This window comes from Schistocerca cancellata, chromosome 7, assembly GCF_023864275.1.
Source record: "Schistocerca cancellata isolate TAMUIC-IGC-003103 chromosome 7, iqSchCanc2.1, whole genome shotgun sequence".
Lineage (NCBI taxonomy): Eukaryota > Metazoa > Arthropoda > Insecta > Orthoptera > Acrididae > Schistocerca > Schistocerca cancellata.
In genome coordinates this window covers 403,425,408-403,569,586 of record NC_064632.1, presented here as the reverse complement: position 1 = coordinate 403,569,586, position 144,179 = coordinate 403,425,408, and positions in this window count along the sequence as shown.

The window sequence follows — 144,179 nt, the reverse complement described above, 5'->3', positions numbered from 1 at the left end:
CGGCAAGAGAAGATGCGTGACAGTTAGCTGGTCTTGGCGTACCTACTTAGTGCGTGTGCTCAGTACCACCTGGGTCTGCCACGGCATCCACCGCGAGTTTGTCTACGGAAGTTTACACTTTCAGTCAGATCTTAATAATGCGATAGTTGAAGGTAACTGTCGCCTCTTACAGCGTTTTTTTCATTAATTTTCAGCGAAATAAAAGCAAAGAAAACAGTATTTGCTTAAATCAAGAGTACTTAATTTGACGATGCTTAGTAGTTTTTTTCTCATTTTGTTCTTTATTGTTCGTTCCATTTGTTCGGGGCGGACGTTCCATGACACCCTTTCAAGTTCTTCGTTGATCTATTTACTTAGTTTTTTGTTACAGAGGGCTCCGAACACGCTGAGCTACCGTGCCGGTATTGTAGTAGGCGCCCAACGAGTCCGTTATTCACAATGGAATCAGAGGAGCAATCAAATGGCGAGTTGACGATAGGGGTTGTTTCTCCAATATTCAACAATGGATCTAGTTGTCTGCTAGTGTATATGTGTTCGTTGTCAGAACGACATTTATGACCATCACTAATACTACAGATTGTCGGTTATAACCTTTTTAAAGGGATTATGTCGCACCTGTTCTCATCAGCTGTGGGGTCAGTGCGGCTGTCAAGTGCAGTTTCCGGTACTGCAAGGGATTTGTCCTTTGCTGCGGCGGGGGAGAGAGGGGGGGGGGGATGGATGAACTGGACTGGGAACAGGTCCACTCTCAGCCTCAAGATGACAGTTGGGGAGTCGCTTCAATGGGAAATAACGGTTCCAAGGCAACCCCACGCCCCCTCGATTCAGCATCCAAATGGCGCAACGTTAAACATTACAATTCGTTAATAATGTGCAGTGTAGCGAATTACTGTTTTTAATCTAGATATAGGTTCATCTAATGCTCAAGCCCACAACAATTCTTTCACGGAAACAGCGTTCTCTCCGTAAGGCCAGGGAAGATCAAAGTTACGAGGAAATCTCCTTGATACCGTTTAAAAACAATTGTACGAACTTTTTTAAAAAGTGTACCGTTTGAACGAATTTATTGTAAGTTTCACACATTTGTATTTATTAATTTGTTTGACCAGCCTTCAGGTCCTTTCTCACATCGGACCACGGTTTTACACGCAGAAAGTACACTGCACTGTAATTTAATTAAGTTAATTAATAATAATAATAATAATAATAATAATAATAATAATAATAATAATAATATAATAGGAGTGATTGTATAAACGGACAAAATTTGTGGAAACACTGTCTCTCTCTCTCTCTCTCTCTCTCTCTCTCTCTCTCTCTCTCTCTCTCTGTGTGTGTGTGTGTGTGTGTGTGTGTGTGTGTGTGTGTGTGTGTGTGTGTGTGTGTGAAATCTTATGGGACTTAACTGCTAAGTTCATCATCCCTAAGCTTACACTCTACTTAACCTAAATTATCCTAAGGACAAACACACACACCCATGCCCGAGGGAGGACTCGAACCTCCGCCGGGATCAGCCGCATAGCCCATGACTGCAGCATCCTAGACCGCTCGGCTAATCCCGCGCGGCACATTTTCTGGAACGTAAGTCTTAAGTATGGTCAGTTACTCTAAGTGGCTGCAAAAATCTAAGGCTTTTTTAAAGGCGTAAAACCATTTAATCATATTCCGCTGCTAATTTTTAGGGTTCCGTACCCGTATCGCTAAAAACGGACCCTTATAGCATTGCCTTCTTGTCCGTCTGTCTGTCCGACCGACTGTTCAAAACACTTTTCCTCGGGAACAGGTAGCCGTGTCAAGCTCCAATTTATTCACACATTAGGATCTACAGTTCCTTGGAGATATAAGAAAGTGAAGCTTCTAAGTCAATGCAATCAATAGATACGGCTATTTATGTAACATATTTTGATGGTCGCAAACACCCTCATCACACCTGTTACGACCCGTTTCTCTCAGGAATGTATTGACGAAGCAAGTTGAAAGCGGTACCGTATACTAAGGTTTACAGCCCCTTGGCGGTGTACATGTAAGCCTCTGAGTCAATTCAGTCAAACCCACTCATCAAAACCTATAGGGAACCATTGGTTTAGAATGAAATTTGGCAAGCAGCAAGGTTTCACTGGACAAGTACAGGAAAAAAATTAAAAAATGTGAATCTGTAATTATATCACACGAAAAGCTATTTCTTTTGTCATTTGTTATCCGACTTCAGATTTCAAACTACAACATTTTCGAGAGCCTTGGAGTCTCTTGGACCGATAACTTGTCAGTATCAATGTCGATAACAGGCAAAAATCGTCAATATGTTGGATTCCCGGAATGGATGAACTGTCTAGCTACATAATTAAGTTTGTACGAAACCCTCAGTGTGCGAATCCCACTCGCACCTAGCCAGTTTTTGTTTTTAAACGAATCTTTCTTCATTTTGTCATCCACTTAACGCACCATCAGTTGATTTAGGCACTTGGTCTTTATTAAGTGCTTTAAAAAATCGAAAGCGCTGATAACCTCGTATTTGAGCCTCCCTAAACCACACACACACACACACACACACACACACACACACACACACACACACACACACACACACACAAATCTAAGCACCATGTACTTTAAACTGCTTTTACTTTTGAAGCAGTTGATAATTACTGTGCTCCGAAATCAGCTGATAGCGTTCAAGTGAACGATGGTCTTAAAAAGATAAATTCATTTCGTATAGCCGGAGGAGGAAAAATGGTTTTTACCTACAAAAAGTTTACTCCAGCTGTAGGCGCAAGCTGAAGGAAATTAATGTAATTCTCGAAAACTGTTTAGAGCGTTCTCTGGATTTGTTTCTGATTAGGCCATGAACTGGTTAGTCCTTAAGGGAGGTAGTGGACCACAACCACGCGCCAAAAGCATCTGTCACCGTACAGTTCTTTCTCAAGTGCTTCTGTCTTTTATAAACGTGCTTGGTATGGAGGATGGTTCATGACGAATAGTAAATATAGTGTGCTGGCTAATTCGAATAAAATATTCCATACAACATGTGTCCAATTCGTATTGATTGGACTGATACAGCTTTGAGAATGTAATCCAAACCAGTATTCACAGGTGTTGAGCAAAGGCAAATACTAAGTTGAAAGTTGATTTTCATAAGTTCCACCTCTGGAATCAATGCAATTACGTTTCTTTTTACGACACAACTTGTAGCTCTTCTGAAGTTTCTGGGCATTCTTTTATGAGGGCAGCTCTATGGATAATACGTTCAGTTCATGTATTGCGTATGCTGTCCCCTTGCACACTTCGGCTTTCAGCCATCCCCATAAGCACAAGTCCAAAGGAAACCTTGGTGACCAAGAAACGTGACCATTTCTGCCTGTCTGCCTTCCAGAGAATTTTAGTTATAGATGATATGTTACCTAATGACTAAAATGTGCGGGGACCCCTTCATGCTGGAAGAACATACCCATCGTTGTGGCCACAGGACTCTTTTCCAGTAAAGCTGGAATTTCGTTTTCAATAAAGTGTAAATAAGAGAGCCCTACAAGATGGTTAGGGAGCACATCTGGCCATTTCAGCTGATTGACTTTTATACTATATCACACACTTACAGAAAAACGTTCTTGAAAATATGTGGGTTTTTATCGGACCACTGAGAGTGAAAGTGTTGAAGAGTGCAGTTGCGCTCTGAGAGGTGTGTGATGGTGGTGGTGATGGGCCGGTGAGCCCAGTGGAAACGCTGTTGTAAATAAAGAATGCTTTATTCAGCTTCAGTGCATGCTTTGTCGTGGCTCAGCGGGGCAGAACACGTCCCACTCTGTTGACCCTGGCTGGCGCTGACGTACGGGCGGTGGCTTCTGCGATGGAGAGAGGATGTTGGGTAAGCACCCTGCGTGGCTGACAGCAGGCCCGGGGGTGGCCAGCGGCCTCTGTAGGCCGTCAGGAACTTAGTGCGGTGACAGGTGCAGCCCGGTCTCGAAAATGTCTCACTGTCCAGTGTGGCTCTGGTATAGATTGTGATGCTGGACTCCGGCAATGAGAACGCTTCTGCATCAAAATTCAGACATATGTGTATCATTCCGAGGCGCATTTGTTTAACTAAAACCTGGCACCTAGTCACGTCGTCCATAAGAAGAGATTGGCCTTTCTGTGGTCAGCTTTCCAGGAAACGAACGTGTCGATCGGTTGGCCAAGCACGCCACCACTTCGCCACCCCTGGAGCTTGGTCTCGTGGAAAGAGACCTCCAGTCAGCCCTACATCGCAAGGTCCGCGATGTCTGGAGCTCTGAATGGTCTGTCTTGAACACGCCAAATAAGCTCCGCATGGTAAAGTCGTCCACGGCCGTATGGAACTCATCCTTGAGGAGCACGCGTAGGGACTCAGTTGTTCTCTGCCGTCTCCGAATTGGACATACGCGGTTGACCCACAGCTATCTCCTTCGCCGTGAGAACCCACCCAAGTGTCGCTGTGATGCAGGGCTGACAGTGGTCCGTCTTCTGATGGACTGCTCCCTTTTAGCTCCCGTGCGGCAGTTCTTTAATTTACCAGCTGCACTTCCTTTAATTCTAGGTGACGATGCCTCTATAGCTGACTGTTTTACGTTTTATCCGTGCAGCTGGGTTTTATCACTCACGTTAGTGTGGGTGCTCTCGTATGATTTCTCAGGCAGCAACCACTCCAGCGACTTTTAATTGTGACGTGGATACCAAAATGGTGTCTTTTATGGTAACAAGATGTGTTGGTATCTCTATCAACGCTTTCCAGCTGGAGGTTCTTCGTTTGTAGTTGAGTGGTTGACATTTTACCTGATCCATCAACCACTGTAGTCTGTTTTACTCTAGTCAACTATTTGCTCTGCTCCTTTTAAGTGCCCTCTATTTTGTGTTATTGCGGTGTTCACTTTAGCTTTGTACCCCTTGGTGTTCCCTCCCTCTGGGTGCAGTGGTTACGCTTTTTCTGTATAGGCCTTTTACAGGTATGTTTGTTTGGAACAGGGGACTGATGACCTCGATGTTTAGCCCCCATCAAACCCCACAACCAACCAACCTTCTGTGGTGACATCGACCTACCTGCTACGGTTATTACCAAAGCTGCGCGGTGCAATTTTCTGCTGAACGTGGCTAGCCTCTCCTCGCAATTCCCTTACGGACCCACATTTCGCCACAATGCAGCTGCTTATGCACTACTCTACAGTGGCTTTGTCACTACTACTTATTACTTCTGCTGAAAGACACTACAGTGGCTTCATCTAAGCAGTACTGATGGGTCTACTCGACACTTTGGAATTAGCCGACGACCAAGTTCCAATCGTCTGCCCTAATTTCCTTCCCAAAGGCGTTGAATTTGCTGTTTATGATAAGGATAGAGATGTGCATACCCTAATGTCTGCCAGTCTTGTAAGTGGAACACCAGTTGTTGAACGACTGCATTCTACCAATTGAATGTCTTGTACTTCATGTTGTATACGACTTCATACACAACAGTAAGGAGAGGTGGGCTACGGAGTGGCGTGGCAACTTTCATCTTAAGAAAGCTGGACAGGAGCGGGAATGGTTAGTGAACAAGTTAACACAACAAACAGATGATTTACTTAACTTGTACTTCTCCAAGTGAATGAAGACTCATTCGAAATCAGTAGCAAAAACTACTAGTCTAGCTCATACAGCAGCAATTAGAATGAGACTCGGTGTTGTAATGCAATGGCTCCAAGTGCAAGTGGCCAGAGTGGCCGCCGCCGGCCATTCTGTATCGTGGCGGCAGAGGGCACTCGCAGTCCAGAGCTCGGTTGACGTGTTCCACTGGGTACGCCGTGTTCCGCACGACCGCTATCGGCATTGGACGGAAAGTCGCCAACTGTCATACGCCGGCGGGGTGGTATCGATATGTGATACCACACGGCACATGCACTGTGTTCATTTGCACGTTCAGATGAAATATGACAACTGGGCGCTGCAGCAGTCTCAAATAGTTCAGTAAAAATACGAGTAAACAATCTTGAATCTGATACTCTGCAGTTAGGAACTGGTCTGCTGTATTCTCTACAAGCAGCGGCGTTTCCACTACAAAACTTGTAAACAAATATCGTATGAACATACTAAGCATAATCTCCTTTATGATGGCTTCAACTTTACTGGCGACACTTTCAATAAGGTGTCTGAATATCTGTATAGAGAATGGCAGCCCATACTCCCTCAAGGACTGAAACCAGAGATGTTGGACACTAGGGTCCAGAGCGAAGTCGACGTTCTAAAGGTGTTCCATTGGGTGCATGTCGGCACTCTGGACAGACTAGTCTATTTCAGGAGTGTTATTCTCCACGCACAATTGCCTCGCAGATTGTGCCTTGTCAGGATGATACAATCATCGTCTTTGATTTGTCCCTCTAGACAATACAGTACACAATGCTGTAAACTGTGTGCCGGCCGTGGTGGCCAAGCGGTTAAAGGCGCTACAGTCTGGAACCGCGCGGCCGCTACGGTCGCAGGATCGAATCCTGCCTCGGGCATGGACGTGTGTGATGTCCTTAGGTTAGTTAGGTTTAAGTAGTTCTAAGTTCTAGGGGACTGATGACCTTAGAAGTTAAGTCCCATAGTGCTCAGAGCCATTTGAACAATTTTTTTGTAAACTGTGTTCATATCCTTCTTCGTTTTCCTAAGCGCGATGTAGAGACCACAACCTAAACGATGTAGAGACCACAACCTAAATACCATAAATACCCCCAGATCGTAACACCACCACCTCTTCCAAACTTCACCGTTGGCACTAAACGTGAGGGTAGCTATCGTTCTCCATGCATTCGTCAAATAGCGAATCAGAACTGTTCCATCGGACTTGCACAGAGTATAGCGAGACTCATCACTACAAATCACTCATTGCCGGTCGCCACTATCCAGTAGTGTTACTCTTTACTGAACCTCAAGTGTCGCTTTATCACTGAAGACAGAAATGTATGGCATGTGAGGGGCTGCTCAACCATTGTCCCCCATTCTAACTCAGCACAGTCATTGTGCCAGATGGACTGCTACTAGCAGTTTGGAACTCATGAATGATTTCTTTCGCTAGTCTCATGTGTTCTTCTACAACCACTCTCCGCAATGCTTGATGGTCCCTTTCTGTAGGTAGATGAAGTATGCTTGGGTCTTGGTTTTGCTAGGGTTGTTCCTTCGCGTTTCCATATCACAGTCGCATTACGAACAGTCAACATGGGCAACTTTACAATGGTTGACTTGTCTCTGGTTTGTTAATCAGGTGATATCCAGTCACTAGTCCACATTCGAAGTCACTGAGCTCTCCTAACCCACCTAGTCTGCTATTTATGCTTCTCTGCTGACAAAACATTCTCATCGCTTCCTTCTCCTTTTTTTGTGAGGGCAGGTCAGCCTCTCGCGACATCTAGTGGCCAATTGTGCGTTACATAGGGCTGTCCGGATATCTTTGATCAGATAATGTACGTTCAGCAAAATTAAGATACGACAGAATTCGCCAGCAAATTACAGTCACAGTTCAAAAACTTGAGTTTTGTAAACTCAAGCTCGATGTCACGACTTGAACATCAAAGCAAATATGTTAAAGGATAAATTGATTTACGAAGTACAAAACCTAACCTCTAACATTCACATAACAGGAACATGCATTTCACTTCACTCAAGAGCAAATGAAGGTTGTGTTACTAGACGATTTGCATCTGACAATGGACCCACAGGATCCGAAATGCACAATGTACTTTAATAAAACACGAAAAAATGACTGAACGCGTTTTTATTCATACTTCCTGTGTACTGAGTTCAATCACGTTCATATCTGCAACATCTGGATAAAATTACAAAAAAGATAAATAAACTCTTAGGAACTAGAGGGCCAAAATGCGATATTGAAAATTCTCTTTCTAATCAGTTACATGCCTGTAACCAATAAAAATTTGAGACAAGTTATATGGAACCTTTTATTCGACTTAATCTATGCAAGTACCTCCTAAAATATAATCTAAGAAAAAGAAGACAGAGAAAAAAACCTCACCGCGAGGGAATTACCGAATGGGATGGAAATCGGTGGATGTGTTGTGCACGTACAGACAGACAAATGATTACAGTTTCAGAAAAAGTAAATGATTTATTAAAGAGAAAGAGTTTACAAATTGAGCAAGTCAATAATAAGTCCACCTCTGGCCCTTATGCAAGCAGTTATTCGGCTTGTCATTGATTGATAGAGTTGTTTGTGTTCTCCTGAGGTATTCAACTTGCGCCTTAATCGTAAAAATCGCGAGCTGATTGGAGGGCCCTGCCCATAATGCCCCTAACCGAACGAGGTGGCGCAGTGGTTAGCACGGTGGACTCACATTCGGGAGGACGGCGGTTCAAACTAGCGTCCGGCCAGCCACATTTAGGTTTTCCGTAACTTTCCTAAATCGCACCACGCAGATGCCGGGATGGTTTCTTTGAAAGGGCACGACCGATTTCCTTTCTCATCCTTGACACAACGTGCGCTTGTATTCCGTCTCTGATGACAGGATGTTAAACCCAAGCTTCCTTCCTTCCTTCCTTCCTTCCTTTCCATAATGCTCCGAACGTTCTCAGCTGGGGAGAGATCCGGCAACCTTGCTGACCAAGGTAGTGTTTGGCAAGCACGAAGACACAGTAGAAACTCTCGCTACTTGTGAGCGGACGTTACCTTTCTGAAATGTAAGCCCAGAATGGCTTGCCATGAAGGGCAACAAAACAGGGCATAGAATATCGTCTACGTACCGTTGTGGTGTAAGGGTACCGCGGATGACAACCAAAAGGCACCTGCTATAGTTGAAATGGTACCCCAGCGCATTATTCACGGTTATCGGGCCGTAAGTTGGGCGGCAGTCAGGTTGGTATCCCACCACCGTCTGGGGCGTCCCCAGACACATCTTCGCTGGTCATCGAGGCTCAGTTCGTAGCGGGACTCATCAGTGAAGACAAATCTACTCCATTCAATGAGATTCCATGTCGAAGACGTGTCTGGAGAGGCCGCGAACAGCAGTAGGATACCAACCCGACAGTGACTTTGAGTGACCGTCTGGGATGCCATTTCTTTTCACAACAGAACCTCTTTGGTTGTCATCTGTGGCTCCCTTACGCCAGCGGTACGTCGACGATATTATATGCCCTCTTTTGTTGCCCTTCATAGCAAGCCATCCTGCGTTTACATTCCAGGAAGATAACGAACCCTATCTTGGCCCGCAAGGCCGCCGGATCTCTCCCCAATTGAGAAAGTTTGGAGGATTGTGGGCAGGGCCCTCTAACAAGGTCGGGATTTTGGCGATTTAATGCGCCAATTGCACATATGTTGGCTCCATATTCCTCAGGAGGACCGCAGCAACCTCCTACAAAATCCAGTTCCATTCAGTTGAAGAGGTGCACTTTTTTGCACACATTTGCGCTACGAGGTGATAGCATTTATCAAATGCGGATAATTTGCTGGGCTGTTAAAGTATCAGCCGTCTCCGTATCTGAGCACCAGATAGGATCAGCAGCACTATCACATTGTTCCATGACGACGCTGTTTACAAGAAAATTTCGTCACTGGACGATGGTAAAGAAATTTTTAAAAGTATAGACTTATTTTACATTAGGTATAGTGAATGAAGGCTCTCTTTAAATATGAATAAATGCAAGATAACGCCTATGAAAAACAGACAGAAGCTGACAGTATTAAATTGTAAGCTTAGTAACAACTTGTGCAGAAGGTTGCATCGTTTATTTACGGGTCACATTAAGCTCCAACGTGAAATACGACGAAGACACAAATTCGCATATTGATTGGGAGCACGGAAACCTTGAAACTGTTGGAAGAATCTTGGGAGGTGGGAATGCATCCGTAAAGGAAATTACTTAAGAGAAGATAGTGCGACCAGTTGTAAAGTATTGCTGCACCCCGAAAATGTTGGACGCGCGAGTTCTAAAATGTTTTTCAAATTTTTATTCCTGCCGCTGCCAGGAAATGGAGGCCAATTCGGCCCGATGTGCTAGTCAAGTAGGCCACTGGGGAGTATTGCTGACATTGTCAAACACTCCGGGCAGACAGATTTGCGACACCGCCTACAGGCGAAGCCCGTATAACAGCTAAGGTTACAACAAAGTGTCGCCAAGACTGAAGTAACATCTTGTAATTTTGAGTACTTGCATGCTGCCGAAAACTCTCATGTTGCAAATATACCACGTCTAGGAACGCGTGCTCGGCGCTGACAGGACGAGTAATGTGGACAGAATACACTCGTCCCTCCCAGTAAGACTACGTCAGAGGCGTAGCAATAAGAATATAAATAATCGAGCCTAGGGCTCAGGGTATTTAGTCGTCCCGCCATTCTGTCTGCGTCTTGAACTAGAGAGAATGATGGTTTTTTGAGTTTCAGAAAAACCGCAATTAAAAACACGCTCTGGGTGATGTTCTGTTGACTAATTGCCTGCTTGCTCAACTTGTCAAGTGCTAGCCCAAGGTGTGCCATAGCCGTAGCTTAAAATGTGCTGGACTTCAAACTTCAGCGATGGAAGAAGCTGGTGTGCGGCCAGGTTCCTCCCTCTGAGACTTCGGCCAACGGACTGGAAATTGTCACCAATCCAGATGGGGGAGGCGCGGCCTCGTGGCCTCTTAGACACCTGAAGGATGTCTGATAAGTCACACCCTATTTTTAAAAATTTATAATTTCGTAGACCTATTTTTGTTAGAACTAGTGCTCGTTAAGGTTATATTTAACATCATTTTTTTTTCGTTTCAGTTGGAAAATGCCTCCTGTGTTGACTGTGGATAGGACCAAAACAGCAGCTCGTTATGAGATCTGGGGATCTGTGGTGCGAGTAGAAAGGTGGTGGGGGCTGAACGATGGATCTTGCAACACTGCCGCAAAAAAACGCTTAAAAACTGCCATTCCAAATAACTAACAATAGGAAGTGTCGCCGATGCAAGATGATCAGGAAGACCATCAACTTCAAGACGACCAGAGAATGTTGACAGAGTTCGTGAAATGATTACGAGGAGCCCTGAGAAATCACTGCGTCAACGATCTCGTGAAAGTTGTCTTCACGTAACACAGTTGCAACGATTCTTAAGAAATATCTCTTTTACGCCGAGGAAGCTACATTATTTGCAGCAACTGTTTTCTTAGGACTGTGAGAGAACAACAGAGTTTGGGGAAATCTTCTTGGGTTGAAATGATGATTGTCCTGAACTTTTTGAGGACATTCAGTGGACTGATGAGCCAGTTTTCCACGTTGGAGGATTTGTGATCAGGCATTATTGGGCAGCCGAAAAACCATCACGAATGTGTTGAACCGCGTGGCCGCTACGGTCGCAGGTTCGAATCCTGCCTCGGGCATGGCTGTGTGTGATGTCCTCAGGTTAGTTAGGTTTAAGTAGTTCTAAGTTCTAGGGGACTGATGACCTTAGAAGTTAAGTCCCATAGTGCTCAGAGCCATTTGAACCATCTGAATGTGTTGAAAAGGCACAGGGGGGTCCGAAGATGGCAGCATGGTCACGTCATCCGAAGTTGTTGGTCCTTTCTTTCTGAGGTACACACTGAATGGTGACAGGTGCCTAGAAATGCTGCAAGATCGTGCAAGGCCAATAATTTCACATTGGAATAACCCACAGCTTCACTTCACGCAGGATGGAGCACCTGCACATTTTGCAAATGATGCCCGCGAATGGCTGCATGATCGTTTCCCGCGTCATTGGGTGGCAGACGTGGTGCACACGAATGGCCTGCCCGCAGCTCTGATTTAACGCTTTGCGATTTTTGTTTCTCTTGGGGTGGGCTAAGGAGTAGGTTTACAAGAAAAAACCACGGAACTTGGTTGAATTAGAAGCAGTAATATCTGATGTGTTAGCCAATGTTCCATCTAACACGTTGCAGGCAGTAGTATCGCAGTACCAGTTGTTGTTGTTGTTGTTGTTGTTGTTGTGGTCTTCAGTCCTGAGACTGGTTTGATGCAGCTTTCCATGCTACCCTATCCTGTGCAAGCTTCTTCATCTCCCAGTACTTACTGCAACCTACATACTTCTTCTGAATCTGCTTAGTGTATTCATCTCTTGGTCTCCCTCTACGATTTTTACCCTCAACGCTGCCCTCCAATGCTAAATATGTGATCCCTTGATGCCTCAGAACATGTCCTACCAGCCGGTCCCTTCTTCTTGTCAAGTTGTGCCACAAACTCCTCTTCTCCCCAATTTTATTCAATACCTCCTCATTAGTTATGTGATCTACCCATCTAATCTTCAGCATTCTTCTGTAGCACCCCATTTCGAAAGCTTCTATCCTCTTCTTGTCCTAACTATTTATCATCCATGTTTCACTTCCATACATGGCTGCACTCCATACAAATACTTTCAGAAACGACTTCCTGACACTTAAATCAATACTCGATGTTAACAAATTTCTCTTCTTCAGAAACGCTTTCCTTGCCATTGCCAGTCTACATTTTATATTTTCCCTACTTCGACCATCATCAGTTATTTTGCTCCCCAAATAGCAAAACTCCTTTACTACTTTGTGTCTCATTTCCTAATCTAATTCCCTCAGCATCAACCGACTTAATTCTACTACATTCCATTATCCTCGTTTTGCTTTTGTTGATGTTCATCTTATATCCTCCCTTCAAGACACCATCCATTCCGTTCAACTGCTCTTCCAAGTCCTTTGCTGTCTCTGACAGAATTACAATGTCATCGGCGAACCTGAAAGTTTTTATTTCTTCTCCATGGATTTTAATACCTACTCCGAATTTTTCTTTTGTTTCCTTTACTGCTTGCTCAATAAGTACCATTTAGTGTTTAAAAAATGCGTAGAGAATGCTGGAGGTTTAAAATGTCACAACCTTTCTAACAAAAGTAGTTCTGAGAAAATTGGTTCATAGATAGAGATTATAACTGTTAAAAAAAGGGGGGGTGACTTATCAGACACCCTGTAGATATCATCAGCCATCATCCTGATCGACGCCTTGTGGGTGACCGGGGTAATTGCTGCTCGATATCGAACACCTAGTGTTGGCTATTGCATCCAAACGCGCAACACGGGGACTATGAGTTAAGTGCGTGAGTGCATAGCCGGCCAAAGTGCACAGGTCATGCCCGTTACTTCGCCTGCTGGTGGCCAACACGGCGTCTTGGAAGCAACTGCTCAAGGCTCAGGGCAGCGTACGTCACGGGCGCCATTGGTATCAATGCATACAAAGCCGCCTGTGCATGCACACTTGCTGGGCGGCCTAGAGGACGGCCCCCGCAAAATACACTGCTGATGGAAATAAACACTTGTTAATGCTACCACTGTTTCACTGTGTGTCCTGGCGTAAATCACCCCTCTTCCACACCATGTCTCTCACTCCTCCCGATGCGTAGTGGCCATGAATAGGCCGGGTCGCTACAGTGTTGTACAATGGGCGAAACAGCAGACGTCAAATGAATTCAGAGACGCGCTGCTACGACCGAACAGGTCGGTACAGTCTACACGAAAACGTAAGAGTTGCTCTGGAACCTTAAATGGAAATGGCATAACTACATAGGCTTCCGTGGTCGGTATCAAGACGATTAAAATTCATCGGTATTGTACTGAGAGACTGTATAAGATATACGTTGCTTTAAAACACAGGGTGATTCGGTGACGAAGAAACAAACTATCAGGTATGATGGATAATGGTAAATGTATCAGTTTGAAGTAAGGGATCCTGCTCTGAAAATAATCGCCTCGCAAGTGCGTTTGGATACGTCTGTCACCTCTTCTACTGCAATCTCCTTGCTTTCCTTATTTTGGGAGGGGGGTGGTGTCGACCAAAACAAGAAGAAAAAAATCAAACAAGGGCTCCAAAAACATACCTTCAGAGATATGAGCACTTGCTCAGCCCATGCTTACTACACACTTATTTCTTGTTTTGGTCCGTACTAACACCTCTCAAAAAGTGGAAAGCAAAAGAGCTTGCAATAGAAGAGTTCCATAGTCAGAAGTGTCAGGACGATTTTAGCTTATAACTTTCGATTCGGTCGTTTCCAGACCAGGTTCCCTTACCTCAGATTGATACCTCTACACTTCTGACATCCCTGAAAGTTTGTATCATCATCATCATCATCATCATCATCACCACAAAATAACGATGTATAAACCTACTTTTCGTCCGTATTACGACAGTCTTCCTTAGGACAAGACTGCATATACAACATCCAGAGGAACTTCATCTTAAATGGAGATATTTGGAGGAAAACTATCGTATAAATTTAAAAAACCGGTTCTGGAGGGGAACAGTACGAAAATTCTGCCGCCACTGCCGTATATCTCACGTAGGCACCCTTAGAAGAAAATAAGAGATGAGGCTGTGCCCAGAGGCGTTTTGACAGTCATTAGTCCCTCGCTCAATACACGAATAGTGGGAAAGAAGATTGACAATATTGGTACGAAGTACCCTCCGCCACGCATTGTGCAGTGGCTTCTGGTGTACATAAAAGAATGAAAAATGACAAATGTGGAGGACACGCGTTCGATTCCCATTAATGCTAGGTACTTTTTTTCCTTTGTGGGAGGTCAAGAGGCCAACGGTAGAAATTACAGTGGGGGCCCAACAGAGTTCGATCGTTGGCCCACTACTGTTCTCCCTTTAAGGTAATGATCTGACATCTTATGTTAATCACGAGGCACAGTAAACTTGTTGTTTCATTTAAACACAAAAAAGGTTATTCATCCAGCTTTGTTCCGTCAATAATTTTCCACCTCACATTGACCTATGTAACAACAAGAAATAATGAACAGAGTAGAAGATTGTATGCTTTTAGAGGTGCATCTTTATGAAAACTTAACTGGGAAAACCATACAGCTGACTTATTAAAACGTTTAAGTTCAGCTTCTTTTGCCATGAGAAAAATTACCAACTTTTGGAATACAGAGGTGAGTGAGTTCACATATTTTCATTCGCTGATGTGTTATGGGACAGTATTCTGCGTAGCTCCTCATTTACCCAGAAAAGTATTCATTGCTCGAAAGAAAGTAATTTGACTTAATTATGGGGTACAGGCACATAGCTCTTGCAGGTATCTCTTCAAGTAGCTGGGAATAGTAGCCACAACGCTAGAAGGATGGGTATATTGAGTGTGGGGGTTTGACGTTCGACATGTACTCAAATTAGGAGCCGGAAGAAGTGGCTTGATGTACGGTAAGTCTGCGCTGGCTCGTCGTTTATATCAGGAGAGGTATCCACAGCGAATGTATCCAGATCTGAAGCCATTTGAACGTCCCCATCGCCGTCAGTGCGCTTATGGGAGGTTTACATCTCCCGGTTTGCAGAGGGTATGGCCAAGACCTACAACTCCAGATGTAATGGTTCAAATGGCTCTGAGCACTATGGGAGTTAACTGCTGAGGTCATCAGTCCCCTAGAACTTAGAACTACTTAAACCTAACTAACCTAAGGACATCACACACATCCATGCCCGAGGCAGGATTCGAACCTGCGACCGTAGCGGTCGCGCGATTCCAGACTGTAGCGCCTAGAACCGCTCGGCCATCCCGGCCGGCCCACTCCAGATGTGGAGGAGGGGATTCTGGGTCCTGTGCATTCGACACCAATCAGCAAACGAAGGTCACCATTGCAAGTGTATGTCTCTTACATGACATGGGTGAATTTGGGTTGGGCGGGAAGCGTGTTGGGAAAGCCGAAGTGGTTAAGGCAACCATTCGCGATAGGCGGCAAATTCGGGTTCGAGCACCTGTCCGGCACAAATTTTCACTTCTCCCCGTTGAATTGCTCGATTGCGACTGATGTTGAAATTTCTCTATCGTCATGTATATACAGGGTGTTACAAAAAGGTACGGCCAAACTTTCAGGAAACATTCCTCACACACAAATAAAGAAAAGATGTTATGTGGACATGTGCCCGGAAACGCTTAATTTCCATGTTAGAGCTCATTTTAGTTTCGTCAGTATGTACTGTACTTCCTCGATTCACCGCCAGTTGGCCCAATTGAAGGAAAGTAATGTTGACTTCGGTGCTTGTGTTGACATGCGACTCATTGCTCTACAGTAGGCATTGTTGGTGATATCTTGATTGGGCCCCATGTTCTTCCACCTACGCTCAATGGAGCACGTTATCATGATTTCATACGGGATACTCTACCTGTGCTGCTAGAACATGTGCCTTTACAAGTACGACACAACATGTGGTTCATGCACGATGGAGCTCCTGCACATTTCAGTCGAAGTGTTCGTACGCTTCTCAACAACAGATTCGGTGAGCGATGGATTGGTAGAGGCGGACCAATTCCATGGGCTCCACGCTCTCCTGACCTCAACCCTCTAGACTTGAAAGCTCTTGTCTACGCAACCCCGGTACCAAATGTAGAGACTCTTCGTGCTCGCATTGTGGACGGCTGTGATACGCCATTCTCCAGGGCTGCATCAGGGATTCCATGCGACGGAGGGTGGATGCATGTATCCTCACTAACGGAGGACATTTTGAACATTTCCTGTAACAAAGTGTTTGAAGTCACGCTGGTACGATCTGTTGCTGTGTGTTTCCATTCCATGATTAATGTGATTTGAAGAGAAGTAATAAAATGAGCTCTAATATGGAAAGTAAGCGTTTCCGGACACATGTCCACACAACATATTTTCTTTCTTTGTGTGTGAGGAATGTTTCCTGAAAGTTTGGCCGTACCTTTTTGTAACACCCTGTATACAGCTGCAGCATCCCTTTACCCTTATTATTTGCAACGTGTACTTCTCCTGTCACCAGGAGATTACCGTGCCCGAGTTACATTCTGTCAGTGGTTCTGGCAGCAGTGTGTTACAAATCCAAACTTCGTCTTAGTATTAGTCACAGATGAAGCACAGTTCATAAGAGATGGCGTTTTTAGCATTGTTGTAAAGGGAACTACCTATGAGGCAAAAAAGGCTCTGTTATGTATCACTGTTATGGAGACCATAACTTGGAAAGGAATCATTTCCGGACATACGTTGTAATTAATTCTTGTTTATTGTCCACGTATGGGAACTATATTCCTGAAATTATGCCCTCTATTTGAGAAAGTCAGTATAGAGAAGACAGAGACAAGCTGAAGAGCAGGGTAAGATAACTGATGACTTAGTTTAAGTTCGCACTTCTTGGCAGCATCACCATACAGATACTACTGGCACTTCACACAGTCACACTAAAAACTCGCACAGTGGATCCACTGCCGGCAGTTCGGTCTGCTTTAGGTAATTGTCCTTTATATTGTTTTGACGAGACGAATTTTTCAAACCATTCAATAGAAGCTCTTGGGGAGTAACTGATAAGATATTTGGTTCTTAGTTGCTACAGAAGACTGAACAGACGATACGCTTTTCACAGTTACTTTTGATTTTAATTAAACTTATAATTAAACTTTCGCTTCTTGAGAGGGCTTCCATGAATAAATATTGATAGTAGGACAAATGAAACTTTGTGGAAACATTTGTGAGGGCATGCGTAAGAGAAATAACGAATAAATGATTGAAAAAAAACACATTTTAATTTCCACACAAGAGGGCAATATTTGTTGATTGCGTACCATGTTTACGTCCCAGTAAGTGCCAAAAGTTGGTGCGTAGCGTGAAGGTTGTACGAATTTCATTCTATAATTGCCCGCAGCACTTTTCGAATGGTATACAATGGAATGTTCCGCTTTCGAGACATAGCTCGTGCACTGCGTGAAGATCGCACATTGCGTCCAGCATTTTGTCATTTCAAAGGTAACTTCTTCAACAATTTGTGGCGCAGTTAGTCGTCGGCCTCTCCCAGGAGCGATTCCCAAATTGCCAGTTAATTCCAACTTCCGAATCATGTTCTTCAATCCCAGTGAGTCAATAGGACCTCTCCGTTATTCCTTTAATGTGTTGATGCTCACGAAGAGCAGCAGTATTTTTGCTGTTGTTCTGGTAAAAAAGCTTTAAGAGTAAAGCTCTACCCTCCTTGTCAGATACATGTTGACTCCAACTGTGATGCACATTGATGCTTGTCTTTCAAAGTCGCCGTGCTAGTACCGGCGCGTAACCACACGTCACGAAACTACCATTCCTAAGAACGCAGATCCTGGCTCGCACGGTTTGAACATCTTTGCTATAAAGTTGGGTACTGATACGGTAAATGGTTTTATGGCTATACTGGCTCAAGTAGCGTTTAAGTTTCATGATAACCAATCTGTACATCTTATTTCTGTTAATGCTGCATCAAAAATCAGACGCTTTTAATATTCTAGATTGGGACAATTTAAATAGGGCATGTTGACGAAATCTTCATCTATTCAAAAATGGTTCAAATGGCTCTGAGCACTATGGGACTTAACATCTGAGGTCATCAGTCCCCCAGAACTTAGAACTACTTAAACCTAACTAACCTAAGGACATCACACACGTCCATGCCCGAGGCAGGATTCGAACCTGCGACCGTAGCCGTCTTGCAGTTCCAGCTTCATCTATTGAGCATGGTTATTTCAACTCAGATACAGTCGCTAATGCAAGTAATGGGTTGAAAGAACGTGAGACGTTATCGAATTGTGTTTAATTGCATCTTTTTTCTGGGACGGAAACCACACATCGTGTTGTATTCACGGTACGGGCAATACATCCAAAGGCCACCCCACAGAAACTGCGTGTTAATCTTTTGAATCCTACTGGCACGTAGACAAATAGTTGGCTGCGAATTTTCTATTTTAAACTACTGCCTAAAGGAAGGCCGTTTGTAAAAGAAAAAAAAAGGTGGAACAAGAACATCTGAAACAACAAAGAAAAATTCCAAAGAAAGTAAAGTGTAGTGCCCAGCGTGTGATTACATCTGCGTCAACCTTCCTCTAGGTCAAATATTGAAGGAAGAAAATTTGTCTGAATTTTGTTGACGAAAACACTGATCTAGAATAGCGGAGCAAGAAGTCTTTCGCATCAGGTTTTAAAACTGGCAAAATAATTACGACTTTATTAAAATAAAAATGTATACATCTAGGTACAATACAATAAGGGATTATTTTTTAATACATGCAAAGAAAATCAAACTATCTTACAAATGAATTTACTGAAAATGGTTAACCGCTAAAGTCGTCAACTTTCCTCCACATCCCCTAGAAAGTGGTAACAACGAATAGTCCTGCCTTGTACCTTTCCTGACACTGGTCTCTTGCACTACTACTCAGTGCTGACTACTTTACCCCGCTGCGTATAAGGTGAGTATTACCCTGTACTTGATACCACATAGCGTAAGAATGTATAACATTTTATTGGGAGGGTAATGAATTAGAGCTGTGCTGTTTGTCGTATCATTGCCTGCTAATGTGCCGTTCAGAGCGAGGTGAACGAACCGTCTGTGGCACTACTGGAGCATGAATATTCTGCTGTGGCCGCTGTTTGTGATAGGCTGGCGGAAGTGGGGACGAATTACGCACAGCGAGTTGCGTGACCGGCGTCGGACGTCACAGCCATTGAACGGAAGGCACTGCGCGCGCGACCGCACGGGGATTTCCAGGGCCCGGCCGGCTGCCACACCGATTTCTCGGGAATCTGTAGTCCTGCAGAAGGCGCTAACGCTTTCCATCTGAGCCTTAAATTCGGAAGAAACAGTACTTATCCCCTCTGCCACAGTTTTCTCTGCAGCCCCGTTAGTTTTCGGATGACAGCTTAATTGTATACGCTAGCATCTCCCTAACATGTTCCACTTTTTTTACTTTTGTGCGAAAATATTGGCGAAAGCATGACAAAATGAAGTTGTCGGTTTCGACCAACAAGTACTCACCATTTGTCACAACGCTCGATCTGCAAGCCGTGATGTAAGGTTTTCGTTGTACTGCCAACATATACGGATAAGCGAAAACATTATGACCACCTGATTAGTAGCAAGTTGGCCAGACTTCGGAACGCAGCACGGTAACGGTCGAAGAGATGTGTGACAGGAGAACGGGCAGTCCAGTCCATTCGCCGAATATCCTCTTGTTCCGAGAGCTCGATAAAAACCGAACAGGTGAAAGTTGGAGTCGCGCTCTGAGAGTTCCCTACTAACTAAATTATGTATATAGATCATCTACAGGCTTTCGTAAGTCTGTATGAAAACGTGTGACAAAAATGGACTATCTTTTCACTGCATTGACTTAAAAGCTTAAACTTTTTACACCTCCAAGGGACCGTACACCTTAGTACTTGGCATAACTTTCAATTTGATACCTCTTCCAGTTTCTGAGAAAAAGGGGTCTTAGTTGAGGGGCAACAGACTGATCCTATAAGGGTTCCGTTTTTATCGATTAAGGTATGGAAACCTAATAAAAATTGTCCAGGTGCGAGTAGCACTCGCCCTCTGCGGGTTCCGTTCAAATATAATTAAGTATAAAGACAGTTCATCCATTCCGGGAATCGAGAATCTGATCTTACACATTCCAAGACTTTCGATTGTCTTAATTTCAAGTTTGACACCGTATAACAAACGATAAAAATGTTTTTCGTGTTACATAATTATAAATTAACAATTTTATGACTTTTTCTTTCCTTGTAACGCGAAACCTTACTTCTTGCCAAATTTGAAGATTCTACGTCAACGGGAAGTATCCTGTAGATTTTAATGAGCGAGCTTGGGAATATCAAAATATGTGACATAAATGCCAATAACTCCTGATTACACTGATTTACGCGCTTAAATTTTTTAGATCCCTAAAGGACAATAGGCCTCAGTATGTGACGTTAAATTTCAGCATGATACTTCTACCTCCTGCCGAGAAAAAGGGGTCTTAGTCCGAGAGCAAATAACAAAAAATTTTTTTTCTTATGATACAATTACAAATTAACGATTTTCGGAGTTTTCCTTTACTCGTGCAGTGAAACGTTACTTCTTGTCAATTTCCATGATTCTAGGCCAACGGGACGTACCCTTTACGTTTTGAAGTGAGTTTTCGAGTATCAAAATATACAGCATAAATGACCGTATCTTTTGGTTAGATTGACTTAGAAGCTAACGTTTATTGTACCGCCATGGGTCTATAGACCATGTGACATAAATTTTAACATGATTTGTCTACTCGTTCCTGAGAAAATGTGATTTTAGCCGGCCGAAGTGGCCGTGCGGTTAAAGGCGCTGCAGTCTGGAACCGCAAGGCCGCTACGGTCGCAGGTTCGAATCCTGCCTCGGGCATGGATGTTTGTGATGTCCTTAGGTTAGTTAGGTTTAACTAGTTCTAAGTTCTAGGGGACTAATGACCTCAGCAGTTGAGTCCCATAGTGCTCAGAGCCATTTCAGCTAGATAAGTCTGCCCGTTCCTGAGAGAAACGGATTTTAACACTTGGACAGACAGATGACAGACGGGAACAAAGTGATTCTATAAGGGTTCCGTTTTCATCGGTTAGAGTACGGATACCTAAAAATGCAGCCTCGAAAGGACACACATATGGATAGAATACGGCATCACGGTAAAGTTGAGCAGTGAGTGTACCGAGTTCAAATATTTAGAGGTCTAACATCTGGACTGCCAAAACGATTATGTTCATATGACGAGAGGTGCGAACACGTAATGCGCCCAAAAGTATTGTATTTCTTTCAGTTATCTTCTGTGCTATATTGCAGCAGTTTATTATAAGCGAAGTCCATATTTCATTGAGCTGTGTTACTTTGGAGGACGCAGCACGCAAGAGTTACTTTCGTCCTTACCTTTGGACCCCAATGTATATAGGAAACGGTAGTTGTCCTTTTGCGCTTTCTTGGGCCAAACCCGATATTAGTTTCATTTCTGTAGAACATGCAGCGTCCAGTATAATGTACTAGGTTCTATTAGTCAAATATTCCTCGAGACAGTACATATCTGCGAAGATAGTCTGTGTGACTGTAACTGGTTAGTACCCGGCGATGTGGACCAGTATCATATGCGTTTCTGAAATCTAGGAAAACCAAATCTACCTATTCACTTGCAACTATTGTTTCCAAGATGTCGCGTTTGACTAAAGGAAGCTTTCTTTCACACGAACTGTTTTTACGTGAATTGGTGCTGATTCTCTGAGATAAATTTGTTTTCTTTTTTTGTACATCAGTCTCATCCTGATTCGTGCAGCGGTCCGTAGGTTACTCAGGGTGGTCCATTGATAGTGACCGGGCCAAATATCTCACGAAATAAGCATCAAACGAAAAAACTACAAAGAACGAAACTCGTCTAGCTTGAAGGGGGAAACCAGATGGCGCTATGGTTGGCCCGTTAGATGGCGCTCCCATAGGCCAAACGGATATCAACTGCGTTTTTTTAAATAGGAACATTTTTATTACATATTCGTGTAATGCGTGAAGAAATATGAATGTTTTAGTTGGACCACTTTTTACGCTTTGTGATAGATGGCGCTGTAATTGTTACAAACTTATAAGTACGTGGTATCACGTAACATTCCGCCGGTGCGGACGTTATTTGCTTAGTGATACATTACCCATGTTAAAATGGACCGTTTACCAATTGCGGAAAAGGTCGATATCGTCTTGATGTATGGCTATTGTGATCCAAATGCCCAACGGGAGTGTGCTATGTATGCTGCTCAGTATCCTGGACGACATCCTCCAAGTGTCCAGACCGCTCGCCGGATAGTTACGTTATTTAGGGAAACAGGAAGTGTTTAGGCACATTTGAAACGGCAACCACCACCTGCAACAAATGATGATGCCCAAGTAGGTGTTTCAGCTGCTGTCGCGGCTAATCCGCAAATCAGTAGCAGACAAACTGCGCGACAATCAGGAATCTCAAAAACGTCGGCGTTGAGAATGCTACATCAACATCGATTGCACCCGTATCATATTTCTATGCACCAGGAATTCCATGGCGACGACTTTGAACGTCGTGTACAGTTCTGCCACTGGGCACAAGAGAAATGACAGATTTTTGCACGCGTTCTATTTAGCGACGAAGCGTCATTCACCAACAGCGGTAACGTAAACCGGCATAATATGCACTATTGGGCAACGGAAAATCCACGATGGCTGCGACAAGTGGAACATCAGCGACCTTGGCGGTTTAATGTATGGTGCGGCATTATGGGAGGAAGGATAATTGGCCCCCATTTTATCGATGGCAATCTAAATGGTGCAATGTATGCTGATTTCCTACGTAATGTTCTACCGATATTACTACAAGATGTTTCACTACATGACAGAATGGCGATGTACTTCCAAAGTGATGGACGACCGGCACATAGCTCGCGTGCGGTTGAAGCGGCATTGAATAGCATATTTCACGACACGTGGATTGGTTGTCGAAGCACCATACCATGGCTCGCACGTTCACCGGATCTGACGCCCCGGATTTCTTTCTGTGGGGAAAGTTGAAGGATTTTTGCTATCGTGATCCACCGGCAACGCCTGACTACATGCGCCAGCGCATTGTCAATGCATGTGCGAACATTGCGGAAGGCGAACTACTCGCTGTTGAGAGGAATGTCGTTACACGTATTGCCAAATGCATTGAGGTTGACGGACATCATTTTGAGCATTTATTGTATTAATGTGGTATTTACAGGTAATCACGCTGTAACAGCATGCGTTTTCAGAAATGATTAGTTCACAAAGGTACATGTATCACATTGGAACAACCGAAATAAAATGTTCAAATGTACCTACATTCTGTATTTTAATTTAAAAAAAAAACCTACCTGTTGCCAACTGTTCGACTAAAATTATGAGCCATATGTTTGTGACTATTACAGAGCCATCTATCACAAAGCGAAAAAAGTGGTCCAACTAAAACATTAATATTTCTTTACGTACTACACGAATATGTAATAAAAATGGCGGTTCCTATAAAAAAAACGCAGTTGATATCCGTTTGACCTATGGCAGCGCCATCTAGCGGGCCAACCATAGCGCCATCTGGTTTCCCCCTTCAAGCTAGACAAGTTTCGTTCTATGTAGGTTTTTCGGTTGACGCTTATTTCGTGAAATATTTGGCCCGGTCACGATCAATGGGCCACCTTGTATTTACACTTGTCACAAATTTCGATAAAATAATATAACCGGCAGAGATGGCGCAGTGGTTAGCACAATGGACTCGCATTCGGGAGACGGTTCAAACCCGCATCCAGCCATCCTGATTTAGGTTTTCCGTGATTTTCCTAAAACGCTTGAGGCAAATGCCGGGGTGGTTCGTTTGCAAGGCCAGGGCCGACTTCGTTCCCCATACTTCCCTAATCCGATGGGAACGATTACCCCGCTGTTTGGTCCCCTCCCCCCAAACCAATCAATCAACCAACCAGAAATAATATGCATGAAATGACTGTGTAGATTTGATAGGAAGTTCTCGTGTATCCTTTTTTTAATTTCCGGTCACCTCACGAAAATAATTTTCTCCTCTTTTTTTTCACGATAAGGATTAAGCAAATAATAAATGAATGATTTGCACAGTCATAACAAAATTCTTGTTGGAATTACGGGGAAATGAAAAAAATGCACCAGCAACGAGATTCGATCCTCAGACCTCGCGCTTATGACGCTACTCTCTTACTCGCTCGGCCGCGGACTGCATAATTAATTACGACCATACAAAGTATATAAAGGCGCCTAATATTTTCAGACTCGATCTCCACGGAACGGTTGAGAGTTGTCGTCCTGTTTACATGTGTCGTCTCCTACACACGCTGTTAGTATAAATCAAATTGATGAGGGGAAGTTTGTACGCCCCCCTTACTGGTGGAGCAGGTCGTCACGAAGTTTCTTTCCAGTCTGCGAAACCAATCGATGCAGGTCTAGATTTCGATGCTAGAGTACGTGACTGGTTCAAATGCTGTAGGGGCGCAAATGAAACTGATCACGGTGCTCCTCGCCCAGGTCGGGCTTCAACAAGCATTCCCCCCCCCCCCCCCCCCCAAATCCAAATTGAGCCTCTGACTAACGCGGCTCTCGCTCCTTTGCTAACGTCTTCATCTCAGGGTAGCACTTGTACACCATGTCCTCAGGTATTTATTGGATTTACTCCATCCTCTGTTTTTGTCTGCTGTTATGTACCGTATCTCTCGCTAGTAGGGGAGAGTGTTGTACCCTGAGTCTAGTGTACCCGAGAACACAAGTCAAAAAACGTCAGTTTTTAGATCATGCCACTGAAAAAGTAAGTGTGAAGCGCCCCAAAGCGAACGAAAAAGGCCAGATCTCTGTCTCGCAATTTTTCCACTTCAGGGCAGTTGTCTCAGTTCTTTTGTAGGCTACTTCATGACTCCCCCACAGCAAGAACAGTGTCACTTCTGTGTTGCTACGGGCAGGTGTGCATCGGTCATACAAGAAGAGCGGCACATTCTCAGTTGTGAGTCTTTTCATGTCTAAGGCAAGTTGAATGTAATTTCTAATATCATTATCACAATGTCTGTTTTCATACAAGTTCTGTATCTTACATTACAATGTCCTTTATACTTGCATGTATATCTGAAGGAACAGGCACTGTTTTAACGATTGCAGCTGTTGTAAATGTTAGGAAATTACATGAAAAAAATGTAGATTTCTGTTATAAAGTAAGTTCATATTAAATCCCTTTTCTCGGGGGAAAGCATTCCTACATTATATAAGCCCAATTATGATTCTATTATTTTGTTAAGCGTTTTCCTTATTTTGTACCTAATTTATGTTCCTTACGAAGTTGTATTAATTTTCATAAATTATAATTTTGCATTTTGTATTTTTCCAATAAAATAATTTCAAATTAATACTGTTTTTATTCTAAATTTAATACTAATTTTACTCGATGGGGGTTCAAATACCTTATAATATTATTGTAAGTAAAAAAGGATGTATTATACTGTATTATTTAGAGTGGAAAAGAGGCAAAAGTATTACATGAGGGGTCCTAACAAGAATAAAAAAGTTTCTAGAAAAGTGACAAAATTCAAAAAACTAATTATAATTACCTGATAAAACCTCACATTCGACGAGAACAGAACTACATGTCCATATTACTGTTGTATAGAATATAATGGAATTTACGCCAAAAAATAAATACTTGAAATTTAAATGAAGCTTATACTATTTCAACAAGTTTTATAGAATTTTCTGAGTTGATTTTTCTCAAGTTCTTCATTTTTTAGTTGTATTACTGTTGTTTCTGTGGTGCTACGTGATATTTCCTGGTTGGTGTGTCAATCTAGTGACCTGTTTTCGAATCACGAGAAGGACTGCACATTTTTTGGAGCATTTGTAAAAAAATTTAATCGTATACTTTTAAATGGTGTATACCATATCGAAACTATTTGTTAAATATTGTTATATATTCAGTTATAGAATTTTTTGGCTAGTAAAATCCTATAAATTTTTAGATCTCGTTATATAAATTGCGGACGGTTAAGTCATACTTCGGTGGTCGTGCACCATCTTTTACCTTGAAACGGAAGATTATCTCCTACCATGCAACATATGACATATGCAAATGAACACAGTTTCTTTAATGTATTAGCAATATTGTTGTTGTTGTGGTCTTCAGTCCTGAGATTGGTTTGATGCAGCTCTCCATGCTAATCTATCCTATGCAAGCTCCTTCATCTCCCAGTACGTACTGCAACCTACATCCTTCTGAATCTGCTTAGTGTATTCATCTCTTGGTCTCCCTCTACGATTTTTACCCTCCACGCTGCCCTCCAATGCTAAATTTGTGATCCCTTGATGCCTCAGGACATGTCCTACCAACCGATCCCTTCTTCTTGTCAAGTTGTGCCACAAACTTCTCTTCTCCCCAATCCTATTCAGTACCTTCTCATTAGTTACGTGATCTACCCACCTAATCTTCAACATTCTTCTGTAGCACCACATTTCGAAAGCTTCTATTCTCTTCTTGTCCAAACTATTTATTGTCCATGTTTCACTTCCATACATGGCTACACCCCAGACAAATACTTTCAGAAACGACTTCCTGACACTTAAATCTATACTCGATGTTAACAAATTTCTCTTCTTCAGAAACGCTTTCCTTGCCATTGCCAGTCTACATTTTATATCCTCTCTACTTCAAAAATCATCAGTTATTTTGCTCCCCAAATAGCAAAACTCCTTTACTACTTTAAGTGTCTCATTTCCTAATCTAATTCCCTCACCATCACCCGACTTAATTCGACTACATTCCATTATCCTCGTTTTGCTTTTGTTGATGTTCATCTTATATCCTCCTTTCAAGACACTGTCCATTCCGTTCAACTGCTCTTCCAAGTCCTTTGCTGTCTCTGACAGAATTACAATGTCATCGGTGAACCTCAAAGTTTTTTTTTCTTCTCCCTGGATTTTAATACCTACTCCGAATTTTTCTTTTGTTTCCTTTACTGCTTGCTCAATATACAAATTGAATAACATCGGGGAGAGGCTACAACCCTGTCTCACTCCCTTCCCAACCACTGAATCCCTTTCATGCCCCTCGACTCTTATAACTGCCATCTGGTTTCTGTACAAATTGTAAATAGCCTTTCGCTCCCTGTATTTTACCCCTGCCACCTTTAGAATTTGAAAGAGAGTATTCCAGTCAACATTGTCTAAAGCTTTCTCTAAGTCTACAAATGCTAGAAACGTAGGTTTGCCTTTTCTTAACCTAAGGTAAGTCGTAAGGTCAGTATTGCCTCACGTGTTCCAACATTTCTACGGAATCCAAACTGATCTTCCCCGAGGTCGGCTTCTACCAGTTTTTCCATTCGTCTGTAAATAATTCGCGTTAGTATTTTGCATCTGTGGCTTATTAAACTGATAGTTCGGTAATTTTCACATCTTTTAAGGTGTCAGGCAAATCCAACACCTTCCATGAAAACCCTGACATGATAAGCAAATCCAGTAGTATGTCACATAGCTCCGAATAAATCGTGACATTAAATTAACCAAAGTAATACGAGTAACGAGTGAGCAAATGGAATACCATAGACTAACACAAGAATGCCTAAATGCATGTCATACCTTTCCACCGTGAGACAGACGCAGTTCCGAGGGGAGAAACGAGAACAGAACCGTGTTAAGCTGAAGGCCCTACGATAAGGGACGGACACCCACGTCGCCAGCTAACCGCTAGGACCACCCCCAGCCCATGTTAAAAGATAGAGCCCTCCAGAAGAACAGTATAGATCTTAAGATAACACTAAAAGGACCACACCAGCTGCAAGTTTTAGCGTGAGACTTTTTCGCGTCTCTGTTACGTTGCAAACTTTAAAAACATTGCCCGACCACGAAAAGTATAATGTTTCTCATTGGATAGACAGAATTTTTGTAGGCGGAGCTTAAGGTTAACATTGAGACCCTGATTGGTCATATGAAAACACCTCCAGATAGTTTTTTTAAACTAACTTCGGAAAATTGTAGTAAGGAGAAGTGAGGAAAGAGTTGCTTCCGAGACGGCGAGGTGACCGGAGCTGTGCTGCCCGCACCCCCTGACGAACACCGACAAGGTAATGAACGCACGCGATGCCGCTTTTGAGCGCATAAGACATCACTCAGAACTGCAGAAGTCTCATCTGTTACACCTCCTTTTTGCGTAATACTAGTGTCGATCGTCAATTAAAGCTCATGGTGTTCACATTTGCCACTTGAAGTAAAAATCCGAGACGCGATGATTTTTCTGTTATATAGTTATTGAGAAGCCACATCAGCTACTGTAATTTATGACAAGTTAGATAAGTAATTAAAGATAATTGAGGGTCACTGTAGACCATTTTGATAGTTTTCTCTTTTGTGAAACTTAATTTAAACCTAGATTATAGATGTGATATGGCATAGGTCATCCTTCGATCCATTGTAGAACTTGGAAACCCATTCAGGGAATATTTGTTCACATTTTTGTTGAACACAGTTGGTTTTTACCATCCTGTATTAAAACATTTCCTTTTATCAATAGTGCAATTTATAAACAATGTTTTGTGAGTAGAATAAAATTTGCAATGGTAAACTTAACTGCTTTTTCGACGTTATTTTACCAGCTAACTAAAAATAGGAAAGCCTTGAACCCCTTCCACTAAATTTAGTTAGTATTAAGATTCTTTTACAGGGAGTGCAGTGGAGCTGACGCTGAAATCATTAAGTATTTGGTTATATCATCGCTAGTCTCACTGAACTCTTCTGAATTCTACATGTTATGTGTGGTCTGACGTCTCCTTACCAGCAACAGGTCCCAGGTTCAAAATTGTCAATTCCCTAAAAAACACGCTCAGAGCGTCGTTGCGCGAAAGTGGTAGGGAGTCAACGATATGAACAAACAGACACCATGCAGAATGTTAGAATCTGTCAACACCCGCTTTCTTTGGGATTTGAATTATTATATTCTTCTTGAAGTCTGAGGGTATATTGCCTGCCTCATACATCTTGCTCACCAGATGGTAGAGTATTGTCAGGACTGGCTCTCCCAAGGCTGTCAGTAGTTCTAATCTAATGTTTTCTACTCCCGGGGCCTCGTTTCGACTTAGGTCTTTCAGTGCTCTGTCAAACTCTTCACACAGTATCATATCTCCCATTTCATCTTCATCTACCTCCTCTTCCATTTCCATAAAATTGTCCTCAAGAACATCGCCCTTGTATAGACCCTCTATATACTCCTTCCACCTTTCTGCTTTCCCCTCTTTGCTTAGAACTGGGTTTCCATCTGAGCTCTTAATATTCATACAAGTGGCTCTCTTTTCTCCAAAGGTCTCTTTAATTTTCCTGTAGGCTGTATCTATCTTACCCCTAGTGAGATAAGCCTCTACATCCTTACATTTGTCCTCTAGCTATCCCTGCTTAGCCATTTTGCACTTCCTGTCGATCTCTTTTTTGAGACGTTTGTATTCCTTTTTGCCTGCTTCATTTACTGCAATTTTATATTTTCTCCTTTCATCAATTAAATTCAATATTTCTTCTGTTACTCAAGGATTTCTACTAGCCCTCGTCTTTTTACCTACTTGAGCCTCTGCTGCCTTCACTACTTCATCCCTCAGAGCTACCCATTCGTCTTCTACTGTATTTCTTTCCCCCATTCCTGTCAATTGTTCCCTTATGCTGTCCCTGAAACTCTGTACAACCTCTGGTTTAGTCAGTTTATCCAGGTTCCATCTTTTTGCAATTTCTTCACTTTTAATATTATATTATTAGCAATATTATGTGTGTTAAAATTGGAAATATACAGGGTTATTACAAATGATTGAAGCGATTTCACAGCTCTACAATAACTTTATTATTTGAGATATTTTCAAAATGCTTTGCACACACATACAAAAACTCAAAAAGTTTTTTTAGGCATTCACAAATGTTCGATACGTGCCCCTTTAGTGATTCGGCAGACATCAAGCCGATAATCAAGTTCCTCCCACAGTCGGCGCAGCATGTCCCCATCAATGAGTTCGAAAGCATCGTTGATGCGAGCTCGCAGTTCTGGCACGTTTCTTGGTAGAGGAGGTTTAAACACTGAATCTTTCACATAACCCCACAGAAAGAAATCGCATGGGGTTAAGTCGGGAGAGCGTGGAGGCCATGACATGAATTGCTGATCATGATCTCCACCACGACCGATCCATCGGTTTTCCAATCTCCTGTTTAAGAAATGCCGAACATCATGATGGAAGTGCGGTGGAGCACCATCCTGTTGAAAGATGAAGTCGGCGCTGTCGGTCTCCAGTTGTGGCATGAGCCAATTTTCCGCGGGCTACGCGTGAAACTTGCCCGCACGCGTTCAACCGTTTCTTCGCTCACTGCAGGCCGACCCGTTGATTTCCCCTTACAGAGGCATCCAGAAGCTTTAAACTGCGCATACCATCGCCTAATGGAGTTAGCAGTTGGTGGATCTTTGTTGAACTTCGTCCTGAAGTGTCGTTGCACTGTTATGACTGACTGATGTGAGTGCATTTCAAGCACGACATACGCTTTCTCGGCTCCTGTCGCCATTTTGTCTCACTGCGCTCTCGAGCGCTCTGACGGCAGAAACCTGAAGTGCGGCTTCAGCCGAACAAAACTTTATGAGTTTTTCTACGTATCTGTAGTGTGTCGTGACCATATGTCAATGAATGGAGCTACAGTGAATTTATGAAATCGCTTCAATCATTTGTAATAGCCCTGTATTTAAGTCTTCAATAGCTTCTATTTCAAAAATGTATTTAACTTGTTACTGGTTTTCTCATAATACTTCTCCTTATTTAACTAACTTATTTTGTGTGTAGAACACTAATAACGTAACAGACCATTATATAAAGTGCTGACAAGTTTTTCTCGACTGCAACAGTATTATAGTTCAACAGAGTTTTATTTTGTTCCGTGGTACATGACCTCGTAACAGTTTTCTCACGTTTAGAAAAACCTTACTTTTTCATAATTATTTTTATAATTTCAGTAAAAGACTATAGCGCACGAAAAGTGAATACTATTATTGGAAAACAGCATAAGGAAATGTAGTAAACTTCTATTGCAGAGCTGGCTAGAGGCGAAAGTCCGAGGAGTTTCCAAAGTACAGCACACTCTCCTGCTCACTTTGTGTGACAATGAGAATGTTGTAATTTTTTGTGTTAACATAACTATTTAGTTATTATTCTAGATTTTATTTCAGAAAATCGCAGCACCTAATAGTTCTGTGCCAGAGTTAAAAGCGCACTGGGGACTTGATAACATATTCTGTGGAATAACTGAGGCAGAAAGACGAAAACTGGTAAAATGTGTCACGGCGCAGAACATAAAACATTGCCTTTCAATCAGTGCATCGTGATGTGCGATAAGATTATCGCTTCGAGTCGTAAGAACACCTTGTACCAAGTTCTTCATAGTATATTCCACAAAGTACTGAAGGTTTAAGATTGAATGACATTAAACGTGACTCTTCCGTCGCCTCCCTATCTACTTGAGTATGGAACTTCCAGCCACAGCACCTGTTGAACCTGTAGTGGCCACACGCAAGAGTGTAAGCGCAACATAAACCATCCACCCAAACAATGTCGAGACTGATTTTACTGCTGGCGTGCGAGCGACGTCAGCGTAGTAAATGCGACGGCGGCTTGAAATAACAGCTGTCAACAACAGATGTGCATTTGACCAGTCAACTGAGGGGGAGGCTGTGTTAGGTAGTGGACGTCCAGCCGTAGTGTGTCAACAATGTTGCGTCGCAATGTCTACATTAGTTGTTAAAGACATTCTCTAGAATGTTTTGAAGAAGAGAAAAGTATGTGCAAACTTTATCCTGCCGGTCAGAGTGGCCGAGCGGTTCTAGGCGCTACAGTATGGAACCGCGCGACCGCTATGGTCGCAGGTTCGAATCCTGCGTCGGGCATGGATGTTTGCGATGTCCTTAGGTTAGTTAGGTTTAAGTAGTTCTAAGTCTAGGGGACTGATGACCTCAGAAGTTAAGACCCATAGTGCTCAGGGCCATTTGAGTCAAACTTTATCCCGCACACTTTGATCCCGAACGAAAACAACGAAGCATGGGCACCTGCTCCGGCTTCACTGAAATGTAAAACACGTATAGTGTTTTTTCTTGGTGACGAGTCTTGACGTTGTCAACACAAAGCTGCCACAATTCTAGTCAGTTTTAAGCAATGTATTTTCTACCAATATAATTAACTCAAAATCAGATAGAATCCCAAGTATGAAGTCATAATTAGTAAACTTCGATCCCGTTCAATACAGAAAATGATAAGAAAATGATTCACTGGAATGTGGCTGGATCTCTTTTACCAGCGGGCGCCATTTATCGGCAAACGACCACGCTGTCCTCAACATCCAGCCGTACGCTTGTGAACTAATTTCTCATCATCTACGCTGGCAAAAACTGAAAAGTGGCGTACTGTTATAGTGTCCCTCTTACTAGTCAAGTTTCCACGTGGTCCTGTCTCATCACCGATCTGTAGAGAGCCATCTGATTTCTTATCTTATCAGTGCTCTTAAACTTCAGCATCTTCCTGTAACACTGCAACTCAGTCTTTCCTTCTCTGGTTTTCCCCCAGACCGTGATTCACTTCCTTATTATGCTGTGCTCCAGACATAAAATCTTAGCAATTTCTTTCTCAAGTTAAGGGCTACATTTTACACAATTGGACTTCTTTTAACTATGAATAATAACTTTATTTACTATGAATGATAACTTTATTTACGTTAGTTCTCTTCCTATGTCATCTCTGCGTCTACATCTACGTCTGCATTTACAGACATACGCTGCAGGTTACTGCATGGTTCGTGGCCGTGGGTACGCTTTACCACTACTAGTCACTTCCTTTCCTAGCACCTATGTGATACTTGTGTGTTTATCGAAGCTACCAGTAAAAAAAATCTAGCAGCTTACCTCTGAATTCCTTCTATGTCTTCCTGTAAACCCAATTGGTCACACAGGCGTCCTATACGAGGACTCCATAACAGACGAACCAAGCTTTCCCAAAATTCTCCCAATAAACAGAAGACGAATGTTCACCATCCCTGTCACAATCCTCACATGCTTGTTCTATTTCATATCGCTCTGTAGCGTTTTGCGTAGATATTTGAACGAAGTGACTGTGTCAGGCAGGTACTAATGCTACACTCCTGGAAATTGAAATAAGAACACCGTGAATTCATTGTCCCAGGAAGGGGAAACTTTATTGACACATTCATGGGGTCAGATACATCACATGATCACACCGACAGAACCACAGGCACATAGACACAGGCAACAGAGCATGCACAATGTCGGCACTAGTACAGTGTATATCCACCTTTCGCAGCAATGCAGGCTGCTATTCTCCCATGGAGACGGTCGTAGAGATGCTGGATGTAGTCCTGTGGAACGGCTTGCCATGCCATTTCCACCTGGCGCCTCAGTTGGACCAGCGTTCGTGCTGGACGTGCAGACCGCGTGAGACGACGCTTCATCCAGTCCCAAACATGCTCAATGAGGGACAGATCCGGAGATCTTGCTGGCCAGGGTAGTTGACTTACACCTTCTAGAGCACGTTGGGTGGCACGGGATACATGCGGACGTGCATTGTCCTGTTGGAACAGCAAGTTCCCTTGCCGGTCTAGCAATGGTAGAACGATGGGTTCGATGACGGTTTGGATGTACCGTGCACTATTCAGTGTCCCCTCGACGATCACCAGTGGTGTACGGCCAGTGTAGGAGATCGCTCCCCACACCATGATGCCGGGTGTTGGCCCTGTGTGCCTCGGTCGTATGCAGTCCTGATTGTGGCGCTCACCTGCACGGCGCCAAACACGCATACGACCATCATTGGCACCAAGGCAGAAGCGACTCTCATCGCTGAAGACGACACGTCTCCATTCGTCCCTCCATTCACGCCTGTCGCGACACCACTGGAGGCGGGCTGCACGATGTTGGGGCGTGAGCGGAAGACGGCCTAACGGTGTGCGGGACCGTAGCCCAGCTTCATGGAGACGGTTGCGAATGGTCCTCGCCGATACCCCAGGAGCAACAGTGTCCCTAATTTGCTGGGAAGTGGCGGTGCGGTCCCCTACGGCACTGCGTAGGATCCTACGGTCTTGGCGTGCATCCGTGCGTCGCTGCGGTCCGGTCCCAGGTCGACGGGCACGTGCACCTTCCGCCGACCACTGGCGACAACATCGATGTACTGTGGAGACCTCACGCCCCACGTGTTGAGCAATTCGGCGGTACGTCCACCCGGCCTCCCGCATGCCCACTATACGCCCTCGCTCAAAGTCCGTCAACTGCACATACGGTTCACGTCCACGCTGTCGCGGCATGCTACCAGTGTTAAAGACTGCGATGGAGCTCCGTATGCTACGGCAAACTGGCTGACAATGACGGCGGCGGTGCACAAATGCTGCGCAGCTTGCGCCATTCGACGGCCAACACCGCGGTTCCTGGTGTGTCCGCTGTGCCGTGCGTGTGATCATTGCTTGTACAGCCCTCTCGCAGTGTCCGGAGCAAGTATGGTGGGTCTGACACACCGGTGTCAATGTGTTCTTTTTTCCATTTCCAGGAGTGTATATCCGAACATTACGGGTTTGTTTTCCCTATTCATCCACATCAAATTATATTTTCCTCCATTTAGAGCTAGCTATCATTTATGACACAAATTAGAAATTTTGTCTCAGTCATCTTGCATCCTCCTACTGTCTCTCAACGATGACACCTTCCCGTACGCCACAGCATCATCAATAAACGGCAACAGACAGCTGCCTATCCTGACCGCCAGACCATTTCTACACACAGAGAACAACAGCGATCCTATCACACTTTCCTGGGGCACTCCTAACAATATCCTTGTCTCTGATGACCACTCACCGTCGAGGGCAACGTGTTGGATTCTATTACATAAGAAGTCCGTGCGCCACTCATACGTTTGGAAACCTATTCCGCGATCTTTTACCTTAGTTAACAGTTTGCGGGGGGTACAGTGTCGAATGCTTTTCGGAAATCCTGAAATGTAAGGAAAGCGGTGCTTTTTGGCTACATACGTTTTTAGGTCTCAAGGAAATTTGTTATATTCGAACTCAGAATATTTTCAAGACTTTTGCAGCAAACCGATGTTAATAGACTACTTTCCATTAAAATTGCTACACCATAAGTAATGCAGTTGATAAACGGGTATTCATTGGACAAATATATTATACTAGAACTGACATGTGATTACCTTTTTAACGCAATTTGGGTGCATAGATCCTGAGAAATCAGTAACCAGAACAACCAACTCTTGCCGTAATAACGGCCTTGATACGCTTGGCCATTGAGTCAGACAGAGCTTGGATGGCGTCTACAGGTACAGCTGCCCATGCAGCTTCAACACGATACCACAGTTCATCAAGAGTAGTGACTGGCGTACTGTGACGAGCCAGTTGCTCGCCCACCATAAACCAGACGTTTCCAATTGGTGAGAGATCTAGAGAATGTGCTTGTCAGGGCAGCAGTCGAACATTTTCTGTATCCAGAAAGGCCCGTTCATGACCTGCAACATGCGGTCGTGCATTATCCTGCTGAGATGTAGGGTTTCGCAGGGATCGAATGAAGGGTAGAGCCACGGGTCGTAACACATATGAAATGTAACGTCCACTGTTCAAAGTGCCGTCAGTGCGAACAAGAGTTGACCGAGACGTGTAACTAATGGCACCCCATACCATCATGCCGGGTAATACGCCAGTATGGCGATGACGAATACACGCTTCCATTGTGCATTCACCGTGATGTCGCCAAACACGGATGCGACCATCATGATGCTGTAAACAGAACCTGGATTCATCCGAAAAAGTGATGTTTTGCCATTCGTGCACCCAGGTTCGTCGTTGAGTACACCATCGCAGGCGCTCCTGTCCGTGATGCAGCGTCAAGGGTAACCGCAGCCATGGTCTCCGAGCTGATAGTCCATGCTGCTGCAAACGTCGTCGAACTGTTCGTGCAGATGGTTGTTGTCTTGTAAACGTCCCCATCTGTTGACTCAGGGATCGAGACGTGGCTGCACGATCCGTTACAGCCATGCGGATAAGATGCCTGTCATCTCGACTGCTAGTGATACGAGGCCGTTGGGATCCAGCACGGAGTTCCGTATTACCCTCCTTAACCCACCGATTCCATATTCTGCTAACAGTCATTGGATCTCGACCAACGCGAACAGCAATGTCACGATACGACAAACCGCAATCGCGATAGGCTACAATTCGACCTTTATCAAAGTCGGAAATGTGATGATATGCAATTCTTCCCCTTACACGAGGCATCACAACAATGTTTCATCAGGCAACGCCGGTCAACTGCTGTTTGTGTATGAGAAATCGGTTGGAAACTTTCCTCATGTCAGCACGTTGTAGGTGTCGCCACCAGTGCCAACCTTGTGTGAATGCTCGGAAAAGCTAATTGCATATCACAGCATCTTCTTCCTGTTGGTTAAATTTCGCGTCTGTAGAACGCCATATTCGTGGTGTAGCAATTTTAATGGCCAGTACCGTAATTCTGAGGGTTTTTTATTTTGCCCTTCATATTTACAAGAGTCACCTGTGCTTTTTTCCAGTCGCCTGGGACTTTGCGCTGGGTGAGTGATTAGCTATAAATGGCAGGCTAACTAAGCGGCCCAAGTCATACAGTAGTCTTCTTTCTCTAGCTCTCCTAGTCATGCATTACTTTACTTCTCAATACGTGCTACGTGCTCAGTAAACTGCTCATTTCATTCAGCGTGTCATGTAATTCTTCTTTATAACCACAAAGACGAAAAATACGGGGAAAATACGAAGGAGGGTGGCACGGAGTCCATATCTGACTATGGAGGACTGGACCACTGGGAAGGAAAGTAATAACGCCACAGATACTTTGGTTGTTAGATTACCTTTATTGTTGGTTTTATTTAAGGTTGATGACTATGCTAATACTCTTTATTTTCCTCTGTTGTTTGTTATATCAGCCACTGAAAGATCTGTTTGCGATTGTTCAAATGGTTCAAATGGCTCTGAAAACTATGCGACTTAACTTCTGAGGTTATCAGTCACCTAGAACTTAGAACTACTTAAACCTAACTAACCTAAGGACACCACACACATCCATGCCCGAGGCAGGATTCGAACCTGCGACCGTAGCGGTCGCTGGGTTCCAGACTGAAGCGCCCAGAACCGCACGGCCACTCTGGTCGGCTTGCGATTTGTGACCCGCAAATAGATTGCTGAGCAGATAGGAGCGAAGACGAAAACTGTTGATGATTTCATTGTCAAATACGACGGACATACGTATACACTTTAAGAGAAAAGAAAAGGAGTTATGCACATTGGTCACAAATTGATACTCAGCCTGCCGCGGTGGCCGAGCGGCTCTAGCCGCCTTCAGTCCGAAACAACGCGGCTGCTACGGTCACAGGTTTGAACCTGCCTCGGGGCCGGCCAGTGTGGACGAACCGTTCTAGGCGCTTCAGTTTGGAACCGAGCGATCGCTACGGTTGCAGGTTCGAATCCTGCCTCGGACATGGATGTGTGTGATGTCCTTAGGGTAGTTAGATTTAAGTAGTTAAGAGTTCTAGAGGACTGATGACCTCAGAGGTTTAAGTCCCATAGTGTTCAGAGCCATTTGAACCTGCCTCGGGCATGGATGTGTGTGATGTCTTTAAGTTAGGTAGGTTTACGTAGTTCTAAGTCCAGGGGACTGATGACCCCAGATGTTAAGTCCCATAGTGCTGAGAGCCATTTGAACCATTTTTGAATTGATGCTCAGTTTCAATCCGGCCGGTGTGGCCGAGCGGTTCTAGGCGCTTCAGTCTGGTACCGCGTCACTGCTTGTCTTCGTGCTTGCCAAACACTACCTTGCAAGGTCGCCAGATCTCTCCAGATCTCTCCCCACTTGATAACATTTGAAGCATTATGGGCAGGCAGATTAGATGAGTAGATCCCATAACTAATGAGGAGGTATTGAATAGAACTGGGGAGAAGAGTAGTTTGTGGTACAACTTGACTGGAAGAAGGGATCGGTTGGTAGGACATGTTCTGAGGCATCAAGGGATCACCAATTTAGTATTGGAGGGCAGCGTGGAGGGTAGAAGTCGTAGAGGGAGACCAAGAGATGAATACACTAAGCACATTCAGAAGGATGTAGGTTGTAATAGGTACTGGGAGATGAAGAAGCTTGCACAGGATAGAGTAGCTTGGAGAGCTGCATCAAACCAGTCTCAGGACTGAAGACCACAACAACAACAACAACAAATGGGCAGGATCCTCCAACCAGCTCAAGATTTCGACGATCTAACGCTCAGACCGTCGTTGCGCGAAAGTGGTAAGGAGACACGATATAGAACAAACAGACACCACGCAGAATGTTAGAATCTGTCAACACCCGCTTTCTTTGGGATTGGAATTATTATATTCTTCTTGAAGTCTGAGGGTATATTGCCTGTCTCATACATCTTGCTCACCAGACGGTAGAGTATTGTCAGGACTGGCTCTCCCAAGGCTGTCAGTAGTTCTAATCTAATGTTTTCTACTCCCGGGGCCTTGTTTCGACTTAGGTCTTTCAGTGCTCTGTCAAACTCTTCACACAGTATCATATCTCCCATTTCATCTTCATCTACCTCCTCTTCCATTTCCATAATATTGTCCTCAAGAACATCGCCATTGTATAGGCCCTCTATATACTCCTTCCACCTTTCTGCTTTCCCCTCTTTGCTTGGAACTGGGTTTCCATCTGAGCTCTTAATATTCATACAAGTGGCTCTCTTTTCTCCAAAGGTCTCTTTAATTTTCCTGTAGGCTGTATCTATCTTACCCCTAGTGAGATAAGCCTCTACATCCTTACATTTGTCCTCTAGCTGTCCCTGCTTAGCCATTTTACGCTTCCTGTCGATCTCTTTTTTGAGACGTTTGTATTCCTTTTTGCCCGCTTCATTTACTGCATTTTTATATTTTCTCCTTTCATCAATTAAATTCAATATTTCTTCTGTTACCCAAGGATTTCTACTAGCCCTCGTCTTTTTACCTACTTGAGCTTCTGCTGCCTTCACTACTTCATCCCTCAGAGCTACCCATTCGTCTTCTACTGTATTTCTTCCCCCCATTCCTGTCAATTGTTCCCTTATGCTGTCCCTGAAACTCTGTACAACCTCTGGTTTAGTCAGTTTATCCAGGTTCCATCTTTTTGCAATTTCTTCACTTTTAATATTATATTATTAGCAATATTATGTGTGTTAAAATTGGAAATATATTTAAGTCTTCAATAGCTTCTATTTCAAAAATGTATTTAACTTGTTACTGGTTTTCTCATAATACTTCTCCTTATTTAACTAACTTATTTTGTGTGTAGAACACTAATAGCGTAACAGACTATTATATAAAGTGCTGACAAGTTTTTCTCGACTGCAACAGTATTATACTTCAACAGAGTTTTAGTTTGTTCCTTGATACATGACCTCGTAACAGTTTTCTCACGTTTAGAAAAACCTTACTTTTTCATAATAATTTTTATAATTTTAGTAAAAGACTATAGCGCACGAAAAGTGAGTACTATTATTGGAAAACAGCATAAGGAAATGTAGTAAACTTCTATTGCAGAGCTGGCTAGAGGCGAAAGTCCGAGGAGTTTCCAAAGTACAGCACACTCTCCTGCTCGCTTTGTGTGACGATGAGAATGTTGTAATTTTTTGTGTTAACATAACTATTTAGGCATTATTCTAGTCTTTATTTCAGAAAATCGCAGCACCTACTAGTTCTGTGCCAGAGTTAAAAGCGCACTGCGGACTTGATAACATATTCTGTGGAGTAACTGAGGCAGAAAGACGAAAACTGGTAAAATGTGTCACGGCGCAGAACATAAAACATTGCCTTTCAATCAGTGCATCGTGATGTGCGATAAGATTTTCGCTTGGAGTCATAAGAACACCATGTACCAAGTTCTTCATAGTATATTCCACAAAGTACTGAAGGTTTAAGATTGAATGACATTAAACGTGACTCTTCCGTCGCCTCCCTATCTACTTGAGTATGGAACTTCCAGCCACAGCACCTGTTGAACCTGTAGTAGCCACACGCAAGAGTGTAAGCGCAACATAAACCATCCACCCAAACAACGTCGAGACTGATTTTACTGCTGGCGTGCGAGCGACGTCAGCGTAGTAAATGCGACGGCGGCTTGAAATAACAGTTGTAAACAACGAATGTGCATTTGACCAGTCAACTGAGGGGGAGGCTGTGTTAGGTAGTGGACGTCCAGCCGTAGTGTGTCAACAATGTTGCGTCGCAATGTCTACATTAGTTGTTAAAGACATTCTCTAGAATGTTTTTAAGAAGAGAAAAGTATGTGCAAACTTTATCCTGCCGGTCAGAGTGGCCGAGCGGTTCTAGGCGCTACAGTCTGGAACCGCGCGACCGCTATGGTCGCAGGTTCGAATCCTGCCTCGGGCATGGATGTTTGTGATGTCCTTAGGTTAGTTAGTTCTAAGTTCTAGGGGACTGATGACCTCAGAAGTTAAGTCCCATAGTGCTCAGAGCCATTTGAGTCAAACTTTATCCCGCACACTTTGATCCCGAACGAAAACAACGAAGCGTGGGTACCTGCTCCGGCTTCACTGAAATGTAAAACACGTGTAGTTTTTTTTCTATGTGACGAGTCTTGATGTTGTCAACACGAAGCTGCCACAAAACGACAAAGTGCAGAAATTCACATCAAGTGTCAACGCTTTGTTAACATTCAAACCAATGGGACGTGTGAATTGAACAACGTCCCAAAGAACGACTTTTCTGATAGTTTACGTGGTTGTACGAACGTTCCGTGCGTTGTTTTAAGTGGAGGAGCGCTATTTAGAATACTTGAAGCATTACAACCATCCCTTAACGTTTCACGATCTTAAGTTAGTCCAGCCTCGAAACTTTGTACAGGCGGAGTAGAACAGTAGATTGTGCGACTCCTAGTCTGATTAGCAACTGACACCAACCAGTGACTTGGTCATCAGTTATCGAAATCATTTGCTTCTCTACCTGTCTTGATAATTTCTAGTCAGTTTTAAGCAATGTATTTTCTACCAATATAATCAACTCAAAATCAGATAGAATCCCAAGTATGAAGTCATAATTAGTAATCTTCGACCCCGTTCAATACAGAAAGTGATAGGAAAATGATTCACTGGAATGTGGCTGGATCTCTTTTACCAGCGGGCCCCATTTATCGGCAGACGACCACGTTGTCCTCAACATCCAGCCGTACGCTTGTGAACTAATTTCTCATCATCTACGCTGGCAAAAACTGAAAAGTGGCGTACTGTTATAGTGTCCCTCTTACTAGTCAACAGTTTCCACGTGGTCCTGTCTCATCACCGATCTGTAGAGAGCCATCTGATTTCTTATCTTATCAATGCTCTTAAACTTCAGCATCTTCCTGTAACACTGCAACTCAATCTTTCCTTCTCTTGTTTCCCCCCAGACCGTGATTCACTTCCTTATTATGCTGTGCTCCAGACATAAAATCTTAGCAATTTCTTTCTCAAGTTAAGGGCTACATTTTACACAATTGGACTTCTTTTAACTATGAATAATAACTTTATTTACTACGAATGATAACTTTATTTACGTTAGTTCTCTTCCTATGTCATCTCTGCTTCTACATCTACGTCTGCATTTACAGACATACGCTGCAGGTTACTGCATGGTTCGTTGCCGTGGGTACGCTTTACCACTACTAGTCACTTCCTTTCCTAGCACCTATGTGATACTTGTGTGTCTATCGAAGCTACCAGTAAAAAAATCTAGCAGCTTACCTCTGAATTCCTTCTATGTCTTCCTGTAAACCCAATTGGTCACACAGGCGTCCTATACGAGGACTCCATTACAGATGAACCAAGCTTTCCCAAAATTCTCCCAATAAACAGAAGACGAATGTTCACCATCCCTGTCACAATCCTCACATGCTTGTTCTATTTCATATCGCTCTGTAGCGTTTTGCATAGATATTTGAACGAAGTGACTGTGTCAGGCAGGTACTAATGCTACACTCCTGGAAATTGAAATAAGAACACCGTGAATTCATTGTCCCAGGAAGGGGAAACTTTATTGACACATTCCTGGGGTCAGATACATCACATGATCACACTGACAGAACCACAGGCACATAGACACAGGCAACAGAGCATGCACAATGACGGCACTAGTACAGTGTATATCCACCTTTCGCAGCAATGCAGGCTGCTATTCTCCCATGGAGACGGTCGTAGAGATGCTGGATGTAGTCCTGTGGAACGGCTTGCCATGCCATTTCCACCTGGCGCCTCAGTTGGACCAGCGTTCGTGCTGGACGTGCAGACCGCGTGAGACGACGCTTCATCCAGTCCCAAACATGCTCAATGGGGGACAGATCCGGAGATCTTGCTGGCCAGGGTAGTTGACTTAAACCTTCTAGAGCACGTTGGGTGGCACGGGATACATGCGGACGTGCATTGTCCTGTTGGAACAGCAAGTTCCCTTGCCGGTCTAGGAATGGTAGAACGATGGGTTCGATGACGGTTTGGATGTACCGTGCACTATTCAGTGTCCCCTCGACGATCACCAGTGGTGTACGGCCAGTGTAGGAGATCGCTCCCCACACCATGATGCCGGGTGTTGGCCCTGTGTGCCTCGGTCGTATGCAGTCCTGATTGTGGCGCACACCTGCACGGCGCCAAACACGCATACGACCATCATTGGCACCAAGGCAGAAGCGACTCTCATCGCTGAAGACGACACGTCTCCATTCGTCCCTCCATTCACGCCTGTCGCGACACCACTGGAGGCGGGCTGCACGATGTTGGGGCGTGAGCGCAAGACGACCTAACGGTGTGCGGGACCGTAGCCCAGCTTCATGGAGACGGTTGCGAATGGTCCTCGCCGATACCCCAGGAGCAACAGTGTCCCTAATTTGCTGGGAAGTGGCGGTGCGGTCCCCTACGGCACTGCGTAGGATCCTACGGTCTTGGCGTGCATCCGTGCGTCGCTGCGGTCCGGTCCCAGGTCGACGGGCACGTGCACCTTTCGCCGACCACTGGCGACAACATCGATGTACTGTGGAGACCTCACGCCCCACGTGTTGAGCAATTCGGCGGTACGTCCGCCCGGCCTCCCGCATGCTCACTATACGCCCTCGCTCAAAGTCCGTCAACTGCACATACGGTTCACGTCCACGCTGTCGCGGCATGCTACCAGTGTTAAAGACTGCGATGGAGCTCCGTATGCCACGGCAAACTGGCTGACACTGACGGCGGCGGTGCACAAATGCTGCGCAGCTAGCGCCATTCGACGGCCAACACCGCGGTTCCTGGTGTGTCCGCTGTGCCGTGCGTGTGATCATTGCTTGTACAGCCCTCTCGCAGTGTCCGGAGCAAGTATGGTGGGTCTGACACACCGGTGTCAATGTGTTCTTTTTTCCATTTCCAGGAGTGTATATCCGAACATTACGGGTTTGTTTTCCCTATTCATCGACATCAAATTATATTTTCCTCCATTTAGAGCTAGCTATCATTTATGACACAAATTAGAAATTTTGTCTCAGTCATCTTGCATCTTCCTACTGTCTCTCAACGATGACACCTTCCCGTACGCCACAGCATCATCAATAAACGGCAACAGACAGCTGCCTATCCTGACCGCCAGACCATTTATACACACAGAGAACAACAGCGATCCTATCACACTTTCCTGGGGCACTCCTAACAATATCCTTGTCTCTGATGACCACTCACCGTCGAGGGCAACGTGTTGGATTCTATTACATAAGAAGTCCGTGCGCCACTCATACGTTTGGGAACCTATTCCGCATTCTTTTACCTTACTTAACAGTATGCAGGGGGTACAGTGTCGAATGCTTTTCGGAAATCCTGAAATGTAAGGAAAGCGGTGCTTATTGGCTACATACGTTTTTAGGTCTCAAGGAAATTTGTTATATTCGAACTCAGAATATTTTCAAGACTTTTGCAGCAAACCGATGTTAATAGACTACTTTCCATTAAAATTGCTACACCATAAGTAATGCAGTTGATAAACGGGTATTCATTGGACAAATATATTATACTAGAACTGACATGTGATTACCTTTTTAACGCAATTTGGGTGCATAGATCCTGAGAAATCAGTAACCAGAACAACCAACTGTTGCCGTAATAACGGCCTTGATACGCTTGGCCATTGAGTCAGACAGAGCTTGGATGGCGTGTACAGGTACAGCTGCCCATGCAGCTTCAACACCATACCACAGTTCATCAAGAATAGTGACTGGCGTATTGTGACGAGCCAGTTGCTCGGCCACCATAAACTAGACGTTTCCAATTGGTGAGAGATCTGGAGAATGTGCTGGCCAGGGCAGCAGTCGAACATTTTCTGTATCCAGAAAGGCCCGTACAGGACCTGCAACATGCGGTCGTGCATTATCCTGCTGAAATGTAGGGTTTCGCAGGGATCGAATGAAGGGTAGAGCCACGGGTCGTAACACATATGAAATGTAACGTCCACTGTTCAAAGTGCCGTCAGTGCGAACAAGAGTTGACAGAGACGTGTAACTAATGGCACCCCATACCATCATGCCGGGTAATACGCCAGTATGGCGATGACGAATACACGCTTCCGTTGTGCATTCACCGTGATGTCGCCAAACACGGATGCGACCATCATGATGCTGTAAACAGAATCTGGATTCATCCGAAAAAGTGATGTTTTGCCATTCGTGCACCCAGGTTCGTCGTTGAGTACACCATCGCAGGCGCTCCTGTCTGTGATGCAGCGTCAAGGGTAACCGCAGCTATGGTCTCCGAGCTGATAGTCCATGCTGCTGCAAACGTCGTCGAACTGTTCGTGCAGATGGTTGTTGTCTTGCAAACGTCCCCATCTGTTGACTCAGGGATCGAGATGTGGCTGCACGATCCGTTACAGCCATGCGGGTAAGATGCCTGTCATCTCAACTGCTAGTGATGCGAGGCCGTTGGGATCCAGCACGGCGTTCCGTATTACCCTCCTGAACCCACCGATTCCATATTCTGTTAACAGTCAGTGGATCTCGACCATCGGGAGCAACAATGTCGCGATATGATAATCCGCAATCGCGGTAGGCTACAATCCGACCTTTATCAAAGTCGGAAACGTGATGGTACGCATTTCTCCCCCTTACACGAGGCATCACAACAACGTTTCATCAGGCAACGCCGGTCAACTGCTGTTTGTGTATGAGAAATCGGTTGGAAACTTTCCTCATGTCAGCACGTTGTAGGTGCCAACCTTGTGTGAATGCTCGGAAATGCTAATTGCATATCACAGCATCTTCTTCCTATTGGTTAAATTTTGCGTCTTTAGAACGCCATATTCGTGGTGTAGCAATTTTAATGGCTAGTACTGTAATTCTGAGGGTTTTTTATTTTGCCCTTCATATATACAAGAGTCACCTGTGCTTTTTTCCAGTCGTTTGGGACTTTGCCCTGGGTGAGTGATTAGCTATAAATGCAGGCTAACTAAGCGGCCCAAGTCATACAGTAGTCTTCTTTCTCTAGCTCTCCTAGTCATGCATTACTTTACTTCTCAATACGTGCTACGTGCTCAGTAAACTGCTCATTTCATTCAGCGTGTCATGTAATTCTTCTTTATAACCACAAAGACGAAAAATACGGGGAAAATACGAAGGAGAGTGGCACGGAGTCCATATCTGACTCTGGAGGACTGGACCACTGGGAAGGAAAGCAATAACGCCACCGATTATTTGATTTTTTATACTTTGGTTGTTAGATTACCTTTGTTGTTGGTTTTATTTAAGGTTGATGACTATGCTAATACTCTTTATTTTCCTTTGTTGTTTGTTATTTCGGCCAGTGAAAGATCTGTTTGCGATTGTTCAAATGGTTCAAATGGCTCTAAGCACTATGCGACTGCCCGCATCTCGTGGTCGTGCGGTAGCGTTCTCGCTTCCCACGCCCGGGTTCCCGGGTTCGATTCCCGGCGGGGTCAGGGATTTTCTCTGCCTCGTGATGGCTGGGTGTAGTGTGCTGTCCTTAGGTTAGTTAGGTTTAAGTAGTTCTAAGTTCTAGGGGACTGATGACCATAGATGTTATGTCCCATAGTGCTCAGAGCCATTTGAACCATTTTGAACCACTATGCGACTTAACTTCTGTGGTCATCAATCACCTAAAACTTAGAACTACTTAAACCTAACTAACCTAAGGACATCACACACATCCATGCCCGAGGCAGGATTCGAACCTGCGACCGTAGCGGTCGCTCGGTTCCAGACTGAAGCGCCCAGAAACGCACGGCCACTCCGGCCGGCTTGCGATTTGTGCCTCGCAAATAGATTGATGAGCAGATAGGAGCGAAGACGAAAACTGTTGATGATTTCATTGTCAAATACGACGGACATACGTATACACTTTAAGAGAAAAGAAAAGGAGTTATGCACATTGGTCACAAATTGATACTCAGCCTGCCGCGGTGGCCGAGCGGCTCTAGCCGCCTTCAGTCCGGAACAACGCGGCTGCTCCGGTCACAGGTTCGAACCTGCCTCGGGGCCGGCCAGTGTGGACGAACCGTTCTAGGCGCTTCAGTCTGGAACCGCTACGGTTGCAGGTTCGAATCCTGCCTCGGACATGGATGTGTGTGATGTCCTTAGGGTAGTTAGATTTAAGTAGTTAAGAGTTCTAGAGGACTGATGACTTCAGAGGTTAAGTCCCGTAGTGCTCAGAGCCATTTGAACCTGCCTCGGGCATGGATGTGTGTGATGTCTTTAGGTTAGTTAGGTTTACGTAGTTCTAAGTCCAGGGGACTGATGACCTCAGATGTTAAGTCCCATAGTGCTGAGAGCCATTTGAACCATTTTTGAATTGATGCTCTGTTTCAATCCGGCCGGTGTGGCCGAGCGGTTCTAGGCGCTTCAGTCTGGAACCGCGTCACTGCTTGTCTTCGTGCTTGCCAAACACCACCTTGCAAGGTCGCCAGATCTCTCCCCACTTGATAGCATTTGAAGCATTATGGGCAGACAGATTAGATGAGTAGATCACATAACTAATGAGGAGGTATTGAATAGAACTGGGGAGAAGAGGAGTTTGTGGTACAACTTGACTAGATGAAGGGATCGGTTGGTAGGACATGTTCTGAGGCATCAAGGGTTCACCAGTTTAGTATTGGAGGGCAGCGTGGAGGGTAGAAGTCGTAGAGGGAGACTAAGAGATGAATACACTAAGCAGATTCAGAAGGATGTAGGTTGCAATAGGTACTGGGAGATGAAGAAGCTTGCACAGGATAGAGTAGCATGGAGAGCTGCATCAAACCAGTCTCAGGACTGAAGACCACAACAACAACAACAACAAATGGGCAGGATCCTCCAACCAGCTCAAGATTTCGACGACCTAACGCTCCAGCAGGACAGAATTTGGCACGATATGAATCAGGAGGACATCCGACCACTCTGTCAGTCAGTGACAAGCCGAATGACTGCTTGTATAAAGGTTGGGGTACGAGGTCCAAAGCTGTGTTGTTTTACAGTGAATATTTCGAGGCCATTAGAAGAGTAGTAAACGACTTCGATAGCGCAGAGGCTTTCGCAGTTTGAGAGTGCAAGGAAGCTTTTAATGATTACAGTATTAAAAAGACATTGCTGTGACTGGCACTCATTTTTTCCATCTACCTGCAAGCATAAAAAAGCTTCAAACTCAAGGTTTGGTTTTGAATGAATCTATTCAGGTAATGAATAAAATTAATCTAGTGAACTCCTCATTGGTGGAGGTATTCCCAAGAAAACTTAAAGAAAAGTTTGAAAAAATTTTAAGCAATAACTCAGGCTTTGAAGCTTTGTGCCAAATTGATAGTTTTGTTAATGGGATGGGAGAACGTTTACCAGAAACAAGTGCCAACATAGCACCGAAATTCAGATACTGCCCAGTTACCTCAGTTGACGTAGAACGATCCTTTTCTGCTTATAAAAATATTTTGAGTGATCGAAGACATAATCTTATTACCAAACATTTGGAACAGTAGTTGGCCGTTTATGTTTACAATAGTAGAAAAATTTAAAATAAACTGTAAATGATGCTTTGGTCCAGTAGTATCAATTAAAAGTGAATGCTGTTCAAAAAAATTCATGATTGTATATTGTTTTTTAAATAAAATCTTACAGAGTTTCTGAGGGTGCCTCTTTGTGCATGATGTATCTCGAAGTTGGTCCTGCCCATATCGATTATTTCGCTGTGACTCACTTGCATCGTGTCCACTTGTTACCGACAACAATAGCAAAGAATGATCAATTCTTGAAACATGGTATGTGTCCCATATTGCAAATTTTTATGAAATATCCCGGAAAGGCCCCCTACCTAACCTCTACCAGAAAGAATAAAGCATCCAATTTTTCTGAGATTGTAATCATTAGTTCTTTACATATACATCATTTCTAATGATTTCGGTCCCATTCGAATAATACCTTCGTATTGAGTAGTCTTTTTTTGTGCCTTAGAGTGTAATTTATCATCATCAACGTCGGGAAAAACAGAAAAGTTGCATACTGTGTTACTGTCCTTCCTTCTAGTCAATATTTTCCAAATGTTCCTGTCTTACCACCGATCTGTGGAGAACCTTCTCATTTCCTACCTTATCAGCGCACTTAAACTTCAGCATCCTTCTGTAACACTGCACCTCAGTCGTTTCGATCTTTTCTTTTCTGGATTTCCCCCTGACCATGATTCACATACGTATAATGCTGTGTTCCAGCCATAAATTCTCAAACATTGTTCATCAGATTAAGACCTACATTTGATAGCAGTGCACCTCTTTCAGTGAAGTACTATAATTTTGTCTACGTTAGCTCTCTTCTCATGTCAAAACTGTTTCGTATATCACGCATTATTTTACTTCCGAGGGAGCAGAATCTCGTCTTCCTTTATTTTCCTCTCAATACATAATATGTGCTCAGTAAACATTTCATGCCATTCATCATATTCTGTAATTTTTCTTTATAAGGCCAACGTCGGAAAAAACGGCACAAATACGCAGGACCACGGCGCGAAATCCATGACTATATCTCATTATGCAGAACTGGGCGATTGGCGAGGACAGTGATAACGGTCCCGTTGACAAAGATTTCTGCCAGAGAAAGATCTTAGAAATTTGTTATTGCGATGGTCCACAGCCTTAGTATGTTTTAAGAAAGAAAACATGATCCAAACAGGCTGATATACAGGGTGGTCCAATGGTCGTGACCGGGCCAAATATCTCACGAAATAAGCGACAAACGAAAAAACTACAAAGAACGAAACTTGTCTAGCTTGAAGGGGGAAACCAGATGGCGGTATGGTTGGCCCGCTACATGGCGCTGCCATAGGTCAAACGAATATCAACCGCGTTTTCATAAATAGGAACCCCCATTTTTTATTACATATTCGCATAGTACGTAAAGAAATATGAATGTTTTAGTAGGACCACTTTTTTCGCTTTGTGATAGATGGGGCTAAAATAGTCACAAACATATGGCTCCCAATTTTAGACGAACAGTTGGTAACAGGTAGGTTTTTTGAATTAAAATACAGATCGTAGATACGTATGAACATTTTATTTCGGTTGTTCCAATGTGATACATGTACCTTTGTGAACTTATCATTTCTGAGAACGCATGCTCTTACAGCGTGATTATCTGTAAATACCATAATAATGCAATAAATGCTCAAAATGATGTCTAGTGGGCCAACCATAGCGCCATCTGGTTTCCCCCTTCAAGCTAGACGAGTTTCGTTCTTTGTAGTTTTTTCGTCTGATGCTTATTTCGTGAGATATTTGGCCCAGTCACTATCAATGGATCACACTGTATATGTTTATTGTCCGTGCTATTAGCTGATTTCGACTGTTAATCATTTTCAAGCACTTATCACAAGCCTCAAGCTTCACATAACATTTGGTTAAACGGTCACCACGTTTGTAAAAGGCCTACATCTGTTCATGTGCGTGTGTAGCACAAATTCAACACTGGACTAGATTACATCCAGTACCACTAGTTTACGTCCACTAACACGGACAATAAATACATTACAGCCTGTTTGGACCATGTTTTCTTTCTTAAAAGTGGAAGATCTGTTTGCGATTTATGCCTGTCAAACTGAGTGATGACCAGAAGGGAACGAGGACGGAAACTATTGGAGATTTCATAGTCAGGTATGACCAAGATCCATATACGCCTGCAGACTATCGTCACACGGGACGTCATCTTATCAGTTAGATTATGACAGGACAATGTCATTCCGCATAGCTCGTGGTGTGTTACAAGAATACGATTTGACCGATGTATGAATATGTAATGGTGATCATATAGAAAGAGTGATGTACTCAGTACCTCGAGAAACCATGAGATTAGTTGGTATTGGGTATTTAACTACTGATCTAGCCTTAGATCTTACAGACAGAAAAAACTGCAACACCAAAAAATAGTTAATCTAGAGTAATGAAATTTAGAGAATACGTTTGTCTAGGTAATATATTTAAGTGATTAACATTGAAATATCACCGGTTAATGTAAGCACAAGATAAGCCATTGCGAACGTGAATTACTGGTACATTAAGTGTTGTGGGTTGGCAAGAGAGCCAACCCGGTACTACTAGAGGAAGCCGAAAGGCACGCGTTTTAGCTCACGCAGGCTGGCGTGAGGTCTGGAACAGGACAAGGAAATTAGACTTAGAAACAACTGACGTAGCCGGTGGAATACTTAACTTTAATCCATAAATGGTGAACGTCGCTCTTGACGGTACATGTTTTACAGCATCAATAGTAACTGGTAATGGCGCCGTGCTAGGTCGTAGCAAATGACGTAGCTGAAGGCTATGCTAACTATCGTCTCGGCAAATGAGAGCGTATTTTGTCAGTGAACCATCGCTAGCAAAGTCGGCTGTACAACTGGGGCGAGTGCTAGGAAGTCTTTCTCTAGACCTGCCGTGTGGCGGCGCTCGGTCTGCAATCACTGATAGTGGCGACACGCGGGTCCGACGTATACTAGCGGACCGCGGCCGATTTAAAGGCTACCACCTAGCAAGTGTGGTGTCTGGCGGTAACACCACATTAAGAACCTGTCTAACCGTCAGATTGTTGAATGCAAGATGCAAGGATGCATGCATTGTGTTGCACAGGCGCCGGATGTCTGTCTGTCGGATGGAGTTTCATACTTGTCACCTTTGGTCGGTTCAGTACAGTGATTAATTGTGGTCCCAAGACGTCTCATATGCACTCGAATGGAGACAGATCTGGTGATCGAGCGGTCCAAGGGGCATATCGACACTTTTTAGAGCATATTAGGTTACAACAGCTTTATGTGGGCGAGCGTTATCCTGTTGGAAAACATCTCCTGGAATGTTGTTCATGAATGGCAGCACAACAGGTCGAATCACAGCCTGACGCACAGCTTTTGCAGTCAGTGTGCGTGGGATAATTACGACAGTGTCCCTGCTGTCATACGAAATCTCACACTAGAGCGTGACTCCTAGTGTATGTACAGTGCGTTTAGCATGCAGACAGGTTGGTTGAGGCCCTCAACGGGCCTCCTCCTAACCAACACAACGCCATCACTGGTTCCAGCTTTCGTCAGAAACCACAACAAAACTCCACCCCGCCATCCAATGAGCTCTCGCTTGACACCACTGAAGTCGCAAATGGCGATGGTTTCCGGTCAGTGGAATGCACACTAACAGGACGTCTGGCTCGGAGCTGTCTTTGAAGTAACCAATTTGTAACAGTTCGTTGTGCCTCGGAGGTGCCAGTTGCTTCCCATATTCTTGCTGCAGATGGAGTATGATGTACCAGAGCCACAAGCCGAACACGATGGCCTTCCCTCTCTGTGGCGCATGCTGTGTGCGCTTCAGTGGGAAACATCAGCTATTAGAACGATGGTTGAAGGTAAGAAGTGAAGTTCGTAACTTTGTTTCGGAACGACTTCCTAGTTTGTCCACTAAACTATTCGAACGAAATAAGATTGCCTAGTTCATTTTCAGAGAGGCACAAACGCGGTTAATTATATTAAGTTTGTGCAGGTTACTAAAGAGCAGTGTTCAAAGTGTTCACATCGTCGATTTAGTTGCGAGTCGAAAGTTATAAGTTACGAATGAAAGCCAAAGTGGAGACAAGGTCATGCTGCTTTGCAGGCTCGACCACAAACTCGTAAACTAAGACTATCACAGAACACTATATTTTACGAATAGGAAAGAGGGTGGTAAGGTCTTTAGAGGATCAGTACTGTAGGCGAACGTCACGGTCCAAGAGCACAGCTAGCTCGACATTCCGATGGACATTATGTTACATGTTTCGATCGATTCCAAAGAAGCCTCCGATGACATTTTGCAGAAGCTTTATAACCATTGGGCCAACGGCATTGACGGAGTGGTAACACTACTTTCCATCAGATCACCAAAGTTAATTGGTGTCTTGCTTGGGTAGTACTTGGATGGAATCACCGTCGGGGTCTGCCGAGTGCTGTTGGTAAGCAGGGTGCACTAAGCCCTTGTGAGACCATCTGAGGAGCTATTTGACTGAGAAGTACCAGCACCAGTGACGAAAACTGACAACAGCCGGGAGAATGGTGTGCTGACCACATGCCCCTCCGCCTCCGCATCCGGAGACGCCTAAAGCCGTCGGCACACGGACCGTGCTGTGGAACGTCAACGTTCAGCGTGCCAAGTTCAACGTGTTGCTGAACGCCCAGGAACGATGCGACTTGTGCATACGGTACGTGGGCCCCAACGTGGTATACGCGATCGCAACGCACTAAAGTGGCAGTTGAGGGATGATTCTAGTTCGTAAAACACACTGTTTACTCAACGGACGCGCGTAAAATTCCCACGTTAGCTGTATTAAAACGCACATTTCCTCCATCGTCTACGAAAAGGAAAGTACCATGTCCAATCAATGACACAGGCTTATACAAGTTCCATTAGAAACAGTGCGGTACAAATTTGGAATACTACTCCGCATAAGATAAACATTATTTCACCATTCCCACATTTTAGTAAAACCCCAAGGTCAATCTTACATGATCACTGTTCCTACCCAGTGGCAGAATCTTTGCAACATGCGAATTACGAAGCGTAAAAGAAAAAGCAGCAAAATATCTTTACACAAGTAGCGCAAGCTGTCTTGTAGATTAAGCCAATCGAACAAAGTCACCCCTCAAAAAAAGGTGAACTTATATTTACGTAACATCAAATATTATATGATATACTTATATTAAACTAATAATAAAGTATCAGAACCTAATAAAAACGCGAATGTTAGGAAAAAAAATTGGAAGTGTTAGGACGCGAATCACTGCACCAAAAAAGAATCTTTACTGGACAGAGACGCTACCCATTTTTTTAAATCTCATTTTGTTCGTTTTCGTTCGTTGTATCTGCTCTGGGTTCAGTTCGTTCAATGTTCGACTCGCAACTAAATCGACACTGTGAACACTTTCAACACTGCTCTTTAGTAACCTGCACAAACTTAATATAATTAACCGCGTTTGTGCCTCTCTGAAAATTAACTAGGCAATCTTATTTCGTTCGTTGTTGATCCATTAACTCAGTTTTTTTTGTTCGTTTTCGTTTGTTGTATCTGCTCGGGGCGGACGTCGGAAGACATCCGTTTCAGTTCGTTGTTGATCAATTAACTCAGTTTTTTTATTACAGACAGCAGCTAGCCCTCTGACCGAACACGCTGAGTCACCGTGCCGGCATCATATTATGTTACCACTCGCTAAAAACGTTAATCGTAGATAATTATCTCATTAATTGAAATTTAACCTGTGCGGTTGGTCCCGGCGGAGGTTCGAGTCCTCCCTTGGGCATGGGTGTGTGTGCTTGTCCTTAGGATAATTTAGGTTAAGTAGTGTGTAAGCTTAGGGACTGATGACCTTAGCAGTTAGTCCCATAAAATTTCACACACAATTGAAAAATTGAAATTTAACTATAACAAATTGTACCAAGAACAATGCGTTGTGGGTGGATCTTCAGTGTGTCGCTGCCTTCAAACAGCCTACTCTCATAATACGCAAGTTTCGATAATTATTTTGCCACGAAAATGATGTTTCTCATTATTTTATTGGAACGAATCACACAACTAACAACGGATTTTCCAGTGATTCTCAATTTGCTGGTGCTCAGAAACGGCATAGGCTAAAATGAATGCCAATATGGCGCCTCACAACTCTGTAATGAAGGGAGACGGCGTGCGTGTGACGTAGGTGGCGTTGTGCCATCTCATTGGTCAACGCTCAGACGCACGCTCAGAATATCTGACATGCCAGATATTGCTCTGCACGTTCGGAAAGATTCCCGAACGTGCTATTCCACGCTATGACGTCAGAAACTCGGCACGCTCAACGCTCAACGTTCGGATGCACGGTCCGTGTGCCGACGGCTTAAGGGCTGGAGATGACACGGGGGCCGCTCGGTACCGTCGGGCTATCAAGGCCTGTTAGGACGGTGTGTGTGTGTGTGTGTGTTTTTATAACCTTTACCAATCCTGTACTGTGTTCACTCGAAATTACCTGAACGACAAATAAAGGTGTTTAACTTTCGTTTTCTTTGTTTTATGATGCCATTCACCGAATTTTTTAAAACCTTCTTCTATTTGTTGCACTGTTTACTTGCTGTTGCTGACTCGGAGATGTTTCATCAGTGCAAGCATCGGCATAGTGCCTTGTGAGTAAAGATACTTCAGGGCATATATGTTTTAAACATTGGACCGTACCAGGAAATGGTGACACAGAATTTGATGTATTATGTAGAAGGGTCGTTCAATCTCCGCTCTCATTCCTCGTGTAATAGCAAGAGCGTAAGGCGATGACAAATTTTATCATCTACCGTCATTCGAATGAGCAGGTAGTCCATCACTGATGAAAATGATTCTTACTGCACAGAATGTGCTGTTAACGCAACAGCGACGTTTTTTAAGTAACTTAAGACATTTATTACGCACGTAAGATGTAAAATAACTTTGTAATCCACAAATAAAAAATAAGCTTATTTTGTAGTTCATCCGTAAAAGATTGTGAACTTTGAAGTTTCTGGTAGTCGCAATGAGTCTGAAACGTTCGATCTCGTATTGTAAAAGTAATCAAACAGAGGATAAGAAACAGCACTTACGTTATACATCAGTTTAATCTCCTTTAACATATCACCGTGGTCTAGGGAGAGCGTCTTTGAATTGTAATCAAAACATCCTCGGTTCCAGGACTGAACACCGCCACCGCTTAACAACAATCAGCATTGGCGGCCGAAGACTTCCGCATAAGAAGTCACGCCCTTTGTGTCAACGGCCTGGTCAAGGAGGGGGGCTTGAGGATGCAGAAGGCAATAGAAACCACTGCGTTAAAGACACATAATGTGTATCCTTAGGACAAGTGACCTGTAAGTGAAAAAGTATCACGATGATCTCTCCATTGACAAATATTCCGGAATAGTCCACAGTTCGGATCTCCGGTAGGGACCTGCCAAGGGGGAGGAGACCACAAGAAAGATTCAATAACCAACGAAAGAATGACGTTCTGCCTGTCGGGGGGGGGGGGGGGGGGGAGAGGAATGTCAGAAACTTGAACGTGCAGGGAAGTTAGAAAAACTGAAAACGAAAATGTGAAGGCTCAATCTAGATATAGTGGGCGACAGTAAAGTGAAAGAATTACTGGTCAGATGAGTAGTCAGAAAATGGTATAACGCGAGCAGGATTTGTTTCGAATAGGAAGGTGTTACTGTGAACGGTTCAATGATAAGGTTGTTCTCATCAGAATCGACAGCAAACCGACACTGACAAGATAGTTCAGGCATACATGCCGATGTCGGAAGCCGAAGATGAAGAGGCAGATAAAGTATATGAGGATACTGAACGGGTAATTCAGTACGTAGAGGGAAATTGAAATCTAATAGTCATGGGGGACTGGAATGCAGTTGTAGGGGAAGCAGTAGAAGAAAGAATTAGGGGAGAATATGGGCTTGGCACTAGAAATGACAGAGGAGAAAGACTGAATTCTACAATAAATTTCAGCTAGTAATAACGGGTACTCTGTTCAAGCATCTCAACAGGAGGAGCTATACTTGGAAAAGGCCAGGAGATACGGGAAAATTTCAGGTAGATTGCATCATTGTCAGACAGAGATTCCGAAATCAGATACTGTATTATGTGGCGTACCTGGGAGCAGATACAGACTCAGATCGCAATGCAGTAGTGATGAAGAGTAGTCTGAGGTTTAAGAATCAATACCCAAAGAATTGGGATACGGAAGTACTAAGAAATGAAGGGATACGCGTGAAGTTCTCTAAGGGTATAGATACATGCAATAAGAGGTAGCTCAGTAGGCAACACAGTTAAAGATGAATGGGCATCTGTAAAGAGGGCATTCACAGAAACTGGAAAGAAAAACATAGGTACCAAGACGGTAACAGAAGAAATACCTCATTTGATCGATGACAGAAGGAAGTACAAAAATGTTCAGGGAAATTCAGGAATACAGAAATAAAAGTCACTGACGAATGAAATAAATAGGAAGTGTAGGGAAACTAAGACATAATGGCTGCATGAAAAATGTGAAGAAATCCCAAAAGAAACTGACTGCCTCAGCATACAGGAAAATCAAAACAGCCTTCGGTGAAATTAAAATCAAGGGCAGTAACATTAAGAATGCAACAAGAATTTCACTGTTAAATGCAGAGGAGAGAGCGAATAGGTGGAAAGAGTACATTGAAGGCCTCTATGATGGGGAAGATTTGGCTGATGTGATAGAAGAAACAGGAGTCGATTTAGAAGAGATAGGGGATCCAGTATTAGAATCAGAACTTTAGAAGAGCTTCGGAAGACTTAAGATCAAACAAGGCAGAAGGGATAGATAACATTCCAACAAAACTTCTAAAGTCATTGGGGAAAATGGCAGCAAAACGACTACTCACGTTGGTGTGTGGAATGAGTGAGTCTGGCGATATACCATCTGACTTTCGGAAAAAATCATCTACATAATTCCGAAGACCGAAAGAGCTGACAAATGCGAGAATCATAGCTCAATCAGCTTAACAGCTCATGCATCCATGTTGCTGGTAAGAGTAACATACAGAAGTATGGAAAAGAAAACTGAGGATGTGTAACATGACGGTAAGTTTGGCTTTAGGAAAGATAAAGTCACCGGAGCGGCAATTCTGATGTTGCTGTTAATGATGGAAGCAAGACTTAAAAAAATCGAGACACGTTCATAGGATTTGTAGACCTGGAAAAATCGGTCGACAATGTCAAATGGTGCAAGATGTTCGAAATTCTGAGGGGTAAGATATAGGAAGAGACGGGTAACATACAGCATGTAGAATAGCCAAAAGGGTATAAAAAGTAGAAGACCAAGAACGAAGTGCTCGGATTAAAAAGGGTGTAAGACAGGGATGTAGTCTTTCACCACTACTGTTCAGTCTATACATCGAAGAAGGAAGATGGAAATAAAAGGAAGGTTCAGGAGTGGAATTAAAACTCAATGTGAGAGGATTCCAATGATACAATTTCTGCTATCCTCAGTGATCTGCTGAATGGAGCCGCGCGGCATTAGCCGAGCGATCTAAGGCGCTGCAGTCATGTTAGTGCATAGGCTGATCCCGGCGGAGGTTCGAGTCCTCCCTCGGGCATGGGTGTGTGTGTGTTTGTCCTTAGGATAATTTAGGTTAAGTAGTGTGTAAGCTTAGGGACTGATGACCTTAGCAGTTAAGTCCCATAAGATTTCACACACATTTGAACATTTTTTTTTTTTTTTTGCTGAATGGAATTAACAGCTTATTGAGCTCAGAATATGGACTGAGAGTAAATCGAAGTAAGAAGAAAATAATGCGTAGAAGCAGAAATGGCTCTGAGCACTATGGGACTCAACTGCTGAGGTCATTAGTCCCCTAGAACTTAGAACTAGTTAAACCTAACTAACCTAAGGACATCACACACATCCATGCCCGAGGCAGGATTCCAACCTGCGACCGTAGCGGTCTCGCGGTTCCAGACTGCAGCGCCAGAACCGCGCGGCCACTTCGGCCGGCAGAAGCAGAAAAGAGAACAGCAAGAAACTTAACATCAGGACTGATGGTCACGAAGTAGATCAAGTTATGGAATTATCGTACCCAGGCAGCAAAAAACCAATCACGGACGGGGCAAGGAGGACATGATAAGCAGACTAGTACCGGCAAAAAGGGCGTTTCTGGGCATGAGAAGTCTGCTGGTATTAAATATAGGCCTTAATTTGAGGAAGAAATTTCTGAGAACGTACATTTGGAGCTCAGAGTTGTATGGTAGTGAAACATAGACTGTGGGAAAATTGGAGCGGAAGAGAATCAAAGCATTTGAAATGTGGTGCTGTAAAAGAGTGTTGAAACTTAGGTGGACTGATAAGGCAAGGAACGGGGAGGTTCTGCGCGGAATCGGTGGGGAAGGGAATATGTCGAAAACTCTGACAAGAAGAACGAATAGAAGGACAGGGGATCTGTTAAGATTTAAGGGAATATCTTCCATGGTAGCAGAGGGAGCAATAGAGGGTAAAACATGTAGAGGAAGTCAGAGATTGGGATGCATCCAGCATATACCTGTACTTTAGGGTGTAGGTTGCAAGTGCTACCGGAAACTGCCGCAAGTTCTTGGATGAGCGACACAGCAAAAATTCCTTTAGGTGGAGAAACAAAGAAGTGACCCATGCCAAACCATAGATATGGTGCATGATCGTCAACAAAGATTTAGTGCATAGGCAAGGTCTACTTCATATTACCTCTGAAATACCAGACTACATTTCGAAAATGCGACTGTTGCATTCCTTGCCTCCACCGAAGAAAAAAAAAAAAAAGTTCAAATGTGTGTGAATTCCTGAGGGAACTAACTGCTGAGGTCATCGGTCCCTACACTTACACGCTACTTAAACTAACTTATGCTAAGAACAACACACACACCCATGTCCGAGGGAGGACTCGAACCTCCGGCGGGAGGGGCCACGCAATCCGTGACATGGCGCCTCTAACCGCGCGGCCACTGAAGAAAGCTCAAACAAGAGGTACGTAACACAAGCGGAATACCTCGACGTTGAAGGTAAGAAAATCCACAAATAAATTATTACGACTCTGAAAAAAGGATGATGGAGTGCTGAATCACCGTCATAAAAAAACAAATCAGCTTATTCTGTAACACTTGGCTTGTGCAATGATGTGGCATGTTTCTTGTGGCTTGGATTTCTTTGAAACCGACGGATAAGAATGAGGATAGAAAAGTAAAACGGATGACATATGCAGCCATGTATAGAGATGAAACACAAAATTGAAATAGCTAGGGAGAAGGTTAAGGTTTAATGTTACGTTGACAACGAAGTCATCAGAGAGCAGCAACAAGCTCGGATATCGCAAGAATTGAACGGTCGTTTCAAAGAGAACAGTTCAGCAATCACTTTTAGTATTTTAGAGCAACCGGTGAAAACATACGGCTGAGAGTGAACCACTGAGGGCCTCTCCGTCGTTTCTAGGTCCCCGGTTTAATACAATACAATACAGTGCAAAGTGTTAATGGCGGATAGAGTCGGAAGATCCATGACGCAGTTTTTGCACGATACTATCGTAAAAGGTGCGGCAGTAAAACGGGCGTAGCACGTAATGTTAGAAATCAGAAAACGGTAGTGGTGCCACCTGAACAACAAACCATTGGCATCGACCCTGATATCGATGTTCTCTCGAGATGGCGTCGTGGACCGGTGAACAGCGCGCTGTTGCCACGAAGGCGTTTTACAAGAACCACAGGTAAGCGGCCGCGCAGCATGTCTTTCATTCTCATTACAATCTCCCATATCATGCCGAGGTCCTGTCGGCATATGTTATTAAAACTTCTGTACAGAACTTTGAGTAAAGGGGTGCTACGGTGCGAATGAGGGTAGGGGTGCAAAACGCTTATGCACACCAGAGGAAGTTGCAAGAGTGAAAAAAGCCTTCAGTCGAAGTCTCAGGCGTTCTGCACGCAAGCGTGGGCTGCAACTTGACATATCAGATAGCAATGTACGGAGAATATTGCACAAGGAACTTCAATACCACCCTTACAAAATTCAGATAGTGAAAAAACTGAATGAGAACGACCTCTCAAAGAGACTACGCGAGAATTTTTGGAACTCATGAACGACAACCCTGATCAGTGTGACAATCAGATCATCAGCAACGAGACCAATTTTTATGTGTCAGGCTTTGTTAACAAGCAAAACATTACTTTCTGTCACGTGAAAATCCTAAAATGCTCCATGAAACGCAACTTCACAGTCAGAATCTGGTAGTGTGGTGTGGTGTATCATCAGTTGGAATCAGAGGGCCATATGTTTTTGAAGACGACCTCTGCATTGTTGTTAGTGTGAATACCGGATGTTACACTCCTGGAAATGGAAAAAAGAACACATTGACACCGGTGTGTCAGACCCACCAGACTTGCTCCGGACACTGCGAGAGGGCTGTACAAGCAATGATCACACGCACGGCACAGCGGACACACCAGGAACCGCGGTGTTGGCCGTCGAATGGCGCTAGCTGCGCAGCATTTGTGCACCGCCGCCGTCAGTGTCAGCCAGTTTGCCGTGGCATACGGAGCTCCATCGCAGTCTTTAACACTGGTAGCATGCCGCGACAGCGTGGACGTGAACCGTATGTGCAGTTGACGGACTTTGAGCGAGGGCGTATAGTGGGCATGCGGGAGGCCGGGTGGACGTACCGCCGAATTGCTCAACACGTGGGGCGTGAGGTCTCCACAGTACATCGATGTTGTCGCCAGTGGTCGGCGGAAGGTGCACGTGCCCGTCGACCTGGGACCGGACCGCAGCGACGCACGGATGCACGCCAAGACCGTAGGATCCTACGCAGTGCCGTAGGGGACCGCACCGCCACTTCCCAGCAAATTAGGGACACTGTTGCTCCTGGGGTATCGGCGAGGACTATTCGCAACCGTCTCCATGAAGCTGGGCTACGGTCCCGCACACCGTTAGGCCGTCTTCCGCTCACGCCCCAACATCGTGCAGCCCGCCTCCAGTGGTGTCGCGACAGGCGTGAATGGAGGGACGAATGGAGACGTGTCGTCTTCAGCGATGAGAGTCGCTTCTGCCTTGGTGCCAATGATGGTCGTATGCGTGTTTGGCGCCGTGCAGGTGAGCGCCACAATCAGGACTGCATACGACCGAGGCACACAGGGCCAACACCCGGCATCATGGTGTGGGGAGCGATCTCCTACACTGGCCGTACACCACTGGTGATCGTCGAGGGGACACTGAATAGTGCACGGTACATCCAAACCGTCATCGAACCCATCGTTCTACCATTCCTAGACCGGCAAGGGAACTTGCTGTTCCAACAGGACAATGCACGTCCGCATGTATCCCGTGCCACCCAAAGTGCTCTAGAAGGTGTAAGTCAACTACCCTGGCCAGCAAGATCTCCGGATCTGTCCCCCATTGAGCATGTTTGGGACTGGATGAAGCGTCGTCTCACGCGGTCTGCACGTCCAGCACGAACGCTGGTCCAACTGAGGCGCCAGGTGGAAATGGCATGGCAAGCCGTTCCACAGGACTACATCCAGCATCTCTACGATCGTCTCCATGGGAGAATAGCAGCCTGCATTGCTGCGAAAGGTGGATATACACTGTACTAGTGCCGACATTGTGCATGCTCTGTTGCCTGTGTCTATGTGCCTGTGGTTCTGTCAGTGTGATCATGTGATGTATCTGACCCCAGGAATGTGTCAATAAAGTTTCCCCTTCCTGGGACAATGAATTCACGGTGTTCTTATTTCAGTTTCCAGGAGTGTATATTGACCTATTGAACCATATCCTGTTGGGACAACTTGCTTATCTACCTGCAGTTGCAAATACGTTCCTCCAAGAAGATGGGACCACATGCCATAACTCGTGGCATTCGATGAAAGGGTTGCAGAACATCTTTCCTGGTCATCTCATTTCCAATAACAGGGACAAAAAAATGGTTCAGATGGCGCTGAGCACTATGAGACATAACATCTACGGTCATCAGTCCCCTAGAACTTAGAACTATTTAAACCTAACTAACCTAAGGACATCACACAACACCCAGTCATTACGAGGCGGAGAGAAACCCTGACCCCGCCGGGAATCGAACCCGGGCGCGGGAAGCGAGACGCTATCGCACGACCACGAGCTGCGGGCAGAACAGGGACATTTCCTGCCCTCCAGTATCATTGACATTTCAGCGTGTGATTTCTTCCTTTGACGTAATTTGAAGTCTCAGATCTTCCTGTGTGGCCCACCATACACCATCCAGGAACAGAAGCATCAAGCAGGAAGTTAATCGATCGCCAGCACCAGTTCTGCAAGACGTGATGTCTAACTTCCACAAAAGACTTGAAATGTCTGTGAAGGAAAATTGTGGCCATTTTCAAGTGATGGGCATTGTAAATTGGAAGCTCTGTCTGTTCATGCCGAATTTCTTTTACGTTACTGTGAATAAAGTCGTATCGCTGGTTGAGGTGTCACTGTCGCACCGGTTATGTTTATATATACTTGACATGGTCAGGTTTATGGAACCCGCTAGGGTAGCCGAGAACGCTAACGCGCTGCTTCCTGGACTCGGGTAGGCGCGCCGGCCCCGGATAGAATCCGCCCGGCTGATTAACGACGAGGGCCGGTGTGCCGGCCACCCTGGATGTGGTTTTCATGCGGTTTTCCACATCCCGCTAGGTGAATACCGGGCTGGTCCCTACGTTCCGCCTCAGTTACGCGACTTGCAGACATCTGAACACGTCCGCACTGTTCCCTGAATTACACTAGACACAGACAGCAGGGGTACACTAATTCCATCCCGGGGGGTACGGGGTGGCGGCAGGAGGGCATCCGGCCACCCCTTTCCACTAACCTTGCCAAATCCGTTCCTAACAATGCCGACCCTGGCACCAGTGAAAGACAGAAAGTACGGTCAGGTTTATGGAGTACTCGATCTTAATTGTCAGTACAAAATTTGTGTCAGTGAAAAATTTCTACTCGGATGACCGTATCAGTTCATCAGGCAATCAACTGCACATCATTGAATCCCCGTTACAGTAGCTCGTCAAACGTTATCAAATTATCGATGTCTAAAACTACAAAGGCTATTCGGAAAGTAAGGTCTGAAAGGTAGTGAAACGGAAACCACAGTGAAAATCAAAAATGTTTTATTTGCTACTCCTCAACACAGCCGCCGCACCGACTGAGACATCTGTGGTAGCATCGTACGAACTTTCCAATATTCTCGTCACAGAAGGAAGCCGCCTGTGTTTCTGCCCGTCCTCTACGCTGATCTGCAGCTTGTTATCTGTGCCAAACTGTTGTCTTCACAACCAACGGTTCTCGTGAGCGATGCTGAAGTCCGGGCTGTATGGGATCAAATAGTTCCCATCGGAAACGCTGCTGGTGCGTTCTCATTGCCCTTGCAATGGGCGGCCTAAAATTATCTTGAAGAAGGAAATGCATGCCAGTTACGTTCTGTGGCCTGCATGAAATCAGGCGAAATCTCCCAAAGGCACTTGTACTTGGCGGTAGACACTATTTTCTCGGCATCTTAATGTGCTCACTGTGCACTGAGAACTACACTACTGGCCATTAAAATCGCTACACCAAGAAGAAATGCAGGTGATAAACGGGTATTCATTGGACAAATATATTATACTAGAACTGACGTGTGATTACATTTTCACGCAGTATGGGTGCATAGATCCTGAGAAATCAGTACCCAGAACAACCACCTCTGGCAGTAATAACGGCCTTGATACGCCTGGGCATTGAATCGAACAGAGCTTGGATGGCGTCTACAGGTACAGCTGCCATGCAGCTTCAACACGATACCACGGTTCATCAAGAGTAGTAACTGGCGTATTGTGACGAGCCAGTTGCTGGGCTACCATTGACCAGACATTTTCTATATCCAGAAAGGCCCGTACAGGACCTGCAACATGCGGTCGTGCATTATCCTGCTGAAATATAGGGTTTCGCAGGGATCTATTGAAGGGTAGAGTCACGGGTCGTAACACATCTGAAACTTAACGTGCTCTGTTCAAAGTGCCGTCAATGCGAACAAGAGGTGACCGAGACGTTTAACCATTGGCACCCCATATCATCACGCCGAGTGATACGTCAGTATGGCGATGACGAATACACGCTTCCAATGTGCGTTCACCGCGATGTCACCAAACACGGATGCGACCATCATGATGCTACAAACACAACCTGGATTCATCCGAAAAAATGACGTCTTGTCATTCGTGCACCCAGGTTCGTCGTTGAGTACACCATCGCAGGCGCTCCTGTCTGAGATGCAGCGTCAAGGGTAACCGCAGCCATGGTCTTGGAGCTGACAGTCCACGCTGCTGCAAACGTCGTCGAACTGTTCGTGCAGATGGTTGTTGTTTTGCAAACGTCCCCATCTTTTGACTCAGGGATCGAGACGTGGCTGCACGATCCGTTACAGCCATGCGGATAAGATGCCTGTCATCTCGACTGCTAGTGATACGAGGCCGTTGGGATCCAGCACGGCGTTCCGTATTGGCCTCCTGAACCCACCGATTCCATATTCTGCTAACAGTCATTGGATCTCGAGCAACGCGAGCAGCAATGTCGCGATACGATAAATCGCAATTGCAATAGGGTACAATCCGACCTTTATCAGAGCCGGGAACGTGATGGTATGCATTTCTCTTCCTTACACGAGGCATCACAACAACGTTTCACCAGGCAACGCCGGTCGACTGCTGTTTGTGTATGAGAAATCGGTTGCAAACTTTCATCATGTCAGCACGTTGTAGGTGTCGCCACCGGCGCCAACCTTGTGTGAATGCTCTGAAAAGCTAATCATTTGCATATCACAGCACCTTCTTGCTGTCGGTTAAATTTCGTGTCTGTAGCACGTCATCTTCGTGGTGTAGCAATTTTAATGGTCAGTAGTGTAAAAAGAGCGACGTGAGGCGATCGACGGGCGTACTAGAGACATTGTCCGACACAACTATGCCAAGCTTCATCGGACTTTCACTGTTGCCATTTCGCGACCAGTCGGACCTTACTTTCCGAAAAGTCCTCGTATTTACTAACGTTTCGTCCCTATCTGCGGGAGACATCTAGATGTAAAACTTAAAATGAATCGAAAGCGCAAGAGGCCCTGAATTTACAGGCGCATTTGGACTCTTTAGAGGGCACCACCGTTTGTCACGTAATGTCGAATGCGTGAGTGTATCTGACCGGTGACGACATTATCGATTAGAAGTAATCAAGTCAGCATCCATATTTTATCTTCTTAATTCCTTTCTGTTATCACATTACTTATAAATCACTACTGCCCCTCCACACATGCGCACATGATAATGAGCTGTCGTAGATAAAATGCTTGTCTCACGCAATTTTAGTTACGGTCTCCACGTTGTAAAGCATGTTCCGCTACAGCCGACAAAGTGACAGTTTCTCTTATGTTCGGCTGTGAGAGTGTTGATACATCTTTTGTGATTCCAATATATTCTTGACCATGTTTGAACGGAAGTTTACACACAAGTTGTCACTAGTGGATGGTGCACTTAATTTGCTGTTATGGTTCAAATGGCTGTGAGCACTATGGGACTTAACATCTATGGTCATCAGTCCCCTAGAACTTAGAACTACTTAAACCTAACTAACCTAAGGACATCACACACATCCTTGCCCGAGGCAGAATTCGAACCTGCGACCGTAGCGGTCGCGCGGTTCCAGACTGTAGCGCCTAGAACCGCTCGGCCACTCCGGCCGGCCAATTTGCTGTTATCGAGCAATCTTTTATTTCCTTTAAAATCCATGTTTGGCAAAACTTTTCCTAAGCGACAAGTAACATTATTGTTGGCGGCCGTTTTTCCACATCAGTCCTGCCGTTCTCTCTCCATGTCCTCCGTGGAATACCCAATTTTTTAAAAAGTCAACTGTAAGAGCCGAGTTGTTCTTGCAGCTAAAGAGACCCACATATTTTATCGCCTCCATTCATTTCGTGTGTGGGTAGGTGGGGGGGGGGGGGGAGGTGGAGCCTACGAGACGTTAGTAAATAGTTGATCACAGTCTGCTGACTCGGAAACTTCAACACAAGATAATTTTTCTTCGGCCATCATACTTCCGATTACATTGAGAGAACCATATGAATAGCTTTCTAAGTATTTCTATCTTATGTGAACAGAGCAGCAGATGTTATTCTCTATATAACCCTTGTGAGTACTCAGAAATTCCAGAAGTATGCTAGGAAAAAAAACCTAAGTGATTAGAAGCAGTTCTGGTTTTACACATATTGTTGTTCTGATCGTTCCGCTATGTATCGTGGTCTAATAAATTTTAAGTAAGCTGCTATGGTGGACCGTGCGACGTAACGCATAAAAGGTCAAGCCATTTGGAAAAAGTGGAATTCAGAACCCCGCGCAGCAATCTAAATTTAAGTTTCCAGAATGAATTTTTACTCTTCTACTCAGCACGCTTTGCACTGAAACTTTCTGGCGGATTAAAATTTTGTGCTGGGGCGGGACGCAAACCTGAGACCTTCGTCTTTTGGGGACAAGTGCTCTACCGACTCAGCTACCTCTCTATTAACACCGAGCTGATCGACAACGGATAAATCGCAAGCGACCGTCTTAAATGTCATAACAGAGCCGTGACATAAAGTCACGAAGCACGTATTCAACCGTGTTGACAAATATATGCAATCTGCAAAACGCTGAGTCGTTCACTGTTATTACGCATTTCGGTGTTTGCCATCATCAGATATCTGTTAAAATAAATCACATAATTACATATGAAATAAAAATGAGTTACAAAACCAAGATAGATATAAAACTAAAAATATTAAGTCATAAGGATACAAGTACCCTGGAACTCAAAGCAACCAGTGGCCATGATAGTTACATGTAGTAGTGGTAACAAACAGTGATCAGATTGATGCAAGATTACTGGCCATTATACGAAAATGGAAACACTGAACGCCAGGTGGCGTTGCAAAAGTGGGCGTGGCGCTCAACAGTATCATTGTACGAAATTACATATGAGTTATAAACAGCATTAAACCAAGAGAATACAACGCAGTGTACAATGAAAGTGAGAAAATTTACAGAAATAAGCGCAATGTAAAATAATCACACAGTACAGTTCATAGAATTTTCCGTGTGGTTATTGACGAGGGTGTAAGTGTTCGACACCAGATGGCGTTGCAAATGCAAGTATGACGCTGCATAGTGACATAGATTTAACTGGTGGTATATAAAAATGTAATTAAACAGTTATAACGCAGATAAAAAGATTAAGACTGTATTGGGTAGTGTGAAATAGGAGACAAGCCAATCACACTGTGGACACGATATTATCTCAATTAAACTGCCAATGTTGGGATCGTTAGTTCAGAAGTTGAAAATACTTTTAACAATCGTTTGGTAAGCGTAATAGCAACAATGATATTAAATGGTTCAGCTGAAGAAGCAAGAGAACATATTAAAAAGACATTTCACAAATTTTAAGCAACTAGAAATGCCACCAATATCCTTCTCTGTGTGATATATAAAATTATAAGAATTCTCATAACCAAACCTCTAAAGGCATTGATGGGATCTCAAAGAGAATTCGAAGTAGTTGTTCCAACTTAGTTGGAATGTCCTTAGTTGTAAGCTTGTATGTAATACATCACTGTCATAGAGGATTTTTCCAGACAGATTAAAATATGCCATTGTTAACCCTGTTTATAAGAGAGGTTGCAAGAAAGACTTAAATAATTATCGTTCAATTAACTTACTGACATCATTGTTTCTAAATCATTAGAATAAGTAATGTTCTCAAGATTAGTCCAACATTTAATTAGAAGCAGATTATTTAGCTCGTCACAGTTTGGGTTCCACAAGGTTGCTCGATTGAAATTGCTATTTTACATTTACTCACTAAATATTCCAAGTATTACATAACAAAATATCGCCAGCTGGTATTTTGGGTGATATTTCGATCGCCTTTTATTGTTTAGATTACGTTACTCCCACAGAAAAAACGTAAGTCTTATGGGACTGATGGATTTACAAACAATTTGTTTGAATCACATTTAGGAAACAGAAAGGAAAAACGTAATGCTGAGTGATTCAAACAATGTTGGAAAGGGAGAAAAGTATAATTACCGGAGAAAAAATCATGAGTGGGGTCCTACATGATCAATTTTAGGTCCACTCCTTGTGTATATGAATGACTTTTCACTTAACATTCATCAAGCAGAATTGGTGCTTTTTGAAGAAAATAATAAATTCTTTTAGAGAGAGGAACAGAAGAGATTATTGTCAATGATATTTTTTAAAGTATTACTAAGTGGTTCTCTGCAAATGAACTCCCTAAATTCTGAAAAAAACACTCTATTAAGTTCTGTTGATGTAGCACATGGACAGGAGTGAGTAAGCAGGACAAAATGCACCAACTTTTTGGGTTTATATGTTGATGAAAACTTGGCAAGAATAACAGTACCACTGAGCTGATCGAATAATTAAGTTCCACGCCTTTTGCGTTTCGAATAATCGCCAGCCTTGGGAACAAACGAATCAAGCTCCTAAAGTATTTTGCATATTTCCACTCAATATTGTCTCACGGAATAATTTCCTAGGACAATTCACATCTTAGAAAGTACCGACTGCATAAAAGCGAGCAGGACAAAATGTGGTGTTCACCCACAGTCATTTTCCAGTTGACTGTTCAAGGAGTTGGGCATCTTAATTGCACCTTCACAAAAAACACACACACACACACACACACACATACACACACACACACACACACACACACACACACACACACATATATATATATATATATATAGTATATATATATATATATATTATGACTGAAAAACATGTTCATTAATGCTAAAACTAAATGTATATGCGTGTCATGTAAACTGACTCGTTCCACGTCATTTCAATAAAAAGATGTTCAAATGATCTATGGAACACTAACTAGTTATTAGAAGGCAGCCCTCCGTAGATTTGGTGCAAACTGAAAAAAAAGAATATCGCAACTTTGTGCCGCATGGTGCAATGCAAGCACGATTCTTCTCGTAAGTGTTTATATAACGGCATCAACAAAAAAGGTATGAGGAAAAGGCGACGTTGAATGAATTCACGGAACCCACGCTGGCACAGAATATGAGCGACGCAGGAAGCTCTCTCTATGGACCTTGCACCGAGAAGTATGTGGGTCGTGCATGCCTGTGACTAATATGCGAGGCAACCGAGCTCTTGCTGAGAATGACAATTATGGTGGCGGCGAAGTGAACTCGTTGCAGCCGTCTGCATGTGTAGCGACGTGGCAGCCGCTATAAAGCTCCGTACTTCGTGTCGGTATCAGTCTGCTCCCTGATGGCGCGAGAGTAACAGGATTATATATTAATAATTGGCAACCAATGCTGTACAATCGCAATAAAGTCATGTGATGTTCAATTGACTCTTTTATTAGAACATGTTACGCGTTTCGGGATTACATTCATCTTCAGACATCACAAACTTCAACTCATTCCTAACCAACCAGGACTGCAGCTCTGCTTCAAGACTGCTTGTGTCGCAGTTATAGTCATATGTTATTGGACTCTTTCTTTGTCAAGGTTGATTAGGAAGGAGTGCCAGCGGGACAGCGCGATGTCTCACACGTCCAGAATTGCTACAGAGTGGCAAATGGTTCAAATGGCTCTGAGCACTATGGGACTTAACATCTGAGGTCATCAGTCCCCTCGAACTAAGAACTACTTAAACCTAACTAACCTAAAGACATCACACACATTCATGCCCGAGGCAGGATTCGAACCTGCGGCCGTAGCAGCAGCGCGGTTCCGGACTGAAGCACCTAGAACCACTCGGACACAACGGCCGGCTACAGAGTGGCTCCAGTTCTGAGTTTAAACACTTCTTCTGGCTACCAGGCATGAACGTTATTGAGCATATGTGGGATGTCTTGCGACGTGCTGTTCAGAAAAGATCTCCAACCCGTCGTAACTTTTATGGATTTATGGACAGCTCTGCAGGATTCATGGTGTCACTTCCCTCCAGCACTACTTCAGACGTTAGTGGATTCCATGCTACGTCGTGTTGTGGCACGGCGGGGGAGGGAGGGTGGGGGGGGGGGGGGGAGGCTACACGATATTATGCAGTGTATATCAAACACAGGCATTCCTAACCAGTTCCAGTTGCTGTTAGCGTTCGTCAGAAAGACGTAGCAGGACAAAATGGCTGTAATCAATAATTGGAACTATGTCTGTATAAGATTGTTTTTCAGGCAAAGAGGGAAAAGCATTTTTTTATTTTTGTAGGGTAGAGAGAGATTGCACATTGCAATTATGTGGTCTGCCCAGTTTAGAATTTCATCTGCTATTACTCATCACTGTATGCTGACGAAGAGAAGTTGATATTTGCCACATTTAGAATAAAAGCTCGTAGAGATTTCGCGACTGTTGAGAAATTTAAACGGGGTGTGCGGTAATAAATGCAGCCAAGCCAAACATACTGGTGGGGGACGCACCACGGAAGAAACTCTTTACTGGATTTCGCGTCATAAAATATAACTTACAGAGGACGTAACGCACGATGGGTCGACATTTCCAGAAATTGGTAGGAGGTATCTGGACGTGTTGAGCTAAATTTCTAACGAGTGAAGGAGAACGGAGGAAATCTTTATTGCACAGCACACGAAAAGTTATTTGTATGTAAGAAACAGAACAAATTAGCAGTTTTTCCTTGTCTAAGTATAAAGCTTTTTGTGGAGCTAACAGGATGCTTGCGTGTCACGTAATGAGATCTTACGTTGGTTCGTTAATGACGGCGGGGGAATTCCTCATTATTAAAGTCTACGGATGGTACTGCCATTAAAATATTGTAGTTAATGACCTGGCAGTTATCTCGATGCTTACGAAACAGTTTTGACAGTGATGGCACAAGGTCTTCTCAAAGAAACATTGCGTCATTTGGTTGATCCGAACTAAGGCAACTACTGTAAGTATACGAGAATAAAAATTAGTCGGCCCCAAGCGTTGCCACGCAAACGCCGTCTAACACAACCCATAGCCTTCATAATGGCGTCAGTTTGGCGAGAAAGAGAGTTCACAAGTTTCTGCACCTGCATTTACATCAGTGCTCCGTAAGCCACCTGATGGTGTGTGGCGGAGGGTACGTCTGGTATCTCCCCCCTCCCCCCTTTCCCTGTTCAATTAACGTATGGCACGTGGGAAAAATGACTGTCGGCAAGCCTCTGTATTAGTTCTAATTCATCGAATTTTTTTCGTCGTGGTCATTTCGCGAGAGGTATATGGGAGAAAGTAATATTTTGTCCGACTCTTATCGGAAAGTACACTCTCGAAATTTCAATAGCAGTGATGCACAACGCCTCTCTTGTAGCGCCTGCCACTGGAATTTGTTGAACATCTCTGTAAAGCCCTCGTGCCGACTAAACGATCCCGTGAAAAAATGCGCCGCTCTTCTCTGTATCTCTTCCATGAGTACTACCTGGTAAAGGCCCCAGATTGATGAGCAATATTCAAGAATCGGACCATACACATTTTCACGGGGAGTGGTACAAGAAGTGTTCACTTCAGGTGAGTCTCTTTCGTGTTCAGTAATGTCATGAAGTTCTGGAGTCCCCATATGCGCATGTTGAGTCGCGCTAACATGAAATGTGGTAAAAATAGTGTATAGTAAACGAGAAGAGACATTTAAAATACATAAAAGATCTCAGTAGGTAATTGCCCTTGTCGAACTTTAAGGGACTTCAAAAAGCGCCCTATTAAAATGAAATGAGCCAAAAAATGGCCAAAACGACATTCAAGGCGTAATCTGCTTATGCCTCTAAGCTGCGTACTGCAATATGAGGAGGCGGTAAATTACCTTATAGGGTATGTAGTGCAGTCCAAACCACACCACCAACATGATCAGGCCTACTGAAATGCGTCACAAATGGTGGACATGTAAGAAATTCCGTTGTACATGATCTGGCGGCGCAAATACTACTGGGTATTGGACTACAAGAGATATGTAGCTAGAGTGCTAGGAAAGAGTTATCTTAACAGTGGAATGACTGATGAATTACAGAAACGAAAAGATGAAAATTAATAAAATTTTCTGTTAAATATATAAATAATATGCTTATGTAGACCTATATCTCTGACGTCGATCTGTTGTAGAATTTTAGAACATGTTTTTTGCTCGAGTATCATGTCGTTTTTGGAAACCCAGAATCTACTATGTAGGAATCAACATGGATTCCGGAAACAGCGATCGTGTGAGAACCAACTCGCTTTATTTGTTCATGAGACCCAGAAAATATTAGATACAGGCTCCCAGGTAGATGCTATTTTTCTTGACTTCCGGAAGGCGTTCGATACAGTTCCGCACTGTCGCCTGATAAACAAAGTAAGAGCCTACTGAATATCAGACCAGCTGTGTGGCTGGATTGAAGAGTTTTTAGCCAACAGAACACAGCATGTTGTTATCAATGGAGAGACGTCTACAGACGTTAAAGTAACATCTGGCGTGCCACAGGGGAGTGTTATGGGACCATTGCTTTTCACAATACATATAAATGACCTAGTAGATAGTGTCGGAAGTTCCATGCGGCTTTTCGCGGATGATGCTGTAGTATACAGAGAAGTTGCAGCATTAGAAAATTGTAGCGAAATGCAGGAAGATCTGCAGCGGATAGGCACTTGGTGCAGGGAGTGGCAACTGACCCTTAACATAGACAAATGTAATGTATTGCGAATACATAGAAAGAAGGATCCTTTATTGTATGATTATATGATAGCGGAACAAACACTGGTAGCAGTTACTAATGTAAAATATCTGGGAGTATGCGTGCGGAACGATTTGAAGTGGAATGATCATATAAAATTAATTGTTGGTAAGGCGGGTACCAGGTTGAGATTCATTGGGAGAGTCCTTAGAAAATGTAGTCCATCAACAAAGGAGGTGGCTTACAAAACACTCGTTCGCCCTATACTTGAGTATTGCTCATCAGTGTGGGATCCGTACCAGATCGGGTTGACGGAGGAGATAGAGAAGATCCAAAGAAGAGCGGCGCGTTTCGTCACAGGGTTATTTGGTAACCGTGATAGCGTTACGGAGATGTTTAACAAATTCAAGTGGCAGACTCTGCAAGAGAGGCGCTCTGCATCGCGGTGTAGCTTGCTCGCCAGGTTTCGAGAGGGTACGTTTCTGGATGAGGTATCGAATATATTGCTTCCCCCTACTTATACCTCCCGAGGAGATCACGAATGTAAAATTAGAGAGATTAGAGCGCGCACGGAGGCTTTCAGACAGTCGTTCTTCCCGCGAACCATACGCGACTGGAACAGGAAAGGGAGGTAATGACGGTGGCACGTAAAGTGCCCTCCGCCACACACCGTTGGGTGGCTTGCGGAGTATAAATGTAGATGTAGATGTAAATGGATTCTAATGTGCAGGGGTGAGCAACGACTTAAAAATTAAAATGTATACACTATAATAGCGTAGAGGAGTAAAAATATATGAAACAAGCCCTGGAAAGTAATTTTTAGTGGATTGAGGAATACATCCATACCGCACAACTGCATCTCCACAAATGCAAGGTTAGGACACAGGTCTACTGGAAACGTATCGCACGACAACTAGAAGCCCAAAAATAACGAGAAGCAACAATAGAGGCTCTGAATGTTAGTCTAAGTTACAAAATACAGATTCAATAAAGTACATGATACTTCTAATGTAAAAATGAAAAAAAAAGGATTACAAAATGCAGGATTGCAAATACGCCAGTATCAGCTTTATATCACACAATAAAAAGCGTAGCTTGCAATATAAAGTACGAACGTATTTCAGTAACAAACCAATGAACTTGAGCAAAAAAGCACGAGGTAGCACTCCTCCAAAGAGTGATACCCAGATGTTAAATCCTTCTTCTCCTGTAGTGGTCAGTCCAAGAAATGGTTTGCAACAGCTACAATGGCAGCTTGTCTCCATTCTGTGCGTCTTTCAGCTTTTCTCTTCATTTCTTTATAGGTGTTACATCCCACGTCTTTCACGATTTGATCCATGTACCTCTGTCGTGGTCTTCCTCTTGGTCTCTCTCTATGATTGTGTTCAGGAGTCCTTTATGTCTTAATAGATGGCCTGTAAATTGCACTCTTCTTTTAACAATGAAACTCCAGAAGCTTCTCTTCTCACCTGCTCTTTCCAGAACCACTTCGTTTGTGACCTTGTCGATACATTTTATTTTGAGCATGCGTCTATAGCACCACATTTCAAAAGAATTTAGCTTCTGGTCTTCCTCTGTCCCGAGAGTCCATGTTTCACACCGATAGCATGCCACACTCCACACATATGATTTCAAAAATCTTTTCCTGATTTCAAGGCTGATGCTTTTAGATGTTAAGATGTTTTTCTTCTTGTTAAAAGCAGCCTTTGCTTGAGCAATTCTACTTCTCACTTCTGCCTCGCTCCTTCCATCCCTGGTAATATTACTGCTCAGACAAGTAAATTTATCAAATACTTAAATGTTAAATACTTACGCAAAAATAATGGTTTCATAGTATGAACGTATATTCCAATAAAGAGAAGGAGAAGGACCTTCATGAAGAAGAGAACAACAAAGGTCTGGCGTTCACCCCGTACGCAGGGTCGCCCACGGCCAAGACTGCCAGGATACTGGAAAAGAACAAGATAAAAACCATCTTCCATCCTCCAACAAAAATCAGAAATATGCTGGGCTCAGTGAAGGACAACTTGGGCCTAAGAACACCGGGTGTCTACAGTATTTCCTGTGAATGTGGGAAACAATATATTGGACAGACGCAGTGTTGCATAACACAACGCATCTCTGAACATGTGAGAAGCGTCCGCCTCGGACAAACAGAAAAATCCGCGGTAGTGGAGCACAGCCGCAGTGAAGAATACACGTTTAAATTTGAAGAAACCAAAAAACTGTGCAGAGCGAAGGGTCTTTATTATTAAAGAGGCAATGGAGATACCTGTGAGTGATAACCTGGCCAATCGGGATAGCGGCTTCCAACTCAGCAGCGCGTGGAACACAACATTATCAAGAATGAGGCGCGAGCACACCGATGGAGGCAGGTCGGTGGCGGCGAATGGAATAAACAGGCCGCACCGAGGCGAGACGTCAGGACCCGGTGCCCGCGGCTCCCTCCCCCCCCCCCCCCCCCCACCACCACCACCACGCGCCGATTCCGCTCCCGCCTGATTGGCCCGACAGGTGCCGAGGGTGCAGAGAAGCCCGTGGTCCAGCGGCTATAAAGATCCGGACGAGATGTGAACCCGACACCCTCCAGCGCGGGTGCGACGCCTTGGGCTCATGGGAACAAAATGGTGGCTGAAATTCGACGCCACGAAGAGCCAGGCAGTTATCTTCACCCGAAGACATCTGCCGCCAGGGCTTACGCCAGTGGAAATCCTGGGAGAACCTATCTCATGGAGTGGGACGGCGAAATACCTAGGGGTAAAAAAAATGGCTCTGAGCACTATGGAACTTAACTTCTGAGGTCATCAGTCCCCTAGAACTTAGAACTACCTAAACCTAACTAACCTAAGGACATCATACACATCCATGCCGAAGGCAGGATTCGAACCTGCGACCGCTGGCTCACCTGGAAGCATCACATCCGTGATGTGAGAGCAATAGGACGCCTTCGCGCCCTGTACCCCCTGCTAAACGCGCAGTCGTCATTGCCACCGCAACACGGCATTGGTCCGCCCACTGTTAAGAGTATGCGACCGTGGTCTGGGGGAAAGCCGCAGATGCTCACATTGTGACTCTGCAGCGGGTACAGAATCGCGCCCTGAAGACTGCTATGCACCTTCCGAGGCGCTTCTCGACGCGCCAACTCCACGAGAACACCGGGATCCTGCATCTCCGAGACAGGATTCGCGCCGTCGCCAAGAAGTTCTCCGAGAAAGCGGGACACTCTCGCAACTGGCTCATCCGAGGACTGGGCCAACAACCTCATCACACGCCAACCACACGTTGGCCTGACCTGCTGAGGGATTAAGTTTTACTAATCCTCCACCAGAGTGTGTCTTTCTCTTTTTCAGGCTCTCCAAGCAAGGACAAATCGACAAGAATGGTAAGATCTATTCTCTCCCCGTTAGGAACCGCAGGAATGACAAATTTTGTAGCCGGCCGGAGTGGCCGTACGGTTCTAGGCGCTACAGTCTGGAACCGAGCGACCGCTATGGTCGCAGGTTCGAATCCTGCCTCGGGCATGGATGTGTGTGTTGTCCTTAGGTTAGTTAGGTTTAATTAGTTCTAAGTTCTAGGCGACTGATGACCTCAGAAGTTAAGTCGCATAGTGCTCAGAGCCATCTGAACCATTTGAACAAATTTTGTCCAAACTGCAACATCTCGAGCCAAGGATAGGTTCGTCTTTTCAGCGCAGCATCAGCGAACCCGACACTTCGCCTGAGGATAGGCGTTGCTGCAGAACAACACATTGACTCGGCTGTGAACCCGAGAAGATTTTATCATATTCCATTTCTTCTGCACATTTGACCGTTTCTGTCTTTGTTTTAGTGTACTTCCATTTGAAGTGAGAAGTGAATTACCCTTGACTACGGAAACCTGAAGTATGGTTGACGACACTGGAACGTGAAACCATCTACAAATCTATCACTTAACTAAACGTCTTCCCATTATACTATCTTTAAATTACAAATAATTAGTAAATAAGAAGAAAAAAGCGTTTACTATTAAGTGTAATAGGGCTACATGCATATCCAAAAGAACATACACGGTTGACATTACACAGCCGTACAAAATACTTCGAAAGTTATTCGATGACTAGAATTCCTTAATATCAGCTGTATTAGCGTCGGTCACCGGTAGCTGAGTGGTTCTGTCTATTTCTTCTACGTCGTCCGCTATGTTGGAAAAGGAGTCTTTGGAGTGTGTTTGGAAATCCTGATGTCCTCCATATCTTAGAGGAAACAGCTTATCAACATGGTCTGTAGATTTCCGTATAACTTGTATCAAATCTCTTCACGGAATTGATTTCAGTGATTCTGCAAATTAACTGAGATAAAGCACTGTGATAACTGTAATGTTTAAAAATGGTTCAAATGGCTCTGAGCACTATTGGACTTAACATCTGAGGTCATCAGTCCCCTAGAGCTTAGAACTACTTAAACCTAACTAACATAAGGACATCACACACATCCATGCCAGAGGCAGGATTCGAACCTGTGACCGTAGCGGTCGCGCGGTTCCAGACCGAAACGCTTATAACCGCTCGGCCACACCGGCCGACAACTGTAATGTTAAAGGGTCATATTGGATAAGGGATCACTCACCGCGCCCTCCCCCTACCCCCACCTCTCTCTCTCTCTCTCTCTCTCTCTCCTCTCTCTCTCTCTCACACACACACACACACACTTACTAACTTACTCACTAACTCACTCAGTCACTCACTCACAGGTAATTTAACTTCCCATCCACGAAGATATTCTCGGGTTGACAACAAACTGATTTGTTCCTGAAATTCATCACTTGGAACGCCCAACAGCTTTCTGACAGCAGATTCGCCACTGACAGCAAATAGTGAAGTGCGACATCTTATCGACCGTCTACAGAGACCCACGGGCTTTGAACTCCCACGGCATGAGTGGAATGGTATAAATGGCATCCGAGTAAGACACTAAGTGTGCGCATGCAAGTTGTACACATGACGTAAGCAGCGCGACCCAGACTGTGATTGTGGAGCACCGAACCAGACTATCTGGCACACTATCAGTGGATGTAAATTCAAAGCTTACCTGGGTAACCCAGATGTCTGTTTCATGGTTTCACCACTAAGCCTTCATTGGATAAGGAGACTGGACTTCAGCATACAACAACTTTTCTTTAGTTTAAGGTATAATCTGCATTTATGTCTTTTTCAATATTAGTTTTGAACGTGTAGTTCTATAGGCTAAATGTATAAAGAAATAAATAGCTACTCTTGGGATGACGCCGATTTCAGGCGCCATTCCTTAGGGTGAGTGGTGGAATGATGGGCTGGTGGGGCTTGAAGTGACTGAGTGGTGGTTAAGAGAAATACATTCTAAGACAAAAGACGCACTAGGAAGAAATTATGCGAATGGGACAGAAATCGGTGGATGCTATTTACATGTACAGACAAATAAATTATACTTGAAAAATGAGACAGCATTGGTCGTATATTTTTTACTATCGCAAAATCGATTTTCTGTCACTGAGTGACCATCTTCAGTGCTATATTGTATAACTTAAATTAGGATGCACTGTTGTCACTAAGCTTACGGCAATCACATAGATTCTATGTGATTGCCGTAAGCTTAGTGACAACAGTGCATCCTAATTTAAGTTATACAATATAGCACTGAAGATGGTCACTCAGTGACAGAAAATCGATTTTGCGATAGTAAAAAATATACGACCAATGCTGTCTCTTTTTTCAAGTATACCTGTTATCTGGTCGTAGTGCACAAGACAACATGGAGTCGCCAATCAATAAAAAAAAGACAAATAAATTGTTTCAATTTCAGAATAATTGGATGATTTAGTCAAGAAAATGGCTCTGAGCACTATGGAACTTAACATCTGAGGTCATCAGTCCCCCAGAACTTAGAACTACTTAAACCTAACTAACCTAAGGACATCAGACACATCCATGCCCGAGGCAGAATTCGAACCTGCGACCGTAGCAGTCACGCGGTTTCGGATTGAAGTGCCTAGAACCGCACGGCCACCGCGTCCGGCTTTAGTCAAGAAAAACAGCTTCACAAATTGAACAAGTGATCAGTGCAATGATCCACCTCTGGTTCTTATGTAAGCGGTTACTCGTCTTGGCATTGATTGACAGCGTTCTTGGGTCTCATGCCAAATTCTGTCCAATTGGCCTGTTAGATCGTCAAAATACCGAGATGGTTGGAAGGCCCTGCTCCTAATTTTCTTAATTGGGGCAGGTCCAGTGACTTTGCTAGCCAAGGTAGGGGCTGGCAAGCACTAAGACAAGCAGTAGAAAGTTTCGCCGTGTGCGGGCGGACTTTATCTTGTTGAAATGCTTGCTCAAGATGGCTTGTCACGAAGGGCAACAAAACGGGGCATAGGATATGGTCGACGTAGCGATGTGCTATAAGGGGGCGGTGGATGATTACCAGAGGGATCCTACTATGAAATGTAATCGCACCTCAAACTATCACTCCTGGTTGTCGCTCCCTATAGAGGGCGACAGTCAAGTTGGTATCCCATCGCTGCCTGGAGCGTTTCCAAATACGTCTTAGCTGGTCACCTGGACTCAATTCCTCGCGGAACTCATCACTGACGCCACATTCAGTCAATCCCAGACGTATTCAATCGGGGTTCAAATCTGGCGAGTTGTGGGGCCAGCGCGTGAATTGGAACTCGCCACTGTGACCCTCGAATCACTTCATCGAACTCCTGGCCTTGCGACATGGCGCATTATCTTGTTGAATGTGCCAGTGTCGTCGGGAAACTTGAATGTGATGATACGAGTGTATTCGGTCTGCAACCAGTGTACGATACTCCTTGGCCGTCATGACACCTTGGACGAACTCCACTGGACCTATGGATGGCCATGTGAATGTGCTCCAGAGCATAATGGAACCGCCGCCTGTTTGTCTCCGGGTCGCAGTACAGGTGACAAGGAACAGTTCACCTGGAAGATAACGGATTTACGCTCTTCCACCGGCATTATGAAGCAGGTATCGGGATTCATCAGACCACGCACCGTTCTGCCAGTGCGTCAACGTCCAGTGCTGACGATCACGTGCCCATTTCAGTCGTAGTTGGCAATGCCGTGATGTTAACATTGGCACATGCATGGGTCGTCCACTGCGGAGGCCCATCGTTGGGAGTGTTCGGTGCACTGTGTGTTCATACACACTTGTACTCTGCCCAGCAGTAAAGTCAGATGTCAGTTCCGTCACAGTTCGCCGGTTGCCCTGTTTTACCAGTCTGCTCAGGCTACAACGTCAGACATCTGTAATGAGGGGCTGCCGCCCAAACCCACGACGCCTGTATGTGGTTTCACATTGGTTTCGCCATTTGTAGACGATACTCAACACAGACTCCTCGAACACCCGACAAATCGTGCAGTTTCCGAAATGCTGTGTCGAGCCTCCGGGCCTTCACAATCTGGTCTACGTCAAAATGAGATAGATCGTGTGCCTTCCCCACTCTACACACGGACTGCACGCTCACTGATTCTACATGCACCATGCGTGTGTTTGACTAGCAGTCATTCCTCGCCCGGTGGTGCTGCTATCGCCTGGACGGGTTTACATCGATAATACGAGGTGCATTCAAGTTCTAAGGCCTCCGATTTTTTTTCTAATTAACTACTCACCCGAAATCGATGAAACTGGCGTTACTTCTCGACGTAATCGCCCTGCAGACGCACACATTTTTCACAACGCTGACGCCATGATTCCATGGCAGCGGCGAAGGCTTCTTTAGGAGTCTGTTTTGACCACTGGAAAATCGCTGAGGCAATAGCAGCACGGCTGGTGAATGTGCGGCCACGGAGAGTGTCTTTGATTGTTGGAAAAAGCCAAAAGTCACCAGGAGCCGGGTCAGGTGAGTAGGGAGCATGAGGAATCAATTCAAAGTTGTCATCACGAAGAAACTGTTGCGTAACGTTAGCTCGATGTGCGGGTGCGTTGTCTTGGTGAAACAGCACACGCACAGCCCTTCCCGGACGTTTTTGTTGCAGTGCAGGAAGGAATTTGTTCTTCAAAACATATTCGTAGGATGCACCTGTTACCGTAGTGCCCTTTGGAACGCAATGGGTAAGGATTACGCCCTCGCTGTCCCAGAACATGGACACCATCATTTTTTCAGCACTGGCGGTTACCCGAAATTTTTTTGGTGGCGATGAATCTGTGTGCTTCCCTTGAGCTGACTGGCGCTTTGTTTCTGGATTGAAAAATGGCATCCACGTCTCATCCATTGTCACAACCGATGAAAAGAAAGTCCCATTCATGCTGTTGTTGCGCGTCAACATTGCTTGGCAACATGCCACACGGGCAGCCATGTGGTCGTCCGTCAGCATTCGTGGCACCCACCTGGATGACACTTTTCGCATTTTCAGGTCGTCATGCAGGACTGTGTGCACAGAAGCCACAGAAATGCCAACGCTGGAGGCGATCTGTTCAACAGTCATTCGGCGATCCCCCAAAACAATTCTCTCCACTTTCTCGATCATGTCGTCAGACAGGCTTGTGTGAGACCAAGGTTGTTTCGGTTTGTTGTCACACGATGTTCTGCCTTCATTAAACTGTCGCACCCATGAACACACTTTCGACACATCCATAACTCCATCACCACATGTCTCCTTCAACTGTCGATGAATTTCAATTGGTTTCACACCACGCAAATTCAGAAAACGAATGATTGCACGCTGTTCAAGTAAGGTAAACGTCGCCATTTTAAGTATTTAAAACAGTTCTCATCCTCGCCGCTGGCGGTAAGATTCCATCTGCCGTACGGTGCTGCCATCTCTGGGACGTATTGACAATGAACGCGGCCTCATTTTAAAACAATGCGCATGTTTCTATCTCTTTCCAGTCCGGAGAAAAAACATCGGTGGCCTTAGAACTTGAATGCACCTCGTATGTCGGTGATTAGAATGTTCTGGCTGATCAGCGTGTTGGTTCACTCCTCCAGGGACGCAAATTCACGGAACTTCAATTGTAAACAAAACCGTGATGGACAACGCCTTTCTTGTAGCAGAGCAGCTGCCACTGGTTATATCTGAGCACCTCCGAGATGCTTTCGCACTTCCTAAATGAACCTATAACGAAATGCGCTATTCATCTTAGAATATTATTAGTTTCCTTTGTCAATCCTATATGGTAAAGATCTCAGACTGATGAATTGCATGGAGACGACTGGGCACAAGAGAAATTACGGGACGATGACAGATTTTTTGCACGCGTTCTATTTAGCGACGAAGCGTCATTCACCAACAGCGGTAACGTAAACCGGTATAATATGTGCTATTGGGCAACGGAAAATCCACGATGGCTGCGACAAGTGGAACATCAGCGACCTTGGCGGGTTAATGTACGGTGCGGCATTATGGGAGGAAGGATAATAGGCCCCCATTTTATCGATCGCAGTCTAAATGGTGCAATGTGTGCTGATTTCCTACGTAATGTTCTACTGATTTTACTACAAGATGTTTCACTGCATGACAAATTGGATCTGCTGTCGTGATCCACCGACAACGCCTGACAACATGCGTCAGCGCATTGTCAATGCATGTGCGAACATTACGGAAGGCGAACTACTCGCTGTTGAGAGGAATGTCGTTACACGTATTGCCAAATGCGTTGAGGTTGACGGACATCATTTTGAGCATTTATTGCATTAATGTGGTATTTACGGGTAATCACGCTGTAACAACATGCGTTCTCAGAAATGATAAGTTCACAAAGGTACATGTATCACATTGGAACAACCGAAATAAAATATTCAAACGTACCTACGTTCTGTATTTTAATTTAAAAAAACCTACCTGTTACCGACTGTTCGTCTAAAATTGTGAGCCATATGTTTCTGACTATTACAGCGCCATCTATCACAAAGCGAAAAAAGTGGTCTAACTGAAATATTCATATTTCTTTACATACTACACGAATATGTAATAAAATGGGAGTTCCTATTTTTAAAAAACGCAGTTGATATCCGTTTGACCTATGGCAGCGCCATCTGTCTGGCCAACCATAGCGCTATCTGGTTTCCCTCTTCAAGCTAGACAAGTTTCGTTCTTTGTAGTTTTTTTCGTTTGACGCTTATTTCGTGAGATATTTGGCCTGGTCACTATCAATGGACCACCCTGTATATATGTATGTGTGTGTGTGTGTGTTACATAAAAAGGGAAAAGATCGTCCCGTTGACTCGGCAGTGACAGGCTGAAAAGCCAACCAAGAACTAACAACAGTTCCTTGGAGGAAGCTCTCGTACTTCTGCCACAGTCCTAGATCACGGAAATTGCCAATCCACACTGTACTGGTCGTCAGGCCTTATGGCATTCAGGATGGTATCCCACCGCTCTTCAAGGCGTCTCCAGTCACATCTTCGTTGGTCACGGAGGCTCAGTTCGAAGCGGGACTCATCACTGAATACGATTGCACTCCAATCTCTAGCCATTTCGTTTCATCAATGGAATCCCTAAAAGCGCATCAGTACGTAGACGAAATTCTGCGCCTCTTTTTGTTGCCCTTCATGGCAAGTCATGCTGGACTTACTCGCACATTTCAACAAGAGAATGCCTGCCCGCACACAATGCGAGAGTTTCAGCTACTTTTCTTCGTGCTTCTCAAACCTTCTGAAACCTTGGCCAACAAAGTCGCCCGATCTCTAGCCACTCGAAAACATTTGGAGTATGCCCTTGCAGGGCCCTCCAACCATCTCGGGATTCTGACGGTCTAACGCACCAGTTGGATAGAATTTGGCACCATATTCCTCAGGAGGACATCCAACAACTCTTTCAAACAATGCCAAACCGAAAACTGCTTGAATAAGGGCCACGCGTGGTCCATCGCATTATTGAGTGGCTCAATTTGCGAAGCTCTTACTCTTTCTTCTGAAATTGCAATCATTTGCTTGCCGATACAGGTAAATCACATCTACTGATTCCCGTGAAATTCGGATAATTCCTTGGTAGTGCATCTCTTTTTTTTGTCTTAGAGTGTACTTGAACGGTGTCAAATATATATACAGGGTGTTTCAAAAATGACCGGTATATTTGAAACGGCAATAAAAACTAAACGAGCAGCGATAGAAATACACCGTTTGTTGCAATATGCTTGGGACAACAGTACATTTTCAGGCGGATAAACTTTCGAAATTACAGTAGTTACAATTTTCAACAACACATGGCGCTGCAAGTGATGTGAAAGATTTAGGAGACAACGCAGTCTGTGGGTGCGCCATTCTGTACGTTGTCTTTCTGCTGTAAGCGTGTGCTGTTCACAATGTGCAAGTGTGCTGTAGACAACATGGTTTATTCCTTAGAACAGAGGATTTTTCTGGTGTTGGAATTCCACCGCCTAGAACACAGTGTTGTTGCAACAAGACGAAGTTTTCAACGGAGGTTTAATGTAACCAAAGGACCGAAAAGCGATACAATAAAGGATCTGTTTGAAAAATTTCAACGGACTGGGAACGTGACGGATGAACGTGCTGGAAAGGTAGGGCGACCGCGTACGGCAACCACAGAGGGCAACGCGCAGCTAGTGCAGCAGGTGATCCAACAGCGGCCTCGGGTTTCCGTTCGCCGTGTTGCAGCTGCGGTCCAAATGACGCCAACGTCCACGTATCGCCTCATGCGCCAGAGTTTACACCTCTATCCATACAAAATTCAAACGCGGCAACCCCTCAGCGCCGCTACCATTGCTGCACGAGAGACATTCGCTAACGATATAGTGCACAGGATTGATGACGGCGATATGCATGTGGGCAGCATTTGGTTTACTGACGAAGCTTATTTTTACCTGGACAGCTTCGTCAGTAAACAGAACTGGCGCATATGGGGAACCGAAAAGCCCCATGTTGCAGTCCCATCGTCCCTGCATCCTCAAAAAGTACTGGTCTGGGCCGCCATTTCTTCCAAAGGAATCATTGGCCCATTTTTCAGATCCGAAACGATTACTGCATCACGCTATCTGGACATTCTTCGTGAATTTGTGGCGGTACAAACTGCCTTAGACGACACTGCGAACACCTCGTGGTTTATGCAAGATGGTGCCCGGCCACATCGCACGGCCGACGTCTTTAATTTCCTGAATGAATATTTCGATAATCGTGTGATTGCTTTGGGCTATCCGAAACATACAGGAGGCGGCGTGGATTGGCCTCCCTATTCGCCAGACATGAACCCCTGTGACTTCTTTCTGTGGGGACACTTGAAAGACCAGTTGTACCGCCAGAATCCAGAAACAATTGAACAGCTGAAGCAGTACATCTCATCTGCATGTGAAGCCATTCCGCCAGACACGTTGTCAAAGGTTTCGGGTAATTTCATTCAGAGACTACGCCATATTATTGCTACGCATGGTGGATATGTGGAAAATATCGTACTATAGAGTTTCCCAGACCGCAGCGCCATCTGTTGTTGAAAATTGTAACTACTGTAATTTCGAAAGTTTGTCTGCCTGAAAATGTACTGTTGTCCCAAGCATATTGCAACAAACGGTGTATTTCTATCGCTGCTCGTTTAGTTTTTATTGCCGTTTCAAATATACCGGTCATTTTTGAAACACCCTGTATATGATAAATGGGTTGGGTTGTTTTGGGGAAAGAGACCAGACAGCGTGGTCATCGGTCTCATCAGATTAGGGAAGGACGGGGAAGGAAGTCGGCCGTGCCCTTTGAAAGGAACCATCCCGGCATTTGCCTGGAGCGATTTAGGGAAATCACGGAAAACCTAAATCAGGATGGCCGGACGCGGGATTGAACCGTCGTCCTCCCGAATGCGAGTCCAGTGTCGAACCACTGCGCTACCTCGCTCGGTATGATAAATGTTTATAGATTATTCTGTGACTATGAAATACAAAGAACTGTCAAGTACAAACATTTTGAAGTCACTTCCATTGATAATGCAGCTAAGTGTTAGGAAACTTGCAGTTAATTGAAATTAAGGTATTTTGTCATTTACTGTAGTAGTGAACATAGATTTCTTGAACTCTTGTCGATTATTTGCAGCGAATTAAATTTGAGAATATATGTTGCGCCAGTCCGTGCCTAAAACACACAGTACGAGTACTTTGAAGAAATGTCCACAAAACGATCGCGAATGAGGATGATATATTACTCTGTTTCAAGATTTTCAATAATGAAAACTTTCTATGTAAAATATAAGTTACCACAGAATATCAATACGTAAGACACTAGCAAATCAAAGAAGGCAATATATGTTGAATTATAGTACTGGTGAAAAGAATGAAACGATCGTTATGGCATTGACGGCCGCTAGTCCCTACCTGGGGAAGTTCGGACGCTGAGTTGCAAGTCTTTTTGACGGCATACTGTGCGACTTGCGGGTCGATGATGATAAAATGGCGGTGAGGACAACACAATACAGTCCCTGGGCGGAGAAAATCTCCGACCCGGCCTGGAATCGAACCCGGGCCCACGGTATGGCAGCCAGGCCCGGTTACCACACAGGTAACAGGTCAAACCACTTGTTGTACTACTTTTCTGCAAGACAATGGCACGACGCTGATGATATTGTTTAAGAGGCTCTGAAATGAGTCTTCCAGTTGCATTTTTGTTCGTAAATAGCACAGTACAGCGAATGGCTGCAATACACTACGAGGAAGTACCACGTACACTAAAAGAAAGATCTTTAATTCAGATTCGAAAATCGGGAGTGCACATCTTAGATTGTTCGGTTGCGCTAGAAGCTTCTTGAAAAAGAAATGTGCAGAATAGTCAGTACGTGTCCTTACAATGGTTAAGGACGTGTTTTTCAAGTGCAAATCGTGAATGCTGTAGTTTGTACGACACCAAATGTCTGCGCACCATTCGTTATAAACTGAACTACATGAAAGATTCTGTACGAGAGCCAAGTTAAATCTACAATTACATAAATTATCAAGACAAAAATTACAATCAGCTAATAAATGGGATAATATGAAACAGCTTACACAAACAGTTTTCAAATCTTAAATTCTTCACCAGTGACATGAAGACCACTTGGTACAAGGTTGTCAGTGAGATAATCGTAACAGAGGAATAAATTACATCTGACATCCAGTAGGTCTAATCGGTGCAATTGAAAAAGAAGCGACGGAAATGAAAGACAGGTTCAAGAGTGATTTTGAAATTCACTATGAAAGGATATAAATGAGAAGATCTGCTGATTACATTGCTATTCTCAGTAAAAATTACAGAAAGTATTGAACAGAATCAAGTCTCTTGAGCCACCGCTATGGGTTGAGAGTTAACCAAAGAAAGACGAAAATAATGAGGAGTAGTAGAAATGAGATTAACGATAGACTTAACATTAAAAGTGGCAACAACGAGGTAGACGATGTTACGGCGTAAAGTCAAGCGCCAGCATGCCAGCCGAGAACGATAGAGAAGAGAGGGCTGTGAGAAGAGGTCAGTCAATCGCCTCTGACCGACCACTCTCCAGGACGACAACGCGACAGCAGCGGCTCCTATGTGGAGAAAACATGAGCGCTGCGCCCGACTGGTCGCGGCCCAGTCGAACAGCAGCTTCAAGATTAGCGAGTAGCGTCAAGACTAGTGACTTGTATAGCAGCGACTTAGAATTGTTATACTGAGGAACATTGATTATTCCGTATGTCGCCCTTTGCTTGCGACATATCTATGTAACACAAAGTTAAGTATTGGAATTGCTCATTTTGTAATAAAACTCATTAATACGATTTGTTTGACTGTCATTCAGCGATCCGAGAAAGCAGGTTTCCTAGACAACCCATTTTGAAGACTTGGCAGGATTTAACAGATGAAATGAAGGAATTCTTGGAAGCAAACTAACACATAACAGACGAAGCAAGGACACACGATGCAGACTAGTACAGGTGAAGAGGGCAACCCTGACCAAAAAACAGTCTACTACTGTCACACATACACCTGAATTTGAGGAAGAAATTTGTTAGAATATGCGGTTGTAGCGGAGCATTGTATGGTAGAAAATCACGGAGCGTGGGAAAACCAGAAAAGAAGAGACTCTATAGATTTGACATATTGTGCTACAGAAGAATATTGAAAATTAGGTGGACTGATGAGGTAACGAATGAGAACGTTCATCGCAGACTCGGCGGAGAAAGGAACATATGGAAGACACTGACAAGAAGGTGGGATAGGATGATAGGTCATGTGTTGAAGGGTTAAGAAAATAACTTCCACGGCACTGGAGGTAGCGGTGGAGTGTAATAACTGTAGAGAAAGACAGATATCGCAATACATCCAACAAATAATTCTTGACGTAAGGTACAAATGTTAGTATGATGAAAGAGGTAGGCACGGGAGCAGCGCCGTATGAAACCGATCAGAAGACAGATGACTCAAGAAAAAGAAAATAAGTGTCAAACTTTTAATGTGTTATACAGCCTGGCACACAAGTTTGCATTACGTGGGAAACTTGAAAAACGCTCAAGTTCAAATGGCTCTGAGCACTATGGGACTTAACTTCTGAGGTCATCAGTCCCCTAGAACTACTTAAACCTAACTAACCCTAGGACATCACACACATCCATGCCCGAGGCAGGATTCGAACCAGCGACCGTAGCGGTCGCTCGGTACCAGATTGTAGCGCCTAGAACAGCTCGGCCACTCTGGCCGGCACGCTCAAGTAGGTGGCAGTAATTGCAAAGAGCAAAACCAGTCCGTCATTCATATACTTGAGGTCTTAAATCGGTAACAAAATTAACTAAGAAATTTGACTGAAAGAAATTATTGTTCATCTCAAAATTATTTCTAATAATATTCTAATATTGTAATATTCTTTAAATGGAGTCATTCTCGACTTTTGGCCGTGATTGTTTTTATTGTACTATTGCAGTTTCAGCCTTTGCGCCGTTGCTAAGCGGTAGATACGGTGTCATATTACGGCATAGAAATCGGTTGAAAACGTCAACTTTCCTGTACGCCTGAGTCAGCTTGATAGCAACAGAGTCAAACGGCTGGTAATAACCATCTGAGTAACATGACGCATGGCCGGCCGGGGTGGCCGAGCGGTTCTAGGCGCTGCAGTCTGGAACCGCGCGACCGCTACGGTCGCAGGTTCGAATCCTGCCTCGGGCATGGATGTGTGTGTTGTCCTTAGGTTAGTTAGGTTTAAGTAGTTCTAAGTTCTAGGGGACTGATGACCTTAGAAGTTAAGTCCCATAGTGCTCAGAGCCATTTGAACCATGACGCATGAAATCGTGTTATTTACATGTAGGTTGAAATATAATTGCGTACAGCCACCGACGAAATTTTCTCGAATTATTTTATTTTTAGCTATTTCATTTAGAGCTGCAGCACATCAAAACAAATATATTTCAACTCGGAAAATATGGTCTCTGAAGTCAGTTTGTAATGTTAGGGAACGTCTTGTTAGTGGTTCTGACGTAAGCTGTTGTGTCAGCGTCGCTAAATGGGAATGTGCTGACGCTCAGATATCCACAGTTTGCATGTTTGGACACATTTGAACCAACGAGGCACTTGTCCTCGTGCTCGTCAACAGCGATTCAGTGTTAGTGTGTAGGCCGGAATTTTCGGTGAGTGGTTGGTTGGAACATACATTTGCCGGCCGCTGTGGCCGAGCGGTTCCAGGCGCTTCAGTCCGGAACCACGTGGCTACAACGGTCGCAGGTTCGAATCCTGCCTCGGGGATGGATGTGTGTAGTGCCCTTAGGTTAGTTAGGTTTAAGTAGTCCTAAGTCTAGGGGACTGATGACCTCAGATGTTAAGTCCCATAGTGCTTAGAGCCATTTGATTTGAACATACATTTTTCCATTCCGGCTCAATGGTCGGAGGTATTGTATCTTCCTGGAAGATGTGTTGGCAGGACTTCTGGAGGATGTACCTCTGAATGACAGAGAAAGGATGTACTTCCAAAACGATATAGGGCCAGCCTGTTTCAACACTGCTGTCAGGAACCTTCTGAGAGCCACCTTCGGAAGTCAATGGATCGGCCGAGGTGACCATATGGCATGGCCAGCCACGTCACCTGATCCCACGTGTTGAATTTCTTCCTTTGCGGGCTTATGAAGCGGCTGGTGTGTGAAACACGTTGTGGAAACAGAAGAAGACCTCGTCGCTAGAATTGCCGTCGCTGATGGTACTATTGTCGACATGCCAGGAATCTTCGAACAGACACGGCAATCAATGGTTGCGCATGCCACTGCTGCAACCAGCATGCTAAACTATCTTCTGTATAAATCGTCCTTAGGATCAAAAACTGCTGTCAGGGACCGTTATGTACCATAACTAAATATGTTTATTTTGATGTTGTCTACTTCCAGTACTAATCTGAACGAATGGTTTGCTACATAAAGGTTCCAGTACATTTTTGTGTATGTGTGATTGAAGATGGTCGCTTTACCTTCATTGGTTGTCTGTGAATCAATATACGTTGCAACTGTTGCAACAGCTTTCGATGGTTCCAAGACGTCATTCCTAGATGCACTGAATTTGTACAACGCTGTTTATGGAAAATGTTAGTACAAACTGTAAACAGTAATGAGAATTAAACACTCGGTTTGGCTACTCCAGAAATTACCTTTACATCTTTCGATTTTGTTCTATTAAGAACAACGTTTAACGTCTCATGGGGGACTTTGTGGTTAGATTCAGAACAGGAGGTCGGACAATCTAAAGATGGGGAAAAAATAGGCCGACCCTTACGAAGGAACAGTTGCGATTTTGTATCATGAATTGCCCCAAAGAAGACGATCGATTGACGCACAGTCAGCACAGATATAGAAAATAGCGTTCTTATGAAACACAATCAAATCTTTATTCACACACAGTAATGAGTAATATCGACAGGGGAACTATGTTTGATTCCGTATTTCTAGATTTCCGGAAAGATTTCGACTCCATTCCCTGCAAACGGCATCTAATCAAATTGCGTATCAACGGACTATAGTCGCAGTTGTGTGACTGGATTCGTGATTTCCTCCAGGAAGGCAGTCCGTAGTAATTGTCAGAAAATCATTGAGAAAAAAAACCAGAAATGATATCTAGAGTCCTATACGGAAGCGTTACAGGCGCTCTGCTGTTCCTAACCTATATAAACGATTTAGGAGACGATCTGAGCTGTTCTCTTACATTGTTTGCACTTGTTGCTGTCGTTTACTGTTTACGTAAGTCATCAGAAGATCAAAACCAATTGCAAAATAATTTATGCAAGATACCTGTATGGTGCGAATAGTGGAAATTGACTCCAAACGATAAAAAGTGTCAGCCATATAACTACGAAAAGCCATCCATCATATTTCAGTTACACGACAAGTCACACAAATTAAAAGGCTCTGAATACATAAAAAAATCTAGGGATTACAATTACGAACAGCTTGGATTGGAATGATCACATAGAAAATTGTGTGGGAAGGCGAACCAAAGATGCAACAAACCTACTGAAGAGACTGACTACATTATCCGTTCAAATATGTGTGAAATCTTATGGGACTTTACTGCTAAGGTCATCAGTCCCTAACCTTACACACCACTGAACCTAAATTATCCTAAGGACAAACACACACGCCCATGGCCGAGGGAGGACTCGAACCTCCGCCAGGACCAGAAGCACAGTCCATGACTACAGCGCCTTAGACCGCTCGGCTAATCCCGCGCTACATTATCCGCCCTCTCCTGGGGTATTGCTGCGGGCTGTGGGATCCTTACCACATAGGGTTGAGGGAGGACATCGAAAAAGTTCAAAGAAATGCAGCCCGTATTCAGTTACCGCGAAAATGAGGAGAGAGTGTCATGGTTAAGATACGCCAGTTGGAGTGGCTATCATGAAAACAAAGGCATTTTCCGTTGTAGCGAGATCTTCCCATGAAATTTGAACCGTCGTCTTTCCCCTCCGAAAGCGAAAATATTTTGTTGACTCCCACCTGCACTGGAAGAAATGTCTATCGCAATAAAGTAACAGAAATCAGAGATCGTAAGGAAAGATTCCCCACTAGTCTGAAAGTGGTTCGATGAACCCTCTGTCGCCGGCCGGTGTGGCCTTGTAGTTCTAGGCGCTTCAGTCTGGAACCGCGTGACCGCTACGGTCGTAGGTTCGAATCCTGCCTCGGGCATGGATGTGTGTGCTGTCCTTAGGTTAGTTAGGTTTAAGTAGTTCTAAGTTCTAGGGGACTGATGACCACAGATGTTAAGTCCCATAGTGCTCCGAGCCATTTGAACCATTTGAACCCTCTGTCAGAGCACTCACGTAGGTTATGGATGAAGCGACTTTGGGGAATAACGGAAAATCTGTATCTTGATGGTCGGAGAGGTTTGAACGGCCAACTTCCCGAATCCGAGTCCAGTGTCCACTGTGCCACATCACACGGTCGCCTTAATGCAGATAGCAGTCCCGCCACGCGCTCAGTGCAGCGCGTGCGATATTGTAACCTCCTCCCGTGACATTGACACGCGCCGCTGGTTACTGCGCGAAAGCTGCACAGCCGCGTGACAACACTTCCGCCAGCCTGCAGCTTGGCGAACAGGAATTGTGAGGCTCTCAGAAGGAAAGCTGAGGCAGGATAATGAACTGTCTTACGTGTCTTGAGACACAGAAAATAACTACAATGCACAACAGAACTAAAGGATCGCTTTTTCGAAACCGCGTAATTGTCTCTCATTGCGACGGAGAAGTTTGAAATTTGGTTCAAAGGTGCCTTCAGCTTTCCCCTGTTGTGGTGCAAAAGCATAGCGTCCTACTGTGTCACCCTCAGACTCCACGAAGCTTCAAACGGCAAGGTCGACACATGCGAGAAAAGGGCCAACGGTGAGAAGTGCATTGGACGTGTAAAGTGAGCTAATGATGTCACATTGGCACCAGATTTCGCTACAGTTCTGCCGAGCGCCACCGTGGTCGTATCACACGACCTCGTCACAGGCTCTCTTACCCACATTTCACCCCTTCTTTTGAAGCCTCTGCGGTGGAGATCAGAACAGCGACGCCCGGCGTTGAATTCCCGTGGTTTTCTTACGAGTGGCCGCGGAAAAAGTTTTAGGTACGTTGCCGCTCAGAACTGACACAAAAAGGCTTCACAAGGTGGTGTAAATGACGTCACTGAAACCACACCATTCCTTGGGGCGTTGATTCCCACACATTTCGAACTGACACTCTTAACACCTCCTGGGCGATACTTCTCTTCTCCAAGGACATCACGGAGCTCCAACACCACTGAACGTGATCTAACACCTTTGAAGTGCAGCGCGACCGCAATTTTTGCTCTCCTGCACAGGGTGGAACCACGAGAGACTGTCCCAGACGATTCGACGAAATTTATACTCAAAGGGCAAGAGGTGCTTATGCTTTTTCGTCCCTCCCGTTTCGAGTCGTCCTGTTCTGCCATCATAGGAACGGTGCAACAGTGACTCGTTGTTGTTGTTGTGGTCTTCAGTCCTGAGAATGGTTTGATGCAGCTCTCCATGCTACTCTATCCTGTGCAAAACAGTGACACATCCGCGAATAAAACGACAAAAGATCCCACCAAGTCCTCCAGTTCGACGAAACCCAGGTGGCAACCATTCACCTTTACTGAGAATTTAAGAAATGAAGCTGTACAGAGACAACGTAAGAAGCCATCCGCTGTGGCCGAGCGGTTCTAGGTACTTCAATCCGAAACCGCGGTGCTGCTACGGTCGCAGGTTCGAATCCTGCCTCGGGCATGGATGTGTGTCGTGTCCTTAGGTTAGTTAGGCTTAAGTAGTTATAAGTATAGGGAACTCATGACCTCAGATGTTAAGCCCCATAGTGCTTAGAGCGATTTGAACCATTTCATACCGTTTGTCGTTGACAAAGCGTGACACTCTTCTGCGATCCCTGACATTCAGAATAATTTTGCAACCTCTCTTCTTACCTCATTTTACATGACAGCGAGTTGTAAGCTATTATCTGTAGACACGTTGGACAGTCTGCACTGATACACCAACAAATCACGCAGCTTCCTTCACAGTGTGGTCATGGTCACCACCAAACGCAGTAGCTTCATTCTGCCATTCTATTACCTCTCCAAGCCGACCCATTTTACTATTCTGATACAATACAACCGTCTGGCACATCCACATCACTTCACTGACATGACTTAAATGTGCAGCAGAAGAGCACATCACTAGTTTCTCAGAGCATTCACACAAGGCTGGCGCCGGTGGCGACACCTACAACGTGCTGACATGAGGAAAGTTTCCAACCGGTTTCTCATACACAAACAGAAGTTGACCGGCGTTGCCTGGTCAAACGCTGTTGTGATGCCTCGTGTAAGGAGGAGAAATGCGTACCATCATGTTTCCGACTATGATAAAGGTCGGATTGTAGCCTATCACGATTGCGGTTTATTGTATCGCGACATTGCTGCTCGCGTTGGTCGAGATCCAATGACTTTTAGCAGAATATGGAATCTGTGGGTTCAGGAGGGTAATACGGAACGCCTTGCTGGATCCCAACGGCCTCGCATCACTAGCAGTCGACATGACAGGCATCTTATCCGCATGGCTGTAACGGATCGTGCAGCCATGTCTCGATCCCTGAGTCAACAGATGGGGACGTTTGCAAGACAACCACCATCTGCACGAACAGTTCCACGACGTTTGCAGCAGCATGGACTATCAGCTCCGAGACCATGGCTGCGGTTACCCTTGACGCTGCATCACAGACAGGAGCGCCTGCGGTGGTGTACTCAACGACGATCCTGGGTACACGAATGACATAACGTCATTTTTTAGGACGAATCAAGGTTCTGTTTACAGCATCATGATGGTCGTATCCGTGTCTGGCGACATCGCGGTGAACGCACATTCGAAGGGTGTATTCGTCATCGCCATACTGGCGTATCACTCGGCGTGATGGTATGGGTTGCCATTGGTTACACGTCTCGGTCACCTCTTGTTCGCATTGGCGGCACTTTGAACAGTGGACGTTACGTTTGAGATGTGTTACGACCCGTGGCTCTGTCCTTCATTCGATCTCTGCGAAAACCTACATTTCAGCAGGATAACGCACGACCACATGTTGCAGGTCCTGTACAGGCCTTTCTGGAGTCAGAAAATGTTCGACTGCTGCCCTGGCCAGCACATTCTCCAGATCTCTCACCAACTGAAAACGTCTGGTCAATGGTGGCCGAGCAACTGGCTCGTCACAATACGCCAGTCACTACTCTTGATGATCTGTGGTATTGTGTAGAACCTGCATGGGCAGCTGTACCTGTACACGCCATCCAAGCTCTGTGTGACTCAATGCCCAGGCGTATCAAGGCCGTTATTACGGCCAGAGGTGGTTGCTCTGGGTACTGATTTCTCAGAATCTATGTGCCCAAATTGCGTGAAAATGTAATCACATGTCAGTTGTAGTATAATATATTTGTCCAATGAATACCCGTTTATCATCTGCATTTCTTCTTGGTGTAGCAATTTTAATGGCCAGTAGTGTATTTTCTCCAGTTAGAGTATAAGGGGCGAACAAAGAGTTCCCGTTCAAAGCCCTTAGAGTCCGGAACAGTATGCCAATCAGGGAAAATCGTCGTGAGCATTGAGGCAATCATCCCACCAAGGCACCAGGTTGAAGAGGCCCATTTGATAAATCACTGCATCCTGCTGCATGTAGACGTTCGGCTGTGCTTTAGCGTCCGACAGGAATCATCGACCATTCAGTGCCTTTTTTAAGGTACCGAAGGCGTGATAATAGCGAGGAGAGAAGTTCAGGACTATAGGGCGGACGCTCGAGTGTTTTCCGCTTGTGTTGGCGTAACTTCTCCGTTACATTTACGGTATCGGGTCGTGCATCTTCAAGAAGCAGCGGCACTCCCTGTCGCAATTTTCCGAAACTGTGGTTTTCGACCTGCATGCTGTCCCATACACATTCTTCATTTTCCAATGGTGTTTGTCCTTCGGCAGCCAAGAAAGGAATAACAGGCACACTGGTCCTGTTTGGACGCATTTGGTAATAGCGTCGACGAAGTTCACGTTTCCACATATGCCGCATGCGCGTTGGAAAGACACGAATGCCATACTAATCCCTTGACTACATGTCGGTGTTTATACACCCGCATCGATGTCGCGCTACGTTGCATATACGCTGCAGCAACGTCTTCAAACGGACACTTTTTGATCGTCCCTGAGACTAACGTAAAAGAAGCTGTATATGCAGACTCTCTAACGTGACGTCTAAGTGAAAAAGTACACGGTTATACACCAGAACTAGCGTCGTTTCTGAATACATATTCATGTCTTCATTTGCTCTTGACATTAATTACATACTTACTTAATACAAACCCCACAGTCATAAAAAAAATACAGTTGGACCTAAGGGATGTTTTCTAGTTAAATGCATTTGGTATAAGAAACTATAGTTAAAGATCAACTGTGCTGCGACTAATTTATTAATTTATTTTTGACAGCGAACTTGTGTGATATGTATTTTAGATTGTTTCCTTCATCTGTCTATTTCTATTTTACTGCAGCTTTCTTACGTCACAGAAATATTAAAGGGATAGGCACTTTGACATTAATCCTTTACGATTTCGAAATAGGAGTGTGGAGCTGAAGTCCCATCAAGAAGATGTAGCAATAGAGTATTTCCAATACCAGATTCAACACGAGGACATGGATACCAAAAATTTTTGCGACAGCTCCATCTTTCGGAAGAAAAGTGTCGAAATCAACAGATGTATTTTTAAACTTTTCTTGAATACAAAGGGAATTACTCAGCATGACAGGTGAGATAGGCACATTAAACCTCTGTTTTCCAAGATCGATCCTGAGGACATTGCTAAATGCAAAGGGACAAATATTCTAATTGCAAAAATAAAATATAGGCTTTGACACAGTTACGTGCTGTTCATATGGTGCTTCACTACTAGCTTTTCCTTAAGTAAGCATTATATACCGTTACGCTTTTTTAAAAAAAAATACAAAAGCACTAAAACTGACTATAAGGCAAAACGTAGAACTTTTCTATGTTTGCACAGCAGAATAATTTTATTGGGCAGACTTAAAATTGTGTTGAAGATCTAACAGGAGAGCCCGGAACAGAGTAGGTTAGCACTGGGCTGGTGCCCCAATCTTTATGTCAACACGGCCCACTGCCGATGCAACAGATCTCAGAACAGGGCAAACAGAAACGCAAGCACCGCTGCGCTACTCAATAAGTCACTGTGAAGTAACTTCACCGTCCGAGGGTCGCTACAGTCAGACGTAGACAGAAAGAACGGAGCTCAGCGACCCAGGAATATTATTGAAATTACCACAGCGAGGCAAAGAGCGCTGATGGGCCTGATAAATGGGGTCGTGTGTACTCATAGCACGAGAGCCACTACGTCACAGACGGAGGCTCGACCCATTAAATAGACTTTCGGAGCTCAAGAACACTTTCTGTCACACTGCCATTCTGTCCGTGTCATTACTACCAGTGAGAATGGCGCTTTGTTGAGTTTCAGTGGAAGCACAACATGCTGATCGACGATGAGCAGCCTGCTAGTTGTTTGCTGACTTCAACACTGAGAGACAACGAACGTGATACACAGTATAGCTGTGGTCTGCCACTGCTGCGTACTGGATCATCGCGGTTGAGAAGGCTGGCGAACAGCCAGTCCTCCTTCTCCACTGAGTCATCACAGATGATCTGCAAGCTGCAAAGCAGATAGGGACTTGATGTTGTGTTGTCCTAATCATCATCATTTTATCCCTATCGACGCGCAAGTCGCCGAAGTGGCGTCAAATCGGAAGACTTGCAAAAAAATGGCTCTGAGCACTATGGGAGTTAACTTCTAAGGTCATCAGTCCCCTAGAGCTTAGAACTACTTAAACCTAACTAAGGACATCACACACATCCATGCCCGAGGCAGGAGTCGAACCTGCGACCGTAGCGGCCGCGCGGTTCCAGACTGTAGCGCCTTTAACTGCTTGGCCACCCCGGCCGGCGGAAGACTTGCACCCGACGAACGGTCTACCCAACGGGAGACCCTAGTCACACGACATTATCTCACTTAGGCAGTCAACTGGCATCACTTAGTTCAAGGAAGATGGACGTAGAAGAATTATGGCCGAGGTTTATACAGTTTGTAAATCGGAATCTGGAGAATTATGCGCGTAGTCAGTGGATTAAGGACGGAAAAGGCCCACCGTGGTTTAATAACGAGATTCAGAAACTGCTTAGGAAGTAGAGGCTGCTGCACTCTCAGTTAAAAAGAGGACGCGTAAATGACGTAAACATTAGTTACGTTTCGTTCATCTGTGAAAAGATCTATGCGCGAAGCATACAACCACTAACACCGTCATACGTTAGCAAAAGACCTGGCAGAGAACCCGAGAAAATTCTGGTCCTATGCAAAATCGCTGAGTGGGTCTTAAGGCTTCCATCAAGTCACTTGTTGACCAGTCAGGTGTGGCAGTTGAAAAGAGCAAAACGAAAGCCGAAGTCTTAAATTTTACGTTCAATGGATCATTCACGCTGGAGAATCGTACAAACGTACCATTGTCCGACCGCCGGCCACTGTGGCCGAGCGGTTCTAGGCGCTTCAGTCCAGAACCGCGCTGCCGCTCCGGTCGCAGGTTCGAATCCAGCCTCGGGCATAGATGTGTGTGATGTCCTTACGTTAGTTAGGTTTAAGTTGTTCTAAGTCTAGGGGACTGATGACCTCAGAAGTTCCATAGTGCTTAGAGACATCGTTTGACCACCGAACAGATTCCCGTTTGGAGGACATAGTAATAATCAACCCTGGCGTAAAGAAACAACTCAAAGAGTTGAAAACAAATATGTCACCAGGTCCGGATGGAATCGCAGTTCGGTTTTTCAAAGATTACTCTACGGCATTTGCCCCTTACATAGCTTGGCTTTATCGCGAATATCTCGCCCAGCATAAAGTCCCAAGCGACTGGAAAAAAAGCGCAGGTGAAACATGTGTATGAGAAGGGCAAAAGAACGGACTCGCAAAATTACAGACCAATATCCCTAACATCAGTTCGCTGCAGAGTCCTTGAACGTTTATCAGTGTGAATACAATGAATTTTCTCGAGACCTAGAAGCTATGTCCGCGAATCAGCATGGTTTTAGACAGCATCGCTCGTGGCGAGACCCAGCTTGCCCTTTTCTTACATGCTAACTGCGAGCTATGGATGAAGGGCAGATTTCATAGCGTTTGACACGGTGCCCCATTCAGGCTATCAAAGAACGTACGAGCGTACCGAATAGATTGACATATGCCAGTGGCTCGATGACCTGTTAAGTTATAGTACTCAGTATGATGTCCTCGACAGTTAATTTTCATCAGAGACAAGGGTATCGTCAGAAGTGGCCCAGGGAACTGTGGTAGGACTGCTATTATTGTTTATACACGTAAGTGATTTGGCGGACGGGGTGGGTAGCAATTTGCGGTTGTTTGCCGGTGATGCTGTGGTGAACGGTGAGGTTTCAAAGTTGAGTGACTTTAGGAGGATACAAGATGACTTACACAGATTTTCTAGTTGATTTGACGAGCAGCAGCTAGCTCTAAATGTATAAAAGCGTAAGATAACGCTGATGAATATGAAAGGTAAACCCGTAATGTTCGGCTACAGCATTAGTAGCGCCCTGCTTGGAACAGTTACGTCGTTCAAATATCTGGGCGTAACGTTGAGGGGCTACATGAAATGGAGCGAGCAAGTGAGGATTGTGGCAGAAAAGGTGAATGGTCGACTCTGGTTTATTGGGAGAATTCTAGGAAAGTGTGGTTCATCTGGAAAGGAGACAGTATATAGGACGCTAGTGCGACCTATTCTTGAGTACTGCTCGAGTTTTTGGGATCCGTACCAGATCGGATTAAAGGAAGACATCGAAGCAATTCAGAGACGAGCTGTTAGAGTTGTTACTGGTACGTTCGAACAACGGGCAAGTGTTACGGAAATACTTCCGGAGCTCAAATGGGATCCCTGGAAGGAAGGCGATATTTTTTCGAGGAACACTATTGAGAAAATTTAGACAACCGGCATTTGACACTGACTGCAGAACGATTCTATTGCCACCAACATACACTAATGGCCATTAAAATTGCTGCACCAAGAAGAAATGCAGATGATAAATAGGTATTCATTGGACAAATATATTATACTAGAACTGACATGTGATTACATTTTCACACAATTTGGGTATATAGATCCTGAGAAATCAGAACCCAGAACAACCACCTCTGGCCGTAATAATGGCTTTGATACGCCTGGGCATTGAGTCAAACAGAGCTTGGATTGCGTGTACGGGTACAACTGCCCATGCAGCTTCAACACGATACCACAGTTCATCAAGAGTAGTGACTGGCGTATTGTGACGAGACAGTTGCTCGGCCACCATTGACCAGACCTTTTCAATTGGTGAGACATCTGGAGAATGTGCTGGCCAGGGCAGCAGTCGAACATTTTCTGTATCCAGAAAGGCCCGTACAGGACCTGCAACATGCGGTCGTGTATTATCCTGCTGAAATGTAGGGTTTCGTAGGGATCGAATGAAGCGTAGAGCAACGGGTCGTAACACATCTGAAATGTAACGTCCACTGTTCAAAATGCCGTCAATGCGAACAAGAGGTGACCGAGACGTGTAACCAATGGCACCCCATACCATCACGCCGGGTGATAAGCCAGTATGGCAATGACGAATACACGCTTCCAATGTGCGTTCACCGTGATGTCACCAAACTCGAATGCGACCATCATGATGCTGTAAACAGAACCTGGATTCATCCGAAAAAATGACATTTTGCCATTCGTGCACCCAGGTTCGTCGTTGAGTACACCATCGCAGGCGCTCCTGTCTGCGATGCAGCGTCAAGGGTAACCGCAGCCATGGTCTCCGAGCTGATAGTCCATGCTGCTGCAAACTTCGCCGAACTGTTCGTGCAGATGGTGGTTGTCTTGCAAACGTCCCCATCTGTTGACTCAGGGATCGATACGTGGCTGCACGATCCGTTACAGCCATGCGGATAAGATGCCTGTCATCTCGACTGCTAGAGATACGAGGCCGTTGGAATCCAGCACGGCGTTCCGTATTACCCTCCTGAACCGAGCGATTCTATATTCTGCTAACAGTCATTGGATCTCGACCAACTCGAGCAGCAATGTCGCGATACGATAAACTGCAATCGCGATAGGCTACAATCCGACCATTCTCAAAGTCGGAATCGTGATGGTACGCATTTCTCCTTCTTACACGAGGCATCACAAAAACGTTTCACCAGGCAACGCTGGATGACTCCTGTTTGTGTATGAGAAATCGGTTGGAAACTTTCCTCATGTCAGCACGTTGTAGGTGTCGCCACCGGCGCCAACCTTGTGTGAATGCTCTGAAAAGCTAATCATTTGCATATCAGAGCATCTTCTTCCTGTCGGTTAAATTTTGCGTCTGTAGCACGTCATCTTCGTGTTGTAGCAATTTAAAGACTTGTGGTGTACAATGCGCGTTAGGATGTAGATGCAGATCTTTGCGCCGATCAGGCGAGACGCGACCACACCGCCCCCAGGCCGACTCGTGAGCATCTACTGCAGTGCAGGAGAATGTCTGGTGGATAACTGGAAACTAGTCTTCACGACTTCCTGCATCCTGGACCCTGGATGGCACTCCCTATCTGAGCACGTGACAGGCTATATTTGAGAGTGACGAGGTGGAAACCGAACCAGGTCACCGGAGAACGTCTTCCTCGGCCAAGTCCGCCACCAGCCCAGCACGCGGCCATGGCATACCTACTTCACAACTTGATGATGAGGCGTCAGCATCCCTTTGCGGCATTTGCTCATGCATCCGCCCGCTGACTGCAGCTATACCTTTGTAAACTCTGCTCGACTAATAAACGCTACTACAGGTAATACTACATCACTGACATCTCTGGGCGTGCACTGGACCACTGACACTCTTCGCTTGACCTTCCCGATGGCAAAGTGACCCCATCACGGGGTTTATACAGTACTTTCCTAAGGTAGCGGATACATTATTACCGTTTTTAACAGCAGTCTACCAACTAGTTTGATGCATCCAGAATGAGATTTTCAGTCTGCAGCGGAGTGTGCGCTGATATGAAACTTCCTGGCAGATTAAATCTGTGTGTCGGACCGAGACTCGAACTCGGGACCTTTGCCTTTCGCGGGCAAGTGCTCTACCAACTGAGCTACCCAAGCACGACTCACGCCCCGTCCTTACAGCCTTACTTCTGCCAGTACCTCGTCTCCTACATTCCAAACTTTACAGAAGCTCTTGTGCGAACCTAGATTCGCTGATATCCTCAGTCAAAGTGAAGAAGAATAACAGGATCTGCTGAATGAACATCCCTGGATGAGAGAAATCTAGTAGTATCAAAAATAGGCTCTAATTTGAGGAAGAAATTTCTGAGAATGTACGTTTGGGGACAGCATTGTATAGAAGTGAAACATGGACTGTGTGGAAATCGGAACAGAAGAGAATCGAAACAGTTGAGATGTGGCGCTACAAACGAATGTCGAAAATTGGGTGGAATGATAGCGTAAGGAATGAGCAAGTTCTGTGCAGAATCAGGGAGGGAAGGAATGTAGGGAAAACAAGAAGGGACAGGATGACAGGACATCTGTAAAGACATTGGGGAATAATTTGCATGGTACTAGAGGGAGCTGTAGAGGTTAAAAACTGCAGAGGAAGACAAGAATTTAAATACATCCAACAAGTAACTGAGGACGTAGATTGCAAGTGCTACTCTGAGATAAAGAGGTTGGCACAAGAGAGGAATTTGTGGCGGGTTGCATGAAATCAGTCTGAAGACTGATGACTCAAAAAAGTTTCTAGTGTTTCCAGCTACGTTCAAACTCTGTTCAAGCAATTCATATGAGTACTACAAATATGAAAGTATGTTTGTGTGTTACCTTTTCATGATTAAGCCGTTGAAACCAGTTTGACGAAATTTTGTATGGTGATAGCTTGAACGCTGAGGAAGGGTGGCAGGGAGGGGAGTGAGCGGTTCTGCGTCACGAGCTATGCTTACCCAAATAGGCATACATGTGAGGGCAGCTAACCTTATTGCTCATTCAACAACCTACTTACTCACCATCACTCATCATAAAAAAAAACTGATATGTGCCCATAGCTGTGGGTAACAGCTATTATGCTGTAAACATGACATGCAGACGTATAAAACCGGCAATTTGTGATCGTTTGTCATTTAGATGCACTGAATTATCCACATAAGTTATCATCAGCATAACTTAACATCAGAGGAACGTTAATTTGTTCCGTAAGACGTGTCGGTCTTGTTTGATACCGTGTGAATGACGTCACAATCCAGCACAGTGCAAGATGCCGCTCCAGCTGAAGGTTAACATTTGCGTCTAGTCTTGCCGCGACACGTATAGGTGCAACGAGCAGTCGCTTTGACCACTATGCACGTGGATATTTTTCAAGGTGACACTGTTGTTTTTGTCTTGTACAGTGGAGTACAAACTGTGTGTCCTGGCTCCCAGGGGTGTTGTGGAGGTTTCATTAAAATAATAATCTGGTTTGTTAGCTTTTGATGAAAGGCAACGCCATCTACATTAAGAAGATCTGTACACTCCGTGAAAACAGCGTTATGGATATACCAAAAGTAATCACAACAACAGATGACTTGCGTTGTGTACCATTGTGCTGAGTCTGGTAATAAATGATTGCTGCACAGTGTAACTGTTTTAGAACGTTTTCAACATTATTTATGTGATGGACAGTTCAATTTTGTGGTAGCAAGAGATAAGTCGATACTGGGTACCCCAACAGAAAATTTAACTAGGAGCAAAACAGCAAAGGTAAGCCATACTATAGTATAAACTTAATAATGCTAAGAGTAACTTTAAATATACACATAACCTAGCACTTATTGTGTCATTGTTTTGGCAGTGTCGTTTCCTTATTATTGTCGTTAACATACAGGTGTAAGGGGTATAAGGGCAGATACTTTTATATGTGGTATTTTAACACGAACATACATCAGTGTGTTTCATGTTTCTTCTCTGTGTCTAACAGTCTTCCTACAAAAATGTCAGAAACTTAAGACCTGATGTTTTCTGCATGGTAGTACCGCACAATTAAGGGGAGATTTACGATCTTTGGCCCGAAAAAAAACATGTTCTTTGAGAATTTTTTTTCTCGGGATTGTAATAGATATCAATGTTAAATTTGGTCAAAATGTTTATTGATATTTTCTCTACAAACTGGAATTTTTTCGACCGGAAATGTCGAAGAGCAAAGGCGGAAGTGCCGTCGGAACGAAACAAAATTTCGATGTAGAACTCCACGCGCGGTATGTGACAGGTCAGCCGGCTCGACTGAAATCAAAATTGAGTTGACGTTATTGAAGTATATAAGATTCTTTAGGAGCTGTACCCCGCTTAAGTTATTTGGACCATAGGAAACAAAATGGCGGCCATTTGAAAAAAATTGTTTTTTTTTCACCGATTTTTCGAATTCGTCGGCCAAGTAAAAATATTTATAGTTGGTGGATCGGAATAAAAGTGGTACAATTACTAGACAATTTAGTTAGCTTCGTTGGAAACAAAGAATCATGCCAATCGGTTCGGTAGATCTGAAGTTACCATACCGCGCGATAAAAAAGTCATTTCGAGAAAAACGCGTTTGAAGTTTTGACTACATATAAATGCAATATTATGCAACTTACGTTCAATCTGCTATTCCGAGTCCATAAACTAGTCCTTCCTCTTCCTCACAGAGGGCGTTCTGTCCGATATGGGCCATCCTGCGCTGCTCCAGAGCCGCTCGTACGACCGGTGACAAGCGGTTTTCGGCCGCTTGAATCCGGTGGTCGTCTGAAAGCTTAGCGAACTGCATCGAATAGAGCCCCAGGGTGACGTCCATGGTTGCCATGGTCTTCAGAATTGCTGAATACCCTTCGTTGAAGCTGCTCACTGCCAGGAAAGTCGCAATCTCCACAGTCTTCGCACCAGAATGCAAATGCTTGGGGGCTAACTTCCATCACACGCGTTCAAACTTTCATTTGAATTTTGTGTGTTTCCTCCCAAGCACCGGTACAGTAACTCGTCCTCCGAAAGAAAAAAACTGGTACGTGAAAAAGGCCGATTTCAGGCAGGTGCATTTTTTTTTTGTTCAACCGCAAATAACAAACATTTCCGTTCCGTATTCGGTAACACCGTTTCAGGGGTGGATTCTAAACACTTTTGTGGATCCAAAAATGCAATTTTAAAAAATCGATTTTTTGAACCAAAAGATAGTAAACTTCCCCTTAAGTGGACTGAACTTATCATTATAGACTAACGGTATTGCGTCCGCGTGTCCGCACTTCAGTACATGAGCTTCTGACAGAGGAAAATAAGCATTAGTGGCTTGCTCTTGTTAAATGTAATTGGAGATACTAACCAACCTAAAACTGTGCGACATGTAATGGCTACAATTTTTAGTCTGCAAATGATGTTGTATGGGACAGAAACCCTAAGCACAACAAAGAAGGATGAAGAAAACTTGTCGGTCTTCGAAAGAAAAATTATGAGAAGGATCTTTGGACCTGTCCAGGGAGGGAGCTCGTGGAGACCTAGAAAAAACCATGAATTGTATGAGCTGATGAGGCAACCGAACATCGTTCAAAAACTGAAAGCGGGGAGAATAAGCTTGGCAGGCCACATTGCTAGGAACTTATGGGGAAGACCTCATGGTACCCGTCCAATCGGAAGACCCAGGAAGCGATTGGAGGAAGAGCTACAGAAAGGCCTCTGCCAATTAGGAGCCAGTGCCAACTGGATCCAAAGTGCACAAGATCGCCGTCTATGGAGGAGCATTGTGAGGTCGGCGCATGATCTACAGGGTCCTCGATCGCCGATTTGATTGATTGATGAAATGATGTAAATGCTGATGTAATGTTGTTCAGTTCTCTGACCTCAGTCACCAATAAAATATCTGCCCTTTTATCCATTGCACCTTGTGTATTTGATTTTGAAGATTAAAATTCAACATGATATGTTATTTATCTACCAATACTAGGCAGCACCTTTCAATTTAAATGTCCTCTCCTCTATGACAATTACATAATGTGTGTACAGGTAGAGGTTGTGAAGCAACAACGACGACGTATGGAAGTTTGGATCGAGCCATGAGCCGTGCATGGATAGCGAGAGCGATTAAAGCGACAGTTTGCGTAAAGCAGGAAATCCGGATTTGAGTCCCGTTCCGGCACAAATTTTCCTTATACAGCTGACAGCTGTTTGTATTCTCAATTGGAAATAAATTCCATATAAAGCAGAACACTGTGTGTGAAACGTGTCCACTTCTCCAGAGAAACTCTACACAAGGATTTAATCCACGCAGGCTCACAGTTTTGATTTCCCACGAATGTTTGAAGTTGTTGTCTTTCAAGAAACTGACATCTAATTTCTTGTCGAGTTATGCTTGTAATAACTGCATGCAAATTTTTGCTTACAACGTTTTATCATTTCCTCTTCTACTGTAGCAGTTTGCTCGCTGTGAAAATGAAGCCTAATACAAAACAAGAGTGCATCACTGTGTGCTTCAGCATGCTCCATGTAATATTTTCAGAGAGAATGTTCTGTTATTGATTTAGAGCAGTACATATGTGGGGGGGATGGGGGGAATTATTACTATGTCAGTTACGCTGCTCATAGAAATTTAATAAGGCGTTGTGTCTAGCAAGTGCTGGATTAGTGGATCAGAGGAGCGATGGCAGGGTTCTCAAATCTCAGTTGAAAGGAAGGCAAAAAAAGAGTAGACCTTCATGTCTCTTTGCACGTGATGAGAGAAGGGTATCTATTTTCATATTTTATTATTTGGATGTTTCGGAGTAACAACATTGCCTTTTGAACAATGTAACTTAGGAAAGGACAGGAAGCCTAATACAAATGGCCGGACACAGAACTAGTTGAGATAATCTGCCAGAAATATTCAGCATTTATTAATATGAAAATTTTTAAGTAAACAGTTTTTCACTACTCCCTCGCTAATTAAACCATCTGTCCCTTTACTGGTTTTGAATTTTCAGTGCCAAAACAGGTTTTACTGCGTTAGTGTATGAAATAATTGATGTAAGAATGATATAATGTAGATCATTAGAAATATACATATGTAACCAGAAAAAAGCGTTTCTAGAAATGCCTACCAGTAAAAACAGCTCTTGGGTGAACACGTCTTCTACTAGGTGATTACAATTAAAGTCCAGCTAATCAAAGAGGTCTAGTGTGGGCTGTAATTATTGTATGTGAGTGAAACGTGGCAGATATAGTAATGTATTAATATGGAACAAATTTACCCTGGAGAATAATTAGTTCCAGGTTTGGCCACCAATCACAAATTTGGCGCTGTACGGCACCTGAAAGACGTATACATTGCCGGCGATGGGCGAGGCATGACAGAATCTCTGACCAGAGAGTAGTTTATGGTTCGCTGTTGCTAGTTTGCGCTTGACCGCGCGAGTCAACAGTAGTACTTGTCTGTCGACAGTAGTCGTCAGTCCGTGCTAGTCTGCGTGAGTCGGGGAGTCGGCATGCGTCGGCTGTGTGCTCTGCTCGCGACTCTGGTCAGGATTCTGGTGGATGAGTATTGTTGTAGAAGGTAAAGAAGCAGCCTTGCGCATATTTAATAATGTATGTTAATTGTAATTTAATTTGTTCAAAGAAATACCCCAATAATAATTTTTATAATATAAAGCAACTCTTTTAAAGAAAAGCATTCATTTCAATTTAAAGAATTTCCAATGCATTATCATTGCATCCAAGAATAAAAAAAAAATATATATATATACGCCAGCATTGCACGAAGCTGTGTTGAAAAATGACTAATTTAAGAGCAGATATAACTGCAGTTTTATTGAGGTAAGAATTTTTGCTTTTTTTTTTATTCAGAATACAGGGCCGAAGGTCAGCGCTGCTGTCCTCATAAAATTTATCAGGTTACAGAACTTTTTTTATTTTTTTGCTGTTTAGGAATTTTTCTGTTTCGAACTTGATGTTAAATGAGAAAACGCTTTTGTGGGAACATTGAATGCGAATGCATTTCTGCACACAGACTATAAATGGGAGCCAATTTTGTTCAGAGGTTACATTAAAATCAATTTTGTTCAGAGGTCACAATATAAAAAAACATTTAATTTAATTATTTTTTTTGTGGGGAGGTTACACTTGGCTCAATTTTTATATTCTTTGCGGGGAGGTTACACATCTTGATGACATCTGCAGTGCTCTTATTGGACAAACTGTGCAAGTGGCGGTTAATAATAAAACCAACATTTTGCAATTCTCAGTTGCTTGATCTTTTCTGCCTACATCCCGTCCCTAATCCATTGCATATGGAAACAATTCTGTACATATTTCTTGCATTTACAGCTCCAGATTTGCACCTGGTGTCCAACAATGAAACTAACTTTTTTTGCAGCATAAATCAGTTCGACATTATCTCACTAGAATATGTACAAAGTTTTGCTGCCATACAATAATTACGGCCCGCACTGGACTTCTGTGACTAGCTGCATTTTAATTATAATCACCTGGTATGACTACTCTTTGCATAGTCTGTGCAGAATACAGTGCCCGATAGATGCGCAGACAGCAGGTCACGCGTGGGGAGCGGTAGTGTTGGGGATGGGGTCAGGCGCTATAGGGGAAATGCCGAGTACAATGTAAATATATGTACTAAGATGGTATCTGTTCTTACGGGAATCGGCAACGCGCCGCGAGTAATGAGTATAATGGGCGGGGGCACTACGAATGTAGTGCGGGACAATACGTTGAGAACGTGGGTTTCGCGGGAGGCGTGCCAGAGATAAATCCCTGCAGTCACGCTATCCTCTGTGTCCTCGGTGACTCAGATGGATAGAGCGTCTGCATGCAAGCAGGAGATCCCGGGTTCGAGTCCCGGTCGGGGCACACATTTTCATCTGTTCCCGTTGACGTATGTCAACGCCTGTAAGCAGCTAAGGGTGTTCATTTCATTGGAATTACGATGTAAATGTCGTGTGACTAGGGCCTCCCGTCGGGTAGACCGTTCGTCGGGTGCAAGTCTTTCGATTTGACGCCACTTTGGAAACTGCTGGAGGGAAGTGCTGTTCTAAACTGAAGCATACACACACATATTTTGTATTAAGCGGGCCCCTCCAAGCCCACACTTGCATGGTGACCATTCAAAAAGATCTGTCACCTCTGCTTTGGTCAGAATCTAAAAGAATTCCGCAGAAAATGCAGCGATTTTTTTTTCGCCTGGCAAGTTAACTATTTGTGACCTTCAGAAAAGCGTCATAAGTGGGAATTTTTGGCAAAACCGACACATTTCTCTTGTTGCCATGTTAAAATTTGCATCTTTTGCTAAAAAACAGCGGAGTTTACACAATCTAATCTCAGCAACATGATGTGCAGACGCCACTGCGAAAGAATTCTGTAAGTGATTTATTAAAAAATGTTCAAATGTGTGTGAAATTTTACGGGACTTAACTGCTAAGGTCATCAGTCCCTAAGCTTACACACTACATAACCTAAATTATCCTAAGGACAAACACACACACCCGTGCCCGAGGGAGGACTCGAACCTCCGCCGGGTCTATGTGATTTATTAAGTGAGGAACTAACGAAAAGTAAGGTGAGTATCTTATGAAAAAGAACATCCTCGGTACAAAATAAACGTGTAACATCTTCACTTATGTTGTCCCAAAACCCACGTCATTTCTCGTTTTACCAGTCATTGATGGCCCTTAAAAATTACATTCTTTCATCGAAAAGTCTGTAGTCAATGGAATAACTCGATAGATAAAGAAGTTTTGCTTAGTAAGCATATGGCAAAACACTCTCCTCTTTGCCTGCTATTATTTGCCAAAACCTCATTTCTATATCTCAAACCGTTTATGGAATGTGAAACGCAAAATCGTAGCGATCCGTATTTTTCATTGCAAACTTTCTCGAATTTCACGCAGTGTCTTACTTCCATGTAAATATCAGAATAACTATCACCAATAACGAAATGATGGGCACATCATCATAAACCTGATATACAGGGTGGTCCATTGACTGTGGCCGGGCCAAATATGTCACGAAATAAGCATCAAACGAAAAAACTAGTAAGAATGAAGCTCGTCTAGCTTGAAGGGGGAAACCAGATGGCGCTATGGTTGGCCCGCTAGATGGCGCTGCCATAGATTAAACGGATATCATTTAAAAAAAAATAGGAACCCCTTTTTTATTACATATTCATGTAGTACGTAAAGAAATATGAATGTTTTAGTTGGACCACTTTTTTCGCTTTGTGATAGATGGCGCTGTAATAGTCACAAACGTATAAGTAGGTGGTATCACGTAACATTCCGCCAGTGCGGACGGTATTTGCTTCGTGCTACATTACCCGTGTTAAAATGAACCGTTTACCAATTGCGGAAAAGGTCGATATCGTGTTGATGTATGGCTATTGTAATCAAAATACCCAATGGGCGTGTGCTATGTATGCTGCTCGGTATCCTGGACGACATCATCCAAGTGTCCCCACCGTTTGCCGGACAGTTACGTTATTTAAGGAAACAGAAAGTGTTCAGCCACATCTGAAACGTCAGCCACGACGTGCAATAAATGACGATGCTCGAGTAGGTGTTTTAGCTGCTGTCGCGGCTAATCCGCACATCAGTAGCAGACAAATTGCGCGAAAATCGGGAATCTCCACCATGGCTGCGACAAGTGGAACGTCAGCGACCTTGGCGGGTTAATGTATGGTGCGGCATTACAGGAGGAAGTATAATTGGCCCCCATTTTATCGATGGCAATCTAAATGGTGCAACGTATGCTGATTTCCTACGTAATGTTCTACCGATGTTACTACAAGATGTTTCACTGCACGACAGAATGGCGATGTACTTCCAACATAGCTCGCGTGCGGTTGAAGCGGTATTGAATAGCATATTTCATGACAGGTGGATTGCTCGTCGAAGCACCATACCATGGCCCGCACGTTCACCGGATCTGACGTCCCCGGATTTCTTTCTGTGGGAAAAGTTGAAGGATATTTGCTATCGTGATCCACCGACAACGCCTGACAACATGCGTCAGCACTTTGTCAATGCAACAGTACGAAAGGCGAAGTACTCGCTGTTGAGAGGAATGTCGTTACACGTATTGCCACATGCATTGAGGTTGACGGACATCATTTAGTGTATTTATTGCATATGGTATTTACAGGTAATCACGCTGTAACAGCATGCGTTCTCAAGGTACATGTGTCACACTGGAACAACAGAAATAAAATGTTCAAACGTACCTACGTTCTGTATTTTAATTTAAAAAACCTACCTGTTACCAACTGTTCGTCTAAAATTGTGAGCCATATGTTTGTGACTATTACAGCGCCATTTATCACAAAGCGAAAAAAGTGGTCCAACTAAGACACTCATATTTCTTTACGTGCTACACGAATCTGTAATAAAAAATGGGGGTTCCTATTAAAAAAAACGCCGTTGATATCCGTTTGACCTACGGCAGCGCCATCTAGCGGACCAACCATAGCGCCATCTGGTTTCCCGCTTCAAGCTAGACAAGTTTCGTTCTTTGTAGTTTTTTCGTTTGACGCTTATTTCGTGAGATATTTGGCCCGGTGACGATCAATGGACCACCCTGTATAAAGCTACAAGTAAAGCAAAAATTATTTTTTTCACCGCATAGTTTCTCTAAAGTCGTTTGAGAAAGGCTGCAGCACGTACGCTTCGATTCTGTCATCGCCGAATGGTGGCAGACAGTATCGACCTTCCCCTCCGAACAAACGAATGAACTCGCCCGGCGCTCAGGACGAAAACTGGTCACTGCGCATCAGCCAACGTATCCTGCTCGGGTTCTATGTGGGCTACTCAACACACGGGGTTTCTTAATCGATGTGACATCGGTAAAGGAACGGCATATGTGCCCGTACGCTGGTAGTTACATCTAATGTGCTGGCTTCTTTTGTAGTGTGGTAGATGACAGTATAGTACTGTGAACGAAATGTTGTATGTTAAAGATGTACATTACCATATCCTTGTCTTCTCACGGTTTTAGAAGGCTATGACTGCCAGCTGGATGAAGAACTGACAGTCTATTTGTGGATCATTTATCTGAATACAGTGATTACCTGCTGAAGTATTTTGCAGAAGAATTTGATCAACGCAACTGGATCACATATCCTTTCAGTAGAGTACTTCCATCGACACTTACCACTGAAGAACAAGAGCAGTTTATTGATTGTTCCTTTTTTTCAGACACTGAGATCGAAGTTCGTTTCCTCATAATTGCTTGAGTTTTGGAGCTTGGTGAAGCAGGGTATTCGGAAATTCGGACAATTTTTGCAACATCCTAGTTAAGTGTCTTACGAATGAATGTGCAGAAAGAGAAAACAGACCCGATTTTCAGTATTGTGCCGAGATTTGAGGAACTGATGATGAAGAATCAATATCGTCTTTCCCAATTATTTAATTGTAAGAATAACTAGAGCCCAGATTTCCTTGCAAATACATGTTGCATTGATGTTTGCATGTTTTGGCCTCCTGGGGAGTAAGGCATATTTAGAAAAGTTCATCGACGTACCTGTATGAATTTAGACATTAATTTCGCATTTTATGTAATTTTTTAGGCTTCACTGCATATATTGCAATAGCTTGCACGTTAGCATCTTTTATTGATGTTTTTTCAAATGAATTACGCCAAACGTGAATAATTTCGCGAATTTTTTGTTGTTTGCAAACATCATAGTGAGCCAAAGTGCAATAGTTGTATTCAGTAGAAGTTAATATTCTTCATGCCATTAATTTAAGTAAAAAAGGGACCTATTAGTGTTAACCGACGCTGTCCCATATATCACGAAGGCCAGGCAATTCATTAATATATTTTATCCTACCCAAAAGCCCACATTACATGTTTAGCCCGCACGCTATATCGTGTAGCTGAAACAGGATGTCTCAAATATGACAATGTGAATACGCTGATATATTTCACAAACAAGAAAACCAGACGCACAAAATATAAAGATTTGATAGTTCTGGCAGCATTAATTAAGTCATGTGCTGCTTTTCTTTCCTACTGAAGGTATTCTTGAAATCATCTGTTTCTGTTGACGCATTTAGAGCTAAACTGCCAGATTTAGCTTTGCCACCACAACCTATTTTAAGCAGATAGAATACCTGGATAAATGATTCCATCTTTTGCTGTGATAGTTTTGATGAAGATAAGCCGGTAAGAGAGCGTAATTCAGGGAAATTTATTGAAGATTACAACTGTTTGCTTAATTCTACTGAAAAACAATAAGTTACTGCTCCATAATTTTTTTCCGGTTGTGGGTCGTATACACTTTCGAGGCCACTAACTCATCTTACATGAAAGACTGAGAAGTGGCATTAAAAAGAAAAGAAAAAGAAAAAATGGTTACAGACCTGACTGACACCTGGCTGACAAATTTTGCGTATTTGCCTCCGGTATTAATAAAGTTGGAACCTACAGGTAACTGGTGAAATCTCTGAAAATTATTGAAGAAGTTGAAAACTTTTTGCAAAACATCCTATGGAGAAGTGGGCGTTACATCAAAAAATAAGATGAACAGAGTTATCGGATTAAATCCCGATTCTGAGTTTACGAAGTTCAGAAAAATATTTTTTGGCGAAAATATAGAAGACTTTCAACCACACTTTGTTCGAAATTTTTCACTTAAGTATGCATGTGTCACTTGTGCTGTAGAATGCATGTGTCACTTCTCATGCCGTAGAAAGTCATTTTCTTTGTATGTCACTGTTTTATCTGATAAACTCGTGAGCATATGTGAAGAAAATTTGGAGATGTTAGCTGTTGTGTGCTGTTTTAGAAGAAAGTAGGAATAAATATAGAACTGAATTTTGATATCGCATATTTTTGTTGTTTTGCCGCCTCATTGTGCATGTTTAATGGCATGATACTGCATGAATGCACGCGTGTTTAACGACTTAATATGGCATGAAAATTCGCGTTCGTAATAACATTAAAAGTTGATCAAAATGTGTTATATCAACAGTTAGTAAAGAAACAACTGCTCTCATTCACTTGTTTCTAAACTTAATTTTATTTACCTCACATTTCGAGTCGGATGGCTAGGACAAAAGGAATCGCGGGTGTTTATATTCACGTCAAGGGCACCGTGGACCCAAAAAAGTTTGAAAACCACAGAACTTGTGTTTTTGTGCAGAGGAATAATATACAAATTTAAAGTTTTTACCTATTATTTATAAAGTTAAGATGACGTAAAACATAAAACTGCCCTGTTGACCTACAACCCTGGATGAACCAACGATCACAAGATCAAAAGATACCGGATTCTTCACTATTAATGAGGGCACGTCTTAATGCCGTTCCAAATAAACATTGGTGAATACTGATGTCTCTATACGTGTGACTGTAATAAGCAAATCTCTTTCTTGCGTACTGTTTTTATGTTCCTTAGAGATGGTGCTTATATAGCTGCACAAATATTTCATTCTCTATTCGTAGCTCTTCAAACAGTACTTGCCGGACACACGAAAGGACATTTCATTGTTAATTTAGATATATAATCCTTCATATGTATCGTTTTGAGAATAACTCAACTGTGTACCAATGGCGATTTATCATTTCTTATTGTGTTACCAGTAAAATTTTCATTCATACTGCGTCTGCGTATTCTGTGTTACATTTTGTCTTGTTTACTTATTTCAGTATATTGTGGCTGTAACACATGTTTTGTTTCGGAATCAGTCCTTTGTTAAGTCTATGTAACTTAAAATAGTATCAACTCTGAACCGTCACAACGAACTGTGTATTTCCAGTAAGGCTGTATGGACACGTTACGAAAGCCAATAAATTGGTAAATAAATAAACATCAGCAGATCTCGAGCTCAACTTATGAAAGTGAAAGAGTTCAACAAGTGTTATCTCTGACAGTTGGAGTCCGTTGGTAGGCGCTTCTCAGTTGAACACCCGAAGAAGAAATCGTAGCATTCATTAGCAGTGACAAAGCATCCTATGTCATTCTCGATGCCAACAGCGTAAGGACGCGCTTACGTTATCGGCTTGCTTTATATGCTGATGCCGTAAGATACATATTCCTCCTCCTAGTCTTCTTTTCTTATCGAGCGTGTCATTTTAAATTCAAGGCCGAGGCTTCAGCAGCAGATATAGATTGCAAACGTGCTTGGCCTGTTTCTACTGCGCACACTCAGAATTATTTACATAGCTGATTGTAAATTTATTAGGAGCTTCGCCAAAGTCACAGATCTCTGCCTTCCGATTCGAATTTACAACAAGAGCAGGGTGACATATCTACACCGCTTCAGCTGGCAAGAGCGTGGAACTGACAGATTTGAGCCAGATGGCGCAATGGTAGGGGAATTATGGTAGCAATTTTCGGGAACACAGAACTATCAGTGCTCGTCTTGCCGTCCTGATTCAAATTTCCCGCGAGTATCCTAACTCACTTTCGTCTGCCGACGGCCGTGTCAGAGAGGGCGGAGACACACAGTTTCAGGGTGTTCTCTTGCCGTTGGTGTGGTAAACTGGCCCTATAACCCACGAGAATCAGCAGTAATCTATATTAAAGACACAATCTGTATCCACAAGATATGTGGTTTGTAATTCAGTTGTCATGATGATCTCCTGACTGACAAAAGACACAATGTTAGACCCCCTTTCATAAGAGGTTTGCCAAGGGGAGAGATACAGTGGCATTCAGTTAAGTGAAACAGAAAGGAGATAAGGATTTTTCGTCACGTGAATGTAGGGCAATATCAACAGCGCAGTCTGTATTTCACTACCCACAATGCTGTACTCCAAACGTACATTCTCAGAAATTTTGTCCTCAGATGAAAGCCTATGTGAGTTAATGTGAACAGTTCTGTGATAGGGCTGTTCTCATGAGAATAAACAGCAGACCAACGTCAACAACAGTAGTCCAGGTATACATGCCGACGTCATAAGCAGAAGATGAAAAGGTAAAGAAAGAAAACGATGAAATTGAAGGGTTATTTCAGTTTGTAAAGGTAAATAATAATGTAATAATCATGAATGATAGGAAAACTTTAGTAAGCGACGGAATCGAAGACAGACTTACGGGAGAATATAAACTCGTTAGTAGGAATAAACGAGGATTAAGCCTAATTGAGCTCATAAATAAATTTCTGCTAGTAATACCGAACATTCTTGAAAAGTCACAGGAGGAGGTGGTATACTTGGAAAACGCATGGAGATACGGGAACATTCCAGCAGCAGTACATCATGGTCAGACAAACATTCCGAAACCAAATAGTGGATTAAAGGCGTACCCAGCCGCCAAAATCACAGTTTAATAAGAATGAAGATTGTTCAAATAGCTCTGAGCACTATGGGACTCAACATCTGAGGTCATCAGTCCCCTAGAACTTTTTTTTTTTGGTCATCACTCTACTGACTGGTTTGATGCAGCCCGCCACGAATTCCTTTCCTGTGCTCTTCATCTCAGAGTAGCACTTGCAACCTACGTCCTCAATTATTTGCTTGAAGGAAAGGCACCTACACACACAGTAACACCGCACAGAGCCGACTACGTTAATACCGAGTTCTACTCTTAACACGGAGAAAAGAATGTTTGCCGGTACTAAAGCGTTAAAAATGCTTTCCTTGGATAATGTGGTAAGTTTAGACTGTTCATTTTCCACTATTTTGCACATGTTTTCCGCGTTCGACTTTCGAAATTCATAACCTAACAAAAACCTTTTAGTGACAGGAATATGCATTACACCTCATTCAGGAGAAGAAATAAAACATGTATTGCGACAAATTGCGCCTGACGAGGGACCCATAGGGTCCGAAATGCATCGTGTAGTTAATAAAACACGAAAACGTTGTGACTGAAGGCGTTGTTTAATTCATAGAACCGCGCGACTGCTACGGTCGCAGATTCGAATCCTGCCTCGGGCATGGGTGTGTGTGATGTCCTTAGGTTAGTTAGGTTTAAGTAGTTCTAAGTTCTAGGGGACCGATGACCACAGCTGTTAAGTCCCATAGTGCTCCGAGCCATTTGAACCATTTTTTTTTAATTCATACCTCCAATGTGGAAAGAAACGAGATTCTGAAGTACTGAAGGGTGATACGCTTTTGAAATTCTCTAAGGCTGTAGATACTGCTACAGTGAATAACACTACAGGCCGTTCAATTGAAGAGGAATGGCCACATCTAATGTGTGTGTGTGTGTGTGTGTGTGTGTGTGTGTGTGTGTGTGAAATCGTAAGAGACCAAACTGCTGAGGTCATCGGTCCCTCGACTTATACACTACTTAAACTAACGCTGCGCACAAGACACACATTCATGCCCGAGGGAGGACTGGAACCTCTGGTGGGAGAGGCCGCGCAATCCGTAACATGGCGCCCTAAGCCGCGCGGCCACTCCGCGCGGAGCCATATCTAAAACCGGCGATCACTGAAGCTGGGCAGATAAACAAAGATATAAAGAAAGTAACTGCGAAGAAACCTTGGCGAATAGAGAAAACAGTTAAACTGATCGACGAAAAAAGGAAGTACAAAAGTGTTTACAGAGTTACAGGAATACAGCAGTAGAAATAACTTAAGCATGAAATCAGTAGGAGGTGCAAGGAAGCAAAGGCGATATGCCTACAGGAAAAATGTGAAGAAATCGATAAAGATATGGTCGTGGAAAGACTAATTTAGAATACAGAAAAGTCAAGAAACCTTCAGGGAATGAAAAACAAGGGTGTCATCATTAAGAGTGCAAAAGCAAATAGGCGAGAAGAGCACGTGCGCGTGGATTGCCTCTACGAAGAGGAGGATTTATCTGATGACGTGATAGAAGAATTGGTAGTCGATTTGTTGGGCCAGTCTTAGAGTCAGAGTTTAACAGGCTCTGCTAGTCCCTAGTCACTTATCTAGCGAGCATTCCTTGCTCGGCACGTGTGCGGGTTAAACATTAATTTGTTATTCCAGTTGAATATCCCGATGTGGTGTTAAGATTACCAGAGTCTCTGGATTGGTCTCAGGTGATACGGAGATGTTTGTCCTTAAGCTGCTGTGGAGAAAATTATTCTCTCAGAAAGACTAGCCCCTGATGATGTGGAGGTGGGTAGTTCTGACTCTGTTGCGAAGAAAATTATTCTCGCAGCAGTCCGAGCAACGCGTTGTCGGTCTGCGGGGTTGTCGGTAGTGCAGTTCCAGGACAAGACGACTGCGGGATTCACCCGACTAGTCGTAGATGTCGCGAGCAGTGGGCCAGATTCTGTCCCGCAGCAGTGGGATGCCCGTGTCTTCGTGCGACAGACCAGTTGAATGCAGAGATGGGAGGCACAGAGCGAGATTCAGAGATCGGTTCTGCACCTTCTGCAGCGCCGCGATGTGAGAGGCACTGGCCTTTCTCCACAGCACGGCCGCGTACTCTAGCACTGGTGCGACCAGCGTTAAGCCGTCGGCACACGGACCGTGCGTCCGAACGTTGAGCGTTTGAGGGTGCCGAGTTTCTGACGTCATAGCGTGGAATAGCACGTTCGGGAATATTTGGCATGTCAATATCTGGCATGTCAGATATTCTGAGCGTACGTCTGAGCCTTTGACCAATGAGATGGCATAACGCCACCTACGTCACACGCACGCCGTTTCCATTCAGTACAGAGTTGTGAGACGCCATATTGGCATTCATTTCAAGCCTATATGTATATACGTCGTTTCTGAGCACCTACAAATTGAGAAGCACTAAAAAAGTCGTTGTTAACTGATTCGTTCCAATAAAATAATGAGAAACGTCAGATTCGTGGCAAAAGAATTATTGTAACTTGCTCATTATGAGAGTAGGCTATTTGAAGGCAGCGACACACTCAATATACACCCAAAACGCATTGTTCTTGGTACAATATGTTTTAATTAAATTTCAATTAGTAACATATCTACGATCAAGGTTTTCAGCAAGGGTAAGATAATATGATTAGGAGCAGAAGACGTCTTGTTGGTTTGGTATCCTTTGTGGCTCAGCTGGATGGAGCGTCTGCTATGTAAGCAGGAGATCCCGGGTTCGAGTCCCGGTCGGGACACACATTTTCATGCCGGCACGATAGCTCAGCGTGTTCGGTCAGAGAGCTGGTTGGCCTCTGTAATAAAAAACTGAGAGGAAGGATCAACAAAACAAACCTGACCGGATGTTGTCATGTGACGTCCGCAACGACCAAACACATCGATCAAAAAAAAAAAAAAGCGTAATGAGTAGCGTCAGTATTCTGAATTTGGTTGTGGGTTGGGGCAGTGGTTCGCGTCTTGTCAGAACCTAATTTTTTTTCGTAACATACGCGCTTTTATTAGATTCTGATACTTTAGCATTAGTTTAATATAAGTATATATTATACTATTTGATGTTATGTAAATATAAGTTCACCTTTTTTTGAGAGGTGACTGTTCGATTGGCGTAATCTACAGCTTGTGCTACTTGTATAAAAAAAGTTTTGCTCCTTTTTCTTTTACGATTCGTAATTCACTTGTTGCAAAGATTCTGCTTCTGGGTAGGAACAGTGATCAAGTAAGACTGACGTTCGGGTTTTAGTAAAATGTGGGTTGGTTCAAATGGCTCTGAGCACTATGGAACTTACCATCTCAGGTCATCAGTCCCCTAGAACTTAGAACTACTTAAACCTAACTAACCTAAGGACATCACACACATCCATGCCCGAGGCAGGATTCGAACCTGCGACCGTAGCGGTCGCGCAGTTCCAGACTGAAGCGCCTAGAACCGCTCGGCCACCAGCGGCCGGCTATAATGTGGGAATGATGAAATAATGTTTATCTTATGCGAGGAAGTATTCCAGATTTGTACCGCGCTGTTTGTAATGCAACTTTTATAAGCCTGTGTCCTTATTGCTTGGACATGGTACTTTCCTTTTCGTGGACGATGGAGGAAACGTGCGTTTAGTAGGGCTAACGTGGGAATTTTACGCGCGCCCGTTGAGTAAACAGTGTGATTTACGAACTAGAAACATTCCTCAACTGCCGCTGGAGTGCGTTGCGATCGCGTATACCATGTTGGGGCCCACGTAGCGTATGCACAAGCCGCATCGTTCCTGAGCGTTCAGCATCACGTTGAGCTTGGCACACTCAACGTTAACGTTCGACAGCACGGTCCGTGTGCCGACGGCTTTAGGTAGAGCGCAATGCCGTGGTATGGAGGCAGCGGCAACCGGGCATCAAGCAGAGTGGAGTTTCTAAAACCACTGAGGGTCAGTGGCAACCAAACGACTGTTCAAGATGGCGTGTAGAATCTATGAGACTGGGAACATACCATCAAATTTTCGGAAAAATACCGTCCAGACATTGACAAAGATAGCAACGGCAAACAAGTGTTAAAGATATCGTACAATCAGCTTAACGGCTCACACGTCAAATATGCTAACATGGATAATATACATAAGAATGGAATAGAAAACTGAGGATGTCCTAGATGATCAGTTTGGCTTTCGGAAAGGTTAGGGCACCAGACAGGCAGTTCTAACATTGCGCTTGATTATGGAAGCAAGGTTTAAGGAAAATCAAGGAGCGTTCTTGGATTTGTCGACTTAGAAGAACTGTTTGACAGTAATGTTCTAAATTCTAAGAAAAGCAGGAGAACCGTATAGGGAAAGTCGGCTAATGTAAAACGTGTACAAACACCAAGAGATGCAGTTCTGACATTGTGCTTGATTATGGAAACAAGAATTAAGTAAAATCAAGACGCGTCTGTGGGATTTGTCGAACTAGAAAAACTATTTGACCATATAAAACGATGCATAATGTTCTAAATTCTCAGGAAAGTAGATAAATGTTAGAGGGAAAGTCGGGTAATATACAGAATGTACCGTTAAATAGTCATATATGTTGTGCCATGTTGGCGCCTATATAACTCGAGAATGGACAGGAGGTCGAAATTGGCCAATCGTGCGAAATAAATAAAGTAAATACGCTAGGCAACAGCCGAGGAGGAACCATTCAATATCCTTAAGGAATACAGCTGTGGTACCTCATAAAAATGACAGGAACAATAAGAATGGAATATCAAGGACGAAGTGTTCGGATTAAAAAAGGGAATAAGACAGAGATGCAGCATTTGAAGCCTCATGTGCAGTCTATACATCGAAGGAGCAATGACGAAAATAAAAGAAATGTTCAAAACTGGGATTAAAATTTAAGGTGAAATGATGTCAGTGATAAGATTCGCTGATGACACTGTTGTCCTCAATGAAACTGAAGAACAATTACAGGATCTGTTGAATGGAATGAACAGTCTAAAGAGTACAGAATATGGACTGCGATTAAACCAGAAGACGAAAGCAATGAGAAGCAGGAGAAATAAGGATAGCAAGAAACTTAACATAACAATTGGTGTTTATAAAGTAGACCATATTAAGGAATTCTGCTACCTTGTCAACAAAATAACCAATGACATACGAAGCAAAGAGGATTTAAAACCCAGATTGGCACTGGTAAAACGGACATTCCTGGCCAAGAGAAGTGTACTAATATCAGACATAGGCTTTCATTTGAGGACAACATTTCTGAGAATGTGCGTTTGGAGCACAGCATTGTGCGGTAGTGAAATACAGACTGTAGGAAAAGTGGAATAGAAGAAAACTGCAGCGTTTGAGATGTGGAGCCACACAAAAATGTTGAAAATTAGGTGGACTGATAACATAAGGGTCAAATGGCTCTAAGTGCTATGGGACTTAACATCTAAGGTCATCAGTCCACTAGACTTAGAACTACTTAAACCTAACTAACCTAAGGACATCACACACATCCATGCCCGAGGCAGGATTCAAACCTGCGACCGTAGCAGCAGCGCGGTTCCGGACTTAAGGGCCTAGAACCGATCGGCCACAGGCGGCCGGCGATAACATAAGGAATGAGGAGGCTCTCCGCAGAATCGGTGAGGAAAGGAATAAAGGAACGTATGGAAAACATTGACAAGAAGTAGGGACACGATGACAGGACATCAGTTAAACACCAGGGAATAAGTTACATAGTATTAAAGGGAGCTGTCGGAGGTAGGAACTGTTGGGGAAGACGGAGATTGGCCGGGGGGGGGGGGGGGGGTGATCTAGACTGTAGTATGTGCGACAAAAATTCAGGACATTATATTATGTCTCAGTGCTAGCGTCAGACGATGTTGGCGCGGAAGTCGTGGTGATCCGCATCAGATTGCTCAGAAGACTGAGTGGATGAAAGTTCCATAAATCGTTTAAGATGAACACTGAGAAGTTCCCTTTGAAAGGGCGTGGTCGATCTGTCTCTAAAGGCCTCGTCATCGATGGGATGTTAAACCTCATCTTCCTTCCCTTGTGTTTAGAAACAACTTGGAGCGAATCGTGTAATTGGATTAAAAACCAGTGACATACGAAGCAAAGAGCAGACTAGCACGGGCAAAGAGGGTATTTCTGGTCAGAAGAAAATGATCTGGAACCATTTTCAGTTTAGATGTCATTTTCGCAAGATTCATAACACTGTTTTGGCAAATATTGCCTTATGTTTTTTAAAAAATAAGAGGGAATAAGGATTAGTTTTCGAAGTACCTACGACACTAAGTCGTGAAAAACGAAGCACAAGTTCGGATTGACGAAGCGTATTCACCATATTCTTCTCAAAGGACCAACACGGTATTTGCTTTAAGCAATTTAGGCAAACCAGGATAAAACGTAAATATGTCTGGAGAGACGAGAATATGAGTGTCTGTCCGGTTTTAGTTTTGACTGCATAAACAATATTTTGGCACCAAATTATTAATGCAATGCCTTACCACTGCCAACATTCTTACAGGACCATCAGTTGCAGGAAGACATTACGAGACACTGGACTGAATCTTGTCTGGACGTCATTGCTGGCCATTTTGATTAGCTCATTCTGTGCCACTGGGCTAATAGACCGACATCTTCTCAATGTACGAAGTTCATCTGTTCTCGACTTCGGAGCGTAGTGTATATGTGCCGCAACATCAGTAATGTAAATGTGAGCAGATGGACTCACACTTATCTCTACAAAAACAGAGAGTAGATAGGCTCATTCTAATGAATTTTTTTGCAGTGTGGCTACGGCCTCCCGTCGGTTAGACCGTTCGCCTGGTGCAAGTTTTTCAAGTTGACACCACTGCGGCAACTTGCGTGTCGATGTGGATGAAATGATGATGATTAGGACAACACAACACCCAGTCCCTAAGAGGAGAAAATCTCCGACCCAGCCGGGAATCGAACCCGGGCCGGTAGGCATGACATTCCATCGCGCTAAGCACTCAGCTACCAGGGGCGGACATTCTAATGAATGACCCCAGATGAAGTACACTATGTCTACATATACAAGGTGACCCAAAATTAGTGAAGTCGATCGTCGCATCCCGATTACTTACGTACTAAGTTCAAAAACATCTTAACAAAATTTCGTCCTGCACCTACACTTTTGGGAAAAAATTGCGACATCCTCAAAGACTGTATTCAGTGGCACCAGTGTATAATACACTACCGGCTATTGAAATTGCTACACCACGAAGATGTGCTACAGACGCGAAAGACAGGAAGAAGATGCTGTGATATGCAAATGATTAGCTTTTCAGAGCATTCACACATGGTTGGCGCCAGTGGCGACACCTACAACATGCTGACAGGAGAAAAGTTTCCAACCGATTTCTCATACACAAACAGCAGTTGACCGGCTTTGCCTGGTGAAACGCTGTTGTGATGCCACGTGTAAGGATGAGAAATGCGTACCATCACATTTCCGACTTTGATAAAGGCCGGATTGTAGCCTATCGCGATTGCGGTTTATCGTATCGCGACATTGCTGTTCGCGTTGGTCGAGAGCCAATGACTGTTAGCAGAATATGGAATCCGTCGGTTCAGGAGGGTAATACGGAACGCCGTGCTGGATCCCAACGGCCTCGTATCACTAGCAGTCGAGATGACAGGCATCTTATCCGCATGGCTGTAGCGGATCGTGCAGCAATGTCTCGATCCCTGAGTCAACAAATGGGGACGTTTGCAAGACAACAACCATCTTCACGAACAGTTGGACGACGTTTGCAGCAGCATGGACCATCAGCTCGGAGACCATGGCTGCGGTTACCATTGACGCTGCATCACGGACAGGAGGGCCTGCAATGGCGTACTCAACGACGAACCTGGGTGCACAAATGGCAAATCGTAATTTGTTCGGATGAATCCAGGTTCTGTTTACAGCATCATGATGGTCGCATCCGTGTTTGGTTGCATCGCGGTGAACGCACAGTGATAGCGTGTATTCGTCATCGCCATACTGGCGTATCACCCGGCGTGATGGTATGGGGTGCCATTGGTTACACGTCTCGGTCACCTCTTGTTCGCATTGACGGCACTTTGAACAGTGGACGTTACATTTCAGATTTGTTACAACCTGTGGCTCTACCCTTCATTGGATCCCTGCGAAACCTTATATTTCAGCAGGATAATGCACGACTGCGTGTTGCAGGTCCTGTACGGGCCTTTCTGGATACAGAAACTGTTAGAGTGATGCCCTGGCCAGCACATTCTCCAGAACTCTCACCAATTGAAAACGTCTGGTCAATGGTGGCCGAGCAACTGGCTCGTCACAATACGCCAGTCACTACTCTTGATGAATTGTAGTATCGTGCTGAAGCTGCATGGGCAGCTGTACATGTTCACGGCATCCAAGCTCTGTTTGACTGAATGCCCTGGCGTATCAAGGCCGTTATTACGGCCAGAGATGGTTGTTCTGGATACTGACTTCTCAGGATGTATGCACCCAAACTGCGTGAAAATGTAATCACATGTCAGTTCTAGTATAATATATTTGTCCAATGAATACCCGTTTATCATCTGCATTTCTTCTTGGTGTCGCAATTTTAATGGTCAGTGGTGTATTTACTCTGAACAGCTTCAGCCATTTGAACGGTGTCTCATTGTGGGCCAGTGGGCAGCTATGTGGACGTACTGACGGACTGCTGCATACTTTGGGAATAATGTATCAGTGCTGTGTCGCTGCTTTCATCAGTGACATCCCCACACCAGTAGGTCATGTTCTGGGCGTCCGCGTAGTACAGACGCACATCAAGAGAGCAGCATCTAGGAAAGACATCATCTAGGAAAGAAATCTGGGCGCACGTTACATCTCTTGTGCCATAAAGCGCCATTGGGAACAGTCTGCCTGGAGCATGACTAATATCATGTGTGCCTCTCCCTAGGCTACCACTCACACCGCGATAGCGCCCTGTCCGGCTACTCTGGTGTCGTGAAATAGTCGACTGGAGATTGGAATGGCAGTCTGTTGTCTCCAGTGATGAGAATGGGTTCTGTCTGTATGTGAGTGACGGACGTACACGTGTACTCCGTAGACCTGGTGAGCGACCTATTCCAGAATGCATTTACACACTACAAACAAGTCCCATCCAGGTTTCATGGTATCAATTAGTACTCGCGGTCGCTTGCGGTGTTGCTGCAGAGTAAATTAAGCAGTGCTCGCCACATGAAACGGGCTGCTGTCCCCGTGGTCCTGCCACTTCCTCGACAGGAGAGTGACGTGCTTTTTTTTCAGCAGGACAATGCACGTCCACATACGGCTGCTGCGACGCTTCTAGCTCTTCGTGCAGAATGAAGAGTTGTAGTGAAATATAGAATCTGAGTTGCATTCAGGAAGTACTGTTATAATCAATCGACCTTATATGGTGTACAGCAACAGTCCTACACGTCTTTCCCATAGAACACGTATGGAACACGGTGAAGGGGGATCTTAATCGTTCTCCAGCGCCTGCAAGAACCGTTGCCGAATTGTAATAAAATGTGCTAGGTGCTTGCGACATCCTATCGCAGGATGCCGTTCGGCAACTTTATTGCACGAGAGAATACGCTCCTACGTTGCCGCCAAGTGGTTCAAATGGCTCTGAGCACTATGGGACTTAACATCTAAGGTCATCAGTCCCCTAGACTTAGTACTACTTAAACCTAACTAAACTAAGGGCAGCGCCCGGCCGTTGCCGCCAGAGGAGCTGCACTGTGCACTGATGCGATTGGTTTGGTTTGGTTGTTTTGGGAAGGAGACCAGACAGCGTGGTCATCGGTCTCATCGGATTAGGGAAGGATAGGGAAGGAAGTCGGCTGTGCCCTTTCAGAGGAACCATCCCAGCATTTGCCTGGAGTGATTTAGGGAAATCACGGAAAACCTAAATCAGGATGGCCGGACGCGTGATTGAACCGTCGTCCTCCCGAATGCGAGTCCAGTGTCTAACCACTGCGCCACCTCGCTCGGTTACTGATGCGACTGTTTGGGCAACCATTACTGTGATACAGTATGTCTCAGTTTGTTATAACACATTCCTGCAATGAGGGATTACTCGCCTCCTCACTTGTCAATAAACTTGTCATTGAGCGTGTTGCAGTTTTTTCTTCGGTAGTGTATTTTTGGTAGAAAACGAAGAGACTGTAATAACAGGCGCCGGCCGTGGTGGCCGAACTGTTCTAGGCGCTACAGTCTGGAACCGCGCGACCGCTACGGTCGCAGGTTCGAATCCTGCCTCGGGCATGGATATGTGTGATGTCCTTAGGTTAGTTACGTTTAAGTAGTTCTAAGTTCTAGGGGACTGATGACCTCAGGAGTTAAGTCCCATAGTGCTCAGAGCCATTTGTAATAACAGGCGCGACAAGTATCTTGATTCAGTACAGTTTAAAGGCTGGTCAGAAACAGTCTGAAAAGCTTGTAATAGTGTTACAGGGTAGGTCGTGCCGAGAAATAACTGGCAAGAATAAAATTCGATACGTTGCTCCGTTTCCAAGTGAATTAGCACTGGAGTTAGCCAATCAGGTCGTTGCCCACGCAGATTACAGCAGCCCGCCAGGGTTGGCGTCGCCAAACGTGTTCTTCTTTTGGTTTCCTAAAACCGAACAAAACCGATACAAAAACTGGACATGGGACGGTGGTAAGAATCGAACCCGAGCCAAAGGCTGAGCAATCTCACGCGCTATCATCTACTCTGGGAGAACAACTAATTGTATCTGTCTCCTGCTTGAACTTGCGCGCGGAGCTGCTTGATAGGCTAACTTCAATGCTAAACAACTGGCAAACGGCGCAGCGTATAAACTTTTTCTTCTTAACAGTTACAACTTATCCAGCAACACTCTTTCAACCTCTTCAGGAAGTTTCTGACCACCCTTTACGTTTATAAGATTGCTTCAGGAAATGGGAAGGCGGTGCTGGCACGTGGCAAGGTTGCTATTAAGTGATGGATTCTCGCCGCGCACGACAGCGGTTACCGCACACTGCAGTGCAGTGTTTGGGCTGCCGACACGCAGAAGAGCATGTCAGAAGTCTCTGAGGACCGAGAAGACAAACTACGCCGATTACGCTGTGCCCTTTGCGGCCGCCTTTTTAACTTGCAACTGTCACCACGATCTCGTAACGGCTGACGCAACGAGTGCTCTGCGCTTTCAGGCATCCTTTCAATCGGCAGCACAAGGAAACTCTCGCGCAGCGAACGTTGCCTCACAGTTCCTCGGGGTTCAGCAACCAGCGGACGGGGAAGAACTGTGAGGAACCGATAAGGAGGCCAGCATTAGAAACCTACGTCCTTGTCACTGGCCACTGAATGCCCAGCAACAGCTAGTGGCAAGGTTCGCCTACTGGGTTACACGTTGGTTAACCAGACCGTTTGTGGTGTGTACGGGTGAACCTTAACTCCGTAGACAATATTCCCGAAGCTCAAAAATTTTAAGGCTTTCGTAGCTTCTTATTGAGAAATCATTTCTCTGACATTTCACCAAGACGAGTGGCTGGCATTGTCAAGGCTTCATCCTCCATTGCTGGTCCACCACCAGCAATGGACGAAGAAAGTTTGACAATGCCAGCCACTCGCGCTTGCGAAATGTCAGGGAAATCATCAAACAAAAGTCTGGGACATGTATTCCTAGTATTTTGTTATGAAGGACCTGTTGTCTCTTGACTCTTTACAGAGTAATTCCATTTCGACTAATTTCTTACCACTGTTTATCTTTGGAACTTCAACTATGGGACGTTGTTCTTGGTATCTGAATAGTGGCACTCCGTCTTCAGGCCACAAGTGGCCCATAGGGACCATCCGACCGCCGTGTCATCCTCAGTTGAGGATGCGGATAGGAGGGGCGTGTGGTCAGCACACCGCTCTCCCGGTCGTTATGATTGGTTACTTTGACCGGAGCCGCTACTATTCGGTCGAGTAGCTCCTCAATTGGCATCACGAGGCTGAGTGCACCCCGAAAAATGGCAACAGCTCATGGCGGCCAGGATGGTCACCCATCCAAGCGCCGGCCACGCCCGACAGCGCTCACCTTCGGTGATCTCACGGGAACATAAACATATTACATTTAATTTTTTAAATATGTGTTACAGATTAGGAACCTGGTTTCCTAATTTGTATCAATGGGTGCATAAATTATACTACCCTAATAAAGTATCTCCTCGAGCTTAAAGATATGACTAGTCTAAGTTGAAAGAAATGTTTCGTGTTTTAGTTCTTACGTCAGTGTTTGCAGGCATTGCAATGTCATTGTTACGGCGTTAAGTCTAGCGCCGGCACGCCAGTCGGGAACGATAGAACAGAGAGGGCTGTGAGACGACGTCAGCCAATTGCACGCTGACTGACCCCTTTCCAGGACGACAACGCGACAGCAACGGCCTCCATGTGAAGAGGACATAAGCGCCGCGCTCGGCTGGTCGCTGCCCACTTGAATAGTAGCTTCAAGACTAGCGAACTGTATAGAAGCGTCCAAACTAGTTTGCTTGTACATTCTATGTGGCTCAAACTTAGAATTGTATACCCCGAAGAAGCTTATTTCTTTTTTATAGCCCTTTGATTGCGACATATCTGTGTAACCCAAAGTTAAAAACTGTTCAAATGTGTGTGAAATCTTATGGGACTTAACAGCTAAGGTTATCAGTCCCTAAGCTTACACACTACTTAACCTAAATTATCCAAAGGACAAACACACACACACCCATGCCCGAGGGAGGACTCGAACCTCCACCGGGACCAGCCTAACCCAAAGTTAGGTATTGTAACCTTTTCCTTTCGTAAATAAACTCATTAATACGATTTGTTTGAATATTCTCTAGCGATCCGAGAGAGTAGGTTTCCTAGAGACCCCATTTTTGACGACTACGCTGGATTTCACAGTAATTTTGTCTTTCCTTTCGCCGCCATTGCACGCTTCGTACGAATTCACATTTTGCATTTCATGGATCTGTTAATTTCTTCCATTCGATCTTCCTCGTTAAACTCCCCATACTGTCCCTCCGTTTCACGAATGAGTTTCTGTGGTGGCTTCGCCGCCGAGTCTCTAAAACACGTCCTTTTTACAGATGAATCTCTAGTTTTAGATGTCTTCTCCTATGCTTCAGTTAGTGTTTCTTTTTTTCTTTGTCGTAGGCTGGTCGTCGGCTCACAGGCTCCTTGGCTAGGGACACCTTCAGACCACTTTTTGTCTGTCATGCCTTCTTCCGCGTTGAATTTATGGGCCAGTCCGCAACGTAGAGCGCGTTTTCTTACGTCTGACATGCTCAAACCGAAAATCTCTTCAAATTTAAGAATAAGCTCTTCCAGCTCGATTCCAACTTCATCTTGGAAGATGCTTAATCGCGACCAAAAATGTTTAAATCACCGTTTGCAATTCTTTTAAACTATTTTTAGCATTCCTCTCTTTTCGGCATTACTCTCTATAATTGGTTCAAAAATGGTTTAAATGGCTCTGAGCACTATGGGACTTTACAGCTATGGTCATCAGTCCCCTAGAAATTAGAACTAATTAAACCTAACTAACCTAAGGACATCACACAACACCCAGTCATCACGAGGCAGAGAAAATCCCTGACCCCGCCGGGAATCGAACCCGGGAACCCGGGCGCGGGAAGCGAGAACGCTATCGCACGATCTATCATTGGTTTAGGCACATTTTATGGGGGTGTACGTCCACTTAATTACGATCTCAGTTTAGATATACGGTTACATCTAAATACAGGTCATCGGTACTCCACTTTCTATAACGTCTTTCAGTTGCCGTTCTACAAAACATAATAATTATTTAATTAATAACTTAGGATACAGAATGGATTAGAAAATCCACAACTTCTTTAAGTCTTATGCTGCACTATCTAAACAGATTTCTTAAATCTCACTGTACGAGGAAGCTTCTTAAATTGCATGGATACAACGTTGTGAAATTATAGCGGTGCATTACAGGCAAAGTTGCCATTTTTTCTTTGCTAATTTCCTACAAATCAAACACAACGAATACAGACTCATGACTGTCAGAAAACTAAGGTTATTCCATGTATATTCACTCATAAATAAAGCACTCTTACCACTTACTTATAACAGAAATTCTCTTCCCCATGAACACAAAATGTTATATGAAAACTACAAAATCAACGCCATCTTCAGACGCCCTGTTCCGTAACACACAGAACTCATAGCTGACAATATGCCTTCACACAGTACGTAGCTAACGCCGACCACACTAAATATCGGATAGTACAAGAAGAACGAATTTTATAGTAGTGGTACGAAATACGAGCCTGTACAATACAGGCAACTCTCCCCTACCTGCGCGTTAGTGCAGATTTGCACAGTAAGCGCTTACATGTCTTGTTTCAAGTCAAACTTCTTTCGTTCATCTATGGTAGTTAGTGTTGACAACAATAATGCCCACTTTACTCTGCACTTTCAAACTTGCATTCATTACGGCTCGGTTCTGTCTCTGGGTTGTTTTCTCCGGCAGTGTTGGTAATATGTTAACAGCGATACACGGCAGTAAAGATAGTTCTGCTGGTAATGATCTGGCCGATATGCGCATCGTATACAGTTTCGCTGAATACAATTAAAGAGCGAGACGCGATGCTGTACTCAACTGTTCATGAATCTGTGGCAACCACATCACCGTACCGGGTGTTCCAAAACGAATATCGAGGTTATAAGGCTTTGTAGTATTTATTAAGTTCAACTTATAGTTATAAATAATGACCGGCCGATAAGCGAGCAAAGAAGTTTGGCCTCCCCTTCCGCACAAACGATTGAATTCCTCCAGCGCTTTGGACGAAAACTGGCCACTACGCATCGGTCACTGCACCTATTGCGACGCGGTCCGCACTCATCATTTTGTCAGGTATCCGACCCGCAGTGAAAAAGTTTGATGACCTCTTTCTTGTGGATAGCGTCGGAAGTTCCCTGATGTTGTTTGCGGGCGACACTGTTCCGCTTTCTTTGTTTTTATTTATTTATTTATTTGGTCATCAATCTTTTGACTGGTTCGATGCGGCCCGCCACGAATTCCTCTCCTGTGCTAACCTGTTCATAAAGAGTAGCACTTGCAACCTACATCCTCAATTATTTGCTGGATGTATTCCAATCTCTGTCTTCTTCTACAGTTTTTGCCCTCTACAGCTCCCTCTAGTAGCATGGAAGTCATTCCCTCATGTCTTAACAGATGTCCTATCACCCTGTCCCTTCTCCTTATCAATGTTTTCCACATGTCCCTTTCCTCTGCGATTCTGCGCAGAACTTCCTCATTTCTTACCTTATCAGTCCACCTGATTTTCAACATTCGTCAGTAGCACCACATCTCATATGCTTCGATTCTCTTCTGTTAAGGTTTTCCACAGTCCATGTTTCACTACCATACAATGAGGTACTCCAGACGTACATTCTCAGAAAGTTTCTTCCGCGCATTAAGACCGATATTTCATATTGGTAGACTTCTCTTGGCCAGGAATGCCTTTTTGCCATTGCTAGTCTACTTTTGATGTCCTCCTTGATCCATCCGTCATTGCTTATTTTACCGCCTAGGTAGCAGAATTACTTAACTTCATCTACTTCGTGACCATCAATCCTGATGTTAAGTTTGTCGCTGTTCTCTTTCCTGCTACTCTGTACTCATTAGACTGTTCATTCCGTCCAGCAGATCATGTAATTCTTCTTCACTTTCACCCAAGATAGCAATGTCATCAGCGAATCGTATCACTGATATCGTTTCACTTTGAATTTTAATTACACTCCTGAACCTTTCTTTTATTTCCATCATTGCTTCCTCGATGTACAGATTGAACAGTAGGGGCGAAAGTCTACATCCTTGTCTTACACCCTTTTTAATACGAGCACTTTGTTCCTGGTCGTCCACTCTTATTATTCCCTCTTGGCTGTTGTACATATTGTATATGACTCGTCTCTCCCTATAGCTTACCCCCACTTTTTTCAGAATTTCGAACATCTTGCACCATTTTAGATTGTCGAACGCTTTTTCAAGGTCGACAAATCCTATGAACGTGTCTTGATATTTCTTTAGATGGTATGTCGCCAGACTTGTACATTCTACACACCGTGAATAGACGTTTTGTTGCCACTTCCCCCAGTGATTTTAGAAATTCTGCCTTATTTGATCTTAAGTCCTCCAAAGCTCTTTTAAATTCTGATTGTAATACTGGATTCCCTATCTATTCTAAATCGATTCCTGTTTCTTCTTCGATCACACCAGACAACTCTTCCCCCCCCCCCCCTCCCCCATAAAGGCTTTCAATGTATTCTTTCCACCTATCCGCTCTCTCCTCTGTGTTTGACAGTGGTGTTCCCATTGCGCTATTAATGTTATAACCCATGCTTTTAACGTCACCGAAGGTTGTTTTGACTTTTCTGTGTGCCGAGTCTGTCCTTCCGACGATCATTTCTTTTTCGATGTCTTCGCATTTTTCCTGCAGCCATTTTGTCTTAGCTTTCCTGCACTTCCCATTTATTTCATTCATCAGCGACTTGCATTTCTGTATTCCTGAGTTTCCCGGAATATTTTTGTACTTCCTTCTTTCATCAATCAATTGAAGTATTTCTTCTGTTAACCATGGTTTCTTCCCAGTTACCTTCTTTGTAACTATGTTTTCCTTCCCAACTTCTGTGACGGCTCTTTTTAGAGATTTCCATTCCTCTTCAACTGTACTGCCTACTGAGCTATTCCTTATTGCTGTATCTATAGACTCAGAGAACTTTAGGCGTATCTTATCATTCCTTAGTACTTCCGTGTCCCACTTCTTTGTGTATTGATTTTTCCTGACTAATGTCTTAAACTTAAGCCTACTCTTGATTATATTGTGATCTGAGTCTATATCTGCTCCTGGGTACACCTTACAATACACTATCTGATGTTGGAATCTCTGTCTGGCCATCATGTAATCTAACTGAAATCTTCCCGTAATCACCCAGCCTTTTCCAAGTATACCTCCTCCTCTCGTGATTCTTGAACAGAGTATTCGCTACTAGCTGAAACCTGTTACAGAACTCAATTAGTCTTTCTCCTTTCTCATTCCTTGTCCCAAACCCATATTCTCCCGTAACCTTTTCTTCTACTCCTTCGCCTGCAACTGCATTCCAGTCCCCCACGAGTATTGACTTTCATCCAGCTGTACATACTGTATTACCCTTACAGTATCCTCATAAACTTTCTCTATCTCTTATCTTCAGCTTGCGATGCCGGCATATATACCTGAATTATCGATGTCGATGTTGGTTTGCTATCGATTCTGATAAGAACAACCCAGTCACTGAACTGTTCACAGTAACACTCTCTCTGCCCTGTCTTCCTATTCATAACGAATCCTAGTCCTGTTTATATCATTTTCTGCTGCTGTTGATATTACCCTGTACTCATGTGACCAGAAATCCTTGTCTTCTTTCCACTTCACTTCACTGACCTCTGCTATATCTAGATTGAGCCTTTGCATTTCCCTTTTCAGATTTTCTAGTTTCCCTACCACGTTCAATCATCTGACATACCTCGCCCCGACTCTTAGAACGTTATCCTTTCGTCGATTATTCAATCTTTTTCTCATGGTAACTTCCCCCTTGGCAGTCCCCTCCCGGAGATCCGAATGGGGGACTATTCCGGAATCTTTTGCCAACAGAGAGATCATCATGACACTTCTTCAAATACAGGCCACATGTCCTGTGGATACACGTTACATGTGTTTAATGCAGTGGTTTCCATTGCCTTCTGCATCTTTCCCACCCCTAGGACAAGAGATTGCCCTGAACCTCTGTCAGCTCCTCCGCCCTCTTTGACAAGGCCGTTGGTAGAATGAGGGTAACTTCTTATGCCGCAAGTCTTCGGCCGCCAATGCAGCGGCGGAATTCGAACCCGGGACCGAAGACGCTACCCCTAGACCACGGGTTTATCTTTGTCGCGTACAGTTGTCATTTTGTCAAATGGGGAGAGCAAACTCCAGGAAACTGGATAAGAAGCAGAGGAGGAAAAGCGTTCCAACGGAGGCACTTAAAGGTAGAGATGAGAGGGGTCAAGCGCTGTAGAATATGACCCTAGTGCAGGGCTTCACAACATACGTGTTCGCGGAGCAAGCTGTGAGCAGCAAGGCGCGAGCACGGAGCAGCGCGAGCACGCTACCCCCACTACCGGACCAGAGCGGAGAGTGGGGAGAGTCACGTGGGGCATACAACAGCTGCCGCCAGTCAATGTAAATCCGCGGCCACCTGCAGGGATATCACTCACGAATTATTACTGCGACAAATGAAACAAATAAAGGAGAATGTACACGTGCCACATAATTTTATTAGCTTAGTGTATGCCTCTACATTCGTATTAATTTGTGAACTGTTACACAATAAAAGGTGTCACTGAAGTGTGGGATTCTCGGCTATCTCGTACTTTTTGCCCTTAACAATTGCGTCTATGTTCGGAGTAATTGTTCTTGTGCATCGTAGGCGCAGCGTGCAGTTTAAATTTCGATCAGACAATGCGTTTCTCAGGCGCGTCTTGTTACATTTCATTGCAGAGACACGTTGTTCACAAACATACGTGGAACCGAACATTGATATTATTGTAGCCGCCAGTTTGTGCAAACGAGGAAATCTATCCTGAGGGAAGTGCCTGTAGAATTCCAAAATGTTTTTCTTGTTCTGAAATTTGTCTCTGTATTCTCTGTCACACTGCAGGTCATTAATTTCTAGTTGCAGCTCAGGACGAATCTCTTCAATATTCGCTGAATATGGAGAGGCAAAGCATTCAGATGGCTAGTTAAATCTGCTAAGAACGCGACATCACATTTCCATGAAGGCTCTTTCAATTCAAGAACACACATGTTATTTATTTCCATGAACATATTTCTCTCATCTAATAGGCAAAAAAATCGATTTAATAATTCGCCACGACTAAGCCAGCGGACCTCGCTGTAATAAGGCAGGCTACCATACTGGCTTTCTACATCCTCAAGAAAGCTTTTAAATTGCCTGTATTGTAGCCCATGCTTCCTTATATAATTGGTTGTACGAAGAACAACACTCATTACATTTTTTAGTGATACTCTTTGCACAAAAGTTTACCTGGTGGATCACACAGTGAATGCCCCTTATTTCATTCGGCACGGTCAGTTTTTGCATTTTCTCCTTCAACAGCGCAACGAAACCTGATTTTTTCCCTGTCATCGCTGGTGCACCGTCTGTAGACACTAAAACTAAAGAATTCCACGACAATCCTATATTTTCAACACTTTCTTCAACACTACTTAAAATATCACCTCCGGTTGTAGTGTTCTTCATGGCTACTACATCGAGGAGCTCCTCCCTCACCTGAAGATCTCCATTAACACCTCTAATAAATATGGCAAACTGCGCTGTTCCAGTGATATCAACACTTTCGTCCAGAGCTAGAGAATATGCTATAAAATCTTTACAGATACTTGCAAGCTGGCAATGGACGTCGTCTGCCATGTCCTGTATGGGACGCATAATGGTCATGTTAAATAATGGCACAATCCGAAACTGTTCAACTTGAGATGGACACAAATGTTCCGCTGCAACTACCAAACATTCTCTTATTAAATCGCCATCAGTGAAGTGGCGCAGGGATTTTGCTAAAAGCAAAGCAATTTTGTAACTCACTCTGAGAGCTGCCGCAGTTGATTTTCCTTCGTCGTCCAGATCTTCTTCGGATAGCTTCCTTTTAAGTTTAATAACTTCCTGTGCACGATCTGGTCCATCACATTTTCCACTTCCGTAGTCTTTTGCGTGGCCGCTGTAAATTAAATTTCCTAAAAAATTCAGCGTTTTGTGGCATACTAAACATTTTGCAACGCCATATTTTTCTGTAAACAGATACAATTCCACCCAATGGGGGTTGAACTGCGAAAGCTCGGTTGGGGTTACACAATGGCGACTTGACATGATTCTTAACCAGCGAAGTGATTGTTAGAGCTGATCGTAGTACTTCGAACGTTACATAGTCGGCGCGAATACAATAGGCACGCTGCGGCCCTATTCAAACGTGCGCGCGCATTTCCCCTCCCTCCCCACCCACCCTACACCGCGACCTTGCACCTGCTCGCGAGCACGTGCCTGAGCAGACGCGAGTACTCGCGCTCAAAACTGGCCAGTTGTTAAGCCCTGCCCTAGTGTAAGGACGAGATAGGCATCCTGCCACATGAGGTATCCTTATCACTTACGTAACTTTTGCCAATGGTTCGGCGTGCAGGCCACGATAGTGCTGGGATTTCTGTCGTCCACCCCAATATGTGGGCGGGTATTATTATTAACCGCCTTTGGAGTTTGGAGCTAAGACACTACTACGTACAGAAAATTCCTATTTGCCTGGCGTGTTCTCATCATTGAAACCGACACTGACACTGATGTTTTTATCTCCATCTTCAAGTGGGTGTACATAATTTGGAACGCGTTTCGAACCATATATTCATATGACTGTTTTTGCGCGTTATTCTCTCGTGCATAGATTTCTGCAGTTTGTTCCTATTCAGCTAAATCACCTTTTACAGGTAAATTGTAATACCAGAAGGATTTTGCGAAATACCTAAAGACCTGCAAAGGATGAACAACTTGTGCAGCGACTGGAAGCTATTAATGTACTGCGTATAAATTTTTCATATATAAGATCTTTATAACAATAAAACTAAGGTTACAATGACCATTGTATCGGGATGGCCCAGTGGTCAGAGCACCTGCCTCGTAAGCAGGAGAGCCTGGTTCGAATCCTGGCCTGGCACTTTCCCAATGATGTAAATAAATGGCTACTAGCAGCTACATGGTGCAATTCCTTTGTGTATTGATTGGTAATGGCTGCAGGTTCAAAAAGGTGTCTGGCCCTGTCCGAAAGAATGCACTTCACATATACACTCCTGGAAATGGAAAAAAGAACACATTGACACCGGTGTGTCAGACCCACCATACTTGCTCCAGACACTGCGAGAGGGCTGTACAAGCAATGATCACACGCACGGCACAGCGGACACACCAGGAACCGCGGTGTTGGCCGTCGAATGGCGCTAGCTGCGCAGCATTTGTGCACCGCCGCCGTCAGTGTCAGCCAGTTTGCGTGGCATACGGAGCTCCATCGCAGTCTTTAACACTGGTAGCATGCCGCGACAGCGTGGACGTGAACCGTATGTGCAGTTGACGGACTTTGAGCGAGGGCGTATAGTGGGCATGCGGGAGGCCGGGTGGACGTACCGCCGAATTGCTCAACACGTGGGGCGTGAGGTCTCCACAGTACATCGATGTTGTCGCCAGTGGTCGGCGGAATGTGCACGTGCCCGTCGACCTGGGACCGGACCGCAGCGACGCACGGATGCACGCCAAGACCGTAGGATCCTACGCAGTGCCGTAGGGGACCGCACCGCCACTTCCCAGCAAATTAGGGACACTGTTGCTCCTGGGGTATCGGCGAGGACCATTCGCAACCGTCTCCATGAAGCTGGGCTACAGTCCCGCACACCGTTAGGCCGTCTTCCGCTCACGTCCCAACATCGTGCAGCCCGCCTCCAGTGGTGTCGCGACAGGCGTGAATGGGGGGACGAATGGAGACGTGTCGTCTTCAGCGATGAGAGTCGCTTCTGCCTTGGTGCCAATGATGGTCGTATTCGTGTTTGGCGCCGTGCAGGTGAGCGCCACAATCAGGACTGCATACGACCGAGGCACACAGGGCCAACACCCGGCATCATGGTGTGGGGAGCGATCTCCTACACTGGCCGTACACCACTGGTGATCGTCGAGGGGACACTGAATAGTGCACGGTACATCCAAACCGTCATCGAACCCATCGTTCTACCATTCCTAGACCGGCAAGGGAACTTGCTGTTCCAACAGGACAATGCACGTCCGCATGTATCCCGTGCCACCCAACGTGCTCTAGAAGGTGTAAGTCAACTACCCTGGCCAGCAAGATCTCCGGATCTTTCCCCCATTGAGCATGTTTGGGACTGGATGAAGCGTCGTCTCACGCGGTCTGCACGTCCAGCACGAACGCTGGTCCAACTGAGGCGCCAGGTGGAAATGGCATGGCAAGCCGTTCCACAGGACTACATCCAGCATCTCTACGATCGTCTCCATGGGAGAATAGCAGCCTGCATTGCTGCGAAAGGTGGATATACACTGTACTAGTGCCGACATTGTGCATGCTCTGTTGCCTGTGTCTATGTGCCTCTGGTTCTGTCAGTGTGATCATGTGATGTATCTGACCCCAGGAATGTGTCAATAAAGTTTCCCCTTCCTGGGACAATGAATTCACGGTGTTCTTATTTCAATTTCCAGGAGTGTATAATAAAGGCGAGGCTAGCCAAAGATCCCTTCGGTGCAGATGCACACCATGCTCGAACGCTTAGGAAAGCAATGAAACGCCGCGACTAATAAGCGTAATGGGCAGAGGCAGTACATCAGTAGTGAACGGATAAGTTGAGAATTGGGATCTGACGGGAGACATGCTAGGGTAGTCCGTGCAGTTGTGCTGACCACTGTGGATGGCTATCAGTCTGCTTTCCGCAGCGCTGCGGCGAGGACGTCTTGTTTACGTCCCGTTCGCGCGGTCGCGAGTGCCCGTAGTTGTTTACTACTGCGTTGTCGCTAGTTTAGAGTCCATCACTACCGACGCAACATGGCACGTTCATACAGACAAACCACCATCAAGATCAGTTTTCAACCCGATCATGCACGACCGCGAGCTTTTTAAGTGGAACGTTTTCTACGTGACGACGTTAAAATTGAACCGCGAGACATAATTGGTATCCATCTCTCTATCACGAGCAGTGTTGTCTACGTCAAGCTAGTAAGTGACGAGGTGTGCAACAGAATCGTGCGCGCACATGCGAACGATCTTAAATTCAAACACTCTGATGGCCATATTGGGGCGGTTTCTATCGATCACGCGGGGCTTGGCCTCCGTACGATACGCGTCTTCGAACTCCCTTTCGAAGTACCACCGGACGTAGTCACCGCGGCTTTCCAGGCCTACGGCAGAGTGATCAGCCATATGGCCGAAAAATGGACCACCTTTACAACGTACCCCGTTCTTAACGGGGTGCGACAGATAAAAATTGAACTGACCAAACATGTTCCGTCATATCTTGTCATCGGCGGATGTAGGGCGATCATTATGTATGACGGTCAGCCACGCACTTGCTCTGGTTGTGGCCAAGAAGGGCACGTCCGGTCGGATTGTCTCCGACGACGGCTTACTCAAATCCCGACAGGTGAATCTCTGACTCCTTCTACGGTGACGACCCTTCCTCTCAATTACGCCGAAGTTACACGAGCAGCAACCCTTTCTGATGCTGCCCACGTTAGTCCGATAGCCGCCCCCGATAGCGAGACCATGATGGCTTCTGCAGTACAGGATCCGGCCTCTACAACGGCGCCTCCACCTGAAGATAATCACCGACCGACCTTGCAAGAAGGCGTGGATGCTAGGATGGACATTGACCCACGGGTTGTGCCGACAGCGGCTTTTCTTCCAGACACCGGAGCAGCTGAAGAAATTCACCCACATTCAGATACTGAAACACACGTCCGTAAACAGCGTTCCCCGCGAAATCACAACAGGCGGCGGCGTGCTCCATCGGACGATTGTTTGCAGCGATCGTCTCACATGGACTGTGGAAATTCCGACGACGGTACCGGCGGTACAGAGGCCGCTGTAACATCAAACTCAACAGATCGCTGTGGTGACGGCTTCAGCCCCTCCGACCCCACAGAACAGCAGGATCACAAGCAGACAGCCGCTGCCGATTCCCAGCCAGCAGAGCCGATGGATTCAGCGCCGAATGCCGCAGCAGCCACTAACAGCCACCAACAGCCGATGGTATTTCATGGCGACTGGGCGGACGCCTGTGAGGAACACTCCTTGGCCATCGTGTCGGACGACACAGGGGGAACTTTACCCCACCAATGTTGATCCTTTCCCGCCATCAGTTACAGTGACGAGACAGCCTTACAAGGGTATTGATGGCCAACACGGATGCTATGGATAGACCTCAAACTTATCGCGTTGCAACTATAAACTTCAACACTACACGGACGCGCGCTAAGTTATCCTTGCTTCAGGATATGTTGAACTCTGCTTCCATCGACATAGCCCTTCTCCAGGAAGTGTACGTCGACGACTTCCCAGGCATGTACGGTTACGATGCTTGCATCTCTCCAGCTTCCCCAACAGGCAGCGGTGTCGCTGTACTTCTTCGGGAAGGGATAGTGGCGGACGATATCCTGTTTCTGCCTGGGGCAAGAGGAATGGCACTCACAGTACTGGGTGTCCGCCTTATCAACATCTACGCACCTTCCGGGACGGCCAAACGTCGCGAACGTTCACGATTCTTTGCGGAAGACGTCGCCCCGCTCTTCCAAGGCCGCCACGACCATCTGGTGTTTGGAGGTGACTACAATTGCGTACTGGCGCCCAGAGACCAACTCCCACGACATAATCCGTGCCCGGAACTCGAGACGCTAATTCGAGACCTGCAGATGGTGGACACTTGGGAACATCTTCACGGCCACCGACCGGGATTCACGCACTTCACGAGTCACTCTTCCAGTCGTATCGATCGGATTTATGTCTCACGCTTTCTCGCCGCTGGAACACAGGATGCGGAACTGTGACCTGCAGCATTCTCGGACCACACAGCTTACATTTGTGCCGTCACCCTGCGGCGGCAACAAGTGTGGAGAAGCCGCAGCCCGTGGAAATTAAACATCGCTCACCTGTCGTACCCGGACTGCCGCCAAGCCGTTGAGGATACGTGGCATTCGTGTGAAAATCGCCTCCGTGCATATCCGACAACGATCCGCTGGTGGTTGGACTGCGCCAAACCGGCACTGAGGCGAACGTTGATAACCTACGGTCGCGACCACGCTACTTGGCGAAGACATACACTCGACTTTTACTTCCGGGTCCTGCGCGACTGCGATGCTATGGCGCCGTCTCCGGAACGACAAACGGCGGTCCACCGTGCTAAGGCTCAGATCCTCGCTCATATGCGACGCCACCTAGAGGGGGTAGTCATCCGCTCGAGGACGCAGGATCGGATACCGAGCGAACGCCCGTCAATGTTCCACGTCCTTCGTGAACGTAAACGACGCCAACGAGCGCTGATACGCTTCATCGACACGGAGGACGGTCGTCGCCTCACCACGCAACAAGACATAAACACGACGTTCTACAATCATTATTCCCAACTCTATTCCGCTCAGACCCCTGATCCGACAGCACTGGAGGACGTCTCTCAGACGATTTACGGCACCGTCACCCCGGCAATGGAAGAGGCCTTGATGGACGAAATTACAGAAGAAGAAGTGATCGACGCCATTAGAAAAGGTGCTGTCAACAAGTCACCGGGTCCTGATGGCCTCCCCTTGGAATTTTACCGGACTTTTCAATATTTATAAGCCTCTCGATGGACGGACATCTGTCGCGAACTACTATCCCCGGACATGCCGCTCCCTGCGGCCCTTGTGGAAGGGATGATTATTCCTATTCACAAACCGTCCGGTGGCTCACGACTGCAGGACTACCGCCCGTTAACGCTATTGAACTGCGACTTTAAGATCTTTTCTCGACTGTTGGCGGCGCGGATACGCCAGACCTTACGAAATGTTATCTCACCCGATCAAACGTCATTAGGAGGCGACAATAATATTCAAACAGCACTCAGTGAATATCGTGACTTGATCTCACTGGCGAGGGCATGTCGTCTGAAGGGTGCACTGGCGGCAATCGATTTTAGTCAAGCTTTCGACCGAGTGGACCACGACTATTTGGAAGCGGTCCTCCAACATATGCGGTATCCACATCCATTCGTCACTGTCGTCATGCGACATCCAAGGTGATCGTCAACGGCCGACGTTCGCAGCCCCTCACCGTTTCTCGATCGATACGCCAAGGCTGCCCCCTCTCCACTTCACTTTACGCTGCGGCCATGGAACCTCTCCTCTGCGGCCTGCGCCAACGATTAACGGGTATGACGTTACGAGGCCACACTTTCCGATGTAAAGCGTACGCTGACGACCTGGTGATTGTCATCCGCAACGGTGACGACACCGCTAGCGCACTGAATTGGATAGAGAAATATGGCATGGCCACTGGTAGTCGTATCAACGTCGCAAAATCGGTGGCGATGAATATCGGGGCCGGATTGTCTGAGAACAGTGTCACCCCTTTACAGCTCAGAGATAGTTTGAAATGTCTTGGCATTGATTTTACAGACGATATACGACGGACCGCTGCTCACAACTTTCGAGGGCTTTTACGAAATGTTCGGACAGGAATTGCCAACAACCGCCTACGAGCCCTGGACGTCGTCCAAAGGACCCAGTATGTTAACACACATTTAGCGTCACGCATTCCGCACATCGCCCAGATATTACCTATACCGGTGATGTTAGCTCGCCGTATACTTGCGGCTTTTGGGTCCTTCGTGAGTTCAGGAATGCTTTTCAAGATCAAATATGAGACTCTCACCCTTCCCCCGGATCGGGGTGGGCTTGGCCTTTATCACGTTCATGACAGAGCGGTCGCCCTATTTGTGAGCACATTAGTCAAACTATGGCACCGCCGTCCGGACAGTTTGACCAGTTTGGTAATAGAAGAACTAGCACCGCCCTCCCTGTTGCCGCCTGTGCCGATACACCACGTCTCCACCTCGCTCTTCTACATCGGTGTCTTTTACCTCGAACTCAGTTACGTTCGGCTTGCCTTACCAGCGACTCACCTGGCGACGGCAAAGGTGGTTTATAGGGTCCTGCAACGTGGACGACCCGATAACGTCGTGGAGAGGAAGCACCCGAACGTCAACTGGCGAGTAGTGTGGAGGACAATTCACCACGTAACACTGGACACTGACGTCACAGCGATGTGGTATATCACTGTCAACGGTAAGCAGGTGACCAGATCAAGGCTACATGCGATCCACATGGTCGACTCACCCACGTGCACGAGCTGCGGCGTTCAAGACAACGATGAACACCGTCTTAGCTGTGGCGAGTCTACGGCAGTGCGGCACTTAGTGAGGCAAATGTCAGCATACTTCCCTCGGGTAACGCCGAATCATATCGACCCCAAGACTATCCTATTCCCGGATGAGATGTATTACCCACGCACTAAAACTAATGCAATGACATGGCTTCGTGGACATGCAATGCATTATTTGTTTCAAGACGGCACTAAGGACACTTTAGACTTTTGGAACTATTTGCAGGAACGACATTGCAAGATCCTCCGTAACCCAAAGTATCGACAATATTTTTCCAATTTTTTGTGGAGTGCGTTCCACGACCCTCCACGTAGCTGGAACATCACGGGTAAGAGAAGCTAAGATTACAAGACGATGATAGAACACTACACGGTACAACGTGGGATCTACTTTCACCATTACGAGAAGTCATACCTGGATGATACAGCAGATGGAGAGTTTCGATGTGAACCCTCACACTCTGTAGCAGTATTTGCCCCATTTCCTCTTTTTGTTCCCGTTGCGAAAAGGTCTTCGCAGTTTTTGTTTTCCCATCCAGTGCAAGATGTAGCACTGGTTAATGATGGTAAGGATTGCACCCTTCAGTTTTGTTTCATGGTTTCCTTCGCTCCGCACTTTGCTCTCTTTCTTTATGCCTTTTTCTACAACTATTAGCATGGTTTTAGTTATGTGCGTCCCCAACTCGACCCAACGAGTGCACTTACTAATTTTCAGTTCCTTACTCTTAAAAAAATACAAAAAAATAAAAAAATAAAAAAATTTTTAAAAAATTAAAAATAAATAAATGAATAAATAAACTATAAAAAATCACAATAATACACCAACTGCATCCTTTGTACCACATATCCCCAGGATGGGAGGGAGGAGACATCGTGGCCAGGCCTCGGGTCGCGACCCCTGCCCACCTTGCCTCCGCCAACCCACTACCTGATCCATCTCGCCCCCCCCCCCCCAAAAAAAAAAAGTTATGGCTCTGGATAACTCGTACTGATGAGAACACCGGAGAGTTATTAAA